The sequence below is a fragment of the Diabrotica virgifera genome, chromosome 6 (genome assembly GCF_917563875.1).
Source record: "Diabrotica virgifera virgifera chromosome 6, PGI_DIABVI_V3a".
NCBI classification, from domain to species: Eukaryota; Metazoa; Arthropoda; class Insecta; order Coleoptera; family Chrysomelidae; genus Diabrotica; species Diabrotica virgifera.
Window position 1 is genome coordinate 115072337 of NC_065448.1, and position 144179 is coordinate 115216515.

Consider the following 144179-nt stretch of genomic DNA (forward strand, 5'->3'; position numbering starts at 1 on the left):
CAAAAATTTCGAAAAACAAAAAAGTCAGCATTGTTTTTCTGAATCTCATGTATTTTTTTGTTTTTCTGTTAGACAAAAATTGATTAAGATTTGGTGTTTCTAAATTTGCATACATTCGTGATCAGTGACTCGTTCAACCCCTTTTAACTACAGCCCTTTCAATAATAAGGACTTTGAACCGGTGAAACTTACAGATCATATAAACAATACATACAAAAGTCAAGAAACTTGTGAAGTCGTAACGATTAAGTTCATTTAAGATACTAATTAGGGTTGTGATTTTCTCGATTTTTTTACCAAAATAAAAAAAGAATAAATTTATTTTGAGCGTAACTTGTTTACTTTTGATGCTAGAAGTTTTTTTTATAAAACAAAAATGAAGCTTTTTTTAAACACTTTAAATAAGTTGTAATGAGTTTTCACCCGAAATGTGTTTCATTTTTGGTTATTTCGCGTTAAAATATTTTATTTGGAATTTGACGAATATGAACCTATTTTTCATTAGCTATAACTCTGCTTCTACTAGGTATAGAGACGTGACATATACAACATTTTTTTTAAATTTTTACAGGCTCTATTCTTGATAAAAATGTTTTTCAACAAAATACTAACTATTTGAGTTATTTGCGAAAAACCGTCTAAAAGCGTTGTTATTTTGTTGAAAAAATGAACATATTCACTGCCAAATAACTCGAAAAGTGTTGACTTAGTGAAAAAACTCTATAGAACAAAAGTTACTTAAAATTAGCCAGTTTATCCTTTTCCTGACTTACTTTGAACGAATATTTTTTCACCACCTAGAGGGGGTGAAAACCACCCCCAGGGCAAAAGCACATATCGGCACAATATCACTTTTTTTCTTTGACTTGTTAGCTATGTGTATGCCAAATTTCATATCAATCCAAGCGGTTCTTTAAAATTTAGAGATTTTGCAATATTTTACCGTTAAACAACGGACTATTACGAGCTGCCCAAATTTTATTTTTTTAAATCTTGACGCGTATTGAATCAGTAGTAGTGTAAATTTAAAATCTCGACTGAATTCCACCGTTGCGTTAGCCGCCAGGTGGATAGACGATAGTGAGAGTGAGACCCGATAATAGATAGATTATTGAGGATCGATAACTGTAGTAGAGCAGCCAGGGACCAAGATAATTTAAGGCGGATGCTGGGGGAGGCCAGGGCCCAATTTGGACTGCAGCCTCATAGAAAAGAGAGCTGTATATTTTATTCTCACACTTAAGATTAAAAAACACGTTCGAAACTATGTACATAGAAATATCCCAATCATCGTGTAGATAATATTTTTAGTTCAGACAAAAAAAGAAAAAAATATCCTGTTGGTGACACAACCCCCTCCAGGCCGAAACTAAATTTAAGTAGTATGGATATCTATATTAATAACACATATGTTTTCTGCAGCCGATTTTGATGATATACATACTTATAAACAAATGAAAATCAAAAAATGGTAACTTTTCGCTTTGTTCGTCTATTACCGAAAAGTTAAGTATTTTAAACAAATTTGAGAGTAAGAGACTCACAAATCGTATATTTTACGAGGTATGTCAAAAAATATGAACTTCGTTCAAGAGTAAAGTACCTTTATTTCGCTCAATATCGAAAAGTCTTATTAGGAAAAGTTGTTTGGAAATATAAACAAAGATCAAATATGCAATTACATGGTTCTAATTGAAAAAAAATATTTTCCAAATTTTTCTCAAATTTGTTGATACTAACTTCGTTTTTATTTATTGCGCATACGATAACTCTTTTATTATTACTTTTACGAAAAAAAGGTATTCTTTATAAAAAGCTCTGTATATCCTAAGGCCGAAGATGCAACCATCAGATATAACATTTTATTAATTTTATACGAGGTATGTCAAAAAATATGAATTTCATTCAAGAGTAAAGTACCTTTATTTTTCACAATATTGAAAACGGCTATTAAAAAAGTTGTTTAGACTTAAAAACTATGTTTCGATATGCAATAACATCCTTCTAATTGAAATATTGTGAAATATAAAGGTACTATAATCTTAAGCGAATTTCATATTTTTTGACACACCTCGTATAAAATTAATAAAAGTTGATATATCATGGTTGTGTCTTAGATTTTGGACCATGCAAAGCTTTTTATGAAGAATAACTTTTTGTCATAAAATGAATAATAAACGAGTTATCATATTTGAAATAATTAAAAACGATGTTGGGTATCCATAACTTTGAGTAATTTTTTTTCCAATTAGAAGCATGTAATTGCATATTTGATCTTAGTTTTTAATTCGAAACAACTTTTTGTCATAAGAATTTTCGATATTGAGAGAAATAAAGGTATTTTATCCTTGACCGAAATTCATATTTTTTGACATACCTCGTATAATATTGAGAAAATTTGATATCTGATGATTGAATATTAGGTTTTGGGGCATGCAGAACTTTTTATAAAGAATAACTTTTTTTCGTAAAATTAATAATAAAAAAGTTTCCCATATGTTTCCAACTTAAGTAGACACGCTGTATAAACAGTTTGTCAATTTACTGTGCGGTAAAAAGAACATTATCAGTGTTGCATTTCATTCGATTACATAATATAAAATTAAATTTGGTAAGTACTCAGTACTATTATTACCGCAGTGGCGTAATTTTGAGAAATTATTATTTTTATTTAGTTAAATAAAAATGGAATCCAAAAAAAGTTATCTGGGGGGCATAATAGAAAAAGAAACGTCGAAAAAGAAGAAATGGCAAAAAACAATCTGGTTATCTTAGCCAATTTCTGAAAAAAGTTAAAAGTGATGTTTTACCTAATGATAATGATGAGTATAACAAAACTGTAACCGAACCTAATTTACCGGGGACATCCACATCCACACAATTTGTTGATGGTCAAGGCACAAAACCAGGTGGCTTAACCACAGAAAGTAACACAGAGGACGTCCATATTATCCAGGGCATCCAAGGTAATGTTCAGTACAAAGCCTCCTCACTCGTTATGTACTGCGATGAGGAGAGGTTGTGGTATAGCTTGGGGGTCAGATAGGTACCACTCTATTAAGGAGTGCGACCGGTTTGATCTTCGGACATGTGGGTCCCAATGTTCCATTGGTATTGTACAAGTATGTGTGTGTGTGTGTGTGTGTGTGTGTGTGTGTGTGTGTGTGTGTGTGTGTGTGTGTGTGTGTGTGTGTGTGTGTGTGTGTGTGGGTGGGGGGGGGCGCCAGTTGCTAGTTTTGCAGGCGGGCATCTGATACCCTAGCGCCGGTACTGTGAAATTACATCCTTCTAATAAAAAAAATATTTGACGAATTTTCTCAAATTATGGATACCAACATCATCTTCATTTATAACTCTTGTATTTTTAATTTGACGAAGAAAAGTTATTCTTCATAAAAATATCTTCTTGGTCTAAGATTTATGATGCAACCATCATGAATCAAATTTTAATAATTTTATACGAGGTATGTAAAAAAATATGAATTTCGAGTAAAGTATCTTTATAGTTCACATTTAAATTAGAATGATGTACTTGCACATTAAAACATAATTTTTAATTCTAAACAGTTTTTCGTAATAGCAATTTTCTATATTATAAATAAATAAATAAATAAATAAATAATAAATAAATAATAGCTTTATTGTCCAACAGGTATCCATTTATAGGACAATTTTACACTAATTATAAACTAAATTTTAAATTTTAAAGAAAAGAAAAAAGAAAAGATAATTACCAAGTGAATTAAGAATTCAAATGAGACTTAGCCATTCTGACAAGTTGACTTATACTACAGTTGAATATATCACAATAGCTTACCAAACAATTATAATTTTCACACATAACAAATATGGGGGAGTTTAATATCAGGTTTGTTCTAGCTTGTGTAGTTCTGAACGTGGAAACATTTCTAACATGATAAGAAGGTACATTAAAATTTATTTGTTTGAGAATATCGGGACAGTCAATTAAATTATGCAGCAATTTAAATAAAAATATTAGTGAAGCACAATTTCGCCTCATTTCTAATGAAACCATATCTAAACTATTACACAGCTCACTATTTATGCAGCCTCTCTCTGGATATATGCCGTTAATCTTAAATGATAAATATTTCAAAAATTTACGCTGCACCTTCTCAATCAACTGAACATGTGAATTATAAAATGGAGACCAAATTATAGACGCATATTCTAATTTACAACGTACATAAGAGAAATATAGTAATTTGACAGTTTTTATGTTAGTAATATTTCGGCTATTTCTGACTACAAATCCATATGATTTAAGTGCTTCAGAAACTTTTAAAGATATATGTTCAGTAAATGAAAGTTTACAGTCGAAAATTATGCCAAGATCTTTAATTTTATTCACATGTTCCAGTTCGCTACCATCAATAGCATAAACATAGTTTATACTATTATGTTTCCTTGAGTAACTTACAACTTTGCATTTATTTGCATTAAGATTTAAATAGTTTTCTTTGCACCATTCATGCACACCACTCAGTTCATTCTGGATAGTGTGACAATCATTGATATCGTTAATTTCTAAGTAAACTTTTAAATCATCTGCATAACACAAACAGGGTACAGAAATTTTCTCACATAAGTCATTAATAAATAACACAAACAAGAGTGGGCCTAGATTTGATCCTTGTGGGACTCCAGATGAAGGTATCCAGATGTATTTGTGAGAGTTATAACCATTATAAGATACAAATTGAGTTCTACCAGACAAATAGGATTTTATGAAAGCGACAGCATCTTTAGAAAAACCAAAAAGGGACAATTTGGAAAGAAGAACTCCATGATGAATTTTGTCAAAGGCCTTTGAAAAGTCAGTATATATAACATCAACTTGGGATCTCCTATCCAACGCTTCAGATATGCACTGTGTTATTCCTAATAAGTTTGTAACTGTGGATCGATTAGCAATGAATCCATGCTGATATTGTGAAATTTGATTACGAGTGAAAGACTATATACGATTATAAAGTATGATTTCAAAAATTTTGGATAAATTGCATATAATAGATATGGGCCTATAATTTTCTACACAACATTTTTCCCCATTTTTATAAACAGGACATACCTTTGATTCCTTCCAGATACTTGGATACTGTTTGTATAATAAACACAAATTGAAAATTTTTAATAATGGCTTAGTTAAAGCACCCATGCAATCTTTAATAAAAAAAGAGGGTATTTTATCAGGTCCAGAAGTCATCTTATTTTTTAATTTTTTGCTGGCTAGAATTATTTCAGTTTCTTGAACAGGATAAAAATTTAAAAATTCAGTGTTGACCGCTAAGACATTATTACTGGTTAGTATATTACCTGCTTGATAAACATCATTAAAGTATTCAGCAAAGATATCAACGATATTTTGTGGTTCAGAAGTAGCAATGCCTTGATATTTCATTTCACCAGGAATCCGTGAAGTGTTATTTTTAGCATTTACGTATGACCAAAACTTTCTAGGGTTTACAGAAAGGGATAATTGTATATTTTCGATGTATTCGTTGTATGCCAATTTAATTTTTAGTTTTGAAAGATGTCTTAGGCGCTGAAATTCAAGCAGATCAGAGTGGTTTTTATGTAATCTAAATTTGTTCCTGTGCTTAACCTTTAGTTTGATACAGCGAATAATATCGGCATCAAACCAAGGTGGATATGTGTGGCTGAAGTTTTTGTAGACAGGAACATACTTATTAAATAAAAGAAAAATTCTATTATAAAAACTGTCTACAACTTTATCAACTTGAGAAGATTCATCTAGAAAAGCCCAATCCGTTTCATACAATTCCCTATATAAATCACAAAAATTTGCCTTTTTAAAGTTGTAAGTTACCTGGTCAGAACCAAACCTGAACCTAGACTCCTTTACAAAAATATTCGTAATATTAATTATAAGAGCTGGGTGGTGGGAATCTTCATAGACTAACGGGGACATGTCACGCATTACTTCGCAGGCAAAATGTGACATTATTAGATCTAGCGATCTACCTAAGTGATTTACAACCCCATTAAATTGACCAATACCAAAAGAGTGCAAGAAACTTAAAATTATAGAAGTTTTGTCATCGGAAGTGTCATTTTCTATAAATTTAGGGACGTTAAAATCACCTAACACTAAGACATCGTTATGTAAATAATCAAGTTGTTCCAAGCACTCAAAAAAATATTCAAATTCTTGTAAAGTCAGTTTGTCTGGTAAATAAATCACGAGTACATAAAATTTCTTAAATTTAATTTGAGATTTAACAATAAGCAAATCAATTAATGGAAATTGTAAATCAAATGCAGAGGTGTCTATAACTTCCGAAATAATAAAATCTTGTAACGCAAGCAATACACCACCACCCCGGTTCTTATTTACCTCCTGAAATTTGCGATCTTTTCGGAAAACAATATAATTACTAGGAAATAATTCAGAGTTTAATACATAACTGTGTAGCCAAGTTTCACTTAAAGCGATTAGATCATATTCACAGTCACTTATATTACGATTAAACAGATGAATTTTGCTATTTAAACCGCGAACATTTTGGTAGTAGCAGGTGAGTTCTCGGTGACCTAGATCAGATGTCCTAGAGCTGTTGGAGATATTCAGTTTAAATGTTTCTTTAGAATGGTTGGTTTGCCTCTTATAAACTTAATAGTCAAATCCTTTTCTCCGTTATCCGTTCTTTGATTCAGCTCAGTACGAAGTTCGTTTAACTTAGCTCTTTGCGTAGGTGTTTTGTCATCAGAAATAGAAATTGTTGAGTGTGCGGTTGTTGCTAATTTATAATATTATGAATTTAAATAGGTATATAAACAAAGTTTTCGTTATGATAATGCTCGCAATTTCAGCTTGTTATTTAATTAAGTTAATAGTATAAATGATCTTCTTTCATAAACTGTCCTAAGTGTTACTGTAACAGCATAATTTTCTGACTTACAGTGTTGCAAAAAAATGAATTTGGGATAAACAAATTATAAAACTTTTAAACTATTTGACCAATTGCTTTGAAATTTAAAACATAATTTAAGAACCACAAGTCTCAGCACTCCGTGTAATAAGAAGGTTCTAACTTAATTTTTACATAAGTTATGAACATTTATAAAATCTCAAAATGTATGATTTATTTTGCCATTTTCTATGCAACAAATAAGGATAGACATACTCAGCGAACGCCATATTGAAGCATTTTATATGATTTATGAGTTTCTTATTCTCAAATTTGTTTCGAATGCTCTACTTTTTAGTAATAGACGAAAAAAGCGAAAATTTACCGTTTTTTGATCTTCATTTGTTTATAACTATGTTTATCATCAAAATCGGCTGCAGGAAACATATAGGTTATTAATACAGATGTCCATACTACTCAAAAAATTTGGCTTCGGCCTGGAGGGGGATGTGTCACGAGAAAAATCTTATTTCTCTGGACTATTTCGAAAACAACTGTCCTTATAATGCAATGAAATATAAAGTTTGTAATCATTTAATTTTAAATTAAATAATTTTTAAAAATGTATCTTAGCATTAATACTATATTGTATCATACCGCTATAATATGTAATAAAAATAACAGCCACGTATAATTTTCACAATGTTGCAGCATGAGAAAATATTTATTTAAATTTTAAAAGTGATATATAGAGGATCAGCTGCTTACACTACATTTTTAAGAAGTCGGTTATATATACCAATATTCTTTTTAAATAAAGTAGAATGTAGTAGAAATAGTAGAATTTTCTATAAAATATGAAACTTGATATATTTTTGTGATAGTCTATTTTTTAAGACATAATAATTATATAGTTGATCACAAAGAATTTTAAAATGACAGTTACTCCAGGATTCACTAACATGTTTAAAGGAACTTTACCCCAAATATCAGCAGTATTAGCAGGTTTGTACATAGTGGTTTAAAAAGATAAGAAGATTTTACATTATTTACTCAAGTATTAATATTTTATGTTAATTTGAAGAAACTAAGGTGCTTCAGGTTATCGATTTTGAATCATACTGTATGCAAGAGGATTATTTAACTGTTTATTTCTCATTATTTCTTTTAATATTATATCTTATTATTATTTCTATATTATTGTTATATAGCCCTAGGCCTACAAGGCCTGTTGCGCTTAATAAATAAATAAATATATTATTGCTATATAAATGATATTTTAGTAATTAGTACATCGCTGCTTAGTACAACATAAAATGTCTTATTTTAGGAGTGTAAATATAAAACGAAAACTTGCATTGTTTCGGAAAAATTCAAACAAGCTTATATTTCCTAAAACTTTTTTTGTTAGCTTATATAATGATAAAGTAAAAAGTTCTACTCACATATTTAGCCGCTAATTGTTTGTTAATTGTTTAAACAATAACAATTTGTTTTGTATAAACAATTTTAAAAATATCGCTGAATTCATCATTTCACTTTGATCAAAAATGTTTCTGTTTTGTTTTTGATTGTGCTGAGAGGACAAGTGAGGAGATTACAATTTGAAAATTCAAAAAATTGCTCCAATTGCTTCAATTGCTAAAAAAATTTGAGTTCTTATACAACATGTCTGCGTAACTAGGAACCATATGAGAAACTTTTTTATTATCAATTTTACGAAATTTTTACGAGTTTTTTTTTTCATAAACTGCTCTGAATAGCCTACAATCTAAAACTCAACCATTATACGATGTATGTCAAAACAATTTTATACGAGGTATGTCAAAAATATGAATTTCATAGAGTGAATTACCTTTATATTTCAGAATATCAAGAATTGTTATTATGTTGTTTGGAATTAAAAACTATATTTTTTAGTATGCAATAACATCCTCATAATTGAAAAAAAAAATGCAAATATTTCTCAAATTACGGATATTCATGATCATTTTATTGCAATTATGATAACTACTTATCACTTTTACGAACAAAAGTTATTCTTTATAAAATGCTCTAACTAGTCTAAAATCGAAAATGCAACCATTAGATACATATATCACATTTTTTCAATTTTTCGCTGAAGAGTTAAGTACCTTTATAGTTCACAATATTTCAATTAGAAGGATGTAATTGAACATTGAAACGTAATTTTAACAGTTCTTAAATCAATTTTTGATATTGTGAAATTCAAAGATGCTTTACTCTTGAGCAAAATACATATTTTTCAGCAGAGCACTTTAAAGTTTTCACATGCAATATTTTCCATTTAACGTCAGTTTGGTTCACCTCAACGCTATCATATGTATAAATAAAATTTAGACAATTACTGCTTATTGAAGTATTGGTTGCAAATAAATCGGAAATTTATTAAATTAAGGGAAATATATTAAACTCTGTCCCTAAACAGATTTTGGCATGGACACCACAAGGGAGAAGAAAAAGAGGAAATCCGAAAAGAAGCTGCAGGGAGGGAATTGAAAAAGAACTAGATAAAAGAGAAATCCCTAAATCCCTCCAGGTCTATGGTTAAACAGAGAAGAATGGCGGTTAGGAGTCGGAAGGCGTCGGAGAACGCTGTAAACCGATAGTAGTAGTAGGGAAATATGCAAATATGCCAGTATGAATTTAAATTCAGTGAAATTTTGGTTGTCACCAGAAATATGCAGATATATTCAAGTGTGACTTTAAATTCAGTGTAATTTTTGCGCTTTTATGTCACCGTAGCGTCTTACTATTGTCAGCTAATTCAGTTTTACTTGCATGATGGACGTCTTTACTCCATGAACATTTTGACGCCAGTGGCGTATTGCGCACTATATCTGTCTTCTGATAAACAAAGTGGCCATTTACACGTAAATGCATACCCGTCCAACGCCATCTGACGGATTTTTCTTTGACTATATGATATGGCGGTTTGACATACAAATAGAAGGGAAAAAAGAAATTTTCAAGTGTCAAGAGACACCAAAAACTCGAAAACAGAATTTTTGCAGATATGCCGGTTTAATTTCATAGCGACATTACCTCGTATAAAACTAATAACATTTGATATCTGATAGTTACATCTTAGATCCTTTATGATGCAGAGCATTTTATAAAGAATAAGTTTTTTTGTAAAGTTGATAATGGTAGGGGAGCCCAAGCGGGGATTTTTGCAGTTACTCGAGCGCGTCAGATTATCATATGAGGAGAAACCTGGTGCCCTGTAGATCTACCTCTACCATATATTGGCTCTTAACACAGGGAAGTTCGTTAGGGGGGGCCCGAAAAAAAAATCGATCCTTACAAAAACTCGAAATTGTCAGATTAAGATAAGGTAAGTTAAGTACATGCAAAAGAATGTATATTTCAAAAATCTCACGATTTGAGCCGGGCGTAAGGAAATGGGCGAGTCCCAAAGTTTCACAAGAAAAAAGCGAATATTTTGCGAAATGAATGACAGATCAAAAAACTAAAAAATATGTGCTCAATATTTTTTAAAAATCTATCGAATGATACTAAACACGACTTCCCACGGACAGGGGTGGGGGTAAATTTAATATTTTAAATACGAATCCCACGATATTTCGCGAAATGAACATCAGATCGAAAAACTGTAAAATACACTTATTCAATATTTTTGAAAAATCTATCGAATGGCACAAAACACGATCCTCACGAAGGTGGGGTGGGGGTAACTTTAAAATCTTAAATGGGAACCCTCATTTTTATTGCAGATTTGGATTCCTTACGTAAAAATAAGTCACTTTTATTTAAAACATTCTTTCGAATTATGGATAGATGGCGTTGTAATTGGAAAAAACGGTTGTTGGAAATGGAAAATTAGATTAAAAATGGCAAGCGCCCACTAAAATGGAAAACTTTATTTAACTTTTTTTGGTTTTAGGACCTACTCTTCACAATCTAATAGGTCCCCATCACGCTCGAGTGACTGCACATTTAGCATACTTTGCTCCCCTACCATAATAAAGTTTTGTAAAGGATGTAATTGAACATTGAAACGTAATTTTAATTCCAAACAACTTTTCTTAAATCAATTTTTTATATTGTGAAATTCAAAGATGCTTTACTCTTGAGCAAAATTCATATTTTTGAGCAGAGCACTTTAAAGTTTTCACATGAAATATTTTCCATTTAACGTCAGTTTGGTTCACCTCACTTCAATCTTATGTACAAATAAAATTTAGACAATTACTGCTTATTGAAGTATTGGTTGCAAATAAATCGGAAATTTATTAAATTAAGGGATATATCTTAAATTCTGTCCTTAAACAGATTTTGGCATGGACACCACAAGGGAGAAGAAAAAGAGGAAGGCCGAGAAGAAGCTGGAGGGAGGGAATTGAAAAAGAACTAGAGGAAAGAGAAATCCCTCCAGGTATATGGTTAAAGAGAGAAGAATGGCGGTTAGGAGTCAGAAGGCGTCGAAGAACGCTGTAAACCGATAGTAGTAGTAGGGAAATATGCAAATATGCCAGTATGAATTTAAATTCGGTGTAATTTTTGCTTGTCACCAGAAAAATGCAGATATGCAAGTGTGACTTTAAATTCAGTGTAATTTTTGCGCTTTTATGTCACCGTAGGGTCTTACTATTGTCAGCTAATTCAGTTTTACTTGCATGATGGACGTCTTTACTCCATGAACATTTTGAAGCCAGTGGCGTATTGCGCACTATATCTGTCTTTTGATAAACAAAGTGGCCATTTACACGTAAATGCATACCCGTCCAACGCCATCTGACGGATTTTTCTTTGACTATAAGATATGGCGGGTTTGACATACAAATAGAAGGGAAAAAGAAATTTTCAAGGTGTCAAGAGACACCAAGGACTCGAAAACTCAATTTTTGCAGATATGCCGGTTTAATTTCATAGCGACATTACCTCGTATAAAACTAATAACATTTGATATTTGATAGTTACATCTTAGATTCTATATGATGCAGAGCATTTTATAAAGAATATAGTATATTGTACAACAAGAGAGAAAAAAGACATATTTCTCACGAGAGCAGAAGTTTGTTGGCACGAGCCGAGGTACGAGGCAAGGGCCGCAAATCAAGCGAGGGAGAAATATGTCGTTTTCTCACGTGTTGTACACTGTACTTTTTCCATGGATGCGTTCTTGTCAAGAGTTCAAACTACAAAAGTTAATAATTTAGGTGCTTTTATGTAGATTATATGCCAAAATTGAAATAAAATACATATTATACACATAGTATGTAGGTATTTAATATTCTTAATATTTATATACTTTTATTTATTTAAAATTATAGTTACCAGTTATATTTGAACAGTTTCGAAAGGTAATTCCTGGTAAGTTTTGATTTGACACATTTTATTTGACAAAAATATTTGTGTCTGTATTGTGCATGTTGCCATGGAAACCGCGATTCTACGTATGGAACCCGTGAGAAAAAATATTTCTCGGTGCAATGGCCGACTTTTCTCACATCCTGAGAAATTGTTCGTTTTGAATGTATGTAAGTAGTGAGAGAAGTTGCACATTGTATAGCATCCATAGAAAAGTTTTTTTTTTGTAAAGTTGATAATAAAGAAGTTTTCAATAGGTTCCCAGTTACGCAGACCTATACTGTATAAGAGTTAAAAAAAACCTTTTAACATTTATTATTGTTTAAATTAATTAAATGTATTTTAGGTAAGTTGAACAGAAAAAAGTTTTGATGAATTTGTATAAACATTTTTTTAACTGATTATTTTTCAATGATTTAAATTTCAAATCGTGTAGTAAGATTTTTCATCACGTGTTCAATTCTCTCCAATCAGATCATTATTATAGTGGAAAATTTCTACCTAGATTATTATAGAGAGAATATTTTTAGGTAGATTGTTTCTGTTTATTTACAACGAATTTCCTAGTTTTGACAACTGTCACATTTAAAAAAATTTTAGTTTTGCATCTAATGTTAAATTATCACGAGGACAACACAAATTCGCAATTTTAATCGCTCGATTGTACTATTGTAAGATTACTTCATGAACAAAACTGTATTTAAAAATAATTTTAACCAATATTTTATTGATATCCTCGTCTGAATATTTGCTAAACTGTGCTGTTCACCTTGACAACTTGAAAAATATGTGTCATATTAATTGGGAAAAATGTCACTAAATGTTTTTATACAAAGACTTGAATTTTATTTGTAAGCATTAACAAATAATCTGTCGAATATCTCACGATAATAAGAATAAAAATTAAAAAAATAACACTCCAATTTTTTTCTTAAACTTATTTCCAGGCAACAAGTTTTCGAAAAATTCTCGTATTATTGTCTATTTATTTTCACTCTCTTGTGATAATAATATTTGATTATTTTCGGTTTTTGTATTACATTTTTTTCCCAATTTTCTCAAAAAGATGTTGTTTATTTCAATACTAAAGTAAAATAATTTAGTGCATTTTAAGTAATCCATCTTAAGCTTTAAAAAAACCTATAAAATTGTAATATATCCGTTTAAACTTGAGTAATATCCTTGTAAAGTGGTAGTAATTCTGTAAATCTATGCAGTTTTCGAAAATTATATTACATTTGAATTAAATTTGTGAGATTTTTTTTGAACAAAACATCATGTATTAAGATGCTTGAAAAGTAAGTTGTGCAAATTTTAGAGTTTTATAGGTAAAATTGTATTAGTTACATATTTTTAAATAATTTTTAAATAAAATTCATGTAAGTCTCATTTTCCGCCCACACCGTGCTTATGCTCACATTTTTTTCTTTTTGTTACATGTATAAGATAATTTTAATGTTTTTCTTTCATTTCCAATTTGTAAAATTTAATTTAAATAATTAGTTGAAAAATTATAATAAATTAATTGTTTGTGAGAGGGGTGACTTGAGAGCATTATAAATAAAAACTTATAGAAGCTGTAGATTTAATTTTAGAGAAATCAAGTCAGTTGTCTCTCTAAAATTTATATTTTTGTAGGTATTTAAAAAACAACTAATTTTGGAGTTCATCTATTTAATAAAAGTGAAGCACTTACTTTTGGATCAGAACTTTTTGATATGTTCTTTATTAAACATTTCTTAATGACAAAAGTTTATTGAAAAAATCCTTTATAAAACGTATAAAAACTTTTATTTAAATCCCTTTAAGGGCTACATCACAACAGAACGTTTTCTATTTTCTTACAAAATCATCATCAGTGTAATATTAAACAGATTGAATGCTAGCTGAGCCACCAAACCTATTCAACCTGTTTAATATTACACTGATGATGATTTTGTAAGAAAATCGAAAACGTTCTGTTATGATGTAGCCCTTAAAGGGATTTTAATAAAAGTTTTTGTACCTTTTACAAAGGATTTTTCCAATAAATTTTTCTGATTGATGGTATACAGCCAACTACGGGAAAATACTTTCTTTTCCTTGTAGATTTTATTTATTTACTCGTTCGCTGCCAGAGTGTTTTGTATGGTTTTTACGTTCAGTCCAAGTGGTATATTGCAGATGGGAAAACATTTTCATTCTTTGGACGAAGCTGCGCAGAAGTAGATTTCCACGGATAATAAAGTCTTATGAAAGAAATTTACGTCACCCATATTAAGACTAAACAGTAAACAGGTAGCAACAAAATATAACTTCGGGACATAGTTTCATAAACTTTGGCAACAGTGGTAATCTTTGACATTATCTAAGATTAATATTTTGACAATATCATATTCGCGCTAAATGGAAGTAATAGAAAACGATTTTATTATTAATAAATAGATATTTATAAAAATAAACCAAAATGGGTATTATGTAGATTATATGCCAAAATTGAAATAAAATACATATTATACACATAGTATGTAGGTATTTAATATTCTTAATATTTATATACTTTTATTTATTTAAAATTATAGTTACCAGTTATATTTGAACAGTTTCGAAAGGTAATTCCTGGTAAGTTTTGATTTGACACATTTTATTTGACAAAAATATTTGTGTCTGTATTGTGCATGTTGCCATGGAAACCGCGATTCTACGTATGGAACCCGTGAGAAAAAATATTTCTCGGTGCAATGGCCGACTTTTCTCACATCCTGAGAAATTGTTCGTTTTGAATGTATGTAAGTAGTGAGAGAAGTTGCACATTGTATAGCATCCATAGAAAAGTTTTTTTTTTGTAAAGTTGATAATAAAGAAGTTTTCAATAGGTTCCCAGTTACGCAGACCTATACTGTATAAGAGTTAAAAAAAACCTTTTAACATTTATTATTGTTTAAATTAATTAAATGTATTTTAGGTAAGTTGAACAGAAAAAAGTTTTGATGAATTTGTATAAACATTTTTTTAACTGATTATTTTTCAATGATTTAAATTTCAAATCGTGTAGTAAGATTTTTCATCACGTGTTCAATTCTCTCCAATCAGATCATTATTATAGTGGAAAATTTCTACCTAGATTATTATAGAGAGAATATTTTTAGGTAGATTGTTTCTGTTTATTTACAACGAATTTCCTAGTTTTGACAACTGTCACATTTAAAAAAATTTTAGTTTTGCATCTAATGTTAAATTATCACGAGGACAACACAAATTCGCAATTTTAATCGCTCGATTGTACTATTGTAAGATTACTTCATGAACAAAACTGTATTTAAAAATAATTTTAACCAATATTTTATTGATATCCTCGTCTGAATATTTGCTAAACTGTGCTGTTCACCTTGACAACTTGAAAAATATGTGTCATATTAATTGGGAAAAATGTCACTAAATGTTTTTATACAAAGACTTGAATTTTATTTGTAAGCATTAACAAATAATCTGTCGAATATCTCACGATAATAAGAATAAAAATTAAAAAAATAACACTCCAATTTTTTTCTTACGCTTATTTCCAGGCAACAAGTTTTCGAAAAATTCTCGTATTATTGTCTATTTATTTTCACTCTCTTGTGATAATAATATTTGATTATTTTCGGTTTTTGTATTACATTTTTTTCCCAATTTTCTCAAAAAGATGTTGTTTATTTCAATACTAAAGTAAAATAATTTAGTGCATTTTAAGTAATCCATCTTAAGCTTTAAAAAAACCTATAAAATTGTAATATATCCGTTTAAACTTGAGTAATATCCTTGTAAAGTGGTAGTAATTCTGTAAATCTATGCAGTTTTCGAAAATTATATTACATTTGAATTAAATTTGTGAGATTTTTTTTGAACAAAACATCATGTATTAAGATGCTTGAAAAGTAAGTTGTGCAAATTTTAGAGTTTTATAGGTAAAATTATATTAGTTACATATTTTTAAATAATTTTTAAATAAAATTCATGTAAGTCTCATTTTCCGCCCACACCGTGCTTATGCTCACATTTTTTTCTTTTTGTTACATGTATAAGATAATTTTAATGTTTTTCTTTCATTTCCAATTTGTAAAATTTAATTTAAATAATTAGTTGAAAAATTATAATAAATTAATTGTTTGTGAGAGGGGTGACTTGAGAGCATTATAAATAAAAACTTATAGAAGCTGTAGATTTAATTTTAGAGAAATCAAGTCAGTTGTCTCTCTAAAATTTATATTTTTGTAGGTATTTAAAAAACAACTAATTTTGGAGTTCATCTATTTAATAAAAGTGAAGCACTTACTTTTGGATCAGAACTTTTTGATATGTTCTTTATTAAACATTTCTTAATGACAAAAGTTTATTGAAAAAATCCTTTATAAAACGTATAAAAACTTTTATTTAAATCCCTTTAAGGGCTACATCACAACAGAACGTTTTCTATTTTCTTACAAAATCATCATCAGTGTAATATTAAACAGATTGAATGCTAGCTGAGCCACCAAACCTATTCAACCTGTTTAATATTACACTGATGATGATTTTGTAAGAAAATCGAAAACGTTCTGTTATGATGTAGCCCTTAAAGGGATTTTAATAAAAGTTTTTGTACCTTTTACAAAGGATTTTTCCAATAAATTTTTCTGATTGATGGTATACAGCCAACTACGGGAAAATACTTTCTTTTCCTTGTAGATTTTATTTATTTACTCGTTCGCTGCCAGAGTGTTTTGTATGGTTTTTACGTTCAGTCCAAGTGGTATATTGCAGATGGGAAAACATTTTCATTCTTTGGACGAAGCTGCGCAGAAGTAGATTTCCACGGATAATAAAGTCTTATGAAAGAAATTTACGTCACCCATATTAAGACTAAACAGTAAACAGGTAGCAACAAAATATAACTTCGGGACATAGTTTCATAAACTTTGGCAACAGTGGTAATCTTTGACATTATCTAAGATTAATATTTTGACAATATCATATTCGCGCTAAATGGAAGTAATAGAAAACGATTTTATTATTAATAAATAGATATTTATAAAAATAAACCAAAATGGGTGAAAATTTTATGATAAGATATGTATTTAGAAAGGTATTTGCATGAAATATCTAATAATAAAACAATAAGAAATAATCATGTTTTGATGTGAAGCGAAACAAATTTCGATTTTCGCATAATTTTGGCACGGTTTTTAATAGACTTTTTCTTGGAAGGTTTCACTATATTTTTCGTTTGATTTACTTTTTCCATTTTGTTAAACTATTGAAAATATTTTTAGAATAAAACATCCTCTTAAAACTTTATATACTCGCATTAGAATTCGAAATATTTTTACGTAAAATATACTTACCTAACTACATATAACTAAAACTCACAATTAACAACAATCTATTCTTTCAAAGAGGCCAACAACTTATACAATAACAACAAATATATAATAAATTAACTATCAATAAACACTACTTTCCTATGAAACAACAAAAACGAATTCTTAAATTAACTACTGCACTGAACAGATATCGATAAAGATGACAGAACAGATTAGAGAAAATCTTACACAGGTTTGTCAAAATGACAGTGATAATTTCTCTATGTTGCCTAATTAGTTATTGAGTTATAATATGTTCGATTTCTTGTTAGAAATAAAAAAATTTAGTAGTTTCAAGATTAAACCAAATCTAGGCATGGGATAAAAAAGTTTATTTGAAGAAATTTTTTTTCTTCTTAATGGCGATACAGGCTCCTTTTTTCAATATTTTGTTTAGTTATAGAGTAATTTCCACGTACTAACATATTTCTGAAATTGGGCTCTGTACCGCTATTCTTTATTATATTACGAATATGTGTGCCAAATATCTCGACAAAATATTCAAAATTAGAGCCGCAATCTTGGAACGCGATTGTTGCTACCTGTTGATCGCTACTGTAGCCTCTTAAGAAATTTGTGGAAATGTGTCTCTGGCATGAAAATGAAAAAAATATCTCGGTCATATTGACCGAGCTGTAGTGATGTTCAAAAAGTAACTATTCGTTACAAAATACTCGTTACTTACGAATACCGAAAGTAACGATTACTATACAGAGAGGCAAATCGTTACTTTGATTACTCTGATTACTTCGTTACCTCGTACCCATCGTATCAGAGCGAGTACCTATTTTGAGTATTGTTTCTACAATCGGTTGATATCGGAGTCCGACCGGTATTCCACGAGTGTTCGGTATCAGTACAGTTAACTAAAATTTTATCTATGAAGGACGAATGCATGAAGAGTTTTACAGGCAGTGTTGCCAATCGCATTTCTCTAGATTATCCGATGATCGCTCGAAAAATATCCGATTTTTCACGAAAAGGTACGCTAGGTCAAAAATTATTCTGTTATTAAAATCAATGTTGCTAATGTTATTCTTTTAGTCCCCTTAACAATCATCAAATAACAAAATCCGTTGTTCGTACGCCAATCAGTTGATGCTAATCAATTATCCTTATGATAATTAACATAATTGATTGATTAATTAATTATTAATCAATTAACGTAACAATTATTAACATAATTGATTAATTAATCAATTAATCTCATCTTTCTCTCTCTTGTCGTTTTCCCATTACTGAGGATCGTGATTTCTTCCAATATTCCTAATAGTGTTTCTCCATTGGTCTCTATCTTCAGCTGCTCTAAGAGCTTCGCAGAATGAGTTTCCAGCTGAATGCTTCATTTGGTCAGACTGTCTAGTTGCTGATCGTCCTCTTGATCTTCATCTCTGCGAACCACGTGACCAAAGAATTGCAAAATTCGTTGCAGACATATTGTGGACAGTCTTTTTTAATATTGAGTTTGTTTAGCATGAAAACGTTTGTCCTATGAGCTATCCAAGGTATGCATAGCATTCTTCTCCAGCACCACATCTCAAAGGCATCAATTTTTTGGCGCTTACATGCGCGAATAGTCCAAGTCTCTGCTCCGTATAGAAATATTGAGACAACAAGGGCATTCACCAGTCTCATTTTGATATTTTGAGAGATATATCTGTCTTTCCAAACTGTAGTTAGGGGACTCATCGCATTTTTTGTCATACCAATACGTCTCCGAACTTCTGCTTCACAAATACCATCGTTATATATACTTAGTCTGACCAACTCCAATTCAGTCGAATCCGGGACAAGGCTGAAAAAAATACTTGAAATCCGGCACTTTTCAATGCAAATCGGGCCATTTTTTTTCAGAAGACGATAATTAAAATACAGAAACGAAAAAAAGTCCACCGTTTTAGTTTTCCTATAGAACTATAATACCACGATATAAAATGCATGCGTTTGGGATGTGGTATTAGTATTACACTCTAGAAATTGTCCACTTTTTTTTGTCCCACCAGTTCAATTTGATGTGAATTCTTAGAAGAATAACGTATTCAAAATTTCAAAATAAAATTTTACCAAAACGTTGAAAATTCGGATGGTCCGAAAGCCTTGCCCGGGACAGCGGGACACGACTTCGTAATTCGGGCCATGCCCCGGATTTTTCGGGCTAGTTGGTCACACTAATTATACTAGACCCGAGATAGACAAAGGTGTTTAGACAAGGCGGAAACGGCGGGTTCGTTGGGAAAAATATTCCCATGAGATATTTTTGCATAATCACATTCGTGAGACATCCCAGAATAAGGTTCAAGAAGTCGCCCATGAGAAAAGTGGGCCAATTTTTTTTAACAATTTTTTTTTAATCAAATTGCAAAAATCAGTATTTTTGGCCCGGACTAATTTTTTTTTAAGTTTTTTGGACCATTCTGGACAAAAAAGGCCTCTTATAAATTTTCTCTAAAGTTGATCTTTTTTGAGTTATAAGCTAGTTAAAATTTGAAAAACGCGAAAATGGCCATTTTTAAGACTTAATAACTCGTTCAAAAATTATTATTTTGAAAGTCAGAAAGTGACTAAATCAAAGTTTAAAGTCGCCGCTACATGATACTGAAGAAATCTGTGTCATTAATTTACTACTAAGCTGTTATTTTTATTTAATAACAATGAGTGGTTAGATCGTATTGACGCTGCTGTAAATGTGAGTGCGAGTAAGATGCAAAATTGGACTGCTGGAATGGCTTCTCTCTCGCACTCAGCATTTACAGCCCCGCACACGTGCATGGCGCTTATTATTATTACTTAAAAATAACAGCTTAGTAATAAAATAATGACAAAAATTTCTTCAGGATCTTGTAGGGGGGGCTTTTAACTTTGATTTAGTCATATATTACTTTCATAATAATAACTTTTAACCGATTTATTAAGCCTTAAAAATCGCCATTTTTCGTTTTTTTTCAATTTTAAATTGCTTATAAGTCGAAAACGATCAACTTAAGAGAAAAATTGTGAGACCTTTTTTGTCCAGAATGGTCCAAAAAATTGAAGAAAAAATTGTTGAGGCCAAAAATATTGATTCTTGCAATTTGATTAAAAAAAAATTGTTAAAAAAAATTGGCCCACTTTTCACATGGGCGACTTCTTGAACCTTATTCTGGGATGTCTCACGAATGTGATTATGCAAAAAAATCTCATGGGAATATTTTCCCCTTCGAACCCGCCGTTTTCGCCTTGTCTAGTTTACTATCTGGTATTCTGGTATTCCTCATTATCTCATAATTGTAATCAATTATGTTTTCAGCAACCCAATCAAAGTTGACGTTGACAGTAATTCAATATTTGATAATGAGCAGTTGATTCCATTTCTGATTAGCGTTCGAACAACCGGCCCTTTAATTTACTGGATTCTCTGTTTCACAGTTTAAAAATTTCCGTTTATAGATGAAAATCTCGTATCCTAGCTGATTACGTAATTCATGTATGTAAATACTATTTAGTCACTATTACTATATTATTCGTATTTTGTATTATCATAAGTGTTAAATTCTAAATAAATAAATAAATCTATATACAGTCGAACCCGCTTATTAGAATCCCTGTTATAGGAATATCCCGGTTTATGGAATATAGATTCAAGTTCCCGAAACATTTCCATTTACTCCTTAATAAATTTATCTGTTTATTGGAATAGGATCTAACTAGATAATACCGCTTATTAGCATATTTTGCAGGTCAAAGAATATTTTTTTTACAATTTACTAAAAATTTAAATTATGTTTGGTATTATATTATGGTTTGTCGTCAACGGCCTGTAGTGCTGGATTAGATATTATTAGGGTAATAAATATTTATTACTTTGTTACGAATACCAATTCGATCTTTAGCATGGCCGACAAATGCATGGGTCATAAAATAATTTTTATTTGTCTACACAAAGGCACTGTTGCCTGTTATAAAATTGTTAGAAGCAGTTTATTTAGAATTCACTCAGAGAGTACCTACTTGTTTGCAAGATGGAATTATGGCTTTGTTAAATTCGAAAAGAAGAGAAAAGAACAAGAATGTAACAATCCATTTCTTGACGCCAATAAAACTTCTATTCAAACAATGGATTAAGGATGACCACACGGATTAACAACGAAAAAGCTATAATTACCAATAATTTCTCAAGAAAAAAAAAGTAATTTTGTTATATATGCATTTTAATAAGAAAATATTTACATATCTACATATTGCATACATTTCATATTAATTATATAATGTATTCATTCACATACATGTAATGTAATTTGGTATTTAACACATAGTTACACTACTGTATTATTGCCGTAAAAAGACCTAAAACCATTTACATACACTGATTATGTAGGTACATATATGATATACATATTAGCATAGTATGTAATAAAACTACATATTGGCATAGTATGTAAATAATATTATTACGTATATTCGGTAACTTATTTCGACTAGCCACCAATGATCGGTTATTAGAATATCCCGGTTATAGGAATATTTTTGCCTTGCACAAAGGCTATTCCAATAAGCGGGTTCGACTGTATTTCATTATTTGGATCGTTATATTTATTATAATTATTTAAGTAAAAAAACACTTTTAAATATTATTTTATTAAAACCTAATAACTACCTAAAACTAGGTACTAGAAAAATAAATAATAAATAAATCAATACAAAAACTTATTCCAACAGACGTTTACTTAAGCACTGCACTACATAAAATGAAAATAAAACTAAATTGTGCGTGAATTAGCTTTCATAAGTTTAAAGACTAAAAATTAAAAACTCATAAATAACATCGGACGGCCGACGGTTTTTGAAATTTGAATTGAATTAGTATGCCTTAAGCGGAGGCACTGACTTGTGCATTTAAATTCTAAACAAAAAAATTGGCACATGTCCCTTTTGTTAAAAGATGAAAAGTATCGGATGTAGGATGTCACTAACATTCATCCAGTATAAAAATTTGGGTGGAACCAAAGAAAATTAATGTGTTGTTGGTGTTGGGAATATATGGATAAGAAAGTTTTAGTAGATGGTAGATACACTGAAAAATATACGCAAATATCCGATTTATTTAAAGGTACGAAGAAGATACGACAACTCTCAAAAAGGTAGCAAATCGGATAATTATCCGCCGATTGGCAACACTGTTTACAGGATTACAGGGCGGAAGTAGCTGAAACAGAGGGAAGAATATATCATTTAACAAAGCATGCACCCAGAAACAGATGTCTATACGATTTGTCGAGGTAGATAATTCACAGATGTTAGTTCCTTCGAAAATAAAAATGCAACAATTAGATTTTATTAATAAATACAAACTATTCTTATCAGGCCTAGAAAAAAATAGCTTATATTGACCGGAAAATAATATGTAGAAATGATAATATTTCTAGACTATGATCATCAACTTTAATTTTACATGAAGGTACGGCATTGTTTCTATTAGACCAGGGCATTTAACACTAAAAACACAGGAATAATTATATTTTTAAATATACATAGTAGGTACATAGAACTTATAACTTTTTGCATTGTATTTAGGATTAGGATGACGTCTGGAAAAAAGTCTACAATAGAAAAATAGGTGGAAATGCATTACAAATGCATAAAAATGTTGAAATCAGTATATTAAGGGCCAGATTTTCTTATTTCGGGGTATTTGGGATCGCTGAATACGAATATGCAATCAGAACCGACCTCCGAAGCACCTGGGTGCCCAGGGTTAGTGCTAAGGTACGTCATCTAGAGTTTCAAGGGTTTGTTTTTGGCACTTAATTGATGCAAACAGATTACTCGAGATTACTGGCATTCGAGAAGTATCTGCCGACTGCGCAAAAGATGGAGTGACAACCTTCCATAAATGTATCAATCCCCCAATGAACAAGCAGAGTTGCTTATAAAGAGGAAGAAGATTACTCGAGGGTTTTTGGGATCGCTGAACAGGAATACGTCATTAAAACCGACCCACGGAGCACCTGGTGTCCAGGTTAACTACTGAGGCACGTCATCTTCAGGAGTTTCGTAGCTTTTCGGAACTAAATTGATGCAAACAGATTACTAGTGGAGTTTTTGGGGTCGTTTCTGATGGCACATTAGTGTTCCGCAATCCCAAGAATCCCCAAGTAATCTATTTGCATCAATGTAGTGTCGGAAGGCCTCGAAATTCCAGAATGTGACGTACATATCAGTCACCCTGGGAACTACGTGCTCCGAGAGTCGATTCTGATTTCATATTCGTGTTCAGCAACCGCAAAAACCCCTTTGTTTGCATATATCACAAAACTGCAGAAGATGACGTGTCTCAGCACTCTCAGCAGTGATCGTGGACAACAGGTGCTTTGGACGTTATATCTAATGACGTATTCGTGTTCAGCAATCCCAAAAGCCCTCGAGTAATTTGTTTGCATCAATTAAGTGCCAAAACCCTCGAAACTATAGTAAACTAAAGTAACAAAAGTAATCAAAGTAATCAAAGTAATCAAAGTAACGAATACTGTAAATGATTACTTTATACAAAAGTAACGATTTGTAACGGATACTAGAAAGTAACTATAATCAACATCACTACCGAGCTGGCCTAAAAGAAAGCTAATTTCTCGGTCATATTGAGCGAGACAGCAGCGAACTAGTTAATGAAATTACGAAAAGGTCTATCTTGTTTGCTTTTTTGCGTAAGCAAAACTCCAATGACTCCCCTATTTAGTTTATCCTAAAAGATGCAAAATAATAGAGGACAGAGAACATTTTTTTGTTTATATAATAACTTCTTCTTTCTCATAATCCTAAGTACAATTCAGGGCGTCGGATGTCGGGTACCGCCTTTTATCAATTTCTTCCAAGCGCTTCTATTGGTGGCCAGGTTCTTCATATCGCTCATACTCATGTGTCTTCTTTCACTTATATCCTGGATCTGGTCCATCCATGTCTTCTTCAGCCTCCCCTTTTTTCTTTTGTTTCCCATTTTGGCTTCATGTACCTTCTTTGTAAGTCTCTTTTGCTCCATTCGTTGTATGTGTCCAAACCAGCTTAATTGTTTGTTTTAGATCTTCCTCATTATCGGTTATTGTTCCAGCTCTCTTCTTATATCTTCATTTCTGAATCTATCAAACTTCGTAACTCCAGCTATCCTTCTCATGTATTTCATCTCAGTCGCGTTTATAATTGATTCATGTTTCATTTGCACAATCCAAGTTTCCGCTCAATATGTCATTATCGGATTTACTATGCTGTTATTATATACTCTGAGTTTAGTATTGTTGTTTATTTCTGACTTTCCAAAAATTGTATGATTTAAAGGGTAATACACGTTAGTTGCCTTCTTCAGTTTATTACTTATTGCCAAGTCCGTTTTTCCATCATCTGTTATTATATTTCCCAAATATTCAAAAGTAGATACGTGCTTTATTACTTGTTCCCTTACCATTATATTAGTATTCCTTTCTTTTTTCTCATCTTCATTTATTATCATAAGTTTTGTTTTGTTGAGATTCGTTTCCATTTTTAAATTCTGTATCTCTTTTTGCTAAATATGTATCTATTAGTTTCTGCATTTTCTCTACTGTATCTGTGATTAAAACTATATCATCATAGAAGGGAGTTGATCTTTATTGCATTTAAGTTTTTATATCATTTAACTTTTTTTCTATAGACCTTTTTCGCCAAGTCAACACTTTTCGAGTTATTTGCAAGTGAATATGTTCATTTTTCAACAAAATAACCACATATATGTTGAAGGTTTCTTGTTTGATCTTTGGTATTTTTTATTAGGGTATCTGGGGGTAGGGTGCTTTAAATGTAGCTGATGTTCGGCTTTTGTAATTCTTCCTTCGATATTTCTAGGCAAGCCCTTTCCTCATCGGAGCAGACGAAGTTTGGTAATACAGAGAGGACGACCACACTTCTACTATACTTAAAAACACTGGTTTTGGTACTAGGGTGAACTTTATTTATTATAACTACACAAAAATATAGCACTATATAAACTTAACTAACATTACAGCGGAGTGACAAAATCTAGGAGCGCTTGGCGTTGTCTGTGTGAGTGTATTGAGTTGAATGTGCGTACTTTACTTATAGTCCATTCTTTCACGGTTTTTGCTCTAAATTTTAAAGAACCGCTTGGATTGACATGAAATTTGGCATACATATAGCCTGCATGTCAAAGAAAAAAAGTTGGATTGTGCCGATGTGTACTTTTGCCCTGGGGGTGACTTTCACCCCCTGTTGGGGGTGAAAAAATATATGTCCAAACTAAGTCCGGAAATGGGGAAACTGACTAATTTTAAGTAACTTTTGTTCTATAGACCTTTTTCGCCAAGTCAACACTTTTCGAGTTATTTGCAAGTGAATATGTTCATTTTTCAACAAAATAACCACATTTTTGGACGGTTTTTCGCAAATAACTCAAAATGTAAGTACTTTGTCGAAAAAACTGTTCTTAGCAAAAATATAGCCTATAAAAAAGTAAAAAAATGGTGTACGCGCCAGGTCTCTGGATCTCGTAGAACCAGAGTTATAGCCAATGAAAAATAGATTCATATTCACCAAATTTCAAATAGAATATTTCGACGTGAAATATCCAAAAAATTAAGCACTTTTTGGGGAAAACCTACTATAACTTTTTTAAAGTGTTTAAAAAAGCTTTATTTCTGTTTTTACAAAAAGTTTCCAGCATTAAATTTAAGCAAGTTACGCTCAAAATAAAGTTGGTCCCTTTTATTTTTGCAAAAAATAAATCGGGAAGACCACCCCCTAATTAGCAACTTAAATTAAATTAATCGTTACCGCTCCACAAATTATTTTACTTATGTTGTGTTTATATGATCTGTAAGTTTGATCGATTCAAAGTGCTTATTTTTGAAAAAAATTGGTTTCAAAGTAAAATTTTTAAAAATTTTAATTTTGAAAATATGCTTTTTTTTCAGAATAACTTAAAAATTGTTAGAGATACCAAAAATTTCGAAAAACAAAAAAGTCACATTTACTTTTCTGAATATCATATATTTTTTTGTTTTTTTGTCGGACAAAAATTGATTAAAATTTGGTGTTTCTAAATTTGCATACATTCGTGATCAGTGACTCGTTCAACCCCTTTTAACTACAGCCCTTTCAATAATAAGTACTTTAAACCGATGAAACTTACAGATCATATAAACAATATATACACGAGTCAAGAAACTTGTGAAGTCGTAACGATTAAGTTCATTTAACATACTAATTAGGGGGTGACTTTCTCGATTTTTTACCAAAACCAAAAGGGACTAACTTTATTTTGAGCGTAACTTGTTTAATTTTGATGCTAGAAATTTTTTTTATAAAACAAAAGTGAAGCTTTTTTAAACACTTTAAATAAGTTGTAATGAGTTTTCCCCGAAATGTGCTTCATTTTTGGTTATTTCACGTTAAATTACTCCATTTGGAATTTGACGAATATGAACCTATTTTTTATTAGCTATAACTCTGCTTCTACTATGTGTAGAGACGTGATATATACACCATTTTTTTAAATTTTTTACAGGCTATATTTTTGCTAAGAATGTTTTTTCGACAAAATACATACTATTTGAGTTATTTGCGAGAAACCGTCTAAAATCGTGGTTATTTTGTTGAAAAAATGAACATATTCACTGCCAAATAACTCGAACAGTATTGACTTAGTGAAAAAACTCTATAGAGCAAAAGTTACTCAAAATTAGCCAGTTTATCCATTTCCTGACTTTCTTTGGACGAATATTTTTTCACCCCCAGGAGTGGGTGAAAACCACCCCCAGGGCAAAAGCACATATCGGCACAATATCACTTTTTTTCTTTGACGTGTTAGCTATGTGTATGCCAAATTTCATGTCAATCCAAGCGGTTCTTTAAAATTTAGAGGTTTTGCAATATTTTACCGTTAAAGAACGGACTATTATTGTGCGCGATGTGTGATTGAATCTTTCGCTTACTAGCGGCTATAAAAATTGACCTTTTTTAAGTACTACATCTGGAATTCTGTAAAAAATTTGTGTTAAAATTACAGCGGAAGTATAGCCGCGGAAATAAAACAAAATTCTTATTACTAAGAGACGACCCAGTCGTCGAATTAAACCTATTGACTCTTACTACCCTGACTTTACCGTCAGGTCCGGGAAACACTTCTAAAATTCTGGCTAGTTTCCACTTTAGAGGGGGTAGGTGATCATCCTTAATCAAAACTAACAAGTCTTTTACCAGATTCGGTTGTGTTTGGTGCCACTTGGGTTTATTTTGGAGTAAATTTAGATATTCTGTGGAAAATCTGTTCCAGAAATTTTGTTTTATCTTACAGCATAACTGCCAGAATGACAGTTTATTGTCTGGGAGAAGGGTGACGTCGATTTCTGGAATGGAGGTGAGTGGCTCACCGATTAAAAAATGCCCGGGTGTCAAACAAGTGAGATCATCTGGATCAGTAGAGAGAGGGGCAAGGGACGAGAGTTTAAAATTGCCTCTATTTCGGCAAGTATTGTTAAAAATTGGGCAAAGGTTAAACATAGGTTTCCTAATATGGGTCTGAGGTGGAATTTAGTGGATTTTATGCTAGCTTCTCACAGGCCACCCCAGTGAGGACTGTTAGGGGGTATGAATTTCCTTTGGATGCTTTTGTTGGTAAGAGAGTCGGCAATGGAGCTGGAGTTTTTCCGATAAAAGGTATAAACTTCGTGAAGAGCATTGTTCGCTCCCACAAGATTAGTGCCGTTATAACTGAAGATGGAAACCGGGGTGCCCCAACGGGCAACAAATCTTTGAAGAGCGGCCAAAAAGGCATCAGTGGAGAGGTCACTTACCAACTCCAAGTAAATAGCTTTTGTATTCATACATACAAACAGGGCTACGTAACTTTTGTGGATTACAGAGGAGGGCAAACGTGATTCTTTTAGGGAGAACGGGCCTCCCATATGAATTCCCGTATTAAGGAAGGGCCTAACAATAGCTGAGCGTTCAGGGGGCAAGTTAACCATGACCTGGGTACAAGGTATACCTTTAAATCTAGAGCAAGTGATGCAGGAGTGAATAATAAATTTTATCTGATTCAAAGCTTTGATGGGCCAATACTGAAGACGCAAATTAGAGAGTACGGCTCGAGCGCCGGCGTGAAATAATTTTAAATGTTCAAATTTAATTATTAAATTCACATAGTGATGCTTTTGGGGGAGTAAAAGGGGGTGCTTTTGAGAACAGGGGATATATGCATTGGATAATCTTTCACCTACTCGTAGTAATTGATTTTCATCTAAGAATGGAGAGAGACAGGAGATACTATTATTTTTCAATTCTTTTTGATTCTTTAGGGCTAAAACCTTCGCTGAGAAGACTTGATTTTGAACTATTCTTACTATAGTAAAATATGCCTTATTTAATTCGTCAACGGAGATATTTCCAGCGAGTTTAAAACTTTGGGGCTTACAATTGTTTATAAACCTAAGGCAATAAGCAAAGGTGCGTCCTAGTCGAGTGAGAGAAGAGAACCTTTCGAGAGTGGGTTGCCAGAAATTATCTGTAACTTTAAGGGAGGTTAATGCAACTTTAAGTGAGGTTAATGCAACTTTTCGTTGCTCGGGAGGATCAGAAATCTCGGAAAATGCACTAATTTTATCGTATTCTATTACGTGGTTATGTAAAAACGGTGGGGCATGGAACCAAAGATCGTGTAATTTTTTATCAAAGTTACCACGACTTAACATATCAGCTGGATTAAATTTCGACTTGACGTGCCGCCACTGGAATTTATTAGTCAGCTGTTGGATATGAGTTTTGGACGAAGGTCGTCCAGCGCACAAGATGACCTTTGAGCCATAAAAGGGCTACTTGAAAATCTGTCCATAAATTTACAGTGAAAATTGTTAATTTATTGTCGAATATTTTTAATATTCTTTGAGTGAGCTGAGACAGTACTAACATACCGTTTAATTCCAATTTCGGGATGGATAGGGGTTTGCAATTAGGTACTACGCGAGATTTTGAGGTGATGAGACTACAAGAAATGTGATTATCACTATACAGGGCGCGCAAATAAATTACTTTTCCGTAACAAAGGAGCGAAGCATCTGAAAAGGCATGTAGCTCTAGCCGAGTGATGGTTTTATTTTGGAAAGGAATCTGGGAATTGAAAGATTTTGTAATTGACGGATGCTAAATATAAATTTATTCCAATCAGAAATAAGAGATGCATCTGTAATAGGAGTGTCCCAATCTATTTGTTTTAACCAAAATTTCTGCATTATAACTTTCCCCTGAACGATAACGGGGTTCACCAAACCCAAGGGATCGAAACACTGAGCTATAGAAGAGAGAATATTACGTTTTGTAATACAGGGGAATTCTAAATTGAGGGGATCTGAAATTTGCAAAATATCTAGATTTGGTTTCCACTACAAACCTAACGATTTACGGGGCGAATCTTCTAAATTCATGTCGTATTCGACAGTACTATTTTGCGAGATATTATTTAAAAATTCCTGCGAGTTTGAGCACCATTTGTGCAAGGAAAATCCGAATTTTCCTAGGAAAGAGTTCAGTTCATTATAGAGAGCTATCAGATCTTCTAGAGCAGGGGTTCCCAACTAAATTTTTCCAAGGACCCCTTCATCAAGGTACTACAATGACGAGGACCCCCACTATTTCCTAAAGACCTAAACAAACCTAAAGTTACCTGAAAGGATCCAAAATATGTGAAAACATAAATCAATCGAATGCTATTTAGGATTTAGTTGTGAAAATACAGAGTACCTACACAAGTACATTATTAGTTTTAATTTTCACTCCTCAATTAATGAGATACGTTGAATTTAACCTTAGAATCCATTATTTCTCTAATGTTAGGTTCCAAACTTGAAACTTTCACTCTGAAATCCGACCGCATGTCAAGCCGATTCCTATATTGGTTTTTCATGAAGCACATGGAAGAAAATGCTTGCTCACACCGATAGGCTGTTGCAAACGGAAGGATTTTTTTCATGGCCTTGTCTCCAAGTTCTTTGTAATCCTTGCGTGTTGTTGCCCAGAAGTCTGCTATTTTCTCGCCATTAAAAATGTTCTTCATCGTACTACAACTCGACAAATCCACAAGCTTATCTTGTTCTTCTTCTGTGAGGCCTTGAATTTGTTCAATTGCTTGACAGCTGAAAGGATTTCGAATCCAACCATCGTCAGGGTTGGTCGGCTCAGCGAAGTATATCCTAAAAGTCGTGGCTAGGCTCTGTTGATCTTTATCGGGTCAGGTAAACTCTGCTCTGCAGACTCCAAGAACTGTTTCAAATTAGGAAAGTTAGTGAACGACTCGTTTTCAATCCTTGCCGCCCACAGCTGGCACTATTTTACCATAGCACTGATCTTATCTTCAACTTTGAACATGTCTACATTTTTCCCTTGCAAACTTAAGTTTAATTCATTCAAGTGTTCAAACACGTCAGCTAAGTAGGCAGTTGAGCAAAGCTAAGAAAAGTCAGTGGGAACATCTGCGTACTTGGTGTCAAGAAGAGAAACACGAACTTCATCTCTAAGTTCAAAAAATCTTGCTAATATCCTCCCTCGAGAGAGCCACCTTACTTCCGTATGAAAAAGAAGGTGTTCATGCTCACTGCCAATCTCTTTGCACAACAAAGGAAATAATCTGGATTGCAGAGGTCGAGTTTTAATGTAGTTAACGATTTGAACTACTTCGTTAAGTATCTTCTGCAAAGGTTCAGGCAATGTTTTGGCTACCAAGGCTTCACGATGAATACAACAATGTGTCCATTTCACCTCAGGAGCTACTGCTTTGACACGAGCTTGAAGTCCTGCTTTGTGGCCAGCCATTGATTTTGCTCCATCCGTAGACAAGCCCACACATTTTGTCCATGTGACGTCATGTTTATTGAAAAAATCATCCAATGCAGTAAAAATATCTGCTGCTGTTGTGTGAAGTAGTTCGCATGAAAAAAGAAAATCTTCCAATATCTGGTCCTCCCACAAAAATCGAAAATCTAAAATTTGATATAACTTTAAGTTTGCGCTATATATGTTATTAATTTTAAAGATTTAAAGAGAAAAACTTTGTTTTCGCTCTCCTAAAAAAATTTGCAAAATGGACTTATATCGTTTTTCTCCCTGGCTCTTCATATATTTATTTTTATATCTTGCGGACCCCTCAGCCATACCTCGCGGAACCCCAGGGGTCCGCGGACCACCAGTTGGGAACCACTGTTCTAGAGAATCCGATCCAGACAAAATGTCGTCAACATACGTCTGTTCTAGTAGTGAGCCCGAGACTCGAGGGAAATTTTCGTTTCTAAGAGCAATATCTTTCAGTACTTGTGTACTAATAAAGGGAGCGAAGTTTTCACCAAAACAAACACGTTCAAATTCAATACATTAAAGAGGGTCAGAGAAACTTGCTCTTCACAGGAGATTTTGCAAAAATCTGTGTTGGGGAGCTATTTTTTCTGTCTAAACATACGCTCAATATCGGTGGTTAACACAAACTTAAACATTCTGAACCTAATGAGGATATCGTACAGGTCTGGTTGTACTTGGTAACCTTTGAGAGCTGTGTTGTTAAGAGAAATACCGGAAGTGGTTTTGACGCTAAAATCAAACACAACACGTAGTTTAGTGGAGGAGCTCTGCTCACGCACAACACATAGGTGGGGAATAAAATATTTTCTTTCATTAAATGCATTAAGAGTGGTGAGAGGGATTACTTTGGCATGTAAGAGGGTGAGATATTCATCTATAACTTTCTGATATTCTGAGAAGAGCGAGGGGTTACTATGGAGCTTTCGTTCTAGGGCTAAGAACCCTTTTTCTGCAGAATAATATGAGTCGCCTAACTTTGTATACTCTTTAGGGAATTTAAAAGGGATTTCCACTTGGTATCTACCATCTGCAAGAATTTGAGTAGTGTAAACAAATATTTTTTCAGCCAGACTTTCTTCGGGCTTAAGAGGAGTGTCACAGGAAAGTTATTCAGTTTCAAAGAACTTTACTAAGAGCTTTTCTAGAGGAGTTTCTACTTCATCTGGGGGGTTGAAAACCACATGAAATGAGAGAGAGCACTGCTTGTTAGTTGGGAGAGCATGATGAGGTATTACGCCAGCAATAACCCATCCCAAATAAGAGCTTAAGTGTATAGGAAGACCATGAGCTAACCTAACGTTCGGTTCATTGACCAACAAAGCATAATAGAGATCACCTCCTACTAAAATATCGATATCTGAGAGTGTGTCAAAATCTGGGTCTGCTAAAGATGTGAGAAAATGAGGAGGAATATTTAGAGAGGTTGAATTTATTTTAAATTGTGGCAATTTTTAAGTAATCTTATCTATAACTGCATATGAGAGAGAAAATCTGATATTCTGATTGTGTATAGAAAGAAATTATATATCTAACATTTCATTAGAGAGGGTAGTGTCATTATCTGAAATTCCAGAGATATACAACTGTTGGGGTATGTTACATATCCTAAACGTTTACATAGGGAACGGGTGATGAACGAATTTTGACTACCATTGTCAAGGAGGACGTTTACCAATAATCTTTCGCCATATCTGGTATATACAGCGACTTTTGCTGTGGCCAGTAGTACGTGAGCTTGTCGACTCGGGAGTGACAACTCACCGAGTTATCAGTTGGTTGCGAAGATGAACTGCTGGAGGAATGAACTTCTCTAGGCGGGATCTGAGAAGCTGGAAGAAGGTTTATATTTATTTGTGTGTGAGGATCAGAGGGAGGACAACCAAATACATGAGGCGAACTATTTACATTAGATCTCAACGAAGAGGGAGTATTATACTGAGAATTTCTGTCCCCTGTGTGATTTTGATGAATCAGACAGTGGTGCTTCCTACCGCAAGAGCATGTGCGTGAAGAGGGACAGTTTTCAACCGTATGTTGTGTACCCAAACAATTAAAACACAACTTTTTATTTTTAATAAAGTCAATTTTATTTGAGTGAGGTAGTGAGCGAAATTGCGGGCAATTATAAATCTTATGAGTGACATATACAAGGAAGAATACAGGGTAGAAGGAGTCGTGGAAGAAGACGCATCTCCTGGTTAAACAATTTGAGAGCTTGGTTTAATTGCACTTCTGCTGATCTCTTTAGAGCAGCGGTATCGAAAGAGCTAATTGCCGTGATGGTTGCCAACCTTCTTAGAGGAGATGGCACATGAAGAAGAAGATGAGTGACATCGTTGCAGTAAATACATGAGCCAGGTCTTATCGTGGGGAGAGGACGCTGTTGTATATTTGAATGCAAATTTACTTTTCTGTCGGGTTTAGGAGATTTCTTACTCCAGTTTGAATCCATATTCGATAACTTTTCTAAGAGATTACAACGTCTATCTAAATATTCAAACAAATTATTTGTTGATGGCAATTTATCTGGATAAATTTCTTCCTTAAACCTCTTCTTGAAATAAAATCTATTTTCTGCTCGAGCATATAAACTAAGAGAGATTCAAACAGTGCCTCAGATGAATAACCTAAATTTTGCAGAGATAACAAGTGTTGTTTGCACGTAGAAACGAAGTCTCTTAGATTTTGTGAGTTACATTTATTCACAGATTGTATATTAAGCAACGTTTTAGAGCGATTTTAAAATTTTCATTGGTGACTTTTAATGATTTAATTACTTTTAGCGTTTCCCCTCGCAATAGAGTTTTCAAATAATAAAACTTTTCAACATGTGATTTTACTCTAGAGTTCTTTACAATTAAACTATCATATAAATCATAAAATTACGCGAACTGCTGTGGGTTCCCGCTATATGTTTGGATCTGTATATCAGGTAACTTGACACCTGAATTTGATTCAACTAGGCTAGGGGTTACAGCTAAATTTTGTTTGTTTGTAGTGAGTTGAGGGGTTAGCTTATCTATTTATTTAATTAATGTAGCACGAGCCTTGTGGAATTTATTTTCTATTAACGAATCATATTCACTGCCACACGTTGCCGGTAATTCAGCTGTACTAATTAATTCTAAGATACCATAATGAGTTTGTACATATTTATCAAAATTCTGATTTAAAGAATCTAAACGAGAGTGAAATACATTTACGTCAAGTTCAATGTTATGATTATCTGCAATCCAATTTGAGATTTTAGTAATTTGACCTTTTGCAGTTGCACTATTAGATTTCATCAATTCTAAAGACATTTTGTCGAGAATATAAAAACGAAATATAACAACAAGTATATAGGTTACAAATTAAAACAAACTAATAAAAACCAGAACAGAGATTTTACGATCTTAAACTGAAAGAGTTTACGATGTGTTAATTAATAATAATTATTAATTATATTGGTCGTGACTAATTGAAACTATTTTCGGGAATTCAATTAACGCTATAACGTAATTCTGAGACTATTGAATTTAATATCTTTCTTGACTTTCTTGTTTAGAAAGAGTTTTTTTTTTTAATTAAAACATAATTGATAACTGACCTTGCGGTGTTGCGGTTGGTATAGTTTTTTCAAACCTGTTCTGATCGTATACAACTGGTGCACGAAGGAGACGGCGAGCGGGGATGGTGTATCAGCGTTAATACTGGTTCTGTAACAATTTACTCTTAACAAATTCTGTAACAAATTTGTGTTAAACTACAGCGGAATTATAGCCGCGGAAATAAAACAAAAATCTTATTACTAATTACAACAGTATCCATGATTATTATAAACAAGAGGGGACTTAGTCCATTTCCTTGCTTAATTCCCTTATACCATTTAAACGTCACTGATCTTTCTCCATTTATTTGTACTTGGCCGTATACTTACATATATAGATTTTATGACTTTTATCATCTTTTTTGGTATATTATAACTTTCCAATATTTTCCACATTATTTCTTTCTTTATCGTATCAAATGCCGCCTTCAGATCAACGAACATGAGAAATGGTTCATCCCCTTTACGACATTGGGTGCGTTCACCAGACCAGTGCGCTACGTCAGCGCTCTGAAACTGTTTAAGATTTTTCGGGTGAACGTCATGTCAATTTAGGCTAAACTTCAACGTGTTGACGAAGCGGTCGCCATTTTATTGAACGTAGTATTTGTATCGCTTCAATATTGAACGTGTTTAAGAAATATATTGTAATGGCGCGATTATTTGAAAATATTTATTTTACAATGGTTTTAATTATAAAGTAATTGAAACTTAGGAGACACATAATTGTATATGCTCACGAAATTGTAAATCTGTGTATTAAGGAACAATATTCTCAACATAATTCATATTTACGTGATAATTATTATTTATTTATGGTGGGACATCGAATGGTTCTGCTCTGCTAAGTCCAGCACAGCCAGCAGCACCAAAAATTATTTCTTGTTCATTTCATTATCAAACATCAATAAAAGTAGTATATTATCCATTTTTGAATTAAATTTGTTTAAGATACGTCCAATTTATCGTTGAACGATAAGTATAATAAATCAACAAAAACAACAAATCTCGTTTTAGGTTAGGTTCATACATAGAACAGGTGGGAACACAAAAAAGCCAACTATGAAAGTGTCAAACGGAAAAATACCATTCACCAGACTAAACGTAGTTTTAAAGCGCTGCAACATAGCTGTTTAGTTGAAACTTAACCCGATTATTTCTGGTGAACGCAGCCATTGTGTCTCTATTATATTCCTTATAATGTAGACGTTATCGTTTGTTTGACGGTTTAAGCTGAATGTTCGTCTTCCATTTCTTTATCTATTACTGATCTTATACGCTTCCCTATAATTCGCGTGTATACCTTGAAGGCGACCGATGACAAGCATATTGCTCTATAATTCTCGCATTCATTATGTTGTCCTGTTTTATATATTGGTAGAACTATGTTTTTCTTCCAGTCATCTGGGATTTTCTCTGTACTCCATGCTTCCTTGCATATACAGATTCGGCACTTTTTTAACTACCCTATGGGTTATTCAGTGTGTGGAATAAAGATAATATTTAACTGTGTGAATACAAGTGAGATGCAGCCACGATCTCGAATGAGTGGGTTTGATCTTGAAACAGTGTTGCTACATTTCTGTTACATCTTTCCTTCTAAAATATTAGTGAGATACATAAGAGTAAAATAATATTTAATTCCACTAGAGTTCATTGTAGAATTATAATTAATATTGTCACAAAAAAAACTTAAATAAAGTAGCAATGTAATAGTTATTTTCTAAGCGATTCTATTAATTACTTAATTAGTTAACAAAGAATATTGACTTAAGGAATTGATGCGTGGCAATCACGCGTTATTCCCCTCAATTCGTAGCAAAATAAGCCACGCCCGTCTGCCAAAATAAACTTCAGTTCAGTCCGATATCCTCTGCCGGTGCGATATGTGACTTAAGGGTCCGCATTGCGCCAAGGGAACCGAATGAAACTAACTACCTGCACGATTGCAGATCCTTGAAGCTTTCTATGCATATCTACGCGGTATTTACGAATGGATTATTATTTTTAAAGTTTATGGATACGTATTTAAAACATATTTCACCTAAAACGTTGTTCTATTTCTTCTATTGTTCTATCTAATAAAAAGCTTCTATTTTTTGTGGCATTTACTTATGTAATTTATTATTCTAAATGGGAAATAAGCCACAATTTAACTTAAAAAACTCCTACTTCGAATGTCGTTGTCAAAATACAAAATATTATCTAATAAATTGAACAAAAATGTTGTAGGTATCCTTCGCTTGATTTCTTCCGTCATGACGTTCTCTTTGGTTGGCGATCAGGGTGCCTAAGTATGTGAATTTGTCCACCGCTTTAAAGAAAGGTAGAGTTATCAACAGTGAATTGGTGACCGATGTTTCTGGCTCTATTGTTGGGTGTTGATGCCATCGTCTTAGTTTTCTCCTCGTTTACTTGCAGCCCTATATTTTTTGAGGCATTTGAGGTGTATACATTTCTTCTAGCTTGCGTGTTGTCGGGAAACTAGGGCCACGTCATCTACATATGCCAAAATTTGAGATGATTTATTAAAAATATTTCCTCCGTTGTCTATTCGGGCATTTCTGACCGACTTTTCCAGAGCTATGTTGAAAATGAGACACACCAGCGCATCTCCCGGTCGCAGCCCAACATGCGATTCAAACGCCATTGTTACAAACAACTTTACGCATTGTAGCCTTAACCAATATTATCAGTTTATCTGGGATGTGGAATTCATCTATGGCTTCATACAATTTAATATTTGTTCTTCTTTCGTTGCATACAGGTCGTCGTCGAGATTTCCGTCCAGCATTTTCAACTTTAGATTTCGTAACTATGGATTTTTACGGAGTTGGGTAGTTAACCCAACGCCAAACCCCCTTTTAGGAGGGCCATTTCACCCGCTCTCGTCAGTTCCCGACCCAACTTTCCACCCGGGCTTGGATACCGGATCTCTAGGTTGGGTTGCTCGGTTAACAGGGGACACCAACGTGAAGGTGAGAGTCGGATTTGAGTAGAAGAGGCTAATTGGAGTAAACTGGAATCAACTCCATGTTTTCGCATTCTACCCATTTATCCCCCAAAAAAAATTTTAACCTAAATAACAAAATAAGTACTTTTTTTATAAAAATATAACCAACATAACAATAATAATTCTAAATAATTAAATTAAAATTAAAGTCATTTTAAAAATATATTTTTTTATAAGAAAACCAACTGAAAAATTTATTCTAAATAATGAAATTAAAATTAAAGTCATTTTAAAAAAATATTTTTTTATAAGAAAACCAACTGAAAAATTTATTCTAAATAATTAAATTAAAATTAAAGGCAAAAACAATTCTAAACAAGTAAATGTTCGAACAAACCACCCTCTTGCAGTGAACAAAAACCGAATCGATCATACAATGACGATCTCATTGCATTCAGCTGATCTGGCTCTACCTCACTGCAGAGCTGAACAATTTTTTGTTGTAATTCTGCTAAAGTGGTCGCTCGTTCAAATTCATGCTGATATATTTTGGATTTTAGCATACCCCAGAAATAAAAATCTAAAGGTGCTAAGTCTGGTGATCTAGGGGGCCATTCTATTGTCCCTCGAGAAGAAATTAATCGTCCCGGGAATGTTTGTTCCAAATAATTTCTGACTGCGGCTGAATTGTGTGCTGGGCAACCATCTTGTTGAAACCAGACATCGTCGAAGTTGGGCGCGACGTTTCGAATTGCGGGAATAATCTGATTTTGCAATAATTCTAGGTACTTACGTCCATTCAGATTTCCCGTAATAAAAAATGGACCAATTATATGATCGCTATAAAGTCCAGTCCACACATTTAATTTCTTTGGGTATTGTGTTCGCACAGCAATACTCAATCGTTTATTTTTCTTAGACCAATAGCGGACAACAGATGGATTATGACGTCTGTGGATGGTGAATGAAGATTCATCGGTAAACACAATATTTTTTAAAAAGTTATTGTCGACATTCGACTTCTCAATCATAGCTTGACAAAATTGCATACAATATAAAGGAAAAGATTCCTCTCATTGGCTGTATACCATAATAAAAACTTACTAATGAAGTAAAAACCTCACATGTAGGTAGGTGGTATATAATTTATTAAAAATTTTTTTTTCTAAAAATGATCCAAGATGGATAAAATCACAAACGTTTTCGGACCAATCAGTCCATCATCAGGTGGTAGAAACTTCAGATCCAAAGTAGTTGGAACTAGCTACATATTTAGGTCAAAAGACCTTAATGTAATAATAATTATGCCATTTAGGCTACAAAAATGTCGACAATAAGTCGATGTCACAAGAAATTAAATTGCAACGGTATTACAAAGTGGTCTTCATCTTGGCCTCAAATTGACAGACTAAGTCTAAGGGAAATGAGGGGAATATTGCTGTCTGTCTAGTAAAGTTGCGCTGTTGTCACTCATCAATTTGTAAAGTCAGTGTTCTGTGTTAATTAATCAAGTAATTGATGGAATCGTTTAAAAAATAACAATTACATGACTACTTCATTTAAGTTTTGTTGGGACAATATTAATTTTCATTCGACAGTAAACTGTAACGGATTTAAATACTATTTTACATTCAATATCCGACTAATATTTTAGAAGGAATGATATAACAGAAAAATAGCAACACTGTCGAACTGTCAGACTCGTTACTTGACTGGAGTGGGGAGACGATCCACAACATGAGTGGATTGTGTCTCACTCGCATTCAAACAATTAAGTATTATCTTTGTTCCACACACTGAATAACCCATAGGGTAGTTAAAAAAGTGCCGAAGCTGTACGTAATAGCCAATCCTCTCATTTTTCACCCATCCACTTTATCCTTTGATGATCTATTTGGTCATCTCCTGCCGCTTTTCCAATTTTAATATTGTTTATAGCTTCTTCCAGTTCTACCTTCCTTATATTCTCTGATTCCTCTTCGTCTTTCAGTGCTTGTCTATTTCTTCCTGCTTCATTCCTTTTTCCTTCTTCATGTTTGAATTTATCTTCGTAGTATTGTTTCCATACTTCTACTATTTCTGTAGTCTCCATTTTCAACTGGTTATTTTTATCTTTGATTCCATACTGTTCACTACCTTTTTTCCCTATTAAACTCTTTATACGATTCCAGAATTTTCTGTTATCTGTTTTGTAATTTGCTTCAAATTCTTCTCCGAATTCTTCCCGGCTTAGCTTTTCACTTTCCTTACTGCTTTTCTCTATTACGTTTCTCTATATGTACCTATATTCTGCTTTGTTATTTTCATCTCTACATTGCTGATATTTTTTTCAGGCTTGCTTCTTTTCCTTTATTATTTTCTTTATTTCTTGACTCCACCATTCTGTTCCCTTATGATATTTATTTATTGACTTTTTTTTAGCAAATTTTCCATCTTTCTTCCAAATCCAATTAGTCTCTTTCCAGCTCTATTCTCTGCAATTCCTTATATATTTCTTATTTATAGTCTCTTTTCTCTTTCTCTGTTTTTAGCTTCTTAATATTTATCTTAGTGTATGACTTATCGACTATATTTTCCTTTTTCTTTGTAGTCAATTTGGCTACAAGTAGCTTATGTTGAGTGTTTCTGCAAATTTTTCAGTTTTTAAATTTATGATTTTTTTTAACATCCCATTTATTTACAATCTGTAATAATGATTACAATAAGTAAATTGTTTAACAATTAAAAGAGACTTGCAGGAGACTGTCCAGTGACAATAACCTATGAAATCATAATTTTAGTAATTATCAAAATTATTTGTGTCTAATAATAAAACCCTATAAATCAAGCTCTAATCAATAAAATATTTTTGAAAATTTAAAATTTAAAATCTTGTTCGTAGATCGCTTGGAGTGTGGCGCTTTAGTCTTCTGTTTGCCTGGGGTCTCAATAGGTTCTTCGCTAGCCTGTTGGGGTGGTTTTGTAGTCGGATGTCGTATTTTTGGGCGTAACTGGCAATTTCTTCTTTGAGAGTCTTCATTTGGAGATCACCATTGATGTGTTCATTGGGCATGTACCACGGTGCATTTGTGATAATGCGCAAGGTTTTCGATTGGAATCTCTCCAGGATGTCGATATTAGATCTCGACGCAGATCCCCACAGTTGGATACGATAGCTCCATATTGGCTTAATCACTGCCTTGTATACTAAAATTTTATTGTACAAACTCAGTTGTGACCTTTTTCCTATCAGCCAGTACATTTTATTGAGTTTCAGACCCAACTGTTTTCTTTTCGTGAATATGTGTTTCTTTTACGTTAATCTGCGGTCCAAGTGCATACCTAGGTATTTTACATCATCCTTTTGTTGTAGTACTTGATTATTAAATGAGACGGTTGGGCACGTATCTTTTCGATTAGTGAACGTTATATGTACTGACTTGCTTTCGTTTACTTTAATTCGCCATGTTTGTAACCAGATATTTATTCTGTCGAGATTTGTCTGGAGCAGTTGCGAGGCGATGTACGGGTTTGAGTGAGCTGCAATGATTGCTGTGTCATCTGCATATGCGGCTGTGATGATTTTTTGGCTTCTAGGAAGATCTGCTGTGTAGAGTAGGTAGAGAACTGGTCCAAGGATACTACCCTGAGGTACTCCAGCTTTGATTGGATATAAGTTAGTGCACTGATCTTTAACTTTTACAAGGAAATGGCGGTCGGAGAGATAGGACTTGAGGATTAGAAAGTAGTTGAGAGGAAGGACTTTTCTTATTTTGTATAGCAGGCCAGTGTGCCAGACTTTATTAAAAGCCTGCGATATATCCAAAAAGGCTTCAGAGCAGTATTGCTTCTCTTCTAAGACTTTGTTTATGGAATTGCAGACTCGATGAATTTGCTCGGTGGTAGCATGTTGTTGTCTAAATCCAAACTGGTGTTTGGGTATTAGCTGCTTTTCCACGAGGATTGGCTGTAATCTGTCTAGTAAGAGTTTTTCAAAAACCTTTTACATCACTGAAAGTAGACTGATAGGTCTATATGACATAACTTCTTCTACAGGCTTGCCTGGTATGGGTATTAAGATGATTTGTGACACTTTCCATAAAAGGGGATAGTGACCAGTTCTTAAGATTGCGTTAAAAATCTGTGTCAAATATTGCACTCCTTTCTTGGGAAGTTCTTTTAAAATCCTTGCAGTGATTAAATCGAACCATGGGGACTTTTTCGGATTCATATCTGTTTGGATTTTGTTGAAAACTTGTTTGGCTGTGAATTTCTCCAACGGTGCTTCTAGTTGGTATGGATATTCTAAATACAATTGAATATTATCTTCTGCATCAGAGTTGTTGTTTTTAGCATGTGGTTGGAACACTTCCTCCAGGTATTTGGCAAAGACTGTAGCTTTTTCGTTGTTACTTTTAGCCCATCGTCCGTTACTGGCCCGGATAGGCGGATTAGAGAGTTGTGGTCTGTTAATCTTTCGTGTTGCCTTCCATAGCGAGTATTTGGAGGTTTCCGTGGCAGATAGATTTTGTAGATGTCGTTTTATGTCGTTGTTTTATTGTTGTTTAACAAAGTTTTTAGTCGCGCTGTAGCTTGGTTTAATCTATTTTTATCCTGGGGTGCGCGGGTTCTTTGCCATACTTTCCTTAGTCTTCTTTTTTCTGCCATTTTTCTTTTATTTCGTTGGGTAAATCTTTGTGTATGATTGTTCTTGGTTGTGTAGGCGTTGACTGCCAGCCAGCTTCCTGAATTATCCTATTTAATTGATTTACTGCTTCGTCAATTTCGCCATCCGATTTTAGTGGGATGTTGGATCCAGTCTCTCATCAAGGATAGCCCGGAATTTAATCCAATTGGTATATTTACTACTTAGATATGGTGGAGGTTCTGTTTCGAGGATATTCGTCGATATTATGACCAAGAAAGGAGAGTGGTCGGATGAAAGATCGAAACAAGATTGTGCTAAGATTCCTTTCGTCACACAGAAATCAACCAAATCTAGAATTTTGTTTGTGTCTGTGGGCCAATATGTGGGTTCGCCAGTAGATATGTATTTAAGGTTGTTGGTTTCCATTGCAATGTATAATTGCATACCTTTCGGGGTTATTGGCCTGGATCCCCAGTGAGTGTGTTTTGCGTTATAATCGCCGCCTGCTAAAAACCTGTTTCCAAGTGTGTTGAAAAATTCTTGGTATTGATTTTTGGCTATAGTATGTCGTGGTGAACTATATATTGCAGTTACTGCTAAGGGACCGTTCCAGTCTTCTATGCTAATACTTGTTGCTTGTATATAGTCTATTTTAAACTTATTTAACTCGTGGTGTTTTATCGGTGACTTAATTATGATTGCAGTTCCTCCATGTGCAGTGCCATCTAAATGTTTGGTGTTATATATTGCATAGTTGGAAATTCTCAGATAGCTTCTATTTGTAAAGTGTGTTTCAGATATTAACATTATGTCGATGTTGTGTATTAGTATAAAAGCCTTAACCTCTTGAGCATGATTTGTTAGCCCGTTGGCATTCCAAATAGCTATTTTTAAGAATTTGATCATTTTGTTAATTTAGTGACGACGGTGGTGAGAAGATTTACCAGTGTACCCATTTGTTCCATCAGGATTTTTAACATATTCTTTAGTTTAGCCATCTCATTTGAGGCGGGAGTATTAGTAGTAGTTACTTCTGTTTGATTTGTATTACTATTCGTAATTTGTTGTGAGTTATAGACGATTTGGGCGTAGGTAACTCCTGCTTGGACATGTTGTGCATGATCAATTGGCATGCTAGGCCTGGGTCTAATCGTTGGGAATTTTTTCGTTTGTAGCTCCTTGTATACCCTGCAACCTTTGTAGTTTGCTGGGTGGTCTCCCTCGCAGAGTACATACTTGACGTTGGTACTTCTTTCTTTATTAGTGCATTTCTCTGTTGCATGATCCCCAGTTCGCTTTACACATCGTGGTCTAAGGTGGCAGTATGACTTGGTATGTCCATATCGTTGACATCGAGAGCATTGTGGTATCTCTCTTTTTTGGTACGATGGTTCAATTTTATTCTTATGGTTTAATAGGAACTCGATGTCATATATATTTCTATTATTATCAGAAAGTTCCAGGACGACGAAAAATAATGATAGCTGATCTTTAGTTTTAGGGTGTTTGATGTTCCAAATGTTTCTAGCAGTGTGGCCTTTCTCTTCTATTTCCTTTTTTATAAGATTTTTGTCCATCGAGTAATGCATGTTCTTAAGAACAACCCTGAAACTGCGCTCGTTTTTTTATTTGATAAGTATGAAACTCTGTGTTTTTTTTTTCGATAGGGCTTTTGTTATTGTACTATAGTAGTCAGCAGATTTTGGCTGAAGTTTAACTTGATCGGAGCTAAGAACTTTTAATTCGTAATTATTTTCAGCAATTTGGTTTAGTAATTCGATAAGTGGGGGTATGTGTTTAACCCCCTTAATAAATATTGGAGGCGGTTTGGTTATTTTCTCTTTTTCACTTGTGCTTTCATTGTCATTTATTTCATCATCTTTTGACTCGCTTTTTGATGCCTCGAATCTGTTAGAAATGGTAGTCGGCGAGTTCAGCCAGTAATCGTTTATTTTTGTTTGCTTTACAATTCTTTTGTCTGGACTATGATAATTTATGATAATATCTAATTCTGCAGGAATCATGGTGTAATCTCTTAGACTTTTAGCATTTCCTTCTTGTGCTTCAAAAGTGTATCTGTCCTCCATATTTTGATACCAGAATGTATTTCCAATTTTTAGGTCGTTATTTACTAGGCCGGGAGATATTATACAGAAGTTCAATCACGATTTTCTAAGTCCTGCCTTTTGCAATAGTGGAAGGGTAGACGAGGTACTTACAATTTGTGGAAATATCCACAAATTTCCTGTGACTTTTCCTGTAAAAATTAGATTTTCCCAAAAAATAAAAATAGGGTTTTGCGATGAATTTCTGAGTCCTGCCATATCCGTAGAATGACAGGATACTATGGATTTTATGAAGAAAATTTTTTGGGCAGGATGGTTGCAAACGGGCTAACGGAGTATATATGTATACAAACATGTAAGGAAAATAATGAAATTTTCATGATTTTCTGGGTCCTGCCAACTAAATAAATTAAACATATAAAGAGAGGGTCTGTAATTTGGAATAAATTCAATATCTCAAATATTAATTGTTTTTTTGAATAATGCTCAGACCCGTCGATTAGCATTTCAAATTGTTCTTTTTGACATACAATAGTAATGTATACAGGGTGTCCCAATTTAGGGATATGACGTCATCGTTGATTTTCTTAAATGGCAACACGGTCATTTTGATAGCTATTTTGATAGGGTGTGTAAAGTTATACACAACTGCAAAATATCACATTTTTATTCTCTACCATTTACAAGATAATAGAAAATAACAAAGTTATGTCTGTAATTTGGAATAAATTCAATAATTAAAATACTAATTGTTTTTTGAAAAATGCTTAGACCCGTCGATTAGTATTTCTAATTGTTATTTTTGACATACAATAATAATATATACAGGGTGTCCCAATTTAGAGATATGACGTCATCGTTGATTTTCTTAAATGGCAACACTGTCATTTTGATAACTATTTTGATAGGGCGTGTAAAGTTATCCACAACTACAAAATTTCAAATTTTTATTCCCTACCATTTACAAGAATAATTGTGTAATACTTGAATATTTGAATACTTGAATATTTAAAAAAAATAACAATGTTATGAAAAACAAGTAATCAAATAATAATTGAATTTAATTATTTCAATTAAGCAAATACTCATAATGTTGCCCTCAATTATTGTCAAATTGTCAATGGGCAACATTATGAGCATTTGCTTATTTGAAATAATTAAATTCTTTTTTTATTTAAATATTTATTTTTTGTTATCTTCTAAATGGTAGGAGATAAAAATTTGAAATTTTGCAGTCGTGTATAACTTTACACACCCTATCAAAAAAGCAATCAAAATGACAGTGTTGCCATTTAAGAAAATCAACGATGGCGTCATATCTGTAAATTGGGACACCCTGTATACATTATAATTGTATGTCAAAAATGATAATTTGAAATACTTATCGAAGGGTCTGAGAATTTTTTAAAAAGACAATTAGTAATATAATTATTGAATCTATTCCAAATTACAGACATAATTTTGTTATTTTATATTATCTTGTAAATGGTAGAGAATAAAAATTTGATATTTTGCTGTTGTGTATAACTTTACACACCCTATCAAAATAGTTATCAAAATGACAGTGTTGCCATTTAAGAAAATCAACGATGACGTCATATCTCTAAATTGGGACACCCTGTACCTATATATTATTATTGTATGTCAAAAAGGACAATTTGAAATACTAATCGACGGGTCTGAATATTTTTCAAAAAAACTATTAGTATTTGAGATATTGAATTTATTCCAAATTACAGACCCTCTGTATATTTCAAAATGATCAAAAAAATGTTGGCATGACGTCTCCTACTGTTTAAGTATACTTGTCCCTTGGAAAATTCTGCGGAAAATTTTCACATTGATTCCGTGATTTTCTGAGTCCTGCCTTTAAAAAGTTATAATACTCAAATGCAATCAATACTTTTTCGGTACTCGGCAGGAAGGTTAACCGGTTCCTGTAAGATGGCAGGAGTCCTAGATTTGTAAGAAAATTCGTGAAAAATTCCACGATGTTCTGAGTCATGCCATTTTGCATATGTTTCAAGAATCTTAATATAAGTTTATTTACAAAGAGGCAGGATGGTTTTACAGTTATTTCGTATACAGGGTGGGGCATTAGTGTGACAAAGTCCAATTACTCGTTTGTCGTAAAAGATACGAAAAAAAGTTATTTAGGTAAAACGTGGGGCAAAGAGAGGATCATAATTTAAAAATATTTTCTAATATACAGGGCTACCACTATTGACAGGGTGACACAAACTTATGTTTTTTTAATGGAACACCTTGTATATAATTTTAAGATTCCTAAGATAATTTTAAGACAATTTAACAGAATTCACATAATCCAAAAATATTTCCTAGGGGAGCTAGAGCTCTTTGAAGATGGCGCCTTGTAATTAGATTTTTTTTTATCTCCAGAACGCTTCCATTTTGATAGACAAAAACTGGTCCGCCTTTTTATCATCCAGAGAGAAATCGATTCCATCAATTGCGAATCTCTAGTACCGGTCATAGGAGTCCGTTTTGGGTAGGGCAACGGTTATTTTATCGCATAACTTTTTTGTCTTTAATTTTAAACATATTTATTGGCACTGTATTAATAAATTGTGAGGTATTCTAGTACTAAACGGTACTCTTGCTTTAAGTCGGTAGGATGCACCGTTTTCTAGAAAAATCAATTTCAAAATTTTTCGTATTTTGAATTTAAGAAAAATTTGAAAAAATAAAAAAACGGTGTATTTACCGAATTAAAGCAAGAGTCACTTTTAGTACTAGAATACCTCATAATTTATTACTCTACTGTCAAAAATGCTTAACAATTAAAGCAAGTTATGAGATTTCGTTGATCTACCCAAGACGGACGCCTATGACCGATACTAGAAATTGGCAATTGATAAAATATTCATCTCTGGAAGAGAAATAAAACGTACCAGTTTTCGTTTTTCTAAAGTTTTTTTTTTATTTTTTTTTTCAAATTCAAAAACCGAAAAATTTTTCAAATTGATTTTTCTAGAACACGGCGTATCCTACCGACTTAAAGAAAGAGTAAGTTTTAGTACAAGAATACCCCATAGTTTAATAATCCAGTGTCAAAAATGCTTAAAAGTTAAACACAGAAAAGTTATGAGATAAAATATCCGTTTCCCCACCCTAAACGGACGCCTATGACCGTTACTAAAAATTGACAAATAATGGATTCGATTTATCTCTGGAAGATCAATAGGTGTAGCAGTTTTCGTTTTTCTAAGTAGAAGTACATAAAATCCTTTATAAAAGGTATATTTGTTAAAATCTCTATACAGGGCTACATCAAAGACATAACTAGTTTTCGATCGGTTGACCGATCATCATCAGTGTAATTCTAAAATGTGTACAACCAGATAAAATAATGAAAAGTATTTAAAATGTTGACTAAGGTTATAAAAAGTTATAGGTTACACTCATTTAGAATCAACATGCTAACCACCAAAGTAAAAGTATTTGGGTAAAAACCCTTTACAATTGATCCGTCATAGGAACATATGAAGAAGATGTGATTTATAACATGGATGCATTAAATATCCAATGTTTTACGCCCGAGGTACCAATGAGTTCAATCTGACAAGTTCACATCATGGCTGTATGGAAGCAAGTGATTTTGATAACGGAAATTCTGAATGGTGACATGACAGGAATGACATTTCCACAGGAAGCTACAATTTCCCTGTTGTTTTGTGGTATTTATTGTAAAATTAATAACAATAAAAACAGTCGTTCCCACTGTGGTAAATAGTCTATTAAAATGGAAATATACTTGATGTAAATGTTAAAATATTGTAATGAAAGAAGTAGGCAAACCACATTACACATAATACGGAAAACTTAATAAACGTTATCAAACCCTTTATATGTGATATCTAGGGTTTAGAAAAGCAGATGTAAGTTTATTTAAAGTTATCAGTTATATTAGAATAATTGGAAGTTGTTATAATAGTATGTGGAAGTACCATAAAAAATCACTGTGTGGGTGACAGAGGTGTCGAACTGTTTTCTGATCTGGGAGGGATATATAATACAAGCTAAGATACATGCGACCATTTCTCAAAATCCCTGCATACCGCCTGGAACTCTAAGGGTTCGACAAAACAGACCAGTATATGATATAGTTAAACAAAAAGTAGAGGGTTGGTGTTATAAATTTATGAGATTATAATTAAAATGTAACAAGAACGGGACCCAGAAAGAGTAGTGAGATTATTAAGTTTAGTTACAGTATGATTATATGGGGTAGAGATAGTCTTAGAAAAATTATTGATGAAAATTTAGAGATGAAAAGGTATGTATGTGGATGATGATAACAGATGTTGGTTTGTGTGTGTATAATTGGATAGATGATAGTGGTTGATGGATAGAGATGAATAAGGAAAGAAAATCGTTATGAATTGTGTCAAATCAACTGTAAATGTGACTGTATGAAAGCGATAGAAGTAATAAAGTGGTGAAAAGTATTATTGTAATTAAAAAAGAAGTTAAGAAAAAAGTTGTCGATGAAGTGGATGGAAGTCCCGGTTGAACGAGACATGGCCGTTGACACAATTTGGGCTTTTTTGTTTTACTTTGACTATTTCTAGGTCCTCGTACAAGTCCAACTTCAGGAAGTCTCTTTGTGGGATATTGTGTAGAAGCGAAAGATCATCGGGATGTTCAGAGTATGATTTTTCTCTTTGAGATGTTGTGAGAAGGTAGAGGTATTCTCTCTTCTGATGTGTTCAAGAGAGCGAGAAGCAAGTGATCTACAAGTTCTTCCTATGTAGGTGGCATCACAGTCAGAACATTGTAGTTTGTAAACACCACTACGATTCATATAGTTGATAATATCTTTGGTGTTAGATACAGACTGTCCTATGTTGTTGGATACCTTAAAAATAATTTGAACGTTATCTACTAATCTTTTAATAATATTTGAAATATCCCCAGACAGTCTATCTTCGTGAAAAGGTATGGAAGCATAAGTAGGTTTGGTTGTCAAATCCTTAGGGAACGCGGCATGTCGTAAGACCTTGAGCTGTCTTTTATGTATGAGCTTGCTTATAATGTGTGGATCGTATCCGTTGTTCCTTAAAAAGTATATCTGAACTTGTTCCATAATATTAAAGTCAATATTATAATTTGGGTTTATGTCATATTTATAAAGTTGTTTATAATATATTGTCATTTTTGAATATAAATCTACTATATTTAGAGTTTTTTTTATCCAATAATTTTCTGTCAAGTCTGCTAAAAACAGTTGATGTATTTTGGAAACTAAACTTGCTTTTTTATCCAATCTAACTAAAAGGCTGATGCCAATTTTTTTCGTCTTATATCCATCGGTATTTCACAGCATTCAACTTGTAGATTATTTATCGGTGTACTTCTTAGGGCTCCTATAGACAATCTAAGGCAGTGGTTCCCAACTGGTGGTCCGCGGACCCCTGGGGGTCCGCGAGGTATGGCTGATGAGTCCGCAAGATATAAAAAAAATATATGAAGAGCCAGGGAAAAAAACGATATAAGTCCATTTTGCAAATTTTTTTAGGAGAGCGAGAACAAGGTTTTTCTCTTTAAATCTCTAAAATTAATAACATATATCGCGCAAACTTAAAGTTATATCCAATTTTAGATTTTCGATTTTTGTGGGAAGACCAGATATTAAAAGATTTTCTTTTTTCATGCGAACTACTTCACATAACAGCAGCAGATATTTTTACTGCATTGGATGATTTTTTCAATAAACATGACGTCACATGGACAAAATGTGTGGGCTTGTCTACGGATGGAGCAAAATCAATAGCTGGCCACAAAGCAGGACTTCAAGCACGTGTCAAAACAGTAGCTCCTGAGGTGAAATGGACACACTGTTGTATTCTACGTGAAGCCTTGGTAGCCAAAACATTGCCTGAACCTTTGCAGAAGATACTTAACGAAGTAGTTCAAATCGTTAACTACATTAAAAATCGTCCTCTGCAATCGAGATTTTTTTTTGTTGTGCAAAGAGATTGGCAGTGAGCATGAACACCTTCTTATTCATACGGAAGTAAGGTGGCTCTCTCGAGGGAGGATATTGACAAGATTTTTTGAACTTAGAGATGAAGTTCGTGTTTCTCTTATTGACACCAAATACGCAGATGTTCTCAATGACTTTTCTTAGCTTTGCTCAACTGCTTACTTAGCTGACGTGTTTGAACACTTGAATGTATTAAACTTAAGTTTGCAAGGGAAAAATGTAGACAAGTTCAAAGTTGAAGATAAGATCAGTGCTATGGTAAAAAAGTGCCAGCTGTGGGCGGCAAGGATTGAAAACGAGTCGTTCACTAGCTTTCCTAATTTGAAACAGTTCTTGGAGTCTGCAGAGCAGAGTTTACCTGACCCGATAAAGATCAACGCAGCATAGCCGCGACTTTTAGGATATACTTCGCTGAGCCGACCAACCCTGACGATGGTTGGATTCGAAATTTTTTCAACTGTCAAGCAATTGAACAAATCCAAGGCCTCACAGACGAAGAACAAGAAAAGCTTGTGGATTTGTCGAGTTGTAGTACGATGAATGTCGATGAAGGACATTTTTAATGGCGAGAAAATAGCAGACTTCTGGGCAACAGCACGCAAGGATTACAAAGAACTTGGAGACAAGGCCATGAAAAAAATCCTCCCATTTGCAAGAGCCTATCGGTGTGAGCAAGCATTTTCTTCCATGTGTTCCATGAAAAACAAATATAGGAATCGGCTTGACATGCGGTCGGATTTCAGAGTGAAAGTTTCAAGTTTGGAACCTAACATTAGAGAAATAATGGAATCTAAGGTTAAACTCAACGTATCTGATTAATTGAGGTGTGAAAATTAAAACTAATAATGTACTTGTGTAGGTACTCTGTATTTTCACAACTAAATCCTAAATAGCATTAGATTGATTTATGTTTTCACATGTTTTGGATCTTTTCAGGTAACTTTAGGTTTGTTTAGGTCTTTAGAAAATAGTGGGGTTCCTCGTCATTGTAGTACCTTGATGAAGGGGTCCTTGGAAAAATTTAGTTGGGGACCCCTGATCTAAGGGATTTATTAATGATTTTGTCTATTTTATTTAAATGACACTGTGATGCGTCACTATATAATATTGATCCTTAGTCAAATATAGCTCTTATATTATTTTTAAATAACAACAAAGAGATATTTGGAACTGCTCCCCAAAGTAAGTGTGATACGAATCGAAGAAGGTTTATTCCTTTTTCTGTTTTTTTAATTATATGGTCTATATGTTCTTTCCAGAGAAGCTGTCTATCCAGAGTAATACCCAAATATTTAACATAACTTTGTACAGGATAGGATATATTGTTTATTAAGATGTGATTGGGTATTTCTTTTCGTTTTCTTGTAAAAATACATAATTTGGTTTTGGAATCAGATATATTTAGTCCATGTAATTCACTCCATATTTTAATATGTTTGTCTCCTTCTTCAATAGATTTGACTGCATTTTCTATTTTAATGTTTTCTTGATAAATAACTATATCATCTGCAAATTGTAAAGTTTTTGTTGAGTTTAAATTTTTTCTATATCAGAAGTGTAAATTAAATATGACAAAGGGCTTAATATTCCTCCTTGAGGTAAACCACCCATCGCTAGCCTTGCACCAAATGTGTTATTATTTACCGATATATAAATTTTTCTACAGTCATAAATTTTTTTATTTTTTGACAGAACATACTGGCAGACCTATTTGTATCATTTTGGTATATAGTATATTTAAATTAACGTTGTCGTATGCTGCTTCAACATCTAATAAAAGAGTTATTACTGAAGAATTTTTCGTAAACGCTAAATTTATATCTGTTACTAAATGGCTCACTGCTTCCACAGTAGAATGATTCTTTCGAAATCCAAATTGTGTTTGTGAAAATTTATTGTTTTTTTCTAGCCAACTTTCGAGCCTAAGTTTTATCATTCTTTCCAGTGTTTTTGTTACGCAGGAGCTCAACGAAATACCTCTATAAGATTCTGCTGAATTAGGATTCTGATTTGTTTTGAGAATAGGAATCACCCGGTATTCTCTCCAGTTATCTGGAATATCTTCTGATAGCCATATTTAATTAAAAATTTTTAATAGTGTTTCTTTTCCTTTATGATGTAAATTGGCCATCATAATATAATGTACATTATCTATACCTGGAGAAGTATTTTTCTTATTCTTAAGGCTTCTTTCTAATTTACAGAAACTAAATGGAACGGAAAGTGGATGGTTAGAATTTTTCCTTTCCATTACATTAATTTTTAAAAATATATTATCTGGGAATAATTTCCTTAAAAACTCCTCAACCCATTCTCCTTCCGTCACTGGATTTACTTGTGGTTTAAAAATGTTTTGTAATCGTTTGGCTTGATTTCACATTATCTTTAATTGGTGTATTTTTGTTTAAAGTTTTACAAAAATTTCTCAATGCATTACGCTTACTCTCTAATACAACTTTTTTGATTTTTGTTACACATTTATTATAATTTATATAATTTTGTATATTAGACTGTAGTTTAAACTTACGTAAAGCTAGTTTTTGTTCTTGTATTACCTTTTTACAATTGTCATTCCACCAAGTTTTTCTAAATCGTGGATTAGTCCCTGTTCTCTTCTCCGGTATACATATCTTACAATACTTACAATATTCATTTCATTTATTTAAAAATTGTTGGTAACTTAAATTATTATCAATTTCCATAAAATTATCAGTGATAGGAGAAAAAAGAGACAAATCCGCTTTATCTATGTTCCATTGGAATTTTGTATTTACATATTCCGCTTTATTAACATTAATATTTGACTTAATAACCATAGCAAAATGGTTTGATCCTAATGTCTCGTCCACAACATACCAATCGGAAAAATGACTAATACAGTCGAACCCGCTTATTGGAATAGCCTTTGTGCAAGGCAAAAATATTCTTATAACCGGGATATTCTAATAACCGATCATTGGTGGCTAGTCGAAATAAGTGTTACCGAATATACGTAATAATATTATTTACATGCTGTGCCAATATGTAGTTTTACATACTATACCAATATGTAGTTTTATTACATACTATGCCAATATGTATATCATATTATATGTACCTACATATTCAGTGTATGTAAATGGTTTTAGGTCTTTTTACGTCAATAACACAGTAGTGTAACTAGTACTTATCTATGTATGTGTTAAATACCAAATTACATTACATGTATGTGAATGAATACATTAGATAATTAATATGAAATGTATGCAATATGTAGATATGTAAATATTTTCTTATTAAAATGCATACCTATATAACAAAATTACTTTTTTTTTCTTGAGAAATTATTGGTAATTATAGCTTTTTCGTTGTTAATCCGTGTGGTCATCCTTAATCCATTGGTTGAATAGAAGTTTTATTGGCGTCAAGAAATGGATTGTTACATTCTTGTTCTTTTCTCTTTTTTTCGAATTTAACAAAGCCATAATTCCATCTTGCAAACAAGTAGGTACTCTCTGAGTGAATTCTAACTAAACTGCTCCTAACAATTTTATAACAGGCAACAGTGCCTTTGTGTAGACAAATAAAAATTATTTTATGACCCATGCATTTGTCGGCTATGCTAAAGATCGAATTGGTATTCCTAACAAAGTAATAAATATTTATTACCCTAATAATATCTAATCCAGCACTACCGGCCGTTGACGACAAACCATAATACCAAACATAATTTAAATTTTTAGTAAATTGTAAAAAAAATATTCTTTGACCTGCAAAATATGCTAATAAGCGGTATTATCTAGTTAGATCCTATTCCAATAAATAGATAAATTTATTAAGGAGTAAATGGAAATGTTTCGGGAACTTGAATTTATATTCCATAAACCGGGATATTCCTATAACAGGGATTCTAATAAGCGGGTTCGACTGTATTTGCTGAGCATATTGTAAGATCTATTGCAGATTTATTATTGCTATTCGGTCTACGCGTCAAAATTTCTTTACCATTATTTAAAATTACAAGCTTACAGTCCTCAATAGCTTCTAACAGATTTTTTCCTATAGTGTCTACAGTACTACAACCCCAAACATAATTGTGGCTATTAAAATCACCACCAATGATAAAAGGCTTCTCTAGACTATTAAAAAACTTTTCATCCATTTACTGTGATTTTAAGATTTGGTTTTACGTATATTGAATAAATGTTTATCTTGTTGCCAGATTGGATTTTAATTGATATGCTATTGCACATTATATCATTGATTTGGTGAAAAGTAGGACTGTTGTAAAATTTACTTATTTTTTTAAAAATGATGGCTACTCCACCATATCCATCATCTCTATCACTCCCAAAGATATTATAACCAGTAAAGTTAATAAAATTACTTTTTTTAACCAAGTTTCTGATATTAATCCTATATCTATTTTATTGTCATACAAGACTTTTTCTAAATAACCCTTATTTGTTTTAATTGATCTCGCATTCCATTGAAGAAATGAAACATTAGCCATCACGAGGTAATAATAATTGCGAAATATTGTTTTTTAATAATTCCAACGTTTTTTGATCTAAATTGTGATTAATTTGATTTAATGTTGCTGAAATAAAGTTAACTATTATTTCACCTATATTATTTTGATTATCGTTTTGTGTTTGTGTTTTGTTAGAATAAATGGGATTATTAAAATTATAACAAGGCTGACTTTGTAATTTTGGTGTTTGCAAAATTTTTCTGCGTGCTTCCATTGTTTCTTTATCTACACTACTAGAATCAATACTACTTGATCCTTTTCGTTCATATATTGGATATTTATTTGAAGTATTTTTTTGTTCTTTACTTACTGTTGAATAATATTTTTTATATTTATTATTAGCTTCATAATATGTTATGAACGTTGACAGTTGACAGTTGACATGTTATGACAGTTACGGTTTCTGTTTTTACATAAATAGTATTACCATTATCTTGAATCACTTTCATAATTACTTTTACTGTAATGCTTCGAACTTAATTCCAAATCTAGGTTTAATTAATGATAATAAATCATTTTCTTCTATCTCTTTATCTACCAATTTTATAACACCTTTCTTTTGAGTAAAAAACGTTGGACTATATGCCTCGTACTGTTTGTTTTTTGAATTTCAGAATCAATTAATTTATTAGCACTAGCAAAATTATTTAGTTCTACCTTGATTTTATTTCTACCAACTACTGTAATTTGTGTGATATTATTTTCAATTTCAGGTACTGAACTTAAAATCAATCGGGCCGTGCCGATCCTATGTAATCGACCGCTGTTACCGTTTTTATTTTCTATATGTACTATATAAGGTGCATTATCTCCAAATTGATATCTATGTTTTAATCTTAAATTTATTACTTTATTTAAATTTTGCTTACCTGACTTATCTGTTTGATTTAAATTTGTCAAAGTTTCATCGTCATTGGAACTAAATTTGTTACTTAGCTCAATAGTGGTACTTGTTTGGTTTTGTTTGTTTGTTACCTTATTGTTTAGCCTATTTTTATTTAATTCCTCATATTCCATTATCCCATCTCCTTCCATTTCTACATAAAATTTTCCTCTATCTGAAGGTTCGGGTGGTATACCTTCCATATTATTTGTTTTCTGAAATTTAACTTCTAGTCGCGAAATTTCACACTTTCTTGCAGAGCACTAGTTTAGTACTTCTTTATACTACTAGTAATACTCAAAAAGTTAAGAAAAACCTTAAAAATTAATAATTTTTAGGAGAACTTCCAAATAAACTGCCTTTGACTTTGACGTTTATTTGACAATGAATTGCAGGTTGTATACAAACATACTCATAACACCACAATTTTCTGAGTCATGCCATGTCAAGTATGCTTAAAAATCACTAATGTTAAACCGTTTACAGCGTGGCAGAATAACCGCAAAGATACTTAATACATAAAAATTAATCTTTACATCGTTAAAAGAATCGTACGGTATTAAATATTATTTTCCTGAGTAATGTCTCGGATTTTTACACACCTTTCAAATCTAATACCAAACTGTAACTTATTTATTTTAAGCTATAAGATCATATTTGTATCTAAGTAAACGTAATAAAGGTAATAGGAAGAAAATCAATAATTTTACAATTAATTGGTTATAGTAGGGATTGTACCTATCTAACAATCGAAGCCCGGAGATTTCTCAGATAATTTTAAGAAAATTTAACTCAATTCACCTCGTCCGAAAATACTTCCCAAGGAAGCTAGAGCTCTTTAAAGATGGCGTATTCTAATTAGTTTTTTTAAATAGCTCCAGATCACTTCTGTTTACAAATCCACGAGGAAAAATTTCCTGTAGTTGACTGTATACCATTACAAAAACATAAAAGCATTTATAAAAGTTATATTTGTTAAAATCCCTATACAGGGCTACATCAAAGACATAACTAGATTTCGATCGGTTGACCGATCATCATCAGTGTAATCCTAAAATTTGTACAACCATATAAAATGATGAAAGTATTTAAAATGTTGACTAAGGTTATAAAAATTTATAGGTTATACTCACTTAAAATCAACATGCTAACCACCAAAGTAAAAATATTTGGGTAAAAACCCTTTACAATTGACCCGTCATAGGAACATATGAAGAAGATGTGATTTATAATATGAATGCATAAAATATCCAATGTTTTACGCCCGAGGTACCAATGAGCTCAATCTGGCAAGTTCACATCATGGCTGTATGGAAGCAAGTGATTTTGATAACGGAAATTCTGAATGGTGACATGACAGGAATGTCATTTCCACAGGAAGTTATAATTTCCCTGTTGTTTTGTGGTATTTATTGTAAAATTTGTTAAATTAATAACAATAAAAACAGTCGTTCCCACTGTGGTAAATAGTCTATTAAAATGGAAATAGACTTGATGTAAATGTTAAAATATTGTAATGAAAGAAGTAGGCAAACCACATTACACATAATACGAAAAACTTAATAAACGTTATCAAACCCTTTATTTGTGATATCTATGGCTTAGAAAAGCAGTTGTATGTTTCTTTAAAGTTATCAGTTATATTAGAATAATTGGAAGTTATTATAGTATGTGGAAGTACCATAAAAAATCACTGTGTGGGTGACAGAGGTGTAGAACTGTGGACAAACTTCTGATAGAATGGACTGTAATACTTATATTAAAAACTTCTTGTATTCAGCTAAAAAAATTAATTACAAATTGTTAAAAATGTGATTTATAATTATGACAATCAATCTAATTATATTAATGACAATCTGACAAATATATGTTTTGTATTTTTTTATGCTTGTTTTTTCCCGTCATTGAGCAAGTGCGGAATTGTCTATCCAATAATAAATAATACTTTTCTTCCATACTCTCCGCCTTGAACAGCTCCAAGACCGTTCAAACACAAACACTACAAACAAGTCTCAGCTAATGGTAATGGACAAATTTTAGTTATTCCTCGTTTATAAAGTCCATGAGAGGTTTTAACAGTTACCACTTGAATTTCACCATCATCACCAGGGTGAACAGACACTATTCTTCCTAACTGCCACTGAGAAGTGGGCAAATTTTCAGATTTTAAGAGCACTAAAGATCCGACTTTAATGGTGGAAGTACTACTTCTCCATTTATGACGTTGTTGGAGATCATTCAGGTAAATCTTTGACCATTGCTTCCAAAAGTCTTGCAACAATTTATGAATCAGTTGGAATCTGGACAATTGGTTTATTTTTATCTCTCCTTGAAACGTATGATCAGGGACAGCGGTCATCGGTCTTCCGATTAAAAAATGTGAGGGAGTTAAAGGAGTGTAATCGTTAGGATCAGATGATAGAGCATATAAAGAACGTGAATTCAAAGTGCCTTCAATCTGAATTAAAAATGTACAGAATTCTTCATAAGTTAGAAGGGTTTGACCAATAATACGAGATAAATGATATTTTACCCCTTTTATATTACTTTCCCATAATCCCCCGAAATTTAGAGTACTAGGAGGAATGAAATGCCATATAATATTCGGAGCTGTGCAAGAGGTGACAATTTCATCCTCTGATTTTCTAATGAAATCATACAAAATTTTTCGTTCACTTTTGGCACCTACAAAACTTGTACCGTTACCTGAATACAGATTCCCGGGGTTACCGCGTCTAAAAACAAATCTTCTAAGGCCTGCCATGAAAGCTTCAGATGTCAAAGAACTAATTAATTCTAAATGTACTGCTTTCGTGGCGACGCAAATAAATAAATATATGTACGCTTTATACGTTTTACATCCGCGACCTTTTCTATCCTTTAATGTAACTGGCCCTGCGTAATCTAATCCAGTTATGAAAAAAGGTTGTGATATATTAACACGATGTTCTGGCAAATCAGTCATAATCATAGAACCAGGTTTGGGTTTAAACCGATAGCATCTAATGCAATTCCTTACAATTGTTTTAGCTAGGGACATCCCCGCAATTATCCAAAATTTTTGACGAACTGTCGCTAACAAGAGTTGTGGACCTGCGTGTTGAAGCAATATTAGTTTGCTTAAAACATGAATCTTATCTAATAGTAAGGGATGTTTCCCATCATAATTCCTAGAAGATTTTCTAAGACGTCCTCCTACTCTCAATAATCCAGTTTCATCTAGAAAAGGCGTTAAAGGTAATAATCTACTCTTTGACGGAAGGTCTTTACCGTTATTTAATAATGAAATTTCTTCAACAAAACTTTCTGTCTGAGCTAATCTCACAAGAAAAACTCTGAATCAGTAAATTCGATTGCTGAAATCGGGCCATACCTTTTACTATTAGACTTTGACTTTGAATTATTAACAGATCTTCTACAATAAGCTATAATTCTAATTAATTTGTTCAGATTAGACTATTTATAAAAAAGTGAATTAAAATCATTTTTATAGAAACTAATGCCTTAGATTTCTTTCTCATTTCAGGAAGGTTTGATATATCAAGTAAATCATAGAACATAGTTTTATCAAAATCTGTTGATAAAAATTGAGGGCCATTAAACCAGAGCTTACAGTGAGCTAATTGGTCTGGCAAAATTCCTCTACTACCAATATCTGCAGGATTCTCGGACGAGCTAACATAATTCCAATTTTCAATTGGAGTACATCTTTGAATTTCTGCAACACGGTTTCCAACACAAATTTGAAGGTTTGCTGGGTCATTATTGAGCCAATGCAAAACAATTTGTGAATCACACCAATAATATGGAGTGTACTGAAAAGTAACAAATCTAAAACAGCTTTCATAAGTTGGACCAATAATAAGCTACCACACAATTTTAATCGAGGTATAGTCAATATTTTGACTGGGGCGACTTTAGCCTTAGCACATAACAAGTGAACATTTATAGAACCTTGTGAATCAATGCATCGAGCATAAATTGTTGCAAAATATGCGTATTGTGAAGCATCACTAAATCCATATAATTCAATTATTTTAGGTTTGTTACTCAGAACGTACCGTGGAATTCTTAAATCATTTAAGTGACATAATTTAGACTGGAACATTTTCCATTTATCACACAAATCAGAGGGGACTTCGGAATCCCAATCAAGTTTTAACGACCAAAGAGATTGAATCATAATTTTTCCTAGGATTATACAACAACTGGCTAAACCTAAGGGATCATAAATTTTTGCGATTGCAGAAAACATTGTGCGCTTCGTTATTTTTGATAAAAGATCAGGATTTTCAACATGAAAACTGAAAATATCTAACTTACTAGACCATTGAATACCAAGAGTTTTAATACACTCGTGATCTCCTAAATTAAGCACTTTTAAAGGATCGGAATAATCTTTAAAGTGATCCAATACCAATTGGCTGTTTGAAGACCATTTCCTTAAATTAAAACAAGCTGACTTCAACGTTTTGACCATGTCATCACATCTTTTAATAGCTTCAGCTTCACTTGAAAATCCAGTAATCAGATCGTCAACATAAAAATATCTCAGAATAATTTCACTTGCTTCAGGAAACTTGATTTTATTATCAAATGACAATTGCTGGATACACCTAATGGCTAGATATGGCGCACTGGCAGTGCCATATGTTACGGTTTTAAAATTATAAATTGAAATTGGCTGAGAAGGACTATTCCTCCAGACAAGTTTTTGCATTCTTCTGTCATCAGGATGAACAAGTATCATCCTATACATTTTGCTGATGTCGGAAACAACAACAACTGCATGTTGTCTAAATCTAATCAGAATACTCAAAATATTATTTTGAATTGCTGGTCCTGAATATTGGATATCATTCAATGATTTCCCATTAGTCGATGGGGCAGAACCATTAAAAACAACACTGAATTTGGTTGTCAGGCTTTCATTTTTGATAACACCATGATGTGGTAAAAAATAATTAGGTTCTGTGGTGCCTTCCGCATCTAAATTATAATCAATTGACATGTGATCTAAATCTAAATATTCTTTCATGAAATTTAAATATCCATTTTTAAGTTCGGGACATTTCTTAAATCTATCCTCTAAATACAATAATCTTTTAACAGCTAATTATTTAGAATCGCCTAGGATAGAAGGATGTTCCTTCCATGGAATTTTAACAATAAACTGACCAGTTTCTGATCGAGAAAATGAATTTTTAAAATGATTTTCAACATAAACATCATCCTTTGAATAAGAAATATGAGACTTTGGTTCTTCAACAGACCAAAATTTCTCTAATTGTAAATCATCACTATTAAATCTTTGTGAAAAATGACATCTAATATGATTTTGTGTTAGATATGGAACTTTACCAACCACAATATAACCAAAAACAGTATTTTGGAGGGAGGGTAAATTCTTTCCAAAATGTATGCGACCATCTAACATTATATCCCAAAACAAACTAGCATCAAGTAACATGTCTACCTTACTGTTTACATTAAATGAATCATCTGCCAAAGATATATTAGGGGGTATTGAGAAATTTGAGACATTAAAATTATAAGTTGGCAAATTCTCAGTAATCTGTTGCACCACTATGCAATGTAAATTTGACTTAAAATTGTTTAATATAGAACCAATTTTTAATTGACTTTTTTATTTAAAGATAAAACGGAATTATTAGTTCCTGAAACACAAACATTTGCTCTATTTGTGTCTAAATCGAGTTTACTTAGAAAATCCTCTGTAATAAAACATTATTGGCTCCCTGAATCTAGGATTACTCGTGCGATATGAGTATTTCCGTATCTATCATATACTCTAACTTTAGCAGTACTCAACAGTACATAATCATTATTTGAACAATTATTTTTTAAAACAATCTCATTTCTATTAACATTATTTTCTGAAGTATTAGTTGACAACTTAACTTTATTTGGTTCATTCTCTGAATCATTGTTCGGGTTGAAATTAATTGAACTGTTGTTTTTAACATGAATATCAGACGGTTTATTTTCATGTAAAAGAGAACTGTGTTTGGCTTTACATATCTTACAACCGAACGATTTACATTGTTTGTAGGAATGTCCGGTACATAAACAATTTCGGCATAAATTTAATTGTTTTATTTTATCCCATCTCTGGGCTACTAAAAGTTTAAGAAATTCTTCACATAGGTAAATCAAATGATTTTGTTTACAAAAATTACAACTTCTGCTTTTACTAGTTAGCAGAGATCTAGAGCATTTATCTTGGTATTTAGATTTATAATCCTGTTTTGTCACATTGCTTAACTCTATATCCAAAAAATCGACAGGTAACTGTATAGGAGGTAATTTGACACCTTCTAATCCACTATATTTGTGGCTTATATCTAACCTTTTCGACTGTGAACTGGATGAATCGGAACATTTTCTTTTTAAAATCGTTCTTGCTCTAGACAAAGTTTTTGAAAATATAGTATCTAATCGTTTTCGTTTCGCATACTCTTGTTGAATATCTTGATCCTGACAATTTAATTCAATTGACATTTGGATTTCATCAAATTCAGTTAACAAACTTTTAGTTATTTCTGAATTCAATTCTATTTGCGAAAAATGGTCTTCGCTTAAATCATTAATCGCGATATTTGTCATCGACTCTATAAATTCAATAAAATTGTTTAATCTTTGTTCAATTATATCTCTTTTGCGATATAATTGAAGAAAATCAGAAGCTTTCATAGGCATTTTTAGCTTTATATTAATCAAATTACGTAGCAAATAATATTATTTAATTGTACGAACTCAAAAATCAACGTTAATCAATCAAGTAATAAAAGTCAAATCTAAATCTGCCTTTTATCTAATAATCAAACTTAGCCAAATATTGGCTATGGTCCTATAATCATTTATATTTAAATAAATCTGATAATAATAGCAATATCTATTAATAATAATCAGAAATCGTATAGCATTCCACAAATTATTACTCCAAATCAACGCAAATATATATTTACATACACACAAAGGTGTACAAATCAATCTAATAAGTAATTATTTTTTAGTTAAATAAAATTATAGGTTATAAATCAACTATTCAATGCGCAAAATCAAAATTTTTAATTGAACCCCAAAAATTCTCAAAAATCTAATAATTTATTGGCACTTTGTTGAAAAGAAATAATTATGAGGGATAAACAAAAACCAATCAAGATAATAAATGGAAAAACCTCACATTTAATTCAATCGGCAGAGCGGATACAATCTCGCTGAATCATAAATTCTTCAAAAACCAATAATCTTCATACCCATCTGGATCTATTAGACCATTGTCACTCATCCGGCTCGAAGGACCAAATTTTATGGACAAACTTCTGATAGAATGAACTGTAATACTTATATTAAAAACTTCTTGTATTCAGCTAAAAAAATTAATTACAAATTGTTAAAAATGTAATTTATAATTATGACAATCAATCTAATTATATTAATGACAATCTGACAAATATATATTGTGTATTTTTGATGCTTGTTTCTTCCCGTCATTGAGCACGTGCGAAACTGTCTATCCAATAATAAATAATACTTTTCGTCCAAACTGTTTTCTGATCTGGGAGGGATATATAATACAAGCTAAGATACATGCGACCATTTCTCAAAATCCCTGCATACCGCCTGGAACTCTAAGGGTTCGACAAAACAGACCAGTATATGATATAGTTAAACATAGGGGAGAGGGTTGGTGTTATAAATTTATGAGATTATAATTAAAATGTAACATGAACGGGACCCAGAAAGAGTAGTGAGACTATTAAATTTAGTTACAGTATGATTATATGGGGTGGAGATAGTCATAGAAAAATTATTGATGAAAATTTAGAGATGAAAAGTATGTATGTGGGTGATGATAACAGATGTTGGTTTGTGTGTGTATAATTGGATAGATGATAGTGGTTGATGGATAGAGATGAATAAGGAAAGAAAATCGTTATGAATTGTGTCAAATCAACTGTAAATGTGACTGTATAAAAGCGATAGAAGTAATAAAGTGGTGAAAAGTACTATTGTAATTAAAAAAGAAGTAAGAAAAAAGTTGTCGATGAAGTGGATGGAAGTCCCGGTTGAACGAGACATGGCGGTTTGACACAATTTGGGCTTTTTTGTTTTTCTTTGACTATTTCTAGGTCCTCGTACAAGTCCAACTTCAGGAAGTCTCTTTGTGGGATATTGTGTAGAAGAGAAATATCATCTGGGATATTCAGAGTATGATTTTTCTCTTTGAGATGTTGTGAGAAGGTAGAGGTATTCTCTCTTCTGATGTGTTCAAAAGAGCGAGAAGCAAGTGATCTACAAGTTCTTCCTATGTAGGTGGCATCACAGTCAGAACATTGTAGTTTGTAAACACCACTACGATTCATATAGTTGATAATATTTTTGGTGTTAGATAGAGACTGTCCTATGTTGTTGGATAACTTAAAAGAAATTTGAACGTTATCTACTGATCTTTTTATAATATTTGAAATATCCCCAGACAGTCTATCTTCGTGAAAAGGTATGGAAGCATAAGTAGGTTTGGTTGTCAAATCCCTAGGGAACGCGGCATATCGTAAGACCTTGAGCTGTCTTTTATGTATGAGCTTGCTTATAATGTGTGGATCGTATCCGTTGTTGAAAGTAATTTGGCGTAGTATATTTAATTCTTTATTGTAGTTGGATTATGATAAGGGGATGGTTTCAAGACGGTGTATGTAACTGTGAAAAGCAGCAAGTTTGTGTGACATTGGGTGGTTGGAAGATGCTGGGATAACATGGTCGGTCTGTGTTGGTTTCCTGTAGATACTGAATTCAAAGTGGTCATTTAATATGGTAATAGTAAGGTCGAGAAAATTGATTGATTGAGAAGACTCTAATTCCATGGTAAATTTAATATTGGGGTGGATTTGGTTGATTCTAGAAAGTAATGAGTCAGCTGTATTTGAGTTACCTGAGATGATCAGAAAATAATCATCAACATAGCGAAACCAATGGAGAATTTCAGGATTTATCATGATATGTACGGATTCTAAATTATCCATAAAAATGTCAGCTAGAAGAGGAGATAGGCAACTCCCCAATGCTAAGCCATCAGTTTGTGTGTAATATTTATTGTTGAATACAAAGAAGTCTTGAGCTAGACAAAATTGTAGTAATTGAATAATTGAATTGGTGGTAGAAATGGTAATGGAATTTGCTCTTAGAAGATAATGTACCAGATTAATAGTTTCTTGTTTTGGGACTGAAGTAAAAAGATTGCTAACATCAAAAAATAGCATGATAATGTTTGGACGAAGCTGAATTTGTTGGAGATTGTTGACAAGATGACTTGTCTTTTTGACTGAGGATCGAGAGGTGAAGTTCGTCACGTTGTTAATGAGATTAAAAATAAATTTTGAAAGAATGGAAACAGGAGTGTTTATGCAGCTAACAACTGGACGAATGGGAATTCCCTCTTTATGTATCTTAGGTAAACCGTACAGTCTGGGAGTTAGAGGATTACTGGGAATTTTGTAGTAAGATGCAAATTATTCAGAAAAAAAATTCTGTAAAAGGTTTAAGGTTATCTTTGAGTTTGTTAATGAATTTTTTGGAAAGATCTGGAAGTGACAAGAAATTATTATTAGAAAGAAGGTAGTGACTTTATCATTATAAATAGTTTGGTCTAGAATTACCAGGCAATTGCCTTTGTCTGCTTTGCTAATTTTTAAATTATTAGATTTGACTTTATTTTTAATAGATTTAAGGGTTTTAAGATGGTTTTGACGTTTATTGTCAAAAAATTGAGGAAAACTGGAATTCAGAAGTGTGTTCTGAGAAAAGGCAGGTACATTGATGAAAGAGGCATTGTTGGAAGTATTTGAAGATAAAATAGTGATAGAATTATTAGAAAGTGTAGAAGAAGATATGTGTTTATGTTTGAATTGTATTTCATAGTATTAAAACAAGAGTTTCTAATAGAAGTTTTTTGATTTAAAGGGAGAGAACAATTTTGGATGATAATATCTAGCTCAATTGAAAGACTCTGAAGGTCCTTTTCGGATACCTCTCTCATAATGGAGTGACTATAAATAAATTCAAACATAAACACATATCTTCTTATACACTTTCTAATAATTATATCACTACTTTATCTTCAAATACTTCCAAAAATGCCTCTTCCATCAATGTACCTGACTTTTCTCAAAACACACTTCTGAATTCCAGTTTTCCACAATTTTCTGAAAATAAATGTCAAAACCATCTTTAAACCCTTAAATCTATTAAAAATAAAGTCAAATCAAATAATTTAATAATTAGCAAGGCAGACAAACGCAATTGTCTGGTAATTCTAGACCAAACTATTTATAATGATAAAGTCACTACCTTTCTTTCTAATAATAATTTCTTGTCACTTCCAGAATATCCTTCAAAAAAATTCATTAACAAACTCAAAGATAACCTTAAACCTTTTACAGAATTTTTTTCTGAACAATTTGCACCTTATTACAAAATCCCAGTAATCCTCTAACTCCCAGACTGTACGGTTTACCTAAGATATCTAAAGAGGGAATTCCCATTCGTCCAGTTGTTAGCTTCATAAACACTCCTGTTTCCATTCTTTCAAAATTTATTCTTAATCTCATTAACAACATGACGAACTTCACCCCTCGATTCTCAGTCAAAAACACAAGTCACCTTGTCAACAATCTCCAACAAATTCAGCTTCGTCCAAACATTAACATGCTATCTTTTGATGTTAGCAATCTTTTTACTTCAGTCCCAAAACAAGAAACTATTAATCTGGTACATTATCTTCTAAGAGCAAATTCCATTACCATTTCTACCGCCAATTCAATTATTCAATTACTACAATTTTGTCTAGCTCAAGACTTCTTTGTATTCAACAATAAATATTACAGACAACCTGATGGCTTAGTCATGGGTAGTTGCCTATCTCCTCTTCTAGCTGGCATTTTTATGGATGATTTAGAATCCGTACATATCATGAAAAATACTGAAATTCTCCATTGGTTTCGCTATGTTGATGATTGTTTTCTGATCATCTCAGGTAACTCAAATACAGCTGACTAATTACTTTCTAGAATCAACTCAAATTAGAGTCTTCTCAATCAATCAATTTTCTCGACCTTACTATTACCAGATTAAATGACCACTTCGAATTCAGTATCTACAGGAAACCAACACAGACCGACCATGTTATCCCAGCATCTTCCAACCACCCAATGTCACACAAACTTGTTGCTTTTCACAGTTACATAAACCGTCTTGAAACCATCCCCTTATCACAATCCAACTACAATAAAGAATTAAATATACTAAGCCAAATTGCTTTCAACAACGGATACGATCCACACATTATAAGCAAGCTCATACATAAAAGACAGCTCAAGGTCTTACGACATGACGCGTTCCCTAGGGATTTGACAACCAAACCTACTTATGCTTCCATACCTTTTCAAGAAGATAGACTGTCTGGGGATATTTCAAATATTATAAAAAGATCAGTAGATAACGTTCAAATTTCTTTTAAGGTGTCCAACAACATAGGACAGTCTCTATCTAACACCAAAGATATTATCAACTATATGAATCGTAGTGGTGTTTACAAACTACAATTTTCTGACTGTGATGCCACCTACATAGGAAGAACTTGTAGATCACTTGCTTCTCGCTCTTTTGAACACATCAGAAGAAAGAATACCTCTACCTTCTCACAACATCTCAAAGAGAAAAATCATACTCTGAACATCCCAGATGATGTTTCTCTTCTACACAATATCCCACAAAGAGACTTCCTGAAGTTGGATTTGTACGAGGACTTAGAAATAGTCAAAGGAAAACCAAAAAGCCCAAATTGTGTCAACCGCCATGTCTCGTTCAACCGGGACTTCCATCCACTTCATCGACAACATTTTTCTTAACTTCTTTTTTAATTACAATAGTACTTTTCACCTCTTTATTACTTCTATTGCTTTCATACAGTCACATTTACAGTTGATTTGACACAATTCATAATGCTTTTCTTTCCTTATGCATCTCTATCCATCAGCCACTATCATCTATCCAATTATACACACACAAACCAACATCTGTTATCATCACCCACATACATACCTTTTCATCTCTAAATTTTCATCAATAATTTTTCTATGACTATCTCCACCCCATATAATCATACTGTAACTAAATTTAATAGTCTCACTACTCTTTCTGGGTCCCGTTCCTGTTACATTTTAATTATAATCTCATAAATTTATAACACCAACCCTCTCCCATATGTTTAACTATATCATATACTGGACTGTTTTATCGAACCCTTAGAGTTCCAGGCGGTATGCAGGGATTTTGAGAAATGGTCGCATGTATCTTAGCTTGTATTATATATCCCTCCCAAATCAGAAAACAGTTCTACACCTCTGTCACCCACCATAGGCGTAACCAGGGGGGGTTTGGGGGTTGTAACCCCCCCCATTGGGATGTACTTTGAGCTCTATACGTTTAACACCATAGCTCTCAGAGACCTTCCAGTAGTTGTCCCCCCTTTCAAGTAGTTGTAACCCCCCCTTTAGGATCATCCTGGTTACGCCTATGTCACCCACACAGTGATTTTTTATGGTACTTCCACATACTATAACAACTTCCAATTACTCCAATATAACTAATCACTTTAAATAAACATACAACTGCTTTTCTAAGCCCTAGATATCATATATAAAGGGTTGGATAACGTTTATTAAGTTTTTCGTATTATGTGTAATGTGGTTTGCCTACTTCTTTCATTACAATATTTTAACATTTACATCAAGTCTATTTCCATTTTAATAGACTATTTACCACAGTGGGAGCGACTGTTTTTATTGTTATTAATTTAACAAATTTTACAATAAATACCACAAAACAACAGGGAAATAATAACTTCCTGTGGAAATATCATTCCTGTCATGTCATCATTCAGAATTTCCGTTATCAAAATCACTTGCTTCCATACAGCCATGATGTGAACTTGTCAGATTGAGCTCATTGGTACCTCGGGCGTCAAACATTGGATATTTTATGCATCCATATTATAAATCACATCTTCTTTATATGTTCCTATGACGGATCAATTGTAAAGGGTTTTTACCCAAATATTTTTACTTTGGTGGTTAGCATGTAGATTCTAAGTGAGTATAACTTATAACTTTTTATAACCTTAGTCAACATTTTAAATACTTTTCATCATTTTATCTGGTTGTAAACATTTTAGGATTACACTGATGATGATCGGTCAACCGATCGAAAACTAGTTATGTCTTTGATGTAGTCCTGTATAGGGATTTTAACAAATATACCTTGAATAAAGGATTTTATGTTTTTGTATTGTTATGTATTTGTTCCTCGTGGATTTGTAAATAAAAATGTTCTGGAGCTGTTTAAAAAAACTAATTAGAATACGCCATCTTTAAAGAGCTCTAGCTTCCTTGAGAAGTATTTTCGGACGAGGTGAATTGAGTTAAATTTTCTTAAAATTATCTGAGAAATCTCCGGGCTTCGATTGTCAGAAGAGTTTCTGGACAACATGTATAATAGGTACAATCCCTACTATAACCAATTAATTGTAAAATGATTGATTTTCTTCCTATTACTTATATTACGTTTACTTAGATACAAATATTATCTAATCGCTTAAAATAAATAAGTTACAGTTTGGTATTAGATTTGAAAGGTGCGTAAAAATCCGAGATATTACTCAGGAAAATATTATTGAATACCGTACGATTCTTTTAACGATGTAAAGATTAATTTTTATGTATTAAATATTTTTGCGGTTATCCTGCCACGTTGTAAACGGTTTAACATTAGTGATTTTTAAGCATACTTGACATGGCATGATTCAGAAAATTGTGGTGATATGAATATGTTTGTATACAACCTGCAATTCATTGTCAAATAAACGTCAAAGTGAAAGGCAGTTTATTTGGAAGTTCTCCTAAAAATTATTAATTTTTAAGGTTATTCTTAACTTTTTGAGTATTACTAGTAGTATAAAGAAGTACTAAACTAGTGCTCTGCAAGAAAGTGTGAAATTTCGCGAGTAGAAGTTAAATTTCAGAAAACAAATAATATGGAAGGTATACCACCCGAACCTCCAGATAGAGGAAAATTTTATGTAGAAATGGAAGGAGATGGGATGATGGAATATGAGGAATTAAATAAAAATAGGCTAAACAATAAGGTAACAAACAAACAAAACCAAACAAGTACCACTATTGAGGTAAGTAAATAATTTAGTTCCAATGACGATGAAACTTTGACAAATTTAAATCAAACAGATAAGTCAGGTAAGCAAAATTTAAATAAAGTAATAAATTAAAGATTAAAACATAGATATCAATTTGGAGATAATGCAACTTATATAGTGCATATAGAAAATAAAAACGGTAACAGCGGTCGATTACACAGGATCGGCACGGCCCGATTGATTTTAAGTTCAGTACCTGAAATTGAAAATAATATCATAGAAATTACAGTAGTTGGTAGAAATAAAATCAAGGTAGAACTAAATAATTTTGCTAGTGCTAATAAATTAATTGATTCTGAAATTCTAAAAAACAAACAGTACGAGGCATATATTCCAACGTCTTTTTACTCAAAAGAAAGGTGTTATAAAATTGGTAGATAAAGAGATCGAAGAAAATGATTTATTATCATTAATTAAACCTAGATTTGGAATTAAGTTCGAAGTATTACATGTAAAAAGAATTATGCGAAAAGTGGTTCAAGATAATGGTAATACTATTTATGTAAAAACAGGAACCGTAATTGTCACTTTTAAAGGTCAGTCAATACCAAAAAATGTAATAATAGAAAAAATGATATACGAGGTGGAAAATTATACATCCAGAATAAGCCAATGTTTAAATTGTTTGAGATTTGGGCATATCAGTACTCAATGTAGAGGAAAAGATAGGTGTGAACGATGTGGCGAAGAACAGAACAAATCTAATTGTTCCAATCCGAATAATTTACTTTGTGTATTGTGCAAAATAAACCACAGTGCTACTGACAAGGGAGCAGATTGTACAGAAAGACAAAAACAGGAATATATTAAAAAAGTTATGAATAATGAAAAGATAACATATTATGAAGCTAATAATAAATATAAAATATATTATTCAACAGTATGTAAAGAACAAGAAAATACTTCAAATAAATATACAATATATAAACGAAAACGATCAAGTAGTACTGATTCTAGTAGTGTAGATAAAGAAACAATGGAAGCACGCAAAAAAAATTTGCAAACACCAAAAGTACAAAGTCAGCCTTGTTATAATTTTAATAATCCCATTTATTCTAACAAAACACAAACACAAAACGACAATCAAAATAATATAGGTGAAATAATAGTTAACTTTATTTCAGCAACATTAAATCAAATTAATCACAAATTAGATCAAAAAACGTTGGAATTATTAAAAAACAATATTTCACAATTATTATTACCTTGTGATGGCTAATGTTTCATTTCTTCAAAGGAATGCGAGATCAATTAAAACAAATAAGGGTTATTTAGAAAAATTCTTGTATGACAATAAAATAGATATAGGATTAATATCAGAAACTTGGTTAAAAAAAGTAATTTTAATAACTTTACTGGTTATAATGTCTTTGGGAGTGATAGAGATGATGGATATGGTGGAGTAGCCATCATTTTGAAAAAATTAATTAAATTTTACAACAGTCCTCTTCTTCTTCAGGTGCCGTCCTCGTTCCGAAGTTTGGCTATCATCAAGGCTATGCGTATTTTTGATACCGTAGATCTAAATAATTGGCAGCTGCTGCACTTGTACCAATCTCTTAAATTCTTCAACCATGAATGTTTTCTTCTGCCAATGGATCTTTTACCTATTATTTTTCCCTGAATAATTAATTGTAGTAGCTGGTACTTTTGTCCCCTCATTATATGTCCCAAGTATTGCAGTTTGCGCTTTTTAATAGTAAGCGCAAGTTCTTTTTCTTTCTGCATCCTTCGCAACACTTCCATGTTTGTCACTCTATCTGTCCACGATATTCTCAGTATCCTGCGGTACATCCACATCTCGAATGCTTCTATTTTCCTTGTATCGATCTTTTTCAGTGTCCAAGCTTCCATTCCATAGAAAAGAACTGACAGCACGTAACATCTCATCAGGCGAATTTTAAGATTTAAACTTAGCTCTCTACACACCACTCGACAACAGTCCTACTTTTCACCAAATCAATGATATAATGTGCAATAGCATATCAATTAAAATTCAATCCGGCAAAAAGATAAACATTTATTCAATATACGTAAAACCAAATCTTAAAATCACAGTAAATAAATGAAAAAACTTTTTTAATAGTCTAGAGAAGCCTTTTATCATTGGTGGTGATTTTAATAGCCACAGTTATGTTTGGGGTTGTAGTACTGTAGACACTATAGGAAAAAATCTGTTAGAAGCTATTGAGGACTGTAATCTTGCAATTTTAAATAATGGTAAAGAAACTTTGAGGCGTAGACCGAATAGCAATAATAAATCTGTAATAGATCTTACAATATGCTCAGCAAATATTAGTCATTTTTTCGATTGGGATGTTGTGGCCGAGACATTAGGATCAAACCATTTTGCTATTGTTATTAAGTCAAATATTAATGTTAATAAAGCGGAATATGTAAATACAAAATTCCAATGGAACATAAATAAAGCGGATTGGTCTCTTTTCTCTTCTATCACTGATAATTTTATGGAAATTGATAATAATTTAAGTTATAACAATTTTTAAATAAATTAAATGAATATTGTAAGATATGTATACCGGAGAAGAGAACACGGACTAATCCACGATTTAGAAAAACTTGGTGGAATGACAATTGTAAAAAGGTAATACAAGAAAAAAACTAGCTTTACGCAAGTTTAAACTACAGTCTAATGTACAAAATTATATAAATCATAATAAATGTGTAGCAAAAACCAAAAAAGTTGTATTAGAGAGTAAGCGTAATGCATGGAGAAATTTTTGTAAAACTTTAAACAAAAATACACCAATTAAAGATATGTGGAATCAAGTCAAACGATTACAAAACATTTTTAAACCACAAGTAAATCCAGTGACGGAAGGAGAATGGGTTGAGGAGTTTTTAAGAAAATTATGCCCAGATAATATATTTTCGAAAGTTAATGTAATGGAAAGGAAAAATTCTAACCATCCACTTTCAGTTCCATTTAGTTTCTGTGAATTAGAAATAAGCCTTAAGAATAAGAAAAATACTTCTCCAGGTATAGATAATGTACATTATATTATGTTGGCCGATTTACATCAAAAAGGAAAAGAAACATTATTAAAATTCTTTAATCAAATATGGCTATCAGAAGATATTCCAGATAACTGGAGAGAATACCGGGTGATTCCTATTCTCAAAACAAATCGGAATCCTGATTCAGCAGAATTTTATAGAGGTATTTCATTGAGCTCCTGCATAACAAAAACACTGGAAAAAATGATAAAACTTAAGTCGGATTTATAGTTTGACGTAGCGTAGACGTAGACGTAACGTAGACGCACTGGAAAAGATCAACACCGAATTTTGTGTACTCCTGTTTATAAATGAACGCAAGCGCCTGACGGAGCGTAAGAGAAACGTAACGCAACGGAAGAGATGACCAACTTTCATCTTTTACAGTGCGTTTCTTCCGTCGGGCCAATCATGTGGCAGAATTTTGTTCTGTCACTCAAAGTGGATCCGCCCCTCAACCCTTTTGTAAAAAGTTGTTTGTCCAACATATTCGAATTTTGTTAATTACATATTTGTTAAATACAATGGGTGTTAAGTTATTAATTTATTAAAAATATATCATAGTGTAATTTCAATATTTCAGATAAAAATATAAGATATAAGTTGTTTATTAGCCTGTTAATTCGGGGTTATCGGTTATATCCACACACATACGATAATAATTAAATCCAATGAACATTTTAAAGACCAGAAAATGAAACAACATAGTTGGAAATTCCACGGTAGCAAGGAGCATACCTTCGTTTATTTCCTAATCCATTGTAACACACAAAACAGATAAATATTTTATAAATAATAGTATAAATAAATAAACACAAAGTTTGTTTACGGTTCGTATAATTTATAGGCTGTGTGTTGTTGAAATAAGTCATTGTTTCTACTCATGCGCAAGCGCAAAAATTACGCTATGTCGAATTATAAATTGACATATTATTTTCTTACGTCTCCAGTCCGTTTCTTACGTCTCCGTTGCGTCTACGTCTACGCTACGTCAAACTATAAATCCAACTTTAGTCTCGAAAGTTGGCTGGAAAAAAAGAATAAATTATCACATACACAATTTGGATTTCGAAAGAATCATCCTACTGTGGAAGCAGTGAGCCATTTGGTAACAGATATAAATTTAGCGTTTACGAAAAATTCTTCAGTAATAGCTCTTTTATTAGATGTTGAAGCAGCATACGACAACGTTAATTTAAATATACTATATACCAAAATGATACAAATAGGTCTGCCAGAAGGTTTCTGTCAAAAAATAATAAATTTTTATGACTGTAGAGAAATTTATATATCGGTAAATAATAACACATTTGGTCCAAGAATAGCGATGGGTGGTTTACCTCAAGGAGGAATATTAAGCCCTTTGTTATATTTAATTTACACTTCTGATATAGAAAAAAATTTAAACTCAACAAAAATTTTACAATTTGCAGATGATATAGTTATTTATCAAGAAAACATTAAAATAGAAAATGCAGTCAAATCTATTGAAGAAGGAGACAAACATATTAAAATATGGAGTGAATTACATGGACTAAATATATCTGATTCCAAAACCAAATTATGTATTTTTACAAGAAAACGAAAAGAAATACCAAATCACATCTTAATAAACAATATATCCTATCCTGTACAAAGTTATGTTAAATATTTGGGTATTACTCTGGATAGACAGCTTCTCTGGAAAGAACATATAGACCATATAGTTAAAAAACAGAGAAAGGAATAAACCTTCTTCGATTCGTATCACACTTACGTTGGAGAGCAGATCCAAATATTTCTTTGTTGTTATTTAAAAATAATATAAGAGCTATATTTGACTACGGATCAATATTATACAGTGACGCATCACAGTGTCATTTAAATAAAATAGACAATTAATAAATCCCTTAGATTGTGTATAGGAGCCCTAAGAAGTACACCGATAAATAATCTACAAGTTGAATGCTGTGAAATACCGATGGATATAAGACGAAAAAAACTTGACATCAGCCTTTTAGTTAGATTTTTTGAAAAAAAAGCAAGTTTAATTTCCAAAATACATCAACTGTTTTTAGCAGACTTGACAGAAAATTATTGAATAAAAAAGAAAACTCTAAATATAGTAGATTTATATTCAAAAATGACAATATATGATAAACAACTTTATAAATGAGGTCCGGTCCTGATAGCAAGCAAATCTTACAGCTTTATATCGGTCCTGACAAATTTATAAATTCAAGTAGTTAAAAGTTGAAATATAATTTAATTTTTACATTGTTTGCAAGATAAAGTTTAAATGTGACAGTGTGTTAAAAAACCAACGATTCTGTGAGTACAAAATTGCATTATTTATATCTAACCATAAAATCAGAAGTTAAAAGGCAATATTTTATCGATTTCAATCCAAATTATCGATTATCGACAACAACTTTTTGCTGATTCAAGTAATTAGGCTGCCGTCTAATTTTGTTAAGAGGCCAGGTCCGGCTTCAGATCCGCTGTTCCAATGCATGTAAATTTTCAACGGGACGATGGCTGAACCGGAATTAGCTACTACTTCACGAAATACACCGACTACGTCACATATCTCTTACTCTCATGCATTAAACAGTTTTAAACATCCTTCAAAAGACCAAGGTATCATACTTTCAACCATACAAGGAATACAAGTTTTCGAATATGTAAAAGCTGTTGGATCAATAGTACAGCCCAAAAACGTTATTTGGGCATCCAGAATCGCAAACAACCGCATCTGCATCTACCTCTCGTCTAAATATATAGTTGACCAATTTCTTAGCTCCCACAAACATGTAATTATTGACGGCAACCAAATTGAAGCAAGAAGATTAATAACTCCTGCCCAGAGATTAATCATATCAAGTGTATGTCCTACTATACCTAATAGCATAATTGAAGACCATCTAAAAACTATGGGTATAAAATCCGTCTCCAACATGACGTTTCTACGAGTAGGCATGCAAGACCCGGAATACAGCCACGTGCTTAGCTTTAGAAGGCAAATCTTCATAAGTCCTTTAGAAAATGCATCGATTCCTGACTCATTCCTAATTTCATTCGACAATACATCATATAGAATATACATTTCCATAGACGGTTTAAACTGCTCCAGATGCAAGACGGTCGGACATCAAGATTCTGACTGTCCTTCTTTATCATCATTAAGTAGTCCAATTAGTCAAACGGAAACTGACCATCCAGTGAACGTACCCAACTCTGCCAATAAAGAATATAGCCAGCCAGAAGAACAACCACGGAAAGAACACGAAGAAGGTACCCAGACATTAAAGGAACCGAAACTTAACATCACAAAAAATCACGAATTAACATCAGCCACAAACGACCAAACCACTTCCTTACACAAAGAACTACAGATTTCGTCACAACCACAAATATCCCAAGATTCAGTAATTGAAAGCGATAGAAAAATCTCTGAAGCTATCCATGTTACTAAAAGACAAATTTCCACTTCTCCCGAAATCCTTGAAAATGACCTACCTCCTCCCACTACTGAAAAACAAAAAAATAAAAAGCCTAAAACTCAAGATTCTATTCCAGATATTCTCAATGAAATTAAAGAAAAAATTGAAAATAGGATCCCTTCCTTCACACTTTCTTTTCATGAAATATGTGATTTTCTGTCAAATTCCCTTCACTCAAAACATCCTGAACTTATTGCTAAAAATTATTCAAATGAAAGCGATGAAATCAAAGAAATTCTAAACTTTATATATTCTCAAACACAAAATAAAAGTTTAAAAAACAATATTACCAGATTGAAGAAGAAACTACTTCTAAGCAGTCTTTCTTCTACTGACGAAACTGACTACGAATCAAGTTCTCAAGTAAATAGTTAAAATGGCCAATAATACATTCATATTACAGTGGAACCTCAATGGTTATTTTACCCATATAGAATCCATCAAGCTTCTTATAAACGATTATCTTCCTTTAGTCATATGCATAGAAGAAACCCATTTCAAACATCAAAATGTAACATTAAAAAATTATGTTCCTTTTCTAAGAAACCGAGTTACAGATCATTCAAGCGGCGGAACAGCAATTTTCGTAAGGGATGACATAGAGTCAACCGAAATACAACTGCAAACAAACCTGGAAATAGTTGCAGTGTCAGTCACCCACAAAATGAAAATTAATATTTGCAACGTATACTTACCTCATCCTACTGATTTAGATATAACTGAACTAAGCAATGTTTTAAACCAAATTCCACACCCAAAAATAATATTAGGCGATTTTAACTGTCACAACAGTACCTGGGGAAGTAACAAAACCGACAAATGTGGTAATCTCTTAAACAATCTCATCGACAATTTAAATTTAGTGTTACTGAACACTGGCAAATCTACTAGGTTAAATTCATACAATGGTACATTTTCAGCTATAGATCTCTCTTTATGCAGTCCGTCGCTAGCTACTTTATTATACTGGGACACATTGGGGTATTTATATGATAGTGATCATTTCCCTATCACAATAAACATAGATACTAATGATATATTGACTTTTCCAATTCACCAAACATGGAAAATAAAGTCAGCTGACTGGGATTTGTATCGAACACTTATAGAAGGACAAACAAACAACTTTAATTTAACCAATACCGCAAACGAAAATCTGGAACTATTTAATAATATTATTATTTCTGCAGCAACAATCGCAGTGGGAAAAACAAAATCTAGTAAAAGGCAGCCAGTTCCTTGGTGGAATAACGAAATTGCGCAAGCACTTACTTTGTCTAAACACGCTTTCAACGTTTATAAGAAACATAAAACTATCGATAACCTTATAATTTTTAAAAATCTCAGAGCAAAAAGCAGACAATTGATCAAGAAAGGAAAACGAGACAGTTGGAAAAAGTATGTGGCTTCAATAAATCCTTCCACTCCCATAGGCGACATATGGAACAAAGTACGCAGAATAAAAGGAACAAAATACTTCCGAGGCATAGATACGCTATCATACAATAACCAAATGCATTCAAACAAGGTAGCTATTCCAGAAATACTAGCAGATATATATGAACTTAATTCTAGTGATTCCAACTATAGCATATCTTTTTTAGAATATAAAAATCTAATGGAATCGTCAAATATACAAATCACCGAGAGCGACAATCCAATAAACAAACCCATAAGTCTTCAAGAATTAGAATTTTGTTTAAGCGCAAAAAATTCGACGCCAGGACCTGATGATATCCACCCTCTTTTCTTACGAAATCTTCCTCTAAATGCAAAACTAATATTAGTTGATATTTTTAATAATATGTTCATTCAGCACGACTTTCCTGATCTATGGTCGCAAGCAACTATAATTCCAATCCTTAAATATAATAAACCAAAAGACGATCCAAATTCCTATCGTCCAATCTCACTTACTTGCTGTACCTGCAAACTTTTAGAAAAAATCCTTAATTATCGTCTTAAATGGTATCTCGAAAACAATAACCTAATAAGTATCAGACAAAGTGGATTTCGTACGGGTAGATCCACAACAGACAATCTAATAACCCTTGAATCAGCTGTACATGAATCCTTTCTGCACAATCAAAAACTTATTGCCGTATTTTTTGACATAAGAAAAGCTTTTGACACAACATGGAGATATCTTATACTAAAAACACTTCAAGAATGGAATGTCCAAGGGCATATGTTGTCGTTTATTAAAAATTTTCTAGAAACACGAACTTTTCGAGTTAGAGCCAATGGATTCACATCTTCCGACGAGTACTGCAAAATGGCACTCCACAAGGATCTACTCTAAGTCCTACACTCTTTCTGATTGCAATAAATAGTATTATAAATCAAATAAAGCTGCCTGTATTTACTAGCCTATATGCAGACGACTTAGTCATTTATCTAAAAACAAATAATGTAACTCTGGGATCACATATATTGCAAACGGCCTTACATACAATTGAAAACTGGTCGCAAAACACGGGTTTTATATTTTCTGGCGAAAAAACACGTTATTTAATTTTTAGCAAAAGGAAAGACTATCCTAATATTCAATTAACACTTAACGGAGTTATGCTGAAGCAGTCGGAAGAAATAAATTTCTTAGGACTTTCTTTTGAACGTGACTTAAAATTGAAAAACCACGTAACGAATCTGCAACGTTCTTGCCAATCCAGAATTAACCTACTAAAAATGCTGTCAAATACCTCTTGGGGGGCTGATACCACAACTTTACTTAATCTATATAGATCATTAATAAGAAGTAAATTAGACTACGGCTGTTTATGCTACGATACTGCTAACAAAACATCTTTAAAAAAACTTGACTACATTCAAAATACGTGCTTGAGATTGGTTTTAGGTGCCACAAGAACTAGTCCAGTAAGTAGTTTACAAGTTCTGGCTAATGAACTCCCTTTAAGCCAACGAAGGCAACTTCTATCACTGAATTACGTTGCCAGAATTTCAGCAAACAAAAGCAACGTAACCTACTCAACAATATTCTACAGAACAAATATATCTTCTGATCATTACGAAAACATTGCAAGAAATATGCTACCATTTCCTGAGCGAACAAAACGTATTGGTTTTAATTTAGAACAGTTCAGTCTCACTATACCCATTCATGTAAATTTTCCTCCCTGGATGATCAAACCTCCAAAAATAGATATGTCTCTAAAAGATCTCCCTAAACATTCCACACATCCTTTCCTTATCCAGCAAGCTTTTAAAAATTTAATTTCCAAATACCCAACAACTCATCGAATCTTCACTGATGCTTCCAAATGTGATGAAGGACATGCTGCAGCTTATATCTGCGGAAACATCAAGTCTACCGTACGAATCCCAACAAATTGTTGTATATATACCGGAGAACTTACAGCAATTCACCAGGCAATGAAAAAATGTGGTTCTATCCATGAAAGCAAATTTGTGATTATCACCGATTCAATGAGCGCATTACTTGGGATAAAACAGCTATATACAACTCACGCTATTCTTCTCAAAATCAAAGAAGAATTATCTTATCTACAGAATCAACAGAAAGATATTTTCTTCATCTGGGTACCTTCCCATATGGGAATAATTGTCAACGAGGAAGTGGACTCTCTAGCAAGCAATGCAACTACCGACCAAAGTATTTCTATCACAGATCAAATACCTTGGACTGATCACAAAGTAAATATCAAAGGTCATGTCCACAGAACGTGGCAAACTACTTGGGATCAGACTAACAACAAACTTAAAGAATGCCTAAGTCAAGTAGGAACTAAACTCATGTTACCAAGTAATAGAAAAGACCAAGTCATCATCAACCGACTCCGAATAGGACATACGTTACTAACGCATATCTTCAACAAGGAGGCCGCTCCGATGTGTACCAATTGCAACACGCAACTGACAGTGAAACATATAATTATCGAGTGTCCAGTGTACCAGAAAGAAAGGATCGCGTGTGCTCTTAGTGACAATATTAAAAGTGTACTGACTTCAAACCTAAACTCCTTATTAAATTATCTCAAAATGACTAAACAGTACACCAGATTGTAAAGCATTTTTATATAATAATATGTATCTTACTGTTTGTGTATGTCCCCCCGCTAATAACCCTTAGTGGATGATGCGGGTTTATTTGTGTAAATAAAAAAAAAAAAAAACTTTATAAATATGACATAAACCCAAATTATAATATTGAATTTAATACTATGGAACAAGTTCAGATATACTTTTTAAGGGACTATAGCAATTTGCCTCAATCTTTCAGAAAATTAGTGTTTATCTCCGACAGTTCACAAATGTTCAAAGATTATTTTATGCTATATACAGATGCATCAAAAAATATTGAAGGTGTGGGGTGTGCCTATTGGGATAACAGTAATAAAATTAGTAAAATGTTTAAACTAAATTCTATTATGAGTATATACACAACTGAATTAATAGCGATAATGGAAGCACTAAAATATTTATCTAATATAAATCATTCAAAGTTTATAATTTATAGTGACAGTAAAAGTCCTCTTAGTGAAATTAGTGCTATAAATCCTAAATCAAACGTGGACTACATTGAATTATATATCATAAATAAAATTAAAGATCTTCAGCAACAAGGAAAATCTGTTAAGTTAACATGGGTTAAAAGCCAATGTGGAATAACTGGAAATGAAATGGTAGATGAATTAGCTAAAAACGCGGTGACACAAGGAGTATTAACCCATTATCTTTGTACGCCAATAGATATTAAATCAGATTTATTCAAAGAGATTAAGAAAGAATGGAAAGAAAGGTATATTAATGAAAACATAAATACAGGAAACCACTACAGATCAATCAGAAACTATATAACAGATAAAACTTGGTTTTCTAAAATGGAGTCGACAAAAGATATGACAAGAACCATAATATGCAGAATGAGATTTAACCACTGTCTTACACCATCATATTTATTTAAAATTAATATAGCTGATAGTCCACAATGTATTTGTGGACAGTTGGGCAATCTACAAAACAAAATTTTGACCTATTCTCTTATCTCTAATAAAGTTAATATGTTTTTAAATTCACTGTATTCTTTGGCTGATGTCCACCATCCCATTAATTTAAATTATTTTTTAACATTAGAAAATAATGAGTTGGTATACAGACTATTGTATAAACATATTTTAGATATTAAACTTAAATTGTAATGTTGTTCTGAAGCTATTTCCTTGTGGCATTTTTATGATTAATTATTTATATGGGAAATAAGCCACAATTAAAATGAAAAAAATAATTTTATTAACGTTTCGACGCCCAAATCGGGTGCCGTTGTCAAAATACAAAATATTACTAAAATAAACTAAAGTGTTGTTGCTAAGCAAAAAAATTCTTCTAATAATTTATTTAATCTCACTCATTTATATTGGCAATTCAGACATATGTTATATATTTTAAAGTAGAAGACTTTAAAATGATATTGCCAATATTTATGAGTTGCGTTCCTGGGACGACTTACTGAAAGATAGTTCATTCGATTACATGAAATTAACCCCAACTCAAGAATATTCGTCATAAAAAATTATAGCATGTGATATGTCTTTAAAAAGACAACCAAATGCAACGACAGTAAAATTCTCGCGTTAGAGACCTCATAGTAAATCACAAGGGAAAACCAGGAAAAAACCCTGTGATACTATCCCGACATCGTAAGTATTTGGTCTTACATTAATTTACTCTCAAAAAATAATACCAAATTCTGACTTGTAACATGTTTAAATTATAAATATTATTAATAATACTAGATATATAAGTAATACTAAAATATAAAATATGTACTAGCTCGATATTATTGACTTACTAATCTTGGTATTTTCTTTCTATTGACTTCCTTGATATATAATTTGGTATTATTTTTTGAGAGTAAATTAATGTAAGACCAAATACTTACGATGTCGGGATAGTATCACAGGGTTTTTTCCTGGTTTTCCCTTGTGATTTACTATGAGGTCTCTAACGCGAGAATTTTACTGTCGTTGCATTTGGTTGTCTTTTTAAAGACATATCACATGCTATAATTTTTTATGACGAATATTCTTGAGTTGGGGTTAATTTCATGTAATCGAATGAACTATCTTTCAGTAAGTCGTCCCAGGAACACAACTCATAAATATTGGCAATATCATTTTAAAGTCTTCTACTTTAAAATGTATAACATATGTCTGAATTGCCAATATAAATGAGTGAGATTAAATAAATTATTAGAAGAATTTTTTTGCTTAGCAACAACACTTTAGTTTATTTTAGTAATATTTTGTATTTTGACAACGGCACCCGATTTGGGCGTCGAAACGTTAATAAAATTATTTTTTTCATTTTAATTGTGGCTTATTTCCCATATAAATAATTAATCATTAAATTGTAATTGTAAAATATAGAGTAAGTATTTCTTGTAAATTGTTATATGTTAAAAGAAAAAAAAGAAAAGAAAAAAATAAATAAAAAAATAAAAAGAAATTAAAAAAAAACAAAAAAAAGAAAGAAACAATATAAAAAATATATAAAAAAATATAAAAAAAAATAACAGAAAAAAATATATTATAATTAAAAAGAAATATAAAAAAAATATTTAGATAAAAATGAATGACGAACTTGGACAGTCCATTGTAAATAGCTTTCAAATTAAGTAGAGGGCTAAAGAAGAATGTTGCAGTTTTTGCTGTGGAACTCTGAGAATATCATTTAGAAAAAAATGAATACAAAAAATATATTAAAAAAAATTAATAAAAAAAATACAGAAATAATTATTTATTAGTAGAATTGTTTATTAGAGATTAATATTAGTATTAGTTTTAGGATAAGATACGAAAAAATGACTAATAAAATAAAAAAAAAGTAAAATTGGCGAATGGATTTAGTGTCCGCAGTCATATAAACCCAAACAAACAACAACAAACAACTTGCAATAATTATACTGACTTAAAATTTTATTTTTATATTCGAAATAACTACACAACCATCCTTCCTCTTTGTAAATAGCTTTATATTAACATTCTTGAGATATGTCAAAAATGGCATGACTCAGAAAATCGTGTAACTTTCCACGAATTTTCTTACACATTTTTAACTATGTGTAGTGAAAAAGGTGTAACTGAACATACTGCCATTTTGAATAATGTCTACCTAAATTATTTATTTTATAATACAATTTATTCTATGACTTAGGAAATCACGGAACCAGGGTGAAAATTTTCCACAGAATTTAAAATTTTGCAGGTAAACATTAGGAGACGTCATGCCAACATTTTTTTCGATCATTTTCAAATAATTATGTTTAATTTATTAACCCGGCACCTGCCATGTGGGGTGCTACTAGCACCCCATAACATATTTTTATTAAATATTTGGTATTTCAAGTTTGGTAACCGAGCTGAGGTGATGAAAATAATGGAAAGGAACAATATTAACAGGTACTTGGAATGTCACAAGTCTTTATGGTAAAGAATTCGAATTGACAGAGGAAATGAAAACATACGGAATTGATATTCTAGGCCTGAGTAAAACGAAAAAAAAAGGAAAAGGAATATGAGATGTGGCGATGGTTACAAGCTGTTCTACTCAGGTGTACAAAAAATGGAAAGAGCAAAAGAGGGAGTGGGTTTTATATTCAAGGATGATTTAAAAAATTATGAGATACCAAGCAGTAAACTCTAGAGTAATTACTATAAGTAAAAAAATAGATGAGTTAGTTAGCATAATACAAATATATGCACCAGTCGAGGGTACAGACGAAGAAAAAATTTCTCAATTCTATAGCGAACCCTAAACAGCATTGGACGAATTGAGAGAAGATATATACTGGGAGATATTAACAGAACTTCAACCACGATTTTCTAAGTCCTGCCATTTGCAATACTGGAAGGTTAGAAAAAGTACTTACAATTTATGGAAAAATCCACGGGTTTCCTGTGACATTTTCCTGTAAAAATTAGATTTTCCACGAGGAAAAAAATGTGAAGTTGCGATGAATTTTTGAGTCCTGCCATATCCATAGAATGACAGGATACTATCAATTTTATGGAGAAAATTTTTTGGGCAGGAGGGTTGCAAAAGGACTAAGAGTGTATATGGATATACGAACATGTAATGAAAATAATGAAATTTTCATAATTTTCTGAGTCCTGCCAACTTAACCCGGCACCTGCCACGTGGCTTTGCAAAGCGCCAACTGCCACGTGGGGTGCTCACAGCACCCCTTAAAATTTTCTGTGATCTACTTGTTTAAAAAACAAAATAATATGTTGAGTAACACAAGAATATAAAAAACATTTTTTATTAACTTATTAGCCACTAATATGTTATAAAAGTTAAAAAATAAAATGAAAAAGGTATTATAAGCAAATTAGCAAGTACCAAGCCATAATAAATGAAGTCAAGTAAAATATCTAAACAAATTAAGATTTAGTGATTATAGAGTCTATATTAATAATTTAAATCAGTTATTTCAATAAAAAATGTAAATTTGACCTGTTTATCAAAAATACAAAAAAATATTTAAAACTTAAAGTGCCAGATGATGACATCCCACTTCGACTTTAGAGCTATAAGTTCAGAAAGATACTAAATAACCTCTTGAAACACTAACAAATCTATGTTTAATCATACAATGTACAATCAAAATCATACAATCATACAATGTTTACATCATTGAATGTCAATTCCGTATGTTTTCATTTCCTTTGTCAATTCGAATTCTTTACCATAAAGACTTGTGATATTCCAAGTACCTGTTAATATTGTTTCCTTTCCATTATTTTCATTGTCTTTTCCCATTTGCGTTGTCGTATTTACGGGTATTTTTGTAGTTTTTGGTGCCTGAGTTATAATGACAATAAGTAAATTATTATTTCAAGAATGTTATTTTAATAAATTTTAGAATTGTAAAAATTTTTTAAGAATGTTTTTGTCTAAAAATATCAAAACATCGCCATCGTTGATCTAATGTTGTTCTGAAGCTATTTTCTTGTGGCATTTTTACAATTTTAACTATTTAGAATGGGAAATAAGCCACAATATTATTAAAAAATGATTTTTATTAACGTTTCGACGCCCAAATCGGGTGCCGTTGTCAAAATACAAAATACTATTAATATAAACAAAAATGTTGTTGCTTAGTAAAAAAAATTCTTCTAATAATTTATTTAATTTGACTCATTTATATCGACAATTCAGATACATATGATACATTTTAAAGTAGAAGACTTTAAAATGATATTGCCAATATTTATGAGTTGCGTTCCTGGGACGACTTTACTGAAAGATAGTTCATTCGATTACATGAAATCAACCCCAACTCAAGAATATCCGTCACAAAAAAAAAAAAAAAAAAAATCATAGCATGTGATCTGTCTTTAAAAAGACAACCACATGCAACGGTGATATTAAAATTCTCGCGTTAGAGATCTCATAGTAAATCACGAGGGAAAACCAGGAAAAACCTCGTGATACTATCCCGACATCGTAAGTATTTGGTCTTACATTTAATTTACTCTCAAAATTAATACCAAATTCTGACTTTACTATAATTTTGTTTAAATTATAAATAATATCAATAATACATGGGTATATAAGTAATACTAAAATATAAAATATGTACTAACTCGACTATTGACTTACTAATTGTGGTATTTTCTTTCTATTGACTTCCTCTTTCAGTATGGGTATCCACATCCTACTGCATTCCACCGAGGAATTTGCGACACAGTTGGTTTCGTTTAGCATAATTGGAGCCGCTTCTTTGATTTTTCTCTTTTTACTATCTGTTTCTTTCAGGACTATACTTGAATCTCTCCACTGAACTCTATGTTCATTATAATCATAAAATCCTTATATGATAGAGCCAAAATTACTTGTTCTAACGAAAATTCCTTTTTAGAAGAAAAACAGTTCTTAACATCTGTTTTATTAAAAAATGATTATCCTTTATCGTTTATAAATAAGGAATTGTCAAGATTGAATCGAATCGAACAGAACAACATAGAACGGGATCCTACAACATTCACAAGAAATAATACGAGGAAAATATCAATACCATACATAAAAGGACTATCCGAGAAACTTAAAACAATAGGAAATAAATTCAACATTTCAACAACATTCAAAACAACCAACACATTGAGACCTATTCTATCTAAAACTAAACCTAACAATGAACAAGAAAGGACAAAGAATTGTATTTATAAAATACCTTGTGAATGCGAACAGTTTTATATAGGTGAAACATCAAGACCATTAAACGTTAGAATAAGTGAACATCAATCTTATATTAAAAATAGAGAATTTGATAGATCTCAAATATGTCAACACGCATGGGATAATGAACATAGAGTTCAGTGGAGAGATTCAAGTATAGTCCTGAAAGAAACAGATAGTAAAAAGAGAAAAATCAAAGAAGCGGCTCTAATTATGCTAAACGAAACCAACTGTGTCGCAAATTTCTCGGTGGAATGCAGTAGGATGTGGATACCCATACTGAAAGAGGAAGTCAATAGAAAGAAAATACCACAATTAGTAAGTCAATAGTCGAGTTAGTACATATTTTATATTTTAGTATTACTTATATACCCATGTATTATTGATATTATTTATAATTTAAACAAAATTATAGTAAAGTCAGAATTTGGTATTAATTTTGAGAGTAAATTAAATGTAAGACCAAATACTTACGATGTCGGGATAGTATCACGAGGTTTTTCCTGGTTTTCCCTCGTGATTTACTATGAGATCTCTAACGCGAGAATTTTAATGTCACCGTTGCATGTGGTTGTCTTTTTAAAGACAGATCACATGCTATGATTTTTTTTTTTTTTTGTGACGGATATTCTTGAGTTGGGGTTGATTTCATGTAATCGAATGAACTATCTTTCAGTAAAGTCGTCCCAGGAACGCAACTCATAAATATTGGCAATATCATTTTAAAGTCTTCTACTTTAAAATGTATCATATGTATCTGAATTGCCGATATAAATGAGTCAAATTAAATAAATTATTAGAAGAATTTTTTTTACTAAGCAACAACATTTTTGTTTATATTAATAGTATTTTGTATTTTGACAACGGCACCCGATTTGGGCGTCGAAACGTTAATAAAAATCATTTTTTAATAATATTGTGGCTTATTTCCCATTCTAAATAGTTAAAATCGTTGATCTATTTTTTTAATCCTAGTTTTTTATTTTTTGTGTTATCTTTACGTATAATTATGTCAAATACAGCGAGCTAAAGAAAATGGTACATTAAAATCAATCAGTCCAAAACAAAATATATGCATGCAAGTAAAAATGCTGAGATAGAGCAGCTACAAAATCTAACACCAGCAGAATTCAACATTGAGGAGATATACAAACAAGATGAGGTGTAAAGAATTTATATTAGCATCCAAAAATAAGGGTATTTAATCGATTTAATTTTTAAAAGTGTTATGGTAAATAATATACACATACATTGTTTGGATTTCGTAAATGGGTGGCATTGGTTTATGTAATCTAGGTCACATACTGAAAACAACAAGTCAGCAATAATATTCCTATTAGTAATTCACGGTCACATTAAAAATAGTCAATCGTAACAAACAATTACGATATATTTATAGATACGTAGAAAGATTCTTCTTCTTCTTAAAGTCCGTCTCCTATCGGAGGTTGGAAATCATCACAGCTATTCTTATTTTACTGGCGGCCGCCCTAAATAGTTCGATGGAACTGCAGCCGAACCATTCCCTCAGATTTCTTAACCAAGATATTCTGCGCCTACCGATACTTCTCTTACCCCTGATTTTACCCTGGATGATCAGTCTCAGCAGCGAGTATTTGTCACCTCTCATAACATGGCCAAAATATTCAAGCTTTCTTCTTTTAAGAGTAAGTACAACTTCACATCCTTTTCCGATCCGACGTAAAATTTCGGCATTCGTCACGTGGTCCACCCAAGATACACGTAGCATTCTAAGGTAACACCACATCTCAAAAGCTCCAATGTTTTTAATGTTGCCCATTTTCATGGTCCATGACTCAACTCCATATAATAAAGTGGAGAAGATATAACACCGCAGCATACGCACTCTCAGATCAAGATTTATGTCACGACTACAGATAAATATTTTCATCTTGTTAAATGCTGATCTAGCTATTTCTATTCTTGCTCTTATTTCTTTTGTTTGATCGCCTGTATGATCCAGGCAAGCTCCAAGGTATTTGTAGGAGGATACTCTTTCTATAAAGGTGTTAGTGACAACCAAATCATTCCTGGCGTGTGGATCTTTTGTTATTACCATCCGTTTAGTTAGAAGAAAGATAGACAGAGATTATTCATTATTCCGAAACAGACTTTGTTAGAGTCGAGACGGTTGTCTATCCATCCAACACCAACTAGTTACTGTAATACTTAGTGAGTTAAATAAATATATTCAAGTATCTAGTGTTTCAACCTAATCAATCCCATCATCGGGAGTGGCAACCCCGTACCACGATATGGCGATCTAGGCCAGGGAAACAATAGGAACGATGATAGAATGGAAGAAAATGGAAGGAAAAAACGTTGAAGGACGAGGTTTCTTGCACCTCGACCACACAAGAAAATGGTGTGATAAATAGAAACTACATGGAGACATTATTCCCGACATGGAGCTGAATATGGTATGGAAAATGGAATATGGTATGGAGTATGGTATGGAAATGGAACCTGGTATGAAAAAGAGGCATACATCAAGGACTTTTGGTGATATCGATCTACACGTTTACAGTGTTCTCTCTCTTCAATCCTGACCCCTCCCCCCGAAGGTAGTGTAGTGGTCGACGTGTTGTCGTGTACTGTCCGTCTCCAAAGATCTCTATCTCTGGTCATTTCTTTTAACTCATTTAAAATTAAATTATTTGTTCTATGGTCGGTCCAAAGAATTCGTAGCATTCGTCTCCAACAGAACACTTCAGTGGCGTCTATCTTTCTTCTTTCCGAATTTCTCAGGGTCCAAGATTCACATCCGTAGGTCTGTATTGGGAATATTAAGCAGTTGATCAAACTCATCTTTAACGCTCTTGAAATTTGACAGTCCTTCCATATTGTGGTCATTTTTGCTGTGGCGACTTTTGCTAGACCACATCTACGATTTATTGCTTCGTGTAGTGACCCTGTATTTGTGATTAATGATCCCAGATATAAGTATCGCTGACAATCTCAAACCGATCAATTGTGGTTATGTGTGTGTGTGGATGATTGTTATCCACTATCATGATCTTTGTCTTTGATATGTTTAGTTGCAGACCAAATATTTTACTTTCGTTTTCAACCAGTCGTATAAGATTAATCAACTCTGCTTGACTATTTGCAAGAAGGGCTGTGTCATTTGCGTTATATATAAGACGAATTGATACAACTTTATATACAATTACTATAATATATAATTTGTATCTTTATCGATTTTTATCCAATGAGGATAAATCATGATATATTTTTATAATTTTTGACAATTTTACTGCATTTTACTATTTTCGACATACTATTTTTTGACAATTTTACTATACTTCATAAGACTATCGAATTTATGTGTTCATTACGAAGTACAAGAATAACACAGAGAGAAATACTATGAATAAATGAATAGCAACAAGGTTTATTGGGAAGATTTCGTCAAAATAATTGAGGAGATTACACAAGAAGTTATAGCACAAAGCAAAAGGATTTTGAAGAAGAAAGTACCTAAATCTAAGGAAATACAAGAAGGGGTAACGACACAGTTAATCAAATTATACAACAAATTCACACATTTAACAAAGAAAAATTGGGAGGCACTAACAGACAAACAAAGAGAGACGTGCAACAAATATTTTGGGAAAATCAGAGATAAAGTGTTATGCTCACTTCAAGCAGTAAATTTAAGAACAGTAGTCCCAAGTTCGATACATCAGCCAATCGACAAGCAAATAGAAGAACAATGTGACGAGGAAATAGAAGAGGAACAAAGCGACATAAAGCAAGATATAAACATGGCTCTGACGATCGTCGCGATCGCGATCAACGAATTTTTAAATATAGCAAGCAAGGTGTTACCCAACGAGTTCGATGGAAGCGCAGGTAAACTACAACCATTTTTTAACGCATTAGAACTCCTTGAAAAAATAGCGATAAGACATAAAGAAACAGCGATAACATTAATAAAGACTAGATTAACCAATAAGGCTAGAAACCTGATAAACACAGAAGATACAATCCTACGTATAGCTGCAGCACTGAGAAAAGAATTAAGAGGCGACAATCCGAAAACTGTAATAGCCAAGTTAGCAAAGAAAAGGCAAGGGCATAAAGATGCAATAGTGTATGCATCTTAAGTGGAAGAAATAGCAGAACAGTTAAAAATAGCATACATCGCTGACGGAATGCCATTGGAATTAGCGAAAAAATACACGACGGAAACAGTTGTAACAACAATGAAACGAAACGTTAATACAGATAAAGCTAAGCCAATACTGGAGGCAGGTAACTTCACAAAACCGCTAGAAGTAGTATCCAAATTTTTATCGATTGATACGACAGAGTATAACACACAGGGAAGAGTGTTAAATTATAGGAAAAATTACGAAAATAGAAGAGGACAGCATCAATACAAGAGAGGATAGCACAATAAATATGATAGAGGGAAAATAAATACCTTTGGACAACAAAACGAAGCAGCGAAAAACCAACAGAACTATACGCACAGATGATATAGAAAATTTAACAACCAAACGTATAGACGAAACCAGAGAGGAGGACGTAACAGGAACGTAAGGCTACTAAAGTTAGAGGATAGTCAAGGGGAAACGGAAAACCCGCAGTTGGGGTTTTGAACGAACGAGAAAATGGAAATACACAGTCAGAAGTGGAATATAATATTTACAACTTCGATTTAAACTTAACGTATTTTGTACGAATGAAAACAGGAATCCCAGAGCAGACAAATACATTTATCATAGACCCAGGAGTCGATATTTCAATACTGAAATGTTCACAAGATTTTATGAAGGAACATGTGAAACCAAACATAAAGGCGAAAATAAAAGGAGTAACTAAAAGAGAATTGCAAACAATGGGAGAAGTTGAAACAACACTAGAAGTAAAAGGAAGTCGGTTGGAGCATATTTTTCAATTGGTTGAATCTAACTTACCCATTCCAACAGATGGAATCATTGGGAGAGACTTTATTTAAAATTTTCAATGCATATTGGACTACGCTTATCTTAAAATGCACATTAATGATGACGATAATTTTTATGTTAGTAGGAACATTATAGATAACATAGATAATGACACGATAATAATACCGCCTAGATGTGAAATTTACAGAGTAGTAAACAATTTTCAAACACTGAAGAGCGACAGGGTAGTGGAACAACCGGATGTACAACCAGGAATATTCATAGCGAGAGCAATTCTTTCAAGCAATAATCCGTACATCAAAATGTTGAATACAACCTACGAAAAGTAGAGACAAACACAATCAGAACGTTAGACATTAAATTGTTTAACATATATAGACTGATCAATTACAGTAAGGAATTACGGGATGTAATGAATTACGGGAATCACTGAAATTAGACATTCCAGAATACATACGCGATAAATTAGTATCTTTATGTGAGGATTACTCAGATATATTCGCCCTAAGGCATGACATGCTGACATGTAACAACTTCTACGAACGGTATATATTAGGACCTATAGGACACCACATGCACAAACAGAAGAGTTAAACCGACAAGTACAAAAATTAAAGAGACCAAGGGATCATAGAACTGTCTACATCAGAGTACAACAGCCCGGTAGATGGAAATAAAGCATGGAGGTTATGCATATACTTTAGACAACTTAACAAGAAAATAGTCACAGATAAATTCCCATTACCAAGGATAGACTCAATATTAGATCAACTAGGAAGAGCAAAATGGTTTTCAGTTATAGACCTAATGTCAGGTTTTCACCAAATACCATTAGAAAAATCATCGAGAAAATACACATCGTTTAGCATGGAGAATGGAGCATTTCAATTCACCAGTTTACCTTTTGGATTAAACCAAATCCCGAATAGCTTTTCAATGATGATGTCAATAGCTTTTTGAGGTTTAACACCGGACAAAGCATTTCTTTACATACACGATATAGTAGTAATAGGAATATCAGAAAAACATCACTTAGACAACCTAAAAAATACATTTGAGACATGTAGAAAATTTAATTTAAAACTTAACCCAGGAGAATATAAATTTTTTAGAAGAGAAGTCACATATTTAGGTCATGATCTTTCTCAGGAAGAAGTATCACCAGATAAAGCAAAATATGCAACGATTGAACAATACCCGACGCCTAAGACAGCAGATGAGGCAAAAAGATTCGTAGCATTTTGTAATTACTATAGACGATTTATTCAAAATATTGCTGAATTATGCAGACTACTAAACAGATTATCGAGAAAAGGAGTAGAATTTTTTTGGTCAAAGCAATGTGAAGAAGCATTCAATAAGCTCAAATTATCTTCGATGAAACCACCAATCTTAAAATACCCAGATTTCAATAAACAATAATTCATTCTATCGACGGACCCATCCAACGAGAGTTGTTCAGCAATTTTAAGTCAATATTATAACGGAATAGATCTACCGATAACATACGCATCAAGAAGTTATAGTAAAGGAGAATGTAATAAACCTATAATCATTAAGGAATTACTAGCGATTCATTGGGGTATTAATCATTTCAAATGTTATTTATATGTACCACCAACATTTTTGGTAAAAACGGATTATAAACCACTAACACATTTATTTTCAATGAAGGAACTAACCTCAAAACTTACGAGGATCAGATTAGATCTAGAGGAATACGATTTCGAAATAGAGTATATAACAGGGAAAAGTAACTACGCAGAGAGTCTTTCAAGAATTGCATCTCTTGATGCAACATTGCATCAACTAAAGAACTTATATATAGACAACACTCATATACTAGCTATAACACGAGCTCAATCTGCCACCACTAGGGATGGGAAAAACCTACCGGTTTAAACCTAAAACCGGTTTTTTTACTTCGCAATAACCGGTTTTACCGGTTGTTTTTTTGTCCCGGTTATAACCGGTTTTTTCTTTTTAAAGTAAAAACCGGATATTAGGTTTTTGCGGTGATTAGGATTAGGTTAGGTATTATTTCGGATCCCAATCATAATTATTATTCTCAAGTAATTATTCCAAACAAAACTATAATTCAAATTTTATTTTATAAAATACAGAAGCAAACTAAAAGTGCAATCTCTCATCACCCAGAAACAATTATTAAGTTTTATTATAATATTTCCTTGAAAAGGTATTTGTAATCATAATATTTACATAAGAAGTGTCTGGTTGAATTAGATGCAAACATCATCTACTTTTCACACTTAACTCTTGACATTGAAAGTGGATGAATGACTTTTTCTGATTACCAAAAATAATGCTAATATCGAATTACTGATTACGAATACGAATCTCCAAGGATTTCGCTACGTTTTCAAAACGATATACTCATACAGGAAGTATTAAATGAGTTAAAATATACCTATTCTACAAATATACAAACGTGCTAAAATTTCGATTAGTACTAATTTTAATCATAATTGATATCGAGTAGAATGGAGTATCGCAAACTAAAGTGTATTGTAAATGTAACTTTGTAACCTATTGGATTAAAAAAACCGAAAACCGGTTTTTCCAAAAACCGTTTTTTTTTGGCCGGTTATAACCGCCAGGTTAAACCGTAAGAAAAAAAACCGGTATAACCGAAAACCGGTGTTTTGTCAAAAACCGCCATCCCTAGCCACCACCTCACAACGCAACACAAAATTCGTTGGAGGTGAGAGCACAGGTGTTGCGGGCTAGCTTTTATACAGTGGAGATGGGGTGGATTCCCAATTTTACTATTTTGTTGTTAAAGGGGGCGCCAGACAAATTCATGCCCCAAACACCAATCCAGTGTACCTAAATTCCCGAATTTGCCAAAAGAATCGGAATAATACTACACCTTTGACACTTTAATGGAACACATAATATATTGAACACTTTTTTAAAAATTACACTAAACTAACTACTAAAACTAACCAAACTGAACCAAACAACGACCCCTGATCACTGGGTAAATTACCTAAATATGGGTAGCAACAAAAAAAATATATAAACGTATATAAAAAAAATGCAATTTATAAATCTCGAGACGCTATCGTAGAGCTCTGCGAATGGTAAGGTCGAGTACGCGTAGCGGAAAATAAACAATTGACTATCCGATCAAGAGCCGTGTACATAAGAAATTATAAAAGGAAATACTAATAAAAAAAAAAAACAACCTAATGTAGATACCTGAATTCAACAAATAAAATATACAAATAAATTATCGCAACCTAAATTATCAAATTCTACAGATTAAAAAAAAAAGAAGATCAGCAAATTAAATAGTTACAAATCAAAATAATTAAAGTAACTCATCTGAAATCCAGTTATTGAGATCCAAACCCCAAAATAAAAACCACGTGGAAAAATCCCAAAATCGATGGGGTCTTCCAGCATTCAGAGGATCACGTGTCTTCAGTACAACTTCGATAAAGAAACCCGTTTTCTGGCCTCAAACCAAACATTCAATCGTATCAAATCGAAGAAATGACACCACAGCCGTATTTTATCCCAAAAATTGGACTAAACTAGTAATATATCCTCAAAATGAATTTTACTAACTCCAATAATTACCAGTTTATTCAAAAGCCTGATTTATAGATCCCAAATTAATGGATGGATCACATAGATCCTTATTTTCAAAAAATCAGACGTTTAAAAATTTCGGCGGTGACGTTCAAATCAACAATTCCGATTTTACAAGCTGCTAAGTGACCAAGTACGTCACATTCTTCTTTTAAAAATATAGAACTTTGATTTGACAGATTTAAAAGTCTGTCAAAACATAAAACACGAACAAAAATACGATAACCAGAAGCGGTACCATATTGGATACGAAATGGAAGAATTGTCAACGCTATGTATTCAACTAGAATCAAACAAACGTCAGCTATAGAGTAAATGACCAATTTCAATGACAATAAAAAACATAAAATACCTACAAATCGAATTAATGAATTTACGCTATTTATATTTAATCAAATTGATGAAATTGTTTTTATTACAACGAATGTTCTAGCTTATAAATATTTTAATCATGTACCTGAGATGATTTAAAGTTAATCAGTAATTTTGACTGTAACAAATCCCCCCTCTACTTCAAGAAATTTACGTAGTAAATTTCTAAAAGAGAAAAAAAAAACAAATCAGCGCAGCGTCACAGTGCACATCTGATCACAACTACAATCATTCAGCCACTATACCCAGACATACTTCAAGGTTGACCATTCACTCGATTACAGTCATCCTTCTTTTCCGTCAAAGGAAAAGAAAAAAAAACAATAACAAAAAAAATAATAAACATAACACGACCCGGTGTGTTACACGGGATAATGATGGAAGACATAACGAATGCGAATATACTACTCCTCAGTCGGTCCCGGTTTAAGATCTTTCGCATGCCACACACCTTTGCTATTGCCCTTGTCGTCACACAACTCATAAGTCCACGGTGATATCCGTTTCTTCACACAAAAGGGGCCTATAAATTTAGGGGCTAGTTTATGCGAAAAATATTTTGCAGCGTCAGACTGGGCATAATTCCTCCTCCAGACAAGTTGGTTTGGAAGGTACTCGACATGACGACAACGCAAGTTATATCTATCGCAACTCTTATTCCCAGCAACTTCCAGACGATTCCTAACATCCAAAAACATTTTTCTAAATGACTCATTTCTGGATAGATCCCCGGTCTGAGTTCCATCTTCGTCATTTATCCCAGTGAGAGCAGCATAATCTTGTCCAGACAATTTCATATTCCGACCAAAATTGACAAAGTATGGTGTTAGTTTAGTAGTCTCATAAGAGCACAAGCAATTTTATGTAAGTTCTCATCCCAAGTTCGGTGATTATCTGACACATACATAGCCAACATAGTTTTAAATGTTCGATTTACCCTCTCTGTTGGGTTAGCCCTGGGGTGATAAGCAGCACTGTATTTCACATAACACTTATAAGTCTGCATTAATTTTCCAAACTGGGTGGATCTAAATTGAGGACCGTTGTCACATATTACAATCCTAGGCACTCCAAATATCAAGAAAACTTCATTTTCCACATTTTTCACCACCGTCTCACCTGTAGCTTTCCGCAAGGGAAACAATAGGGTAAACTTACTCAAGTAATCAGTAACATTTAAAATATATGTATGGCCTTGCTTTGACCTTGGTAGTGGACCTACCAAGTCCATCGAGATCATTTCCCAAGGGCGGTCAACCTTAGGATGAGATACCATTTTGTCAGTTGGCTTCTGCTGAGACGGCTTGTAAGCAGCGCAGGTTTTACATCTTCGTACAACATTGGCTATGTCATTCCTCATTTTAGGCCAGTAATACTTTTCAGCCACTCTAGAATAAGTCTTGAACACGCCAGTATGCCCTGATGTAGGAGGTTCATAAGCTGCTAAGATTATGTTAAGCCGATCTTTCTTGGGTACTACCAGCCTCCAATTTTCATCAATGGATGACAACCCAGGATACTCATTGGCCACATGTTTCCACAGTTTACCTCCTTCGACTCTCCAACTGCTAAACTTACTATAACATCCTTGAACCTTCATCAGCATCTTCTGATACCACTTGTCACAATTTGTTTCATCAACTACTTCGGTCTCTATGCAGTCGACGATTGGAACAGCTCTGGACAACATATCTGGTACGATATTTTCTTTGCCCTTCCTATGGATTACCTTGAAGTCGTACTGCTGTAGCCTTACAGCCCATCGTGCTAATCGTCCAGTCAGATCTTTCAAATTTTGCAGCCAAAGCAAATTATAATGATCGGTTATGACCGTGAACGGTACACCTTCTAAGTAAGGGCACAATTTTTCAATAGCCCACAATACAGCTAGACATTCACGCTCTGTAGTAGTGTAATTGCGCTCTTGGCGAGTTAAGGAACGGCTAAGATAAGACACCACTCTATCACCATCTTCATGCGGTTGCACTAGTACTGCTCCAATCCCATAACCTGACGCATCTGTCTGAACCGTAAATGGCTTGGTATAATCTGGACATGTTAAAACTGGTGCGGCTACCAAACATTCCTTGATCTTTCTGAAAGATCTGCTACACTCTTCGGTCCATAGAAACTTTGCTTTTTTCTTTATCAGCGCTGTTATTGGGGCAATAATGGTTGAAAAATCTGGTACAAATCTTCGGTACCACGAAAATGTTCCAACTATACGACGCACTTCAGTAGCGTTATTTGGAGTTGCTATCTCCAACATTGCCCTGACCTTTTCTGGATCTACATGTAACCCATTCCGATCTATAACGTACCCAAGGTATTTCATCTGCGGTCTACAAAACTGACACTTATCAAGGCTGACCGTGATGTTAGCTTCCCTTAATCGCCGAAACACCTCCTCCAATATGGCCAGATGTTGTTCGAAACTTTGACTTACTATAACCACATCATCAAGATATACAAAGACATGTGGTTCCAGATCATGACCCAACACATTGTCAATAAGTCTCTACCAGGTAGCAGGGGCATTATGCAAAACAAATGGCATCCTTTTGAATTGAAAAAGCCCACGGTTCGGTACTGTAAATGCCGTAAATTGCTTGGATGTTTCAGCCATTGGCACCTGCCAGTAAGCTGATTTCACATCAAGACTTGACAAATAGTTGGCATTTCGAAGCTTATCCAAAGTATCAGAAACTTGTGGCAATGGGTAACTGTCTCTAACTGTCACTGAGTTTAATTTGCGGTAGTCAACACAAAACCTATAAGAGCCATCTTTCTTCTTGACCAAAAGTATTGGCGAAGACCAAGGGCTGTTAGAAGCTTCAACTATCCCTAACTTCAACATCTCATTAAGCTCCTTATCAATTTGCTCCTGGACAACAGGGTTGACTCTGTAATAGCGTTGTTTAATGGGTTGACTATTCGTGACAATCGTATGCTCTGCCACATTTGTACAACCAAGTTCGTTTCCCATAAGTACCATATTCCTATCAATAACTGACTGTAATCTGCTCTTTTCGAAAGAACTAAGTCGCGTCTGTCCACTCATCTGGTCGATAGAGTTGACTAACACCGGTTCACTAGAAAAACACCACTCCTTCCTACGCAAGTCCGGAACTATACCCATAATACGCCAGAAGTCAGCTCCCAAAATTAACTGGTGCGGTAAGTCTGGAATCACCATAGTCTCAATCAATCTAAATCTACCCCTCAACTTAACAGGCAATTCCACCATGCCGACACTGCGACAACTAACACCATTTGCCACTGTGCAGCTATTTAGGCGATTGTTATCCATGGGCAGACCTAACTCTCTAATCATAGTTAATCCTTTACTCCCCAATACCGTCCTACTTGCTCCAGAATCCAGCAATCCTAAAACAGATTTTCCAAGTATATCAACAGTCAGGTATGGTCTCTCGTCACCAACAGCATTTTCTAAAACAAAATCTAATAGTACTTGTATTTTGTCGATCGAGGTTTCATCATTTCCACTGCATTTTTCTCGATCAGTCAAAGGCAGTGGAACTAGTTTTCCGAAGGTCGTAGTTTTGAACAATCAGGACATGTCTTAACGGTGTAGCCCTCCTTTTTGCACTTAAAACAACGCGTGGTCCTTGGTGCCGTGCAACCAATAGCTCGGTGTCCTGGTTTATTACATCTGTAGCAAACGATATCTTTCGGAGGTCTTGCGTTTTTCACTTCACCACGAACTACACTTGATGTAGTCGACTGATCCTGACAACTATCCACACTAACGCTGCTAGACGAGTCGACCGCTACATAAGCTAAATCTGGTTCTAAAACATTGCCAATTCGTCTGCTAGGTGGAACATAGCTTTCAACTGCTTCCTTCCTGGCTTCTAATTTTTTTCCATATTCACGAAGCTTTGCAATAGAATCAACTTCTAATAACGCCAACTGTGTCTGGTAATATGGTGCAATATTTTTCATTAATATCTTCAATTTGGTCGGTTCATCAATAGGGCAAGTCAATCTCCCAAAATATCCAGCCATCACTGCTAGATAAACTCCAATCGATTCATCAGGTCCTTGAGTGCGTCTACGAATTTCATCAAACAATTTTTCGTTGTAATCATGAGACAAATATTCTTCTTTAAAGAGCTCCACAAATTCATCCCAATTAGCGATCTGGTTTCTATAAGCCAAATAGAATTGATATGCCCTGCCATCAAACAAATCTATGCCAGATTCCAGAAGAGTCTCTTTCGTGACATGTCTCGCCATTCTAAGTTCTTCTACTCTTTCGAGAAACGCGCTTATCGATGTACCCTTCCGATCACCAGAAAACTTCAAGTTCCATTTTGAGGGAGGTATGCACTGAATTTGAGAAGATGTAATTGGAAACCTTGAAGCTATCGGGCTTGATGTATGTGCTGGTATACCCTCTATATGTAGATTTTCAGTTTGGTCAGCCAGCAAACTCAGATGGACTGGTACACTCATAGTTCTCTCCAATTCTTCGGCTCTTGACTGCAGACGACCCAATAAGTCAAATACTCTTGACAGTAATGCTGGTCTCTCTTCGGTACCTTCCGGTATATGCTCCAGTCTATTCAACACACAATGTAATTTAGATGTGAACTTGTTATAATCATTACTAGCTGTAGTGCCAGTAAAGGCGGAAATCATTGGATCGAGCTCATTGAGTTTTAACTTCACCGCAGACACATCCTCCTCAGTATTGTAAGGATACGGAGGGTAGCTAATGCTGTCTCCACTCTTCTCCAACCTAAGTGCCGCAGTCAGTGCATGGCGCATCTCTTCCACCGTTCCAGTAGCACATCCTCTAATCTTCAACTCATACGTGAGTTCATCTTGGCTTAATCGATACACGTTAATTTTACGAGGCATCTTTCACATTCACTTCACTTTCACAATAACACAAACTTCACTTCACCAAATATCCCCAAACGAATATTCTTCCAGGTCTTCAAAAATTGTCCAATATTCCACAAGTGTCAAAGAAGAAGAAGATCTTCAAGATCGCCACCACGTTGGGCGCCAAAAATGCCACCACCTCACAACGCAACACAAAATTCGTTGGAGGTGAGAGCACAGGTGTTGCGGGCTAGCTTTTATACAGTGGAGATGGGGTGGATTCCCAATTTTACTATTTTGTTGTTAAAGGGGGCGCCAGACAAATTCATGCCCCAAACACCAATCCAGTGTACCTAAATTCCCGAATTTGTCAAAAGAATCGGAATAATACTACACCTTTGACACTTTAATTGAACACATAATATATTGAACACTTTTTTAAAAATTACACTAAACTAACTACTAAAACTAACCAAACTGAACCAAACAACGACCCCTGATCACTGGGTAAATTACCTAAATATGGGTAGCAACAAAAAAAATATATAAACGTATATAAAAAAAATGCAATTTATAAATCTCGAGACGCAATCGTAGAGCTCTGCGAATGGTAAGGTCGAGTACGCGTAGCGGAAAATAAACAATTGACTATCCGATCAAGAGCCGTGTACATAAGAAATTATAAAAGGAAATACTAATAAATTAAAAAAACAACAACCTAATGTAGATACCTGAATTCAACAAATAAAATATACAAATAAATTACCGCAACCTAAATTATCAAATTCTACAGATTAAAAAAAAGAAGATCAGCAAATTAAATAGTTACAAATCAAAATAATTAAAGTAACTCATCTGAAATCCAGTTATTGAGATCCAAACCCCAAAATAAAAACCACGTGGAAAAACCCCAAAATCGATGGGGTCTTCCAGCATTCAGAGGATCACGTGTCTTCAGTACAACTTCGATAAAGAAACCCGTTTTCTGGCCTCAAACCAAACATTCAATCGTATCAAATCGAAGAAATGACACCACAGCCGTATTTTATCCCAAAAATTGGACTAAACTAGTAATATATCCTCAAAATGAATTTTACTAACTCCAATAATTACCAGTTTATTCAAAAGCCTGATTTATAGATCCCAAATTAATGGATGGATCAGATAGATCCTTATTTTCAAAAAATCAGACGTTTAAAAATTTCGGCGGTGACGTTCAAATCAACAATTCCGATTTTACAAGCTGCTAAGTGACCAACTACGTCACATTCTTCTTTTAAAAATAGAACTTTGATTTGACAGATTTAAAAGTCTGTCAAAACATAAAACACGAACAAAAATACGATAACCAGAAGCGGTACCATATTGGATACGAAAAGGAAGAATTGTCAACGCTATGTATTCAACTAGAATCAAACAAACGTCAGCTATAGAGTAAATGACCAATTTCAATGACAATAAAAAACATAAAATACCTACAAATCGAATTAATGAATTTACGCTATTTATATTTAATCAAATTGATGAAATTGTTTTTATTACAACGAATGTTCTAGCTTATAAATACTTTCATCATGTACCTGAGATGATTTAAAGTTAATCAGTAATTTTGACTGTAACAAATCAAGAGAAAAGGAAAAAGAATCAAAGCAACCGGAAGCAGAAGCTAAACTTACATTACAGCCAGAAGCCCCCAAACAAACAGTAAGAAAGGTATTAAATAATTTAGAGGCGCATAAACTACCAATTTTGTCCTTTGGAGCAGAACTGCTCTCACCAAGACTGAGCATTAGGACCAAAAACAAAATTAAGTGCAGCAAGAGCGTGGCCATAGGATTGTGTGTGTGTGTGTGTGTGTGTGTGTGTGTGTGTGTGTGTGTGTGTGTGTGTGTGTGTGTGTGTGTGTGTGTGTGTGTGTGTGTGTGTGTGTGTGTGTGTGTGTGTGTGTGTGTGTGTGTGTGTGTGTGTGTGTGTGTGTGTGTGTGTGTGTGTGTGTGTGTGTGTGTGTGTGTGTGTGTGTGTGTGTGTGTGTGTGTGTGTGTGTGTGTGTGTGTGTGTGTGTGTGTGTGTGTGTGTGTGTGTGTGTGTGTGTGTGTGTGTGTGTGTGTGTGTGTGTGTGTGTGTGTGTGTGTGTGTGTGTGTGTGTGTGTGTGTGTGTGTGTGTGTGTGTGTGTGTGTGTGTGTGTGTGTGTGTGTGTGTGTGTGTGTGTGTGTGTGTGTGTGTGTGTGTGTGTGTGTGTGTGTGTGTGTGTGTGTGTGTGTGTGTGTGTGTGTGTGTGTGTGTGTGTGTGTGTGTGTGTGTGTGTGTGTGTGTGTGTGTGTGTGTGTGTGTGTGTGTGTGTGTGTGTGTGTGTGTGTGTGTGTGTGTGTGTGTGTGTGTGTGTGTGTGTGTGTGTGTGTGTGTGTGTGTGTGTGTGTGTGTGTGTGTGTGTGTGTGTGTGTGTGTGTGTGTGTGTGTGTGTGTGTGTGTGTGTGTGTGTGTGTGTGTGTGTGTGTGTGTGTGTGTGTGTGTGTGTGTGTGTGTGTGTGTGTGTGTGTGTGTGTGTGTGTGTGTGTGTGTGTGTGTGTGTGTGTGTGTGTGTGTGTGTGTGTGTGTGTGTGTGTGTGTGTGTGTGTGTGTGTGTGTGTGTGTGTGTGTGTGTGTGTGTGTGTGTGTGTGTGTGTGTGTGTGTGTGTGTGTGTGTGTGTGTGTGTGTGTGTGTGTGTGTGTGTGTTTGTGTGTGTTTGTGCAGCGCCGGATAAAGGGGCGGGCGAGCCGGGAGACCGCCCGGGGCGCCAAATTTTGGGGTGCGCCAAATTTTAAGGGACGCCGATATATAAATATAATATTTTTTACATTCAATATTTTTTTAGACTATAGAATATTTTTGGGCTAAGATTATTCCTAAGACAATAATTATTGAATAATTGTAACAATAAGAAAACTATTTCTACCTCACAAAAACAAAAATTCTCTAATAAAAATAATGCAACCTAAAAATTGTTATGGCTTTTAAATGGAATTTGTCAGGTACCTATCACTTTTATGGTAACAATGTTATACTTAAAATACACGAAGATCAGATTTACGAAGTATCAACAAATTTATGAATAGTTAGAATCGCACATATCTTATGGAAAATATAATGTCACTCAAATTCAATAAAACTTACATGAATAGATTCGTTTCAATTTAACGGTCACTTATTATCATTGCGCCAACTCTGAATTTTCAGTAATAAGAGCAGAAATTGATATAAATTAATCAGAAATCAAATGGGTAGGTACATAAGTTAGAGAGAGGAAAAATATTTTAAACTACCGAAATTATCGGGACTCCATAAATCAGCGGATTAGTTTCAATAGTGATTATAACTGACACGTTTAGACTCCAAAAATGTGATTTCGATAAACTTTAATTGCAATTTGCGCCGTAGTTAATCATAATTAAGAGTTGGCGCAATGATAAGAATTAACCGTTAATTTAAAACGAATCTAGTCGTATAAATTTTATTGAATTTGAGTGACATTATATTTTCCATAAGATGTGGTCGATGTCTTTTATTTCGAATACTTTGTAAGCGTTAAGATGTTTTACTTTTTGCAAAAAAGGAAGAATATATTTTTGTATCACAAATTGAACGAGGAATTCCGAAATGATTTTTTATTTGAAATATCTCAGTGGCGTACTATGTTTTAAAAAAAAATTCAGATCATTATCTGTATTCGCTCCAATGGTAGTTATAAAATTCTTAATTTTATGTCAAAAAATCTGCAATAATTACCTCTTAAAATCCATCAAATTGCATATGCATATCTCAACCGGTTTTAGAGCAATAAATAAATCGTCAGTTTGTACGAAAAATTTCAACACCCCATATCTCGGATTGCCGTTAGCGGCGATTGCTTCAAAAATTAGACCCAGTTTTTGTTGATTGCCATTATCGTTATCAGTTAAAAACAAAACAACAGATAAATATACAATTTTTATTATTTAATTGTGTGGAATTTTAAATAGAAAAATGGTATATGTTTAATTGAACAACATCCACGAGATGCAATGAACCAGTGACGGCCCGTGCGCAGGGGATCAACATAACTATCAAGGTAACAATAATGTTAATTATTTTATACCACAATATCCATACAACATTCCGCTCCAAAATCAATGGCAGGGCCAAAGCCAGCTACAATCACACCAATCACAAGCTTTATTTTTTCAACAACATTACCCACAAATTGCATATGATCAATCCCAAGCACAGACAACAAATATGATGGTTGATCAAATGGCAACTGCTGCAAATTACACACAACCACCCATACAGGTAGCATACCAACAACCCACTACAGGTAATTACGTCCCACAACAAATGTCTTTTCCATCAACATTGAGATATCCGGATTTACCAACGCAAAACATTCCCATCAATAAAGCATACCATGTTTTTAAGCGAAATAATGAAACCAAACTCTCTGAGGAATCAAAAGAAAATGAACCAGAAGTAGGAGAGCTCTACGAACCAAACCAATTCCAAACAATAAAATTACGGAATAAACGCAAACGAAGCGGAGACAGCCCACAGAACAACTGGAAATCAGCAAAAACAATGACCATAAGTAGCAAAGTTGAACTGAGCAATCGGTTTGATATACTGCAAGATACTGAGGGAGATCAAAACGAAACAACAAACGACAACAAAAGTACCACAAAAAAGTAAGCATTCCACCATTTATACTATACGGAGTGAATAAAAATGCCCCAAACATGCTAAAGTTAATTGAAACAGTAACAACTGATTTTACATATCGCTTACTTTACGATAATAAAATGAAAATACAAGCCAATAGTGTTGAAAATTATAAAAAAATTAAAACACTACTGGATGAAAATAAGATTTTAAGACATACATACAAATTACCAGAAGAAAAACTTTTTCGAGTAGTTTTGAGAAATCTCCACCACAGTACAGACACCAATGAAATAATAACAGCTCTAAAAGAAAAAGGTTACATCAGCGTTTCTCAACCTTTTACCCTTTGCGACCCAATCTTCCATAATTATTTTCGCCGCGCCCCCCCTCGTTCAATAATTTTGACAAAAAACAGTAAAATCTTACTTTTTAGTATTGAGTGCTCTTTATGATTATAACTCCTATTCAGTGTTCATGTGTATTTTATTTTTTATTTTGTCAGAGTTTTGTTTTGCTTCGATTTTAGTAAATTAGTTAATGATGTTAGTGTATTTTTTATATGCTCACGCCACCCCATTACTAAAAGCGCGCCCCCTAGGGGGGCGCGCCCCACAGGTTGAGAAACGCTGGGTTACATGGTTCATCAAATATTGAATGTCAGAGGCAAACGAACCAAGGAGCCAAAAAACTTATTCTTTATAGATCTCCAACGAAACGAAAAAAATAAAGAAATCTACGACATCAAATTATTACTGCATGCAGTGGTTAGATTCGAAAGGCCATATAAAAAGCAAGAAATAGTCCAGTGCAAGAGATGTCAGAATTATGGACACACTAGAAATCAATGTACACAGCAATTTCGATGTGTTAAATGTGCAGGACTACACGATTATAGACAGTGCACAAAGAAAAAAGAGGATGGTAAGCCACCCAAATGTTCTCTTTGCGGAGGAGCGCATCCCTCAAACTACAAAGGGTGCCAGGTATATCTTGATATCATAAATCGTAGATTTTCTCAAAACAGAAGTGCACCTGGCAAAATAAACACACCCAAACCAGCCAAAATAACAAAACATACTAACACAAATGAAGAAAGATCAATAGCTATGACGTATGCAGAATCTGCGGCAGAACATGTAGTGTTACCAACAAATACAAACGCCCAACCAAATTCCTCGGCAAATGATTTTCAAGTAATAGCATTTCTACAACACCAAAACAATTACCTCCAGCAACAAAACAGACAACTGCAGCTAACTGTTGAAAAACAACAAGCTTTAATCAACGACTTAATACTAGAGGTTAAAAACCTAAGATTGGAGGTAAAACAAGACAGGGAAACTAGAGTATAGATGGCACAGCTATTCAAAATTGCTCTCTGGAATGCTAATTGTGTATTGAACCATAAAAATGAATTGCAGGTATTTTTAGAGTCTCATAAATTAGATATAATGCTAATTTCAGAATCCTACCTAACTTCTAACACAAGTTTCAAGATACATGGATATACCAGTTATAATGCAGCGCACCCCGATGCTGTCAGACTAGCAAGAGCAGGAGCCATGGTCCTAATAAAGGATGGCATTAAACACAATTTGGCTAACAAAGTAGAAGAAACATACCTCCAAGCAGTCAGCTTAATCATAGAGGATTGGATAGGGCCAATAGCGGTTTCAGCTGCCTACTGCCCTCCTAATTATCCACCTAACAAAGAAGCATTCACCAACCTCTTCAAAAGTCTTGGCAATAGATTCCTAGCAGGGGGTGACTACAATGCTAAACATACCAGCTGGAGACCTCGGCTTATAGCACCCGGTAGAGGCAGAATACTCCATCAAGTAAAACAGGAATTAAAACTAGACCATCTATCTACATATTGACCAACCTACTGGCCAACAGATCATCGAAAAATACCTGACTGCCTAGATTTCTTCATTACAAAAGGTTTTGCACAAGGATACCTAGACATACAGTCAAATTTTGATATTGCCTCTGATCATACACCAGTAATTGCTACAATTAACTCTTCGGTAGTATTAAAAGAAAAACCAATAACCCTATGCAATAACAAAACTAATTGGGATCTATTCCGGGATAAAATTGAAGAAAAGCTAAACCTAGCTATATCCTTAAAAAATGCAAAAGAACTCGAAGATGCGGTGGAGTACTTCACAACACTTGTCCAAGGAGCTGCATGGGAATCAACCCCTACCACAACACCAAAGCAAAACAAGTAAACTGCCCCTTAAATGTCAGAGAGATAATTAACGAAAAGAGAAGACTAAGAAACACCTGGCAAAGAACAAGGCACCCAGATGATAGACAAAGATACAATTTATTTATTTATTTATTTATTTATTTTTTTATTTATTTATAGTACTATACAAATGACCTGGCCTCTTGTGACTAATCCAGGTCGTTTCCTGATGGGATTACAGTAGTTTATCTTTACATTATTATTATTTTAAGAATTTTCTATATTTAACTAATTAACAATAGCCCTAATCTACTACTAATTATGAAAACTACAAATTGTAAACAATTCTAATAAATAATTCTAATGAACAAATAATAACAAATAAACAAAAACCAATAAACAAAATATAAATTATTAATTTTTTTTTTTTTTTTTTGAACATATAATTTTTATAAAAGTGCTCCCATTTCTCATTCTCAGATGAGAAATGCCAGCATTCTTCATCTAAAAATAGTCACGAATAATTTTAAGTGCAGGTCTAATCGACTTTATGATATTCTTAATGGTATTTCGGTGAGCCTCAGACCATTGAGTTTTAAAATTTCAGGCTTTTAGTTTATTTTTTTTTTGTTTGATTAATAATTTTTTTATTTTTGATTTATTTTATTTTATATTTGATATTAATTTTTAATTTTTTATTATATAAATATTTATTTAATTATTCCAATATTTTATTTTATATTTTTATAAGTAATTTTAATTTTTTTTTTTGTATAATTTCTTATTTAAATTCAAAGAGGTTGGATATTATTTACTTGATTTCTTCTTCGTCTAATATTATATAATTCTAATTGTTTCTTTGATATTATGTCCGCTAAATTGTTTAATGTATTAAATAATTCTTCATTTTGTATTATATTTTCTATATTTATGCCAAGAAGGTCTCTTCTCATTCTTTGTAGTTCTTGTGTATTTGTTTGTCTTTCGCAAATAAATACTATGTGTTCTGGTGTGCCTATTTCTCCACATTCACAATATTCATTGTCTTTTAAGTTAAATCTATGTAGGTATGTAGGGTACGGACCGTGCCCTGTAAGAAAATGTATTAATCCTTTTTTTGGGTTAAAATAATTTGGTATATTATTTAAATTTGGAATGAAATTATAGAGACGTCTTGCTTTAGGTGAATTATTCCATTCGTTTTGCCATTTTCTATTTAATATTTCTTCTAATTGTCTTTTTGTTCTGATTTCTATTCCCATTAATTGCATTATTTTTTCATAATTTTCTTTTCTTTGCCAATATCTACATGCACGTTTTTGTGCTTCCAAGTGCATGGGCATTACACCAGTCAAGACTGTTAAAGCTGATGTTGCTGTAGTACTGAAGGCTCCTGTCATTCTAACAAGGAAACCTCTTTGTGCTTTATTCAGTTTTTCAATATTTGTATTATTTGTTAGTCTGTGTGCCCATACACTTGCACCGTACCCTACAATTGAGGCAAGTATCGTACTCAGGTATACGCGCATATGCTGGAACGGAATTCTATATTCCCTTTGTGCTAGGCTTGCAATGCAATGCATGACTTTCGCTGCCTTCTCACAGACGCTATTTATATGGTTTGTAAAGAGTCTTGGTTCATCGATTATGATACCAAGATATCTAGTTATTTTTGTTCTTTTTATTGCCTTTCCCCTTATTTGTATACTTGGATTTCTTTCAAGTCTTCCTTTTATAAGGCTATATGTTGTTTTTGTTTCTGATATAGTTAGTTTAACTTTTTTCATCCATTCATTTATGTTTTCAAGTACTCCATTTGATTTTATTTCTAGTTCTCTTCTTGAATTAGCATCTATGATAAGCAGCAAATCATCCGCATACGCTATGCTCCCTAGAACTTCAGGATCCACAGCTAACCGTTCCAGCAGTTCTTCTAAAAGTATGTCCCAAAAAATAGGTCCACACACTGAACCTTGTGGACAACCTTTAGTTATATGTCTCGTCTTTTTATCCATTGGACAACTTAAGCTGGCATATCGGTCTTGACAATAGTTTCTGAAACTCCCGTACAAGTTTCTGGGGCAATGCATCTGTCGAAGTCTTTCGAATAATGCCGGCCACCATAAATTGTCAAAAGCTCCAGAAACATCTATAAAGATAATCAAAACATACTTCTTTGTGCTCCCCCCAATGATATTAAAAACTTTATTAATAGCATCTTCTGTTGATTTTCCTTCCCTAAAGCCATATTGATTTGGATGAAGTCCAGTTTCGTGTCTTATTTGATTTAGTCTTTTACAAAGTAATTTTTCATGTAATTTCCCCATTGTGTTTAGTAAGCATATTGGTCTATAAGATTTAGGTAAAGTTGGATCTTTATCTTCTCCTTTACTTATAATTATAACTTCAGCTTGTTTAAAGTTGTTGGGAAACTTTTGTTGTCTTAGACATTCATTATATAAAGAAGTGAGTATTGGTATTAAGTACTCTGAAAGTGCCTGAAGAATTTCTACATGAATGTTATCTGGCCCAGGAGCCTTTTTTCTTTTCATGTTTTTCAAACATTCATATATTTCTTCTTCAGTAAATTCTTCTAACTGTCTTTCTTCTGGTATCTCATACTCTTGTATCATCAGTGTTCTAATATTTTTTTGTTCTATTGTTTCATTTTCTAAGTCGTCAGGAGGTAGTAATACATCTAGTAGTGTATCAGCTGAATCCTCCCAACTTTTTGTATATGAACCATCTGCTTTTTGTAAAGTAGAAAGCATTGTTGGACATTTAAGTTTTTTAGATACAATTTTGTATGGGACACCCCACATATCTAATTCTAAATGTCTAGAAACAAAAGCTTCCCAACTTTTCGCTTTAGTTATATGTATTTCTTCTTTATATTCGTTTTTTAATCTTCTATACTCTCCTAGAAGTATTTGCCTCTCGAGAAAGATACTACATCGTTGATATCGCTTTCGCGCATATCTTACTCTGCTTCTCATTCTCGTGAGGTTTTCCTTCCAGGCAAAGTCTTTTACTTTTTTATTATTGGATATTTTTGGAATTGCTGTATCCATTGCTTTTCTAATTGCTTTAGTTAATTCTTTTGTAGCAGTATTTATATTATCCCCTCTTTGTATTAGACGTGGTGCACGGAATTCAGACCTAAGTAGTTCAAAATTCGCTTTTCTTATATTGTATCTCAACGAAGACATTTCCGTATTACGTGGCTGTAGGTTACTCAAGTTGAACGTTATGAGATTGTGATCACTTGTTGTTGCATGTTCAACTACTTTCCAGTCTAGAACTAGGTTTGCTGCTGTGACATTCGATAGAGTTCTATGTTACTAGATGCACCTGCTCTATTCTGGAAAGTCGGTGGATTTCCTGGTTTATTATGAACTATTAGTTGAAGTTCATTTATCATCTCTTCAACTAATGTACTTTTCTGATCTGTTTGATTTGAATTCCATAATACTGATTTAGCATTAGCATCCGCCACAATCACAACTCGTTCGTTTCGGTATGCTATGAATATAGCTCTCATCTGTTCCACGTAATCGTCTATGTCTTCACTGAACTGACAATACAAGTTCGCGATAATTATTTTCCCTGCCTTAGTTAGAAGTTCTAAACATACACAATGTCGATTGCTATATTGCCTTAGTAATAGAATTTTCATATCTTTGTTAAAAATTATGGTTACAGCCATAGGATTATCTCCTACGCTCGCACATTGTGCAGTTATAGGCATGTGTGGGACTTTATTCAATTTTGTGTATGGTTCCTGAATGCAAATAATATCAAGATTTTTTTCTTCTGCTAATTTCCTTATTTCATGTATTACGGTTGCACTGCGCATTCCATTTATTTGTCCAATATTTATTTTGAATGAATGATTAGCCATTTATATTTTATTTATTTTTTTTTATTAATTTAATATTCATTAATCTTATTTTGATTTTTATATATATTTTAGTGATTAAAAGATATTTATAATCCAGACTCCGTACTCCACATCCGATACAATGTATTATATAAAGAGCAGTTAAAGTATGCTTTGCTATCTCTTCGATTTTGTTTTTGACCAATGTATTACAGAGACTTTTATATATTAGGTTATTAAGGTATAAATTATTATACACATATATTTGAATGTCAAAATATATATACATTATGATATTTAGATTTTGTATTATTTTAGATTTTGATATAATATTTATTTGATTTTTATATATTTTCATAATTATTGTGTGCCAAAATCTGTTTTCTGAACTAAACGTTCTAGAAGCAGTTTATATGTTGGACATTCTTTTTTATCTTTGTTACATAACTTACCTCTATTTTTACAAGGTACGCAAATTTTGGGTTGGTTAGTTTTGTTGCAATTTCTATTTTCATGTTCATCACCACAGTGACCACACACTGTCTGTTTGGTGCAGTGTTTACTCACATGTCCCAGATCATTACATCTTAAACATTTTGGTACTACTAAGTAGTCTTTTGAGTTTATACTTGTAAATCCTACATAAATTTTATTTGAGATCAATCTTTGTCTGATTTGAGGTGAAACCTCTATTACATAATGAACAGTAGGTTTATTTCTTTGTCCAGTTTTAAATTTTATATTAAAATTCTGATCAAATTCCTCTCTTGGAATATCATCAAAATTTTGTGCATATATGCATTCTTTGATGGTTTCTTCTTTTTCATTACTAGATATATCATACATAATTATTAAGGGTTTTCTTTTTCTTTGTAATTCGCATTTAAAATTTTGTTTTATTTTATCATTATTTTTTATAGATTCTAAATCTTCTTTTGTTGGAGTTTCTATTATTAAAATTTTTCCAGTAGTTCTCATTTTATTAATTTTTATTTTTGTTTTTCTTGGATCTAAGAGTTTTGTGAATTCTTCCTGCACCTTCCTTCCAGTCTGTGCAGTCTCACTGGTGATGAACAGGGTATTTATCTTTTTGTTTGTTTCAATTAATTGTTTATTATCAGCTTTGTAATTTATAGGTTTTGCAGTTATATCTGCATACGATAGCTTTTCTCCCTGCATTTTTGTTATTTTATGTCTTAAGTCTTCATTTTCAATTCTTTGTCTAGTATTTTCTTCCTTTAAAATTTTAATTTGACCTTCCATATTGGCTAATTCTATAGTTAAGGACATAAGTTTTGTTTTGAGTGTATCTTTTCCTGTTTTGTTTATTCTCTTACCGAGGTCCATTTCCCCTTCAATGAAGTTAAATAAGTCTTTTATTTTATTTTCTGTTGTTAGAACCTTTTCAGTTAGACCTACACTTAAATCCATTCCTCCACTTAATTCTACGCTATTTCTTATATTATAATTTGACCCCTCCTCTACTTGTGACGAAAGAAACGTGTCAAAGCCTCCACTAGTAATTATACTACTAGTGGAAGATTTCTTTGTATTGCTGTCGCCCATTATGTCAAGTTTGTTTAAGAAACCATATATAAAATATACAATCTCTCAAAACAACCTACCGTATTTTATAGAACTAAGTGTCATATCATGAGTTAATTAAGTCCTTTACCTTGTGGACCACTTACAAGGCAACAATACCCGAGAAGGTCCTCCACACAAGAACAAAACTTCCGCTTCTATGGGCTAGGACACATCACCTATTTACAATCCATCTAGATATTGCTCATACGTAGTTCCTTATTAGATGTTCTCCAAAATGTATATTATTTCACCAATAAAATAACAATTCTCTTAAAATATTCTTCAGTTGACTGTATATGACGTTTATAGGTATGACATAAATATAAAATATTTTTATATTACTAAGAATCTAAATTTTATATTTTAAATGATATGTGATGTTCTTTACCTTGTGGTTTACTTGTAAGGTAACAACACTTGAGATTATTTTCTATAGAAGAACAGTCCTTCTGTTTTTATGGTCTAGGACAAATCACTTATCTGTAATCCACTTGGATGTTGTTTAAACTTAATTTTTTTTTATGTTTGTCTTCGGAACGTGCTAATGGATTGAATGTTCAAACTAGAATATCTAAAATGTGTTATTTTCATCAATAAAATAATAATTTTCGGGAACTATTTTTCAGTTGAATGTTGACAGTTTTGACATTTTATAATCAAAGATACAATCGAGCTGCAAGGCAGCTAAAAGAAACACTTAGAAGACTTAAAAATAAATCATTCACAGGATATCTACAAAACTTGCCACCCTCAGCCGATACTAACTATAGTCTCTGGAAAGCCACAGAACACCTAAAACAGCCACGAGATCAAATCCCACCAATTAGAAAATCTGATGGTACCTGGGCCAAAACAGATGGAGAAAAGGTAGAAGTTTTCGGTAGATATTTGGAGGAAGTATTTCAACCGTTACCACCTGCAAACGGAATTAATGACGACGAAATATATGCATTCCTTAAGGAAAACGATCAAGAAATGGAGCATATTATAACTTCACAATACAAGAAATTTACGACGTTATAAAAAATCACTTAGACCCCAAGAAGGCACCTGGCTATGACCTGGTTACCGGGCAAATATTAAAAGAACTTCCTAGAAAAGCGGTCGTTATGCTGACGCAACTCTTCAACGCAGTTCTAAGACTGAAGTACTTCCCTGCACAATGGAAGGTAACAGAAATCATATTAATTCATAAACAGGGAAAACAGCCAAATGAAGCTAGCTCCTATCGACCAATCAGTTTACTACCAGTCTTGTCAAAAATAATGGAAAAGTTACTGATGAAGAGACTGATGGAAACTGTCGCAGCAAAAAGCTTAATCCCAGACTATCAATTTGGGTTTCGTCAGAAACACTCGACAGTAGAACAAGTGCATCGTGTTGTTAACACAATCATCAAAGCATTCGAAGATAAAAGTTATTGTGAATCAGCTTTTTTGGATGCCAGCAAAGCCTTTGACAAGGTGTGCCATGAGGGACTCCTTTAAAAATTAAAAACGCAGCTACCAACAACAATATATTTGATTCTAAAATCCTACTTAGAAGAACGATACTTCAGAGTCAGATATGAAAATGAAGTAACTAAACTACGCATCATCAAATGAGGAGTCCCACAAGGAAGTGTCTTAGGCCCAGTCCTACTCTTCACCGCTGATCTGCCATGTACTGATGACACAGTCACCTCTACCTTTGCTGAGGACACAGCTATATTAGCAGTAAACAGAAATCCTGAAGTAGCAGCGACAACACTACAAACCAGTCTCAACAATATAGCAACGTGGGCAAGGAAATGGCGAATTACAATAAATGAAAGTAAATCTGTACACATACCATTCACAAAATACCATGGTGAAACGCCAAGCATCACATTCAACAATGAACGAATACCTAAACCAGACAGCGTAAAATATTTGGGGATACACCTGGACAAACATCTAACCTGGCGTACCCACATATGGAAGAAAAGAAAGCAGCTGGATACTAAATGGAAAAAGCTGTACTGGCTCCTTGGCAGAAAATCACAGTTATCATTGCGGAACAAATTACTAGCTTACAATACCGTTCTCAAACCAGTATGTACCTATGGAATCCAGTTACCTATGGGGAACAGCATCTAAATCGAACATTGCTATCATCGAGAGATTCCAGTCAAAAGCAGTATAGTAGATGCTCCTTGGTTCGTAACAAACCGAGAGATTTATAATGATCTAGAGATGCTAACGGTTACTGCAGTGACTAAACAGCTTAGCACAAACTACCTAAGACGCCTAGAGCAACATCCAAACACACTGGCAATTAATCTGCTTGACAACAATGAAGAAACCCGAAGGCTGAAAATAAGAACACCCTTGGATCTACCATTCTAACAGCAATAATTGTACATAATAAATTAATTTTAAATTGTTATAGTTTTATTTTATTTTTTAATATCGATGTAATAATGTAAAGTTACAAATTTTTATTGTTTTTAACATAAATGTAAGAACGTAAAAGTTCATACAGAGAGTGGATTATTGGACAAACTCTCTCTCACGACATTGTACCAATCAATATGTATGCTTATTTTTATTATATGATGTAACACATTGCAAAATAAACATTAAAAAAAAATATTTCGGAAACAAAGCATTTGCAGACATACGTTTATAGAACAAACTGTAATTATTTTTTCACATAGTTTATCCCACATCCCTTAAAATTTGTCGCATTTATTTAGAAACACCCTGTATATAAGGATTTCCAAAGTTTTCACTGCATTCCTTCACTCAACCGTTCCCTTCAGTTCTTTCTTTTTTTGCCAGTCCCCTTCCTGAAGATTTTGTTTTCTATTGCTTAGTCCATTTTATCTCTGAAAGATCTTTGGGGTCTGCGGCTCGTCCTTCTTCCTATCGGGCTCCAATCTGTTATTCTGTTTAACCAACGATTTTGGTCTGCTCTTCTGACATGTCCGTACCAAGTTAATCTCTTTTGTTTCTATGTAGTCTATTATCTCTTGAATTCATTACCATTATTTTCTTATAATCTCTATGTTATTTATTCTATCTCTTCTGCAGCTTCTTTTTAGGAATTCCATCTCTGTTGCTCTTATTTTGCATTTGGTTTTCGTAGTTTTTATTCAATTTTCATACCCATTAGTCAGAATACTTCTGGTCATGGTGTTATATATTCTTCTTTTTTAGTATGCAGTCTATTGTTTGTCCTAGTCAATCGATACCTAGAACCATAGCCTGGTTCTAGGTATCGAGTCATAGGCCTACTCATGAGATAATAAAAAAATTAATTAATGGTTTTGAATTGAATTTACATGGATGATTGTAGAGGCAAAGGATGTGACAACGGCTCTAACATGAAGAGAAAAAATAAAGGTTTACAAGCTCGTGTTTGCAAAGAATATCCTCGTGATCTTTTATGCTATGTGGATGCCACTTCCTCAGTTTAGATATTGGGGATGCAGTTATATTTTGTACACAATCAACATGTCTTTGGATTGTACAACGTTTTTCCACATTTTTTTCTGCTTGTTGAAAATGTGCATGTATCTTTTACCTCGCTCCTTCGTCGCTTGAACTTCAAATGTGCTTATTATGCAAATAACTTCCATATTTATGTTGGATAAGTTATAAATTATAATGGCACTATTTTTTAAATAAATATAATTTTACTAGTTCTTTATGGTATAATTTTGATTTTTTGCTATTTTTTATATTTGCAGGAAATTTGTATATTCTTGTATCAAGGGGCGCCAAATTTTATTTTGCCCGGGGAGCTCAAAACCCTAGAACCGGCCGGGCCGTGTGTGTGTGTGTGTGTGTGTGTGTGTGTGTGTGTGTGTGTGTGTGTGTGTGTGTGTGTGTGTGTGTGTGTGTGTGTGTGTGTGTGTGTGTGTGTGTGTGTGTGTGTGTGTGTGTGTGTGTGTGTGTGTGTGTGTGTGTGTGTGTGTGTGTGTGTGTGTGTGTGTGTGTGTGTGTGTGTGTGTGTGTGTGTGTGTGTGTGTGTGTGTGTGTGTGTGTGTGTGTGTGTGTGTGTGTGTGTGTGTGTGTGTGTGTGTGTGTGTGTGTGTGTGTGTGTGTGTGTGTGTGTGTGTGTGTGTGTGTGTGTGTGTGTGTGTGTGTGTGTGTGTGTGTGTGTGTGTGTGTGTGTGTGTGTGTGTGTGTGTGTGTGTGTGTGTGTGTGTGTGTGTGTGTGTGTGTGTGTGTGTGTGTGTGTGTGTGTGTGTGTGTGTGTGTGTGTGTGTGTGTGTGTGTGTGTGTGTGTGTGTGTGTGTGTGTGTGTGTGTGTGTGTGTGTGTGTGTGTGTGTGTGTGTGTGTGTGTGTGTGTGTGTGTGTGTGTGTGTGTGTGTGTGTGTGTGTGTGAATATAATTTAAATATTTAGTGTTTCAACCTAATCAACCCCATCAGGGATGGCAACCCCGTACCACCATAGACGCACTCTGCGAGTAAATTTTATTTATATTTTATTTATTTGATTTAAATTTAATTTTATTTATTTTATTTTATTAATTTTGTAATGCGTGCTCTTATCTCTTAGTTGTTGGTCCATTCTTCATTTATTATGGTGCCGAGGTAGTTGTTTGCGTTTACAGAGGTTTGGGTAATGCAGAGTTGACCTTCTGTTATCTTTTTGTTGCTAATAAACATGAGTTGTTCTGAAGCTATTTTCTTGTGGCATTTTTATAATCAAGTATATTCAAATGGGAAATAAGCCACAATTTTACCTAAAAATGATTTTATTAACGTTTCGACGCCCAAGTTGGGTGTCGTTGTCAAAATACAAAATAATACTATTATAATATTATATATATATTATATAATACTATTATAATATTATGTAATATTATAATAGTATTATTTTGTATTTTGACAACGACACCCGACTTGGGCGTCGAAACGTTAATAAAATCATTTTTAGGTAAAATTGTGGCTTATTTCCCATTTGAATATACTTGATAATAAACATGAGGTTGTCCTCGTTACCTTTATATTGAGTCCATATTGTTAACTGTAATACGTGATTTTGTTTATAAGAACTTGAAGGTCTTCTAGATTGTCCGTAAATACTATAGTGTCATCTATATACCTGATGTTTTTTAGTCGATACCGTTAAGTAGAATACCATTTTCAGTTTCGTGCAAAGCTTCGATAAATAGTCACAGTAGATATTGAAAATTAGAGGGGACAAAATACAGCCTTGCCTCACTCCGTGCATGATTTTCATATATTCGGTGTTCGTCTTCATTTCTGAGGTTTGAAATCTGATTCCAGTAAAGGTTTCTAATTATTTTTAGATCTTGGTTGTTAATTCCTGGTTCTCTTAGTGTTTGCATCATCTCGGCGTGCTGTTCTCCATCAAACGCTTTCCTATAATCAACCATACATGTATATACGTAGCAATTGACGTTTCTGCATTTCTGGAATAAGACTTGTATTGAGAACAAAGTCTCTCTTGTATCAACAGCATTTATGGACTCGAACTGGTTGGGGCAAATTTGACTTTCATATAGCTTTTAATCATATACCTTACGGATTATCTTTAGGACCAATTTCAGGAGATGACTGATCAGGCTTATCTTAAGGTACATTTTGGCTCTTGGTTTTTTGAAAATGTAATAAACTCAGACTTCAGCCATTCTGTTGTTACTTCTCCAGAGTTGTTTATGTTGTTGAGTATAAGTAGGTATGTCATAAGTTACCCAGAATGAGTTTAATATTTTCCTATCAAATTCCTCTTGTAAAGCATAGCAACATTAACGACATTGCAATTAATATTATCTGTTTTCATTTTTGCAGGTACTCTATGTGCTTTAAGCGATGGAATGCATTATGGTTGGACTGCTCCTGCAATTCCAATACTAATGAGTCCTGGCTCTCCAATACCTATCACAAAACATCAAGGTGAATGGCTGGAAAATGTGTATGTAATTGGTGCTGCAATTGGACTTTGGCCAACAATGTATGCCGTAGATAAAATAGGTCGAAAAAAATCTATTTTATTGGCATGCTTTGTATCTGCTTTGGTTTGGATTACAATTGCTCTGGCACCAAGCGTGGAATATATATTTGTGGCAAGAGGATTCGCTGGAGCAGCTGGAAATATGGCTTTCGTAGCAACTCCAATGTATATTGCTGAAATAGCTGATCAAAAAATAAGAGGCTTTTTAAGTAGTTTAATTTATCTTATGATGCTTTGTGGAATTCTTTTAATCTATTGTATTGCTCCATTTTTTCCTATCTATGTACCTTGCATTTTAGGAGCAGTGATGGTCTCTATAGAACTTATATGGTTTTCGTTGGTGCCTAATAGTCCTTATTATTTGATAATTAAAAATCAAATAGAAGCTGCCCGACATTCTCTAAAGAGATTAAGACAGAACGATTCTGGCGTAGAGGAAGAGCTCAAACAAATTAAATTAGCTGTGGATCGACAAAGAACTGAAAGAGCACGATTTTTAGATTTGTTTCTTATAGCAAGCAATAGAAAAGCATTACTTATAATGGTAGTTCTTAATTACGCTCAACATTTTAGCAGCGTCAGTGTGCTGCTAATGAATATGCATATTATTTTAGAGCAAGCAGGGTCTATCTATATGGATCCTCATACAACAGCAATCGTATTTTCACTAATTATGTTAATAGCTGCCTTGACAGGATCTTTAATAATAGACAAATTTGGAAGAAAGATCTTAATTATCAGTTCTGGCATTTCAACAGCATTTTGCTTATTAACGATAGCTATTTATTTTACTCTGAAAAATTACGGATTTAACACAACTAGATTCAGCTGGATTCCAATTGCGTGTGTGATGGTATATGCTTTCACTTTTAAGTTTGGCTTAGGTATGGTTCCCATAGTTATAACAGCAGAAATATTTCCTACCACAGTAAAGGCTTATGGCATGGCTTTGGCAGATGGATCATATGTTACTGCATCTCTATTATCGCTACAAGTGTATCAGAGGCTTACTGATTCATTTGGATTGCAATACCCATTTTATATCTTTACTGCGTGCTGCTTTTCTACAATATTTTTTACATACTTTGTAATTCCTGAAACAAAAGGAAAAACATTAGACGAAATCCAACTGATATTAAAAGGAGAATTTAATAAAAGTAAATCAGAAAAAGTCTAGAAAACATATTATTATTATTTAATATATTTTTTAAACCCGAGTATTATATTTCTTATGCATTTAGGATTAATATGGTAAAATTCAAATATAATTATGAACTTAATATAAATACATTTTTGATTTGAAAGTTTGTCTGTGATATCAGTTTCTTAAAATAAATTTAGTAAAAGAATGTCAATCTAGAATTAACTCTTTATTTTTTCTTATAAATTGAAAATCTTCCCGATTTTTATTTACTCAAATATTAAACCAAATATACAGAGAGGGGCAAAATAATGGAATAAATTCATTTTTTCGAAAATAGACGATATTGGAGACAAATCCCGAAACATATCGAGTTTTATTTTTAAAGTATGACTTTTTTTTAAAACCGTGTTAAAAATGCAATTTTCAGCACTCCATAGGAGCGTTAAAAATGCTACTTTAAAGGCACTAGTGCTTTAAAAATTTTAAGGCATTGCAGTTAAAAGTGAATTGTCAAATTGTGAAACGTCAAATTATTTATATTTCATTTATAAACATTAATATATTAATAGTACAACTTGCGCCATTTAAAAAAGGTGGTCTAAAAGGTTTTTCAAAATTTAATTTAAACTGTATTATTGCATTTTTAACACGTTTGTAGAAAAAACAAGTTTAAGTAAGGGTATATTATTTTCGCTAAGAATTTTTAAAAATTCCTCTCGAGTGTAAATGTTTCAGCAACTAACAAAAATATTGTATTTTATAAATTTATAACATTTGTAGAAAAAATATTGTATAATATACGTGTTAAAAAGTACATTATTAAGGCACTCATGTGAATTGCAGAATTCGCTTCGCTCATTCTGCTTTCACAACTTTCACATGCGTGCCTTAAAATTTTACTTTTAACACTTATATCATAAATAACTATTATTAAACTAAACCTGTTTTAAAAATCATGTTAATTTTTTGTCTATCATCTTGTGAAATATACTCGTATTTTTAATTATTATAATAAACTACCTAACACAAAGATAGTATTTAGTTTTAGCAAGATTTTTTTATTTTTTTATGTTATTTTTGCGACACATATTAAAACCTAGGAAAACCTAAAAACACTATTTTTTTAATAATAATTATTGTAGATTAAATTATTTATTTATTATACAGTGCCCTTCAGATAAAACTATCCACCTTAAAAAACTTTTGAACCACTGATTTTTAGAAAAAAACGCAAAAACACGTCAAATAATACTTGAAGGGGGAGACATTATACCATATTTAAGCTTGCCGGGAAAGGCACCCTCTCACCCCCCGTAGCATCCCTTATTTTTTTTTAATTACTACCCCCTTTTTATTTTATATTTGGATTCTCCTCTTTGTACCGATTTCAAAAATTTATAACACTTGATGCTTAAAGTGATTTGTTTATGAGAAAAATAAATACAAAACAAGAAAACTGGATTGAATAAAAATTATTTTTCTATGGATGCTATACAATGTACAACTTCTCTCATTACTTACATACATTCAAAACGCAAAATTTCTCAGGCTGTGAGAAAAGTCGGCCATTGCAGTGAGAAATATTTTTTCTCACGGTTTCCATGGTAACATGCACAATACAAACACAAATATTTTTGTCAAATAAAATGTGTCAAATCAAAACTTACCAGGAATTACCTTTCAAAACTGTTCATATAGAACTATAATTTTAAATAAATAAAAGTATATAAATATTAAGAACATTAAATACCTACATATGTGTATAATATGTATTTTATTTCAATTTTGGCGTATAATCTACATAAAAGCACCTAAATTATTTAATTTTGAAGTTTGAACTCTTGACAAAAACGCATCCATAGAAAAAGTACAGTGTACAACACGTGAGAAAACGACATATTTCTCCCTCTCTTTGTCTTTTTTCTCTCTTGTTGTACAATATACTATTTTTAACAATTTTTTAACATTTAGAGTGACCATTTGAACATAACTACCAAAAATTTTAACAATAATAATTATTTAAAAATTTTAACAATAATTATTATTCAAGCTTTCAAAGGTCATTTTGAATAATTATTGTTAAAATTTTTGGTAGTGAAATGTTCATTCTAAATGTTTGTATGTGCCTAATAAAATTGTTAAAAAAATATTTTTTTTTCAATCCAGTTTTGTTGCTTTTGTATTTATTTTTCTCATAAACTAATCACTTTAAACATCAAGTATACATTTTTGAAATCAGTATAAAGAGAAGAATCCAAATATAAAATAGAAAAAGAGGGTAGTAATAAAAAAAAATTAGGTGATGCTACTGGAGGTGAGAGGGTGCCTTTTCCGGTAAGCTTAAATATGGCATTTGACATGTTTTTGCGTTTTTCCTAAAAATCAGTGGTTCAAAAGATATTTAAGGAGGATAGTTTTATCTGAAAAGCACTGTAGTAGGGATGGCGGTTTTTGACAAAACACCGGTTTTCGGTTATACCGGTATTTTTTGCTTACGGTTTAACCTGGCGGTTATAACTGGCCAAAAAACCGGTTTTCGGTTTTTTTTTAATCCAATAGGTTACAATGTTACATTTACAATGCACTTTAGTTTGCGATACTCCACTCGACTCGATATAAATGTGATCAAAATTAGTACTATCGAAAGAACATCAATATCAATATAAATAAAACAAAATTTTTAATGAAACCATTTTATTCTATTAATTAATATATTTAGTTATTATTTTATTATTATTATATATTTATTGATTATTATTAAATATAATATAGCGTAAGATTAATATATGCATATTGCAATAATATACAATTTAACCCAACCATTTCAACTTATAAAAAATTTCCCAGACTCTTTTAAATGGGATATAAAAAAATAATATCAACATAAATATTTTACTTAAAAATAAATTGGATAAAGCAATTTATCTTTTATTTTTACTACCATAAAAAAAATTATCATCTATATCTTTTAACACGTTTGTATATTTGTAAATAATAGGTACATTTTAACTCATTTAATACTTCATGTATGGGTGTATCATTTTGAAAACGTAGGGAAATCCTTGGAGATTCGTATTCCTAATCGGTAATTCAATATTCATACTTAGAACATTATTTTGGTAATCAGAAAAAGTCATTCACCCACTTTCAATGTCAAGAGTCAAGTGTGAAAAATAGATGATGCTTGCGTCTAGTTCGACCAGCTCACTTCTTATGTAAATATTATGATTACAAATACCTTTTCAACGAAATATCATAATAAAACTTGATTGTTTCTGGCTAATGTGAGTTTGCACTTTCAGTTTGCTTCTGCATTTATAAAATAAAATTTGAATTATGGTTTTGTTTGGAATAATTACTTGATAATAATAATTATGATTGGAACCCAAAATAATACCTAACCTAATTCTAATCACCGTAAAAACCCAATAACCGGTTTTTACTTTAAAAAGAAAAACCGGTTATAACCGGGACAAAAAAACAACCGGTAAAACCGGTTATTGCGAAGTAAAAAAACCGGTTTTAGGTTTAAACCGGTAGGTTTTTCCCATCCCTACACTGTAGTTTAATTATATATACAAAAATCCTGTTCATCTATTTTTTTGTACAAAAGATATACAGGGTGTTTGGTAATGAGTGGGTCAGAGCTTTAGATTTCTGAGTTTTAAATAGGTAGATTTAAGTGAATTTACCTTAGTACGAAAGTTGATAATAAACTCATTATGATTTCCTACTTGTACAGCCTCATCAGTATAATTTTAAACAGTATTATGTTACGGCCACATATACGCAACATTATAGACTCAAACAGTGTTGTCAATTCGCTCACTGCGTATTTAGATAATTCGGGGTTTCCCCTTTGTGATTTCAACGAATTTATTTCCTATTTCGCGACTGTTTAAATAATGGGATACATGAAATCGGAAAATATGGTTTTAAAATCGACAAAAGTTTTAATAGTCTGTATTTTAAACAAACGCTTATAACTGGTAAAATATTTTTATGACTTAATAATACGTCGATACCGTGTGATTTTCCGTATCTCCACTGAATTTCACAAAAATTTGGATCTAGGTTCCTCTTACACTCAATTTTACTTCGGGACTTGTGTCATTAGTTGCTGTTACTTGGGAGATGAAAGCCACCCCCTCTTGTGGGCAAAAAACCGTACTTTCAAAAAAAGTACGGAAATGGACAAATTGGCCAATTCTAAGCAACTCTTTTCCTATAGAGTTTTTGCAGTAAGTTAATACCTTTTGGGTTATTTGTGAGTGAAAATATTAATTTTTCAACGAAAAAAACCACGATTTTTGACGGTTTTTCGTAAATGACTCAACAACTAAATAATTTGTAAAAAAAAATAATTTTAGCAAATATATAGCTTCTAAAGAATAAAAAAACGGTACATGCATGAAGTCTGTAGACTCAGCAGAAGCAGAGTTGTAGCTCATAAAAGTAGGTTCTTATTCGTCAAATTACAAATCGAGTATTTCAACGTGAAATAACCAAAAAATTAAGCACTTTTTGGGAAAAACTCATCAAAAATTTTTAAACTGTTTAAAAAGGGCTTTATTTTTTTTCACAAAAGTTTCTAGCACCAAAACTAAGCAAGTTACGCGCAAAATAAAGTAGGTCCTTTTCTTGGTAAAAGAAATCATGAAAATTACCCCCTAATTAGCATCCGAAATGAAATCAATAGTCGCCGTTATACAATTTACTTTACTTATGTATTGTTTATATGATCTGTAAGTTTTGCCAGTTTAAAGTGCTTATTTTTAAAACGGTTATATTTGAAAGGGCTTGAAAGAGTCACTAATCACGAGTATATGCAAACATTATCTAACATTTCGAAGCTTGTTTTTTATTTTATCAGTTACCACTTTCTTTTCAAAAATAAGCACTTCGAACCGGTATGCGAAACTTACAGATCATACAAATAATACATAAGTAAAGTAAACTGTAAAACAGTCCCGATTAATTTTGTTTGGGACACTAATTAGGGGGTAATTTTCACGATTTTTATTTACCAAAAACAAAAGGGAACAGCTTTATTTTGAGCGTCACTTGCTTAATTTTGGTGCTAAAAACTTTTATAAAAATCAAAAATAAAGCTTTTATTAAACACTTTAAAAAAAATTTTGACGAGTTGTTCCTGAAAAGTCTTAATTTTTTTGGTTATTTAACGTAAACATGTTCAATTTGGAATTTGACAACTAAGAACCTACTTTTCATAACTCTGCTTCTACTGGGTTTACAGACTTAATTCATAGTCTATTTTTTCGTTTTTTTTATAAGCTATATTTTCGCTAAGAATATTTTTTCGATAAAACATTTACTTTTTGAGTTATTTGGGAAAAACCTTCTATAAACGTTTGTTTATTTTTGTTGAAACATGTTTCACTAGTCGATAGTTTCACTAGTAAATCATCATCATCATCCTCCAGCCTCAAAAGTCCACTGCTGAACATAGGCTTCCTCCCCTCGTTTCCAGCCCCATCTATCCTGCGCCGCCCTCATCCAGTTCTTATTCACCTTTCTTAAGTCGTCAGTCCATCTTGTAGGCGGTCGACCGACGCTTCTCTTGTCTTCTCTTGGCCTCCATTCCAATAACCTCTTCGTCCATCGCCCATCTGTCATCCTGGCTACGTGTCCTGACCATCTCCACTTCAACCTGGCTTCACTAGTAAATAACTCGAAAATATTAATTTGAACGTGAAAAGATCCAATAAAACAAAAGTTGCTTAGAATTAGTCAGTTTATCCATTTCTGAGAAGAGGTGGCTTTCACCCTTCAAGTAAAAGCAACCCTGGGCTCAGGTCCAAAACCGAAGTAGAGAGTAAAAGAAACCTAAATCTATATTTTCAAGCAAATCCGTCATTAACCTAATAGGCAAAATGCCTATTTTTCTTCGGCTGTGCCTCCTACTCAAGTGAAATATTATCATCCCGTCTCTTTCGTGGTAGATATGTGCTTCTTTTCCGAAATGCTACTTATCCCGTATTAATCTAACTATTCTGTTTTCTTACATTTTACTGGTAAGCCTATTACATTTTCTTCTTCTTTTTTGCACTAATTTTATAATATTGTTTATTCTGCATAGGTATCTAATCTCATTACTCATTTATCTGTCCAATAGTGTTTTGCGGTTATTCTTCTTACTATTCAAAACAAGTAATTGGAATTCGTAAATCCTAGGTTTTCATCCAAAGTGACCGAAAGTAGAACCGGAAGTCGATATTTGAACTACTCGTGTAACTTTGCGTTCGTCGATTGATATAAGATTTCACTAATTTTGAGTCATTTTTAATAAACTTTCGGTCATAATTCTTTAACCGGAAATGACTTCCATACCTGAACTAAAGGTGCAAGCTCGACTTTCTGCAATTATAATATGGCAATTTTGGTTAGAACTATTTAATCGTAAATGATGCAAGAATCAAAAGTACACATGTGTTCTCATCTTTCTAAGGCACATCGAATAATATATCGCTTAAGCTATTTCGGTGACTTTAAAATGGTACTTCCGGTTGAAACTCTAAAACCGGAAGTCGGGAGTCAAATTTCTCATCTTTAATACCACCCTTGAGTTACAAACTTTCATTCGATACCTCATCTGTCATTCTATCGGTATTAATAACGGAAGAGTTATATTCGCTGACAGACAGTCACTAAACCGGAAATATATGTATATTTGTTCTCGTCTTACTAAGGCGCGTCGAATAATATACCGCTTGTACTATTCTGGCGATGTTTAAACAGTATTTTTGGTTTTATTTCTAAAACCAGAAGTACTCGATCAAATTTCTCACTTTTAGTACCTTCTTTGAGTTATAAACTTTCTTCTGACACCTCATTTGTCATTCTACCTGGTATAATGACGAAGGAGTTGTGTTTACGGACGGACGAACGGACAGGCCGACGTAGATAATTCAACGTTTCCACATTTTTTCAAAATTGGCTGAAAACCATATTATTACTCCCTCCTTATGTCTTATTACTTGTTGCATATAATAATAATCTACGTATTTTATGACTATAATTTTTTGGAGAAGAATGCTGAGAAGAAACTACAATATACATTTATTTTTGTTTACATGTTATTTTTAACGTTCCGTCCTCCAAGCCAAGTCAAGTTTGTTTTCAAAAAATATATTAAAAAAGTTTTACAGACTGTTATAACAAAAGTGTGAGGTAAAATCTTTTCATATGCGAGGTAAACAGAGGTATATACAGAATGACATAACCACATACATAAAAAGATTCTACCTCCCGCTTTTTATATAACTGTTTGTAAAAAAATTTTATCAACATTTGAAAATGACTCGGGTTTAGAGCACAAAACGTCAAAAATAACATGTAAATAAATGTATTGTGGCGTATTCCCAGCATTCTCTCCAAAAAATTATAGTCAATATGTCTTAAGTTAATAAAATAAATAAAATATCAAAATATCTCAAAAATAAATAAAAACTCCAATGTTATATTCCTAGATATCTTACAAGCATTTGACAAAATCTATCACAGAAGCCTGCTTTACAAAGTAAAAATAGTAAATAGTACTATCCAATAACTGTTTCCTTCTATTCAAATCCTACATATCATATAGATAATTCTCTGTAAATTTTAATGATCACAATGATTTCAACAATCCAACCTCTGTCCTATCACCTCCGGAGTCCCGCAGGGGAGTGTTCTCGGACTGCTGCTTTTCTCACTTTCCACAGCCGATATACCAAAAGCAGATATAAGTGGGGGGAGGTTCGGTTCAAGATCAGGGACTTCCGGCGGAAGTCGACTTCCGCCGGAATTCCCTGATCTTGAACCGAACCTCACCCCACTTATATAGAAGACTTCCGGTTTAATCCCGACTCTCCTACAGTCGGAAAAATGAAAGAGTACCCATGAACGAACATATAAAACACGCTGTATTTTCCTGCCACCGTGTCACAAAGAAAATTGCCCAGCGCAAATACATGTAATAATAATTATTACATGTAATTGCGCTCGCCAATTTTCTTTGTGACACGGTGATAGGAAAATACAGCGTGTTTTAGTGTTTTCCATGTTCGTTCATGGGTATTCTTTCATTTTTCCTACTGTAAATAGGATTAAAGATTAATCCCGACTCTGGAAGTGCCGAAAGTAGACTTCCGGCCCGAAAGTCCCTGATCTTGAACCAAACCTATAATCCGTTAGATAAGAAAAACGGTTCCGGTTTAATACCGACTCTCCTAAATAGGATTAAAGATTAATCCCGACTCTGGAAGTCAAAAAATAAACCGTGAGATAAGAAAAATCGTTAGATAATCTATCAGATATGGAAAAGAATAAAGTCCAAAAATAAATTGGTAAATAAGAAAAAAGAAACTCTTAAACTAAAAATAAATAAAAGGTTAGATAAGGAAAACCGTTACATAAGCTATCAGATAAGACATGTTTACGAAACATGACTACAATATTAAAGGACTAAATCTGTATCAACAGACATAGTTGTAGGAAATTCTCAAATACATATAAGCTTATTTCAAAAATAAGACTAATATCCGCATGGTCCTTGGTAAGTATAAACGGGGCCCAAAATAACTAAAATATCCTCATCCGATCTTTTTGGTTTTAGATAGATTAAAGTGAATATAAATAAGAAATTCTTAGTCTTTTTATCACAGTAAACTAAAACTGAAAACTAACAACTGTATAGTGCCACCAATATAAAAAAAATGAGTTGAACTAAGTTCCCATTACAAGTTATTTGAAATTTCAAACCAAGTAGAAAAACTCGATGTAAGTGGCGACCGGTAAAATTCAGCGTAAAGATATTAAGCGCAACAAAAAGGCTTAACGAAAAAATATTCGTAATAGTAATGGTGACTGATAGGTTTAGTTAGGCGTTAATTTTAGGAAATGTTGCTGGCTAAATGGGCACAGTTCCCATGTAAAAAATGGTAAACTTAAAACATTATCGAATTAACCTTCAAGAATAAAATTAGAAAAATATTTTTTATAACTAAGGAGCATGGTACCAAATTTGTATCACCAGACGTGTTGCAGGAAATTCCCAAATACATACAAGGTTATTTCACATACAGACCTGTATTTTTAGAAATGTGTAGGCCTTAATTCCCTTATAAAGGCCTTAGGAAATGTGTCGAAATCAGCTTAAGATAACTTTTGAAAAAATAGGTGACAGCACAGCGCTTATAACATAATGACCTTTCCGTCAAAATAGCATTCAGAGGGCAAAAAGCTAATGATATCTACAGACTATAGATAAATAATTATAAGTAAAAATATATTGCAATGATAATACTCTGCTATAAATTCATGTCTTTAAGAATGTTCTGTGTAGTGTAATTCAATCCACAATGAAGGTAGCAACTAGTCAATTGTCTGTTGTCAATTGTCGATAAAAAATGGGACATCGTGGAAAAGTGTACATGACAACAGCAGTGATTCGCTAATTTTTTTACAATATCTGGCTGCGGTAAAGCCTATTGGCTATAGCTTTTTTATAAAAGGGAAAACCGCGACATCAACACCAAAGGTTGAACCAATAAGTGAAGATTATAACCAAATCTATACTGAAGCAAATATTGCAAAACAATTATTAGATTCTGAAAATGAGATCCACTCAGATAAACCAGCCAGAATTTTATGTGGCGATGTCAAAAAACATACCTTAGAAGATACAAATGATATTCATTCTTGTCAAGCCGGAACTAGCAATGAAGCAGGTCATAAAGAATTTGTATTTACAGATGACCCCAATTATAATACCCAAGTAAGTGATAATGATACAGATGATAAGAATAATTTATGATACTCTTGGAAGTTCCAAAGATTTAAATCTAACACATAATTATACCTAGGCACTAACTAGAGAAAATAAAAAGGTTAAATCTATGATTTCAAAATTTGTAAAAGTTAATGGCGAAATTTTGAACCATGTTACGTTCCAAATTTGAAGTAGGAAGTCCCACCTCTATTTTCAATAATTTAAACAATTCTTGACATGTTAAATCGGTTGCCTATTTTAATTATAATTGACATTATGATCAAGGTGGTGAAAATGAAACCTTAGTAATTTTTACATAGGGGTAATGCCTATCAAATTTTTCTGAATTTAAGGAAAAATGTCCACTTTTGCTAAGAAACTAATTTAGATCGTTCTTCCTAGAGATATCTTGGAATATTTAGGATCAGAAAATTTAAATGTTTGAATTTCGGTATTATTCGGTGACCTCCGTGTGTCAAGTTTGTCAAACGTTCCGGAACACAACGGAGAAAACGTGATTTTGGGTTGGACCGTGGTACCGAAAAGTTAGTGCTAGTTTAAAAAAAACGGCATTTTGTTTTTTTGCTGCTGTTCCTTGTGGGATCTGGTCTAGTACAAACTGTGTGGATGTGCAAGGGGGATTTGACGCCTTCGTGGAAGGACTTTTGGAAATATCCACAACTTCGTTAAAAGCGGATTTAGCGTGCACGTGCCTATCCCAAAGTCGCATTTAAATCAAGAAATTAGCCTTTAATCACGAGTCCAATTTGGAATATTTTAAACCCCTAACCTGGCTAAAAAGGGTGAGTGTTAGAACATTTCGTTTTTTTTAATTAATGAAAAAGTTGTAGTTATTTTTATCCCATCTCTAGAAGAAAGCTATTCATATTTTCATAAGTTGCCATACATTCAAAGTTATTGCAAAGTTTTTTTTTCTTTTACAAGTTTTTCTAAATTATTGCCAAAAGGCAGATAAACAAATTGTTAAAATCAGTATCTTTATTTCCAAATAATTATTTTAATCATATATGGTAATTAGTGTTTTCTTGCTTCAGGGTTCTTTTTTTGCTCCTGTCAGGCTGTAATTTCCAACTTGTTCAACATTTTAATACAAGTCTATGTACACCGGTACATCGTGTTTTTGGAGTCACTATCTACTTAAGTCGCAGTGGATTTACGAATGGTTCTTTCAGATTGAAGGCACACTGTCATATAACTAGGAAGTCACGCGGTGAAGTATATCTATTTGAATGAAAATTCGAGGTATGGATCGATATTTATTTTTGACGGAAGATTGAGAGCCGTCTATTTTTGTTATGGGATACCTATATAGTTTTTATTACATTATTTGCGGATTTTTTTTGTCATTTTAAAATTTATACATAATTTACAAAGTACTTAAAGATTAATTGTGGTTTATTATGTTTAATAGTTACATATACTAGTTTAATATTTACACTTACTATATTTTTGTAAACTGCGTCTAAGGGGGGTTAAACGTTTGAAATATATTCACTTTCTTTGTTTATATTATTTTATGCGCACGCACTAGAGCTCTCGTGGTGTCCTATTTGGGTTAATTATTTTTTTTTGTTGGTATTGAACCACACACCCCTTAGCATCCGGTACTTTTTTACACACATTTTACCGTGCAATTAAATAGAAATAACATATGCATTTTTTTTGTTAGGCAAGTAGAAGCCGCATTTTAATACCTTATTTCAGCCGATGATAAAGTTAAATAAAATAAAATATTGTAATATGTAATTGTTATCAAATATCTTGGAAACATATTTATTAAAATTGAATAATTGCTAATCTCAGACAATTTCATTTATTTTTTTATTTATTCAGGTTGTATACTATACTTAGTATTTTGGTAGTAAACCTATTGGTAAGTTGGTGGTTTATTAAATAGTAACGTAGGGAAGGCTGTGGGCCAATTTACCTGGCGCCCCTTATCTAACTTCATATTTTGTGGACCGCACGACCATCTCCACTGTTTTGTCTAGCCGCGAGCCATTCCCAGACTGTCACCGTATAGTAATTTTCTCTCGGGGTGTACGTCTGATTTATGTGTTACATTTTGTAATTTTTTTTTATATAGATTCGGTTCTGTACGCCACATTATTTTGCCGCCCAACGCGGGCCCTAATTAATTAACGTTTTTGTCAACCTCTTGTATTTGGCCTTTATTTATTGACTTTGTTTATAGCCAAGTTTCATTGTTGTTGGCCTGAGTCACATTTGTTTTTTTTTGTCTTGAGATTCAGCTGTCATTTTGACATATTTTATAAACTTTGATTTATTTACTTTACCACTGGCTTTGCGCTGAGTAGTGGTCTTAGAACTTCGTGTTTAGTGGAAGTGTATGCAGATAAGTGCTTACTAGTTTTTTTGTGTAACATAAAGTTGGAAGAAGCCGAAAACGGAACTTAAAAAAAATATACTTTGAAGTGGTATTGTGGAACTTTGAAGAATTTTTGGATATTTGGACTTTGAAATATTTCTACTTCAGTTGGAGTTCAAATTTATTTTTTTATAGCAGTTGGACTTCGAAGTTCTACATTGTGGTTTAACTTACTTGTGTTAGTGAATACAACTTTTTTTTGAGATTGTATTGTGACTTGTAACTTGTTCTGGAACAATGAAATTTTGAAAATCTTTTGTGAAATTTAATAGATTGAATAAAGCGACTATTTTTTTTATTTTTATTTTGCTCCCATTAATAAAGTAAACTACCTGTGTTTTAATATTTTTACTGATATCTTGATTTTTTTAATATTTGCTCCTTTTGGTTGATACATTTTTTTTCGAATTTTGAACGTTTGCAAGATGGTGCGAAAACTTGTACCCAACTACTTAAAGAAAGAGGAACTGGAATATGAACTCAAAATTCGTGGAGTATCTACTGGCACTGTTGAGTCTATGAGGTCTAGTGTGTCTGATGCACTTAGTCGTGAGGCAGCAAATGAAAGCTTTAGATATCCTGAGCACCCATTCACCTTTGCACAGGACAAAACGGTAATCCAGGCTAAACTTGCGGAGCTGACTACGGCTGTTGGAAAGTTCTCCGGACCTCCTACTTGTGCTGAGTCCTTGAGATTGCGGACACAGATTTACCATGTCTTGGGGAGGATCGATCTTATGGTATTGCCAACAGGTGATGATGCCGACGCAGCCCAGGTTGTTAAGTCAGACTTTCTGGCTGAGATTTTGAAGTTGTCACAAGATTTACATGATAAGCAGCACCCAACCGGATCTGGCTCAATACCAGCAGCGCTCGATGTGATTTCGGTCTTGAATCAGTCTTTTCAGGCAGGGGTAGGACAAGCTCATGCTTCTTCTCCTGGAGCGGTGCCACAGGCTGTTAATCCTGTTCTTTCAGGGTCTGTCTCTAGTTCTTCAGGGACGATACTTCCTCATAAGTGGGGAATAGAAAAGTTTTCAGGTTCTGCTAGGGGTATGTCTATTTCTGCATTTTTTGAGATGGTGAATGAATTGACTCTCGCTCGTCACGTACCAGATAGTATACTTTTGGAATCAGGTATAGATTTATTTTCGGATAAAGCCTATCAGTTTTATAAAGATGTTCGTCTACGTGTAGCGAGTTGGGCTGAATTAGTTGAAGAGTTCCGTAGGGAGTACCTGTCAGCTCACCATAGTGAAGCGCTTTTTGAAGAGCTTCGGAGGAGAACTCAGCATTCGTCTGAGACTATAGGAGTCTACTTAGCAATAGTGAATAGTTACTTTAATCGCTTGCGTTCTATCGGGATAGATTACGTGATCCGTTGCCATCTACGTTGGAGGAACTTCGTGTTCTATATCGCAGTATGGAGGAGAGACGTGATTGTATTAGGAACTATGTTGAACCGAATAGTAGGAAAATGAATACTTTGGAAAAGGACCTAGCTTATATCAGTGTGGATGCTGAAAGTTGTAGCAGTGTTGGTCAGGGTCCTGTTGCTTCATCCGAATCGGAGTCCTCTAGAGGAAGGTTTAGGACTTCAGTCTGTTATCGTTGTAATCAGCCAGGTCACAAGGCAGTAGGGTATCTAATGAAGAAGGAGGCTGTTCACTGTTTTAAGTGTAAGAAAGAAGGGTTTACAGTCAGAACTTCTCTCTCGTGTAACTCGGGAAACGGAAGGAAGCGCACCTAACTGGTCGAAGAGGTATTGCCGACGTTGACTCGACCAACCTACGTCCTATTTTAGACTTTATTTTACATCATTCCGAAGGAGATGAACGTCCATATTTGAGAGTTAGTGTCTTAGGAAAGGAAATTTTGGGATTATTGGATTCTGGTGCTTCAAAGACCATTGTAGGAAGAACTGGTTGGAAATTTTTACAAAACTTGGGTTTAGAGTTGGATACTTCGAAGAAGACCGTTTGTAGAGTAGCGACTGGTCAGATGTGTGAAGCGTTGGGAGAATGTTTAGTACCTTTCATGGTTAGGGATCGCCTGCGTGTCTTGCCAGTATTAGTTATTTTGGACGTACCACATATTCTGATTTTAGGTTCTGATTTTTGGCGAGTTATGGGTATCGTTCCTGACTTGAGGCATAACGAATGGTATTTTTCGGACGCTCCCGCGATGGTAGGTGCAGTGGATCATCTCCGAGGTCAAACTATTTTGACGCATGCAGTGAAGTCGCGATTGGATGAAGTTATTAATAGAAGTCGTGAACTAATGGGCACTTCTCTTGATTGTACAGATGTCACTGAGCATGTGATTGTTTGCAAATCTGCACCCATAAAACAACATTACTACCCTGTATCCCCAGTAATCCAGAGCCATATTGATAAGGAACTAGAAGATATGTTGGCGAAAGGAGTAGTGGAACAATCGAATAGTGCTTGGTCGTTGCCGATTCTATTGGTGAAGAAAAAGGTTCCAGAAGGTGAAGCACCAAAATGGAGGTTCTGCGTAGACTATCGAAAGCTTAATGCCGTAACAGAGAGGGATGGCTACCCATTACCGTACATCTCTAATATCTTGAATAAATTAAAGAACGCGCATTATCTTTCCACCATAGACATTAAATCGGCGTATTGGCAGGTACCTGTTGCTAAGGCTTCCAGGCCTTATACTGCATTTGCGGTTCCTGGTCGAGGTCTTTTTCAGTTTTGTAGGATGTCTTTTGGATTACATAATGCCCCGGCTACATGGCAGAGGTTAATAGATCGTGTCCTCGGTCCGGAGTTGGAACCCTATGTCTTTACTTACTTGGATGACGTGGTCATCGTGACAGAGTCTTTTGAAGAACATGTAAGAATCTTAGAGGAAGTTTTTAGACGCTTGAGAGAAGCTAAGTTAACCGTTAGCTGGGATAAATGTCAATTTTGTAGACCGGAACTAAAGTATTTGGGTCATGTGGTTGATAGGAATGGACTACATGTTGATGGTGATAAGGTCAAGGCTATGTTACGCATCCCATCACCTACATCTGTTAAGGAAGTCCGTAGCATCATAGGCACATTTTCCTGGTATCGAAGGTTTATTCCTTACTTTGCGACACTACTAGCTCCAATTACAGCGATATTGAAGAAAGGAAGAAAATTCAATTGGACCCCGGATTGTGAAGAATCTTTTCAGAGAATAAAAGAATGTCTAGTTTCCGCCCCGATAATTAATTGTCCTGACTACAATTTGCCTTTTGTTGTCCAATGTGATGCCTCAGGATATGGAGTGGGTGCCGTGTTATTGCAACCAGGCCCGGATGGTGACAAAGTAATTAGTTTCCTGAGCAGATCATTAACGCGTCAAGAGAGAAATTTTTCCACGACGGAACGGGAATGTTTAGCTGTGTTATGGGCAGTCGAAAAACTGCGTCCTTACCTGGAGGGTGTGCCGTTTACGGTCGTGACTGATCACGCATCTCTCGTATGGCTCCAAAATTTGAAGGATCCTACTGGAAGATTAGCTCGATGGGCAGTAAGGTTGCAACAATATGACTTTAAGATTGTGCATCGTAAAGGAAAAGAACATGTTGTCCCGGATTTGTTATCTCGGTCAGTTCCTGTGCTTGATATGGTTGAAGAGGTTGTACCGCCTCCTAGTGGTGATAGTTGGTATGATAAACTTTGTAGAAAAATCGAGTCTAATCCGTTGAAGTATCCTCAGTGGAGAATGTCTGGTGGCAAGCTGTATAAATATATCCGTCCCAGTCATGGATTTTTGGTCGAGGAAGTGGACAATTGGAAGGAGGTCGTTCCTAAGGGTCAGCGATTGGAAGTGCTGAAGTCGTGTCATGATAGCCCTTTAGCAGGTCATATGGGGATCCTGAAAACTTATAAGCGTATTAACGAGAAGTATTTTTGGCCGAAATTGCGGAGTGATGTGTCTCGTTACGTTGGACGTTGTTCACTTTGTGCCATGCATAAGGTGGAACAAGGTAAGCCCAAGGGTTTCATGACTCCTCAACCTAAGGCTACTCAACCATGGGAGATAGTAGCAACCAATCTTATGGGACCTTTTCCAAGATCAACCCAAGGCTATAAGTTTATCTTAGTTGTAATGGACGTGTTCAGTAAATTTTCTTTGGTATTTCCGTTTCGATCCTCAAAAGCCGTTCATGTCGTTAAGAAAATAGAAGAAGAAATTTTCCTCGTATTTGGAGTTCCACGTCTGTTACTATGTGATAATGGTGTCCAGTATACTTCGGGTATTTTCAAGAAATTGATGGAAACCTATGGTGCCTCAGTTCGTTATAATGCGTTGTATCATCCACAATGCAATCCATCTGAACGATATAACCGAACCCTTAAGACAATGATGGCAACTTATATAGCTGGCAACCATAGGCAGTGGGATGAAAATTTGGCCAAACTAGCATGTGCTACCCGCACTGCATACCACGAGTCGACTGGTCAAGATCCCTACTTCATAAATTTCGTTCGGAAGATGGTAGTGGATGGACGAGATTTTTCCCGGAAGGACAAACTCGGAGACCCGGAGGACGAAGTAGCTAGAGTGGGATATGACCGATCACGTGGACTCCAGGAGTTGTTTGCTGATGTTAGAAAACGTTTAGATAAAGCTTCGGCTAAGTGCGAGAAGACTTATAATCTGCGGAGACGTCCAGAGGAATTTCAGCCCCATCAGTTAGTGTGGCGGAGAAATTTTGTGTTGTCAGATGCCGCTAATTATTTCACGAAAAAGTTAGCTCCTAGATGGGTAGGACCTTACTTCGTGAAGAAGAAAGTTTCCACCTGGACATATAGTTTAGAGGATGGAAATGGCAAGGATCAAGGTATTTGGAATGTTAAGGATTTAAGGGTTAGTAACTCGACCGATGATCCCGATAGGATTTAGATCGGAGTAGAACGGACTAGCAAAAGTTTTGTCTAGTCTAAGTAGACTTATAAAGTTAGTGTTCTGAAGTAGGTTGTATTTTTTTGTTGTGTCCGAGAAGGAAGACTAAGTATTGGCTGTGATCGGTTGTTTGAATGTATTTGGTTGATCAACCGATTCGTTGTTTTTTTAGGTGTTAGGTAGCCAATACGAAGTTGTAGGGTAGTGGTAGCCGTAATTTCTTTTGATTTATGGGTTTGAATGTCATTTAGGTTTGGTCAGAAATATGTTGTCTTCGAGACTATGGCGTTGGGATTTGTTTGGATGTTAGTAAGACATTCTATTAACTTAGGATTTTCTCGAAGCCACATAATTATGTTTTGGTGAATCTTGTTTGATAATAGCTTAGCTTTTGGATGATTCACTAAACTTCGTTGTATACGGATTTAAATTCTGAAGTACAGTATCAGTAAGAGTGGAATGGTGGAGAACTTCTTATGGACTCATGTTAGTACGAGGTGTATTGAAGTACTAGCCATGACCCAGAGCTAAGATGACGCAAATAAGGGTAACATCCAGTAACCGACCTAAACCAGTGCTGTCAGATTAATGTTGGAATTTGAAACTGTTCTACTTGATCTCGTACGTGGAGAGATGACTGTTGTGTGGAAGTGGAGTAAGTGTTGTAAGTAAGTTGCTGTGTTGTGCTTGTGGTTTGAGATTGGTATGCTTTCGCTGTCCAAGTACTTGCGCGTGGATGATGATTGTGTTGGGGACTTCTCTTGAAGGTTAGGTAGTGTGTCGCTAGCGCGAGGGAAAATTTCCTACGTCTAGTTTTTCCTCGTAAATTTTCCTCTGGGAAAGGGGGGTGCTGTTACGTTCCAAATTTGAAGTAGGAAGTCCCACCTCTATTTTCAATAATTTAAACAATTCTTGACGTGTTAAATCGGTTGCCTATTTTAATTATAATTGACATTATGATCAAGGTGGTGAAAATGAAACCTGAGTAATTTTTACATAGGGGTAATGCCTATCAAATTTTTCTGAAGTTAAGGGAAAATGTCCACTTTTGCTAAGAAACTAATTTAGATCGTTCTTCCTAGAGATATCTTGGAATATTTAGGATCAGAAAATTTAAATGTTTGAATTTCGGTATTATTCGGTGACCTCCGTGTGTCAAGTTTGTCAAACGTTCCGGAACACAACGGAGAAAACGTGATTTTGGGTTGGACCGTGGTACCGAAAAGTTAGTGCTAGTTTAAAAAAAACGGCATTTTGTTTTTTTGCTGCTGTTCCATGTGGGATCTGGTCTTGTACAAACTGTGTGGATGTGCAAGGGGGATTTGGCGCCATCGTGGAAGGATTTTTGGAAATATCCACAACTTCGTTAAAAGCGGATTTAGCGTGCACGTGCCTATCCCAAAGTCGCATTTAAATCAAGAAATTAGCCTTTAATGACGAGTCCAATTTGGAATATTTTAAACCCCTAACCTGGCTAAAAAGGGTGAGTGTTAGAACATTTCGTTTTTTTTAATTAATGAAAAAGTTGTAGTTATTTTTATCCCATCTCTAGAAGAAAGCTATTCATATTTTCATAAGTTGCCATACATTCAAAGTTATTGCAAAGTTTTTTTTACTTTTACAAGTTTTTCTAAATTATTGCCAAAAGGCAGATAAACAAATTGTTAAAATCAGTATCTTTATTTCCAAATAATTATTTTAACCATATATGGTAATTAGTGTTTTCTTGCTTCAGGGTTCTTTTTTTGCTCCTGTCAGGCTGTAATTTCCAACTTGTTCAACATTTTAATACAAGTCTATGTACACCGGTACATCGTGTTTTTGGAGTCACTATCTACTTAAGCCGCAGTGGATTTACGAATGGTACTTTCAGATTGGAGGCACACTGTCATATAACTAGGAAGTCACGCGGTGAAGTATATCTATTTGAATGAAAATTCGAGGTATGGATCGATATTTATTTTTGACGGAAGATTGAGAGCCGTCTATTTTTGTTATGGAATACCTATATAGTTTTTATTACATTTTTTGCGGATTTTTTTTGTCATTTTAAAATTTATACATAATTTACAAAGTACTTAAAGATTAATTGTGGTTTATTATGTTTAATAGTTATATATACCAGTTTAATATTTACACTTACTATATTTTTGTAAACTGCGTCTAAGGGGGGTTAAACGTTTGAAATAGATTCACTTTCTTTGTTTATATTATTTTCTGCGCACGCACTAGAGCTCTCGTGGTGTCCTATTTGGGTTAATTATTTTTTTTTGTTGGTATTGAACCACGCACCCCTTAGCGTCCGGTACTTTTTTACACACCTTTTACCGTGCAATTAAATAGAAATAACATATGCATTTTTTTTGTTAGGCAAGTAGAAGCTGCATTTTAATACCTTATTTCAGCCGATGGTAAAGTTAAATAAAATAAAATATTGTAATATGTAATTGTTATCAAATATCTTGGGAACATATTTATTAAAATTAAATAATTGCTAATCTCAGACAATTTCATTTATTTTTTTATTTATTCAGGTTTTATACTATACTTAGTATTTTGGTAGTAAACCTATTGGTAAGTTGGTGGTTTATTAAATAGTAACGTAGGGAAGGCTATGGGCCAATTTACCTGGCGCCCCTTATATAACTTCATATTTTATGGACGGCACGACCATCTCCACTGTTTTGTCTAGCCGCGAGCCATTCCCAGACTGTCACCGTATAGTAATTTTCTCTCGGGGTGTACGTCTGATTTATATGTGTTACATTTTGTAATTTTTTTTATATAGATTCGGTTCTGTACGCCACAACCAAAATATTATACTAAAAATATCGCTTATGAAAAAGCTAATTAAATATTCAAGGCAAGAAGAATCTGCCCGTAAACTGTTGATACAAGCATCCGAAAATAAAGAGAAGATAGAATTAGTTTTACAAGATGTGAACCCTCAAATTAACAAATTTACAAAAATATCGAATTTTATGTGTAATTATAAATTGTAAATTATTTTTATAAATAAATAGTTGACTGTCTTATGTAGTACCTTTCATTTTGCTGTTTATTAATGTTATATAAAATTTGAAATACCAAATGCAGAATTATATAAAATCTGATTAAATTAGAAATAAACATTTTTTAATTCAAAATTAGATTTGAATTTGCCAGCCAACATGTCCTTGTGTAGATTATAATAATCTTAAAAACTTGGTTTTAAAATAGTCATCATATGATGGAGAAATACGCTATTTGTCACCCTTTATAGTCACTTTATAGTCAAAGTTGGCCTAAGATGGTTGATTGAGGTTTTGGTAGGGTTTCACCATGTTCCCATAGGCAATATCCTGTAACATCGGCGTTTAGCCTGTTGAATATTATTTTTAAATAATGTAAATCGAATTTTAAATTCAACCACTGTTTGGTTCTGGGACTATTTAGCAAGTATGCACATTCACTGATGATGGACCGATAGGTCTGAAAACGTTCTGAATTGGACTTATTTTATTCAATCCATTGAGATTTTAAGTTTTAATAAATATACCAATTTACATAGAAGTGGTTTTACTTCTTGTTAGAGTTTTTTAACTATATGGTATACAGCCAACCTAGGGAACTTCCCTTCTAGAAAATTAAGAAGTTAACACCAGAAGCGTTGTATAGTAATTCTTAACGAAATTCGTTGAAACAAGAACTAAGAGTCGAAGATAAAGTTTAATATCTGTGAACGCCGAAGAAATAAATTATTCTGCTATGTGGTTGTAAACCTGAGCGATTCACAGATAGCAAAAATTCAGAAATAGAGTACTAAACTTGATCAAGTACTAAAAAAATATGAAGCCGCAACCATTTCGAAACGTTACTATTTCCTTTTTACAGACTTTAATGTTGGCTAGATAGAAGTAGGCACTGATTTAAGTCCTGCACGATCGTTCTTGCCTGATTTGTTGGAGCTGGTGCAAATTATAATTTCTTATATCTAATTGTAAGAAAAAAGGTTATATGATTTACATAAATAAATGTCTTTTATAGATAATATTAATATTTTTATATACAAACATAGTACATAAAGAACAAGATGTAACAAGAGTTAACTTAAATGAAAGTCAAATATACGGGTGGCCAAACAGCTTGACATTGTTTAGGACAACTAGCATTACCTTTTATTATTATTTATTTCCAAAATAAATCAGTACACAGGACGTATTAAAAGTATGACATTATTAACAAGATATATGTTATCAGTACTAAATATATCTCGGCAATTAGTTGTAATATAATATAAATTACACGATTATGTGGGTATTTGAAAAACAAATTATACGACAACTTATCAACAGAATTTGCGATAACGAAAATAGTTAACACAAGAATAATGTGTGTACTCTTAAGACTTTGCTCAATTTGCAGGTGATCAGGAAGCTGTAACAAATAATCAGGAAGATATAAAATAATAACCAAGAAATTACCGAAGAGTATGAGAAATGGAGACAGCCCCAGATAAAAAAATCAATTCAGCAAGGTATATACATAAAATCTTGGGTATAGAACAACAAACAAGTAAGCAATCAACAAGAGAGCTACGTAATAGATCAACAAGAGGTAATTAACAAAGTAACACTAGAACTAGAATTAAACAAGGCATAAGCTTTATGTAAGGAAATTCTTTGAAATAAGAACATAAGAATAGAGACCAAAGTTTAATGTAAGTATATTAATACCTATAAAAAAGATATTCTTGTGGTTATGAAACGTAGATATTGATAGTGAGAAGATAATGAAAAATGAGCAATTAATACAAATAGTAAACAATAAAAAATTATAAATACTTACAAAAATGTTACAAATTACAACGAAAATTTATAAAAAACAAATAAGTCTAATATGTAAACAGGTACAGGTTACAACGAAAACTCATAAAAAACCACGAATAAGCGTAAAATGTAAACAGGTACAGGTTACAGTATATTAAACACAACTTGTATATCATAATGATTAAAAATTGTAATAAAATCATAAAATTGACGAAGATGATAGTTTAAACTATGAATGCTCAAAATAAATAGGACCAAGGTTGGATGAATGTATCCAAGAAAAGGGGGGGTGGTAATAACAAACACGTTATACAAGCTTCCACCACGACAATTCTATACCTGAACATCGCGAGGATAAAATCTTATGAAACCAGATACACTATATTATGTTAAAAAGAAAAAACAGACATTTTATTAAATCAAATTGATAGTAGAAGACATATTGCAGCAGACAACGAAGCAATCATTTAAACACGAGGCGGATATATAGGTCTCATTCATAATAAAAGACCTGGTCATGCAATATCATAAGAAACAGATGGCGGACCAAAAAATTAAATATGTGAATATAAAAATGGAAAGACCCGTGGTTCGGGCGAGATGCCTGTTAAATTAATTGTTAATCGAAAACAATATGTGTATAAATTCTTACTAAACTTTTTAAAACATTCTATAAAACAGGACAATATTACTGGACCATTGGCTGAATTCTAATTTCTTTGCAATCTCTAAAAACACTAAAGCTAAAATTAAAGCCATTGAACAATAAGTTTACTGAGTTATAATCTGAAATTATCGCCGGCTTATCGACCAAATCGCCGGCTCTACACGTGGAAAGCTCCTGGAGACAACAAAGATAGAATTAAAAGAAATCAGATAGATTACATCTTGATAAGGAACAGGTACAAGAACTCTATTACAGTAGTGAAGACTTACCCTGGAGCAGATGTAAACTCGGACCACAACCCAGTAGTAGCAAATATGAATGTAAGATTGAGAAAACCACTAATGAAAAGATCTAGACCACAAATATACATTGATAAACTAAGAGAACCAAATACATACAAGAAACTCGAAATAAAATAAATCAGAGTAACCAAGAAATAAAACAACAAAATAAGAACACTACAGATATTGAAACAAAATGGAAGAATATAAAGAACACAATAGAGACTGTGAGACGGAAAAAATTAACATTTACAAAAGCTGCCAAACAAGAATGGATGACACAAGAAATTCTCGAAAAGATGGACGAAAGAAGAATACATAAAAACGAAGATAAAATTAAATATCAAGAAACTAATAAACAAATAAAACAGAAAATAAAACAAGCTTAAGAAATATGGATGTCCATTAAATGTCAAGAAATTAAGGAATGTGAGGCAAGGTATGACACTTTCAACACCCATAAGAAGGTTAAAGAAATGATTTCAGGAAATCGTAACAAACCAATCGGGATATTAACAAATGCAGATGGTACTACTATAATTAAAACGCAAGACAAATTACGTAGATGGAAAGAATACATTGAACACCTATTTTATGACCAAAAAGTGGAACAATTAGAAGTTGACGGAGAAACCACGGGACCAGAAATAATGAAGGAGGAAGTTATTTATGCCATAAAACACACAAAAGGTAGAAAAGCTCCAGGACCCGATAAAATACCAATTGAACTATTGAAGATAATTGATGAAGATAATATTGATGTCTTGATAGACCTTTTTAACTCCATATACAAGACGGGACACATACCCAAAGAATGGCTTCTCTCAACTTTTGTAACGATTCCAAAAATCACAAATGCTAAAAATTGCAATGACTATCGAACAATTGCATTAAATAGCCACACATTGAAAACCTTCCTTAAAATAATACATAACAGAATCCACGTGAAATTAGAACAAGAAATAAGTGATTCACAGATGGGTTTTAGAAAGGGTCTAGTAAC

The 144179-nt window shown here is 33.1% G+C and overlaps 2 protein-coding genes across 2 annotated transcripts; both read left to right on the plus strand.

Annotated features, from left to right (window-relative positions):
- The first annotated feature begins 7658 nt into the window (after nt 1-7658).
- LOC114341509 (facilitated trehalose transporter Tret1) lies at nt 7659-121363 on the plus strand. The gene is made up of 2 exons (XM_028292309.2): nt 7659-7898; nt 119027-121363. The coding sequence occupies exons 1-2, from the start codon at nt 7829-7831 to the stop codon at nt 120364-120366; spliced, it is 1410 nt and encodes a 469-aa protein (XP_028148110.2). The 5' UTR covers nt 7659-7828; the 3' UTR covers nt 120367-121363.
- Nucleotides 121364-129734: 8371 nt separating this feature from the next.
- LOC126885975 (uncharacterized) lies at nt 129735-134013 on the plus strand. Its single transcript, XM_050652812.1, has 2 exons — nt 129735-130908; nt 131161-134013. The coding sequence occupies exon 2, from the start codon at nt 132941-132943 to the stop codon at nt 133994-133996; it is 1056 nt and encodes a 351-aa protein (XP_050508769.1). The 5' UTR covers nt 129735-130908; nt 131161-132940; the 3' UTR covers nt 133997-134013.
- The last annotated feature ends 10166 nt before the right edge of the window (nt 134014-144179 follow it).

Excerpts from the sequence above, each read along its gene's own strand:
- LOC114341509 (XM_028292309.2), top strand. The coding sequence starts at position 7,829 with ATGACAGTTACTCCAGGATTCACTAACATGTTTAAAGGAACTTTACCC. Across the intron at positions 7,899-119,026 it reads AATATCAGCAGTATTAGCAG|GTACTCTATGTGCTTTAAGC; the intron begins GTTTGTACATAG and ends TCATTTTTGCAG.
- LOC126885975 (XM_050652812.1), top strand. The coding sequence starts at position 132,941 with ATGGTGCGAAAACTTGTACCCAACTACTTAAAGAAAGAGGAACTGGAA.